This window comes from Giraffa tippelskirchi, chromosome 11, assembly GCF_054371585.1.
Source record: "Giraffa tippelskirchi isolate mGirTip1 chromosome 11, T2T-mGirTip1v1.2.pri, whole genome shotgun sequence".
Taxonomy (NCBI): domain Eukaryota; kingdom Metazoa; phylum Chordata; class Mammalia; order Artiodactyla; family Giraffidae; genus Giraffa; species Giraffa tippelskirchi.
This window is the reverse complement of record NC_137285.1, coordinates 149,922,747-150,044,559: the sequence shown is the minus strand read 5'-3', so window position 1 is coordinate 150,044,559 and position 121,813 is coordinate 149,922,747. Positions and strand designations below refer to the sequence as shown.

General features: G+C 44.1%; 5 protein-coding genes and 1 long non-coding RNA gene across 8 annotated transcripts; 3 read left to right on the top strand and 3 right to left on the bottom strand.

Moving 5' to 3' along the window:
- Positions 1-2,157: 2,157 nt before the first annotated feature.
- LOC145527133 (membrane-spanning 4-domains subfamily A member 7-like) lies at positions 2,158-11,549 on the bottom strand. Its single transcript, XM_081544602.1, has 5 exons — positions 11,414-11,549; positions 9,403-9,537; positions 7,602-7,658; positions 5,801-5,949; positions 2,158-2,624 (listed from the first exon to the last, which is right to left on the bottom strand). The coding sequence occupies exons 2-5, from the start codon at positions 9,511-9,513 to the stop codon at positions 2,609-2,611; spliced, it is 333 nt and encodes a 110-aa protein (XP_081400728.1). The 5' UTR covers positions 9,514-9,537; positions 11,414-11,549; the 3' UTR covers positions 2,158-2,608.
- Positions 11,550-19,130: 7,581 nt separating this feature from the next.
- MS4A2 (membrane spanning 4-domains A2) lies at positions 19,131-27,918 on the bottom strand. The gene is made up of 7 exons (XM_081544601.1): positions 27,754-27,918; positions 26,169-26,292; positions 25,261-25,395; positions 23,642-23,698; positions 20,973-21,128; positions 20,539-20,637; positions 19,131-19,290 (listed from the first exon to the last, which is right to left on the bottom strand). The coding sequence occupies exons 1-7, from the start codon at positions 27,813-27,815 to the stop codon at positions 19,192-19,194; spliced, it is 732 nt and encodes a 243-aa protein (XP_081400727.1). The 5' UTR covers positions 27,816-27,918; the 3' UTR covers positions 19,131-19,191.
- A 4,172-nt stretch (positions 27,919-32,090) lies between these two features.
- MS4A3 (membrane spanning 4-domains A3) lies at positions 32,091-106,545 on the bottom strand. 2 transcript variants are annotated; one of them, XM_081544599.1, is made up of 10 exons: positions 105,513-106,534; positions 102,933-103,203; positions 96,650-97,144; positions 81,661-81,891; positions 38,602-38,769; positions 37,638-37,775; positions 36,658-36,714; positions 36,237-36,395; positions 34,624-34,725; positions 32,091-32,973 (listed from the first exon to the last, which is right to left on the bottom strand). In XM_081544599.1, the coding sequence occupies exons 5-10, from the start codon at positions 38,752-38,754 to the stop codon at positions 32,902-32,904; spliced, it is 681 nt and encodes a 226-aa protein (XP_081400725.1). In that variant the 5' UTR covers positions 38,755-38,769; positions 81,661-81,891; positions 96,650-97,144; positions 102,933-103,203; positions 105,513-106,534; the 3' UTR covers positions 32,091-32,901. The 2 variants fall into 2 exon arrangements, 1 of the variants encoding a protein (XP_081400725.1); XR_014069511.1 differs by lacking the exons at positions 32,091-32,973; positions 34,624-34,725; positions 36,237-36,395; ... (1 more) ...; positions 37,638-37,775; positions 38,602-38,769 and adding an exon at positions 79,054-79,563 and having other exon boundaries at positions 80,148-81,891; positions 105,611-106,545.
- On the top strand, positions 74,756-89,501 carry TCN1 (transcobalamin 1). Of its 2 annotated transcripts, none has more exons than XM_081544596.1 (9): positions 74,756-74,834; positions 77,259-77,438; positions 78,430-78,570; positions 80,491-80,646; positions 81,861-82,039; positions 85,006-85,192; positions 87,065-87,248; positions 88,853-88,971; positions 89,274-89,350. In XM_081544596.1, exons 1-9 carry the CDS (start codon positions 74,756-74,758, stop codon positions 89,333-89,335), a joined length of 1,287 nt encoding a protein of 428 aa, XP_081400722.1. In that variant the 3' UTR covers positions 89,336-89,350. The 2 variants fall into 2 exon arrangements, with proteins under 2 accessions (XP_081400722.1, XP_081400723.1); XM_081544597.1 differs by lacking the exon at positions 74,756-74,834 and adding an exon at positions 76,779-76,868 and having other exon boundaries at positions 89,274-89,501.
- LOC145527131 (uncharacterized) lies at positions 91,016-94,532 on the top strand. The gene is made up of 2 exons (XR_014069512.1): positions 91,016-91,264; positions 91,454-94,532. It is a non-coding gene; the product is annotated as an uncharacterized LOC145527131 (long non-coding RNA).
- CBLIF (cobalamin binding intrinsic factor) lies at positions 98,145-114,133 on the top strand. Its single transcript, XM_081544598.1, has 9 exons — positions 98,145-98,223; positions 99,108-99,284; positions 100,135-100,248; positions 100,664-100,804; positions 102,952-103,133; positions 107,352-107,529; positions 109,005-109,206; positions 111,356-111,474; positions 113,912-114,133. The coding sequence occupies exons 1-9, from the start codon at positions 98,145-98,147 to the stop codon at positions 113,971-113,973; spliced, it is 1,254 nt and encodes a 417-aa protein (XP_081400724.1). The 3' UTR covers positions 113,974-114,133.
- Positions 114,134-121,813: the final 7,680 nt, after the last annotated feature.

Below are 121,813 nucleotides of genomic sequence, written 5' to 3'. Positions count from 1 at the left end.
GGTTATGAAGCAAAAAGTAAGGAGCAAAAGAAAGACTCCAAGACTTCTGCCTTCAGAAACTGAGTGGATGGTCACTCCAATTTTGAAAGACAACAAGGCTGGGGGTGAGGGGCTGGATGCGAGTCAGAAGTGAAAGGTGAGAGGTCCTTACCGATCCTCCCATCAGTGTGTGATATTATCCTAGATAATGCTAAATATAATCCTCTAGATATTCTGAAGAAACTCTCTATTAACAGTAAAAAGTAAACAAAGAAGTAATAGATCTTGGATAACATGTAATTTTATTGCATTGCTTGGCTTATTGGGTAAAAAGAAATCTCAAAGTTTCTCCAGCCCCAATGTAAAATATTCACACACACACACGCACACTGACACACACACACACGTACACACACGCACACACACATGCACATGCACACACGTGCGCACGCACACACACACACGCGTGCACACACGCACACACATGCACACACACGCACGCACGCGCACGCACACTTGAAAACACTAAGTAGGGAGCAGGAAGTGAGCACTCTGCTGTAGCTGGTCAGTGAGGATAGACGTGCAATTAGCAAACAAATAAAATACACAGTAAATCAGCTGGTGGGAAGTGCTATGGAGAAAAAGTAAGCAAATGAAGGCAGAAAGAGGGTTATAATTTTATGTAGATTGGTGGGGGGAAGTTTCATTGAGAGTGAGAGACCTGAAGAAAGACCTGAAAGAAGTAAGAAAGCAAGCAACGTAAATGATTGTAAGAAAAGCATTCCGAGTAGAGGTGCCTGCAAGTGTAAAGTTCCTGAAGAAAGAATGTGCCTGCCCGAGACTGCAAAAGCCCACATCTGCAGCACAGGGGGCGGGGAGGAGATCAATCAGAGAGGGCGGGGAAGAAGTGAGAATGCAGATACTAAGGGCCTTTAAGGGTGCTGGCTTTTATCTTGAATGAAATGCAGTTGGTTTGAGCAGAGGAATGACGTGACCTTATATTTACAAACAACCCTACCGTCTGCTATGCGGTGTGGGTGCTCACTTGGTTTATCACTGTGATAATGTCAGTGGAAAATGCTGCGTGCTCATGAAATGGTGAGGAGTAACCAGACTCTGGATATTTTGAAGCAGGGCCTAGAAGATTTTAATGATAGGTTAAATATGGTGAAGTGGAAGAAATAAGAGTCAAGGAAGACTCCAGGGTTTTTGGAAGATGATTTTTTTTTGAGGAATCTGACCGTGGAGAAGAGGTGTGTGCTCAATAACTAAACTGGCACAAAAACTCAAAAGTAACTTTTGAAAAAAAAGGTTTTTTTTCAACTGTTACATACAAATAAGAGCACAGAAATCATATAGGCAGAGCACTAGTATCCAGATCAAGAAAAAGAGTCTCTCCAGGAATGCATAGGCCCTCTGGGTCCCCTTCCGATTATTCACTGCAAAGGTAACCGCTATCCGAACACTCTAAATCAGTTGTGTTTGTGTGGAATCATCCACTGCGGGATCCATCTGCACGGCGTAGGGCTGCTGTCTGTTCACTTGCATTGGGTATCACACTCCACTGTTTGTGTGTGTTAGTCGCTCATTTGTGTCCTTCGTGACCCCCTGGACTGTAGCCCGCCAGGCTCCTCTGTCCATGGGATCTCCCGGGCAAGAATGCTGGAGTGGGTTGCCATTCCCTTCTCCAGGGGATCTCTACCCAGCGATCAAAGCCGGGTCTCCTGCATTGCAAGCAGATTCTTTACTGTCTGAGCCACCAGGGAAGCCCATCCATTGTTTGACTACAGCACAGTTTTTATTTGTCTCTCCTACTCTTTGGCATTTGGATCGTTTCCTTTGGGGGCTATTGTGTGTATTACGCCTGTGACCATCTCTGTACATGTCATTTGGAAAGCATGCTGTGAGTTTCTGTTGCTCATTGCCCTCTAGGATAAGGCCCACGGCCTAGACCAGGGGACATTAGGAACCTCTTTTTCGGGTAGTTCTTGTTGTTCACTCCAGTACAGTAACAAAGTTAATTATATTTCTGTGTGTCTAATTTCCTGTTTGGTCTAGAACTTAGGTGGGAGAGAGCCTTGTGGTTAATTATGATCTTTGAGTTTAGACATTTAAGAATAAAGTCATTAAATGAGGCAGAGTACAGAGGCATATTTAATTGACAGAAATAGAGCCATATGATTTTAGAAGTATTTTTTAATTGAAATGTTCTTGGAATCTCTGATGTTTAAAATTTAAGCAATGTGAGTATGAAAACACTGCCGAAGCAGGGCCTGCACAGCCACGTGGCTCAGCCGGTTCACACTAGCTCACGGTCGCACGTCTTCTCTTCTTTTTATTTTATTGTTTATTGGAGTTTCGTTGCTTTGCCGCATTATGTTAGTCGCTGCTGTTCGGCCGCACAGCAGAGTGAGTCACCACCCGAGTGTGCGCACCGTCTCTGCCACCCCAGAGCGGTGAGTCGAGTCCCTGTGCCATGCAGCAGGTCCTTATTAGTTATCTGCTTCATCCGTCGTAATGTGCATAGGTCCGCTCTGGTTCCCCAGCTCCTCTTATTCGTGGCTGGATGAATGCAGGGCTGTTAGAGCGTCTGCGGCTGCTAAGAGCTCCAGCACCGTGAAGGTGAGCGTCACCGCCAGGACACCCTGTAAATCAACACAGGAATGGTTGCTGCCCTGACTCCTGCTCAGGAGAGAAGACTGTGAGTGGAGAGAAGGAGGGGTGGTGAGGACCTGTCATCCTCTTTCCTGCTTTTTCTTTTGGGTCTCTGAACCAAAGCAGGGAAATGAATATCAAGGATTTCCACTCAAGACCTCGGTATTCCACGTTCAGAGATGAGAGTCGTCCTTCGTTTACCTGTGTGTGTGTGTGAAAGCCGCTCAGTCATGTTCGACTTCTGGCGATCCCCATACAGTCCATGGGATTCTCCAGCCCAGAATACTGGAGTGGGTGGCCATTCCCTTCTCCAGGGGATCTTCCCGACCCAGGGATCGAACCCAGGTCTCCCGCGTTGCAGGCAGGTTCTTTACCAGCTGAGCCACAAGGGAGGTCGCTCATTTACCTATAGTTGCTCCTATTGTTTTCTTTTTTCTCTTGAGTGCTTTTGATTGCCATGCTGTTTCTAGGTGTGGGCTTGTTTTTATTCATCCTGCAACAATCTCGGTGCAGTCCCTCAGCCTGAAATCTCATGTCTTTCTTACATTCTGCAAAATTCTTGCTTATCTCTCTTGCATCCTCCCTGTCTTCCGCGCTGTCCCACTGGAGCTCATATGAGATGTGTTGGACCTTCTCCCTTCACTATGTCCTCCATGCCTTTTAACTTCTCATTGATATTTTTGAAATTTTTATCTCAGTGTATTGTGTTCTATGTGGTTTAATCAGATCTGTATGTTGTATCTCCTATTTAACTGATGCTAAGTTGTTAATTTCAAATATTGTGATTTTTATTTCTAATCATACTATTTGGCTCTTTTTCAAATCCACTGGTTTTTTTTTTCATTGCCATATTCTTTCATTTTGGTTTTAATTCCTTTTTTAATATCTTTAATCATTTAAAATGTAGTTTCATTATAGCATTTTTTCAAATTATGGTGTAATCTCCAACTCTCAGGTAACTAAATTTCATGTTTGTCCCATTTTCTGCTATCCCTCATTTTTTCCCTTATGTTTTTCAAAATATTTTCATTCTTAGGTAACTTCAGCTTGTGAGTGGTGATGGTTGGAGGGTTCTTTGGTATGTAGGAGACTCATGATTTGGACCTATGGACATCTCTGTTGATGGAGAAGACTCTTGAGAGTCCTTTAGATTGCAAAGAGTCCATCCTAGAGGGAATCAAGCCTGAACATTCATTGGAAGGATTGTTGCTGAAACTAAAGCTCCAACAGTTTGGCCACAAAGAACTGACTCACTGGCAAAGACCCTGATGCTGGGAAAGACTGACAGCACGAGGAGAAGGGGCGGCAGAGGATGAGACGGTTGGATAGTGTCCCCGACTCAGTGGACATGAATCTAAGCAAACTCCAGGCGGCCTGGAGAACAGAGGAGCCTGGCGTGCTGCAGTCTATGAGTCTGCAAAGAGTCGGACACGCCTTAGTGACCGAACAACAATAACTCTTGATGGGAGCTGGGTTTGATTCTGATAGTACCTGAGGAGTTTCACAGATCCAGGGACAATTTTAAGTTAATCATTTTATTCGAGGTTCTTCTATTTTGTATGTAATTTTGGATTTGGGTACCCTACCTGCACAAGGCTTGGTGAGATGATTTCATCCTATAAACCTTTATGGAAGAGTTTCTGGAAGCTTCTTGAGATGCAGGACAGAGTTTTTTCCTTATTTCTTAAATAGGCTAAATATTCAGTCTCAGCTCCTCACATTTTGCAGGGCACTTGGTGTGAGCTTCCTGCATTCAGTGGGCCTGAAGAACCTCAAATCCTATCATGGGAATTAAAATCCCATGAGCCCAGCCTCCAACACCTATGTTCCCGTCCAGGCCACCATGGTCTTCTGGTCTCTGCTCTGGCGTTAAACCTTCTTAGTTTCTAGGATGTAAGATGATTTTCCTGCCATCCTCCCTTCTTTCCTTCTTCCATCTCTCAATATATATTTTTAACTTTTAAGTTTGTTCCTTTCCCCAGGTAATCTTTATGTTAGTAAAGAAAGAGCCGGCCTGTGGAGTCTGCCCAGCCTGCCGGGTTGTAGCTTCTCTGATGTTGCAGGAAGTTCTCTTTGGCTCCAGTTACCTGACAGTGGGAGGCAGTGTGAGGTGCGTTTTTGCTGAATTAAGCTCTGATGACCCAAGGTGGGGAATGCCTCTCCCATCCTCCTTGCTTTGCCTCACCTCTGCCCAGCACCAGGGCTGTACTATCTGCTGGACTTCCTCTAGCTGGTTTCTAACCAGATGACTCTCTGCACCCTTCCACTTCCTCAAGCTCCTGGATCAAAGCAGATGCTTTTGGCAACCTCTGGGTCCCACGGGCAACCTCACAGAAGGCTGTGAGTTCAGAAACGCGCACACATTCTCTGAGATTCAAGAGACAGATCCAAGGGAATGAGAGCGCTTGCCTTTGTCTCCCTGCTCAGACAAGCAGGAGTCACAAAGGGAGTAACCCTTCTCCTAAAAGGGCCAGAGTTTATGGTTTCCAAACTCTGAGCCTGCATATAGAGGATTGACTAAGCCAAGATGGTCATAATCAACCGGTGGTGACCATCAAGTTTGGGGGAAAAGTGGCAAGAAGATGGTGCCCAGGGATGCTGGCGTTTCTGCTAAGAGTCAAATCCCTGGGTAGACCGTCTCTCACTGTCTGCAGCCCTGCTGGGCCAGTCTGGTAATTATGTGCTTGGGCTTAAGGTTCAAGTTCCATACCAACTTATCATATGATGCATTAATCCCAGATCAAATCAAATTCAAATATAAAGGAAATGTTTCTGTCCGTGTTGGGGGCGGTGGGAATGCCTGTTCCACAAAGGAGGCACTTTGAGGGCTAAAGCTACTGAGAACGGGGTATTTATTATTTAAGAAGGGCGACCAAACGGATCACCACGCACAGCCCTTCTTGATTCCCCGTTTTGACCTCGCACAGTGCTTCGCCCGTATTAGGCAGCCTGCTGACCAACCTCTTTCAACCATAATTTTTTGTCTTTTCTCTTTGCTTCCAGACATTCAAACCAACAAGGCTGCAGACTGATGAAAAGTCAGAAAAGCATGCAAAACAAGGACACTGAGATTTCACATGACAGGAAGTGCAGTCCGAAACTGCTTACTGTTAGCCCGACCCTGGTCAGGAGACAGTCCTTGGCTTCATATATCGAATAATAGTACCTCGAATAAGGCAGTGAGGATAGGTAATCCCTTCCGGAGTCACACTGCTGAGAGGCCGTCCTCAGGGCTGCCAGGCTGTTAGCGAGGAGGACGAGGCCCACTCCAGCGGCCACAGAGCTCACTGCACTGGAGACGAGGCTGCTCACGGCCTGGAAGAGAAGCTCTGCATTGGGACCTCTTCACGGACCGAGCACGTGACGCTGTTCACCCTCCACCACTGCGCTGCAATCGGACTTCCCTGCGTCCGTTTTCCTCCAACCTGTGTGCTCCTTGGGGACACAGACTGTTTTATTTACTCTGTAGGCCCTTCTCACTACCTGGTTTGTCACCTGATATAATCAGTAAAAGTTTGTTGAATGAGAAATGTATGAACAATTCTTTCTTAGGGGAAAGACCCTGCAGGGCCACCAAGATGGAGGAGGAGCTGCTCAGGCAACTGCCAGGGTCTCCTTGACTTCCTCAGCAGCTTTAGCATCATTCTTTTGCTCTAAGGGCTTCTGGAATATGGCCTTTGGTCCCTCCTGGGAGGACCATTCTATGACTCTCTTCCCATCAAGAAGCAGCCTCAGAGAAAAGGAAGAAGCCAGCTGGAGAAGTTGGAATACCGATCTGGAGGTGGATCAGACCAATGAGAACCACATCCGTCACACTGTCTCCTGGGGCGTATTCTACATCTTGGGGAAAGGAGCTTTCACAGGGTATGATTCCTCTGCAAAGATGAGCGAGGCTTGGTGCCAGGCTCCCAGCGCACGCTCTTTTCTTTTTTAACATGACGGTGGGATACCGGCTGTTGGGGAGGACAGTTGCCCTGTCCTCTTATCTCTTGGCCCCATAGCTCTATGGCTTTGGGTGCTGAGCCCCTGAAGAAAGAGCAGAATGAATGGGCAGAGTCTTTGCCCAGAGCTGCCAAGTGTAGGCAGTGGAGCCCACATATCATCTTGGGTCCCACATGGTTAGGTCATCCCAATTGTGGTTTTCCTTTTCAGTGAATTCAGGGCACTTGGGAAACCAGCTCTGGGAGCCACATGTTCCTCTTTCGCATTCTGTAGGCGAGAAAACTGGAGACTGGAGAAGGAAGGAACTTTTACAAGCACCCGGAGTGTCAGCGACAGAGCTGGGATGGAAGGAGAGGTCTCCCGATCCCAGTTCCGGAGCTCTGACCCTGTCCCATGCTGTGAACTCTTCAGTCCACTGGTTCTGGGCTTAAGACGTTTAGCTTCAAGCATCAGGAGCTGATACTGGCCTCATACACCGTCTAATGTGCCCTCATGCATAGCTAACCAGACTGTGGATCTTCCTGAGTCAGGATATGGCTTCCCCCAGGTCATCGTTGTGGGCGTGTGGCCATGGCGGGGGGAGCTTGCTATGGAGAGGGTCAAAGACTTCAGCGCCTGCCCCCCTCGCCCCCTCCTGACCTTTGTCAGCAAAGTGGCTGCGGTCTGACAGCTCTCTGTTTCTAAGGGGGTGGGGGAGATGGCCGCAGGACCTGAGCCCACACACCTCTGCCTCGAGAGAAGGATCTCCCTACCCTAGAAAGGGTCTCTAGGCTGTAGCAAGAGGGTCGTCTGTCCCCTTCAGGGCCAAGATAGGAAGTCGTAAAGAGTCCGTTGTACATTCAAAATTTTCTACTGTTTAAGCAAATGAGGTAAACCTCCTCTAAGCTTAGAATATGATGCTGGAGAGCTCTTTGTAGGGCAAAGAGCACTAGTCTAGGAGGGAAGAGCCCAAATTCGGACTGAAGAGTTAACGCTGAAGTTCCTTTTATTCCAGTCAGCTAAGAATCGATGGTTCTTGTACTTACAAAAGGCTTAGTTGATTTTTTTTCAGAGATAATTGAGAGGGTTCCGGTAATGGCAAACTGCTCAGAAAAGAGAGAAATGATCAGTTCAGTTGACTTGCGGAAATGTGACCACAATGTTACTGTCACTCAATCAGTGTGTGTGTGTGTGTGTGCGCGCGCGCGCACGTACACACACTGAGTTGCTCAGTTATGTCCAACTCTTTCCGATCCCATGGACTGTAGCCCCCCAGGCTCATCTGCCCGTGGAACTTCCCAAGCAAGAATACTGGAGTGAATTGCAATTTCCTGCTCCAGGGGATCTTCCTGACCCAGGAATCAAACCCACATCTCTTGTATCTCCTGCAATGGCAGGCAGATTCTTTACCACTGAGCCACCGGGGAAGCCCCAACTCAATCAATACATAATGTAAACTCAGTGGAACCCATATGGATAGAGAGCCCTGGTTTTCACCCCCAGGATGCCTCCACTGACTTTGAAGAACAGGCAGATGCACAGAGGAGCTGAGTTCATGTTAGTGAAAATCACTAGGCGCTGAGGGGGTCTGGGAAGGAGGTACCCACGGAGGGAGGAGAGTGTTGCTAGATTATGAGGTAGAAAGAGAGGAGGCTGAGAAAGGCCGTGACTTGAGGGGCTAGAAGGGTAGGAGCAGCCGCCTGAAGCATGCAGGAGACAGGCTTTAATGGCACAAAGTGTAGAAACACACGGGCATCAAGCCATCGGTGTCAATGACCTGAGTTAGGCTGGGAGTTGAGGAAAATGGGAAGGATCAGATGTCAAGAGTCTTTTATGTGAAGAGTCTTTTCAAGCTCCAGAAGTCTGCGCCTGATCCCGGTGGTATTAAGGGTCCGGCTGGTGGAGGGGTAATGTTCTGGGAAGCTGAAACACGGATAAAGCTTGTGGTTTAAACTTGGGATTGGGTGATCACAGACAAAGACGGTCAAGCGTGAGTTAATTCTAGCTTTCATTAGAGAATGCAGGAGCCCAAACTGTGGGTTAGATAGAGGAGTCAAGGACAAACAGTGCTCTGGGGGCAGAAGCAGGGCGCCCCCTGCCTCAGTGCATGGTTTGTTCACACGAGGACTGTATCCATACAGAGGAGGTGCCGTGGTGAGAATCTGCTCAGAATGTGCCTTTTCCTCCTCCGTCAGGAATCAAGATGCTGCATGGAGAAGACGTGGCCTTTTGTGGGAGATGTGAGTAGGTCCTGGCTAATCTCCATGGAAAAGGATCTGCTGGGCCTTTTTCATGAGCTGCTAGATGGAAGGCATCTAGCTTCCTACCAGATGCTCGGGATTGCCTCTGACAATGTAGCAACGGTGTCCCTCGTTCCCATGAATCTTACCGTTGTTAGTTTAATCCTCTGCAGATCTGTGGCATCCACCAGCGCTGCTCATTTTATTCAAGAAAAAATGAGCTTTTCACTTTCTACTGACAGGTGGATTGCTCTTAAACTGGAGGGAGTCCAATGGCCTCACCAAAGGGCCAAAGAAGGATATGAAAAACCTTCCACTTTCTGGAAGTATGTGATGAAGCCAGGTAAGAAATGCTGTACTGGCATGCCCACTGTGTTACCATATTGCTTCCTGCCCCAACCAGTCACTCCCTGGGAGGCTCACACAGGATGGAGTAAGTCCCTCTGCCGCTTTTTCTGAACTAGAGACAAGTGATATGCAACAGTAACAGAGGGAAGGTGGGGGAACTCAGCTTTCTCCTGCTTCTTGGGATTGAGTCATTCCATGACTTAGCACCCAGGTGGCATTTATAAAACATATCCCCTCTTGGAAACCCCACTCTACTCACACACAGAGCTCCTAAAAATGGGTACCCAGACATCACGATGGTGGAAATTGCTGGGCTGAGCTGGGAAGACTTAGGAGGAGAAACCAAAATAACCCCCAAACTTGAAATCATCAGGAAACACAGGATCTGGATGATCTGAAAGAAATAAGAGGGAAGACTGTAAAAAATTCCAGAGAACGCTGTAAACAGATGAGCGCGATCATTGAATGCATACCGCGAATTCTGAGGAGGGCAGAGTATACGTCATCATCGGCCGTTAAAAAGGAGCGGGGGAGCGTAACAAGGCGCCAGAAGGCATTCTGTTAGAGAAAGTCGTATATATAACTAACCTCTTTTATTTCTGATAGAATTATTAACCTGGCAAATCAGGGAGCGATATATGCATTTTTAACTTTATTTTGCAAAAGGTAGTTTACAGGTTTTTGTTTGGCTTGGTTTGGCCTAGGGCAAATAAATGGGGAAGAATTTTCTAGACAATGGTCCAGTTAGATGGATACAGAAAGTGAATTTATCCTGGGAGTGTTAATAAAGGGCTCGGTTTCAGTTGAAGTGAAGCAGAGCAGAAAGTCTTTAGTGCCATAGTTCATCTTATTCATCATGGATTTTAATAATTATTAATACTTTTTAATGACACCAACAGTGATGATAATAGTTTACATTTGTTAAACACTTTCTACATTTTAGCTATTCATCTCGTCTCACGTATAGATAAGAAAAATGAGGCACCAGAATTAAAATAACTTGTAAAAACCCATGCCAATGGCCAAATGGAAGAACTAGGTTTTTAGCCCTATTCATCTGATATTGAGCTTTATTCACTTTACTCACTGTTTAATATTTATTAAACACTGTTTTAAAACTCACTGTTTTAATATTTATTGACTATCCCAGACATCAGGGGAATAAAGCAAGTGAAAGTCACTGTCACCAGACAGGTATTGTGTCCTTTACTGATGAATTCCTTGGAGAGCAAAATGAGTTAACAGCAAAGTATTAGGAAATGAGCCCTCAGAAGTACTAGGGGTGTGATACAAACTATGTATGGCATTGTAGCCTCTTTTTACCAACGTTGCTTGTCATTCTTAGTAAAAAGGTAAGCCCACAATTCTGAGCAAGGATATTACATGATCTAAGTTACATTTTTAAAAGATCATTGTGTCTGCTGAGTTAAGAGTAGATTGTAAGGAAACAGAGCAGGGATCAATAAAGAGGGTATTTCCATGATTCGCATGTGAGATGATGCCGGCTGGGAAGAAGATGTGGATAACAGAGGTGGTGAGAAGTTCCGTCACTTGGTTCTAGATACGCTCTGGAGATTAAGCCTATCGGACTTGCCGACGGTGTGAATGTGGATTATGAAAGAGAGGGATGAAGGGTGCCTCCAAGGGTCTCGGCTTGAGTATCTGAAGTGATGGAGTCAGCACTGATCTAAAACTGGCAGTACTGTATGAGGAGTGGGCTTGGGGGAGGAAGGTCAGGATTTCAGCCTGGGACAGACTAGGGAGAGATGTCGAGTAGATATCCAAGTGGAGATGTACAAAGGCTTTTGGATATGTGAGTCTTAAGTTGCGAGAAGAGATCCTGGCAACAGATACAGCATTTTTTTCCCAAGTCGAAAGTGAAGATAACATTTAAATCTCTCTTACCAGATGAGCTCTCCATTGTAACAGATATGGAAAGAGAATGGAGTCAAGCATTAAGCTGTGGAGAACCCCAAGTTTAGGATCAGAGAAATAAACAGAAACATAAAAGACACAACCCAGAAGGAAGGAGGAAAACCGGAAGAACTGATGTCCAAGAATAGAAAGAAAGTGAAAGTCGCTCAGTCATGTCCGACTCTTTGTGACCCCATGGACTATACAGTCCATGGAATTCTCCAGGCCAGAATACTGGAGTGGATTGCCATTCCCTTCTCCAGAGGAGCTTCCCGACCAGGAACCCGGGTCTCGTGCATTGCAGGCAAATTCTTTACCATCCAAGCCACCTGGGAAGCCCAAACCAAGGTGCCTACCTGTTTGTGCAGCCCAGTCCTGTGTGCTGGGGCTGGTAGGCAGCTCTGCTCAGGGGAGCTCAGCCAGAACCTCCCACTGCTGTTCTGCCGCAGCGACCTTGCTCCTCCGCCCTCCACTTCTGACACTTCCCATCCCTTCTTCAGAATAGCAGTACTTCCGATTACACAAGAAGCGATTTGCTCTATTTACAGACAATTGATATGTGAAAAATACATCTCCTTCCTCTTTCTGAATTTCAAGGTCTGGAAAATAACACAAAAGAGAAGTAACACATAAGAGAAAGAGCTTGTGAAGATGTGTGAGTTGCACTACCCCAGTTAGAATCCATTTCCCTTTTCTTTGGGTTCATTCAGCTAATTCCTTTTAGCCTGAGTTTTCTTATCTGCTAAACTTTGGCCACCTGCTGTGAAGAACTGACTCATTTGAAAAGACCCTGATGCTGGGAAAGATTGAAGGCAGGAGGAGAAGGGGACGACAGAGGATGAGATGGTTGGATGGCATCACTGACTCAATGGACATGAGTTTGAGTAAACTCCCAGAGTTGGTGATGGACAGGGAGGCCTGATGTGCTGCAGTCCATGGGGTCGCAAAGAGTTGGACATGACTGAGTGACTGAACTGAAATGAGGGTTGTTGTTTAGCCATTAAATCATGTCCAACTCTTTTGCAACCCCATGAACTGTAGCCCACCAGGCTCCTCTGTCCATGGGATTTCCCAGGCAATAATACTGGAGTGGGTAGCCATTTCCTTCTTCAGAGGATCTTCCCAACCCAGGAATTGAACCTTTGTCTCCTGCACTGCAAGCGGATTGTTTACCACTGAGCCACCTGGGAAGGTAGACAATAATAATGTGGGTAGACGATATTAATTCCACTCTATGGCTGTTGGGAAAATTAGATGGAAAGGACAGAAAGAATTTACAGAATGTAGGCATTCCATAACTTGTGATAATAATGATATTAATTTTGAACTTGGGAGAATTGATATATTTCCCCATTGCCCTGGCTGCTGGCAAAGTGAAAGCAACCTATGGCATCTCACTGCCTACTTGTTGCTTCCTTTGGATGTCTATTCATTTCCTGGCTTCATATCTTCCTAAGTTCAGGCTCAGAAAAGTCCAGGCACATCTCAGGAAGGATATCAGTAGACTTGAGTCAAAGACAAAGCTATCAGGGCTGAAAGCAAGCTCATTTTCCAAGACGTATGCTGTATAGTCAAAGCTATGGTTTTTCCAGTGGTCATGTATGGATGTGAGAGTTGAACTATAAAGAAAGCTGAGCACCAAAGAATTGATGCTTTTGAACTGTGGTGTTGAAGACTCTTGAGAGTCCCTCGGATTGCAAGGAGATCCAACCAGTCCATTCAAAAGGAGGTCAATCCTGGGTGTCCATTGGAAGGACTGATGTTGAAGCTGAAACTCCAATACTTTGGCCACCTCATGCAAAGAGCTGACTCATTGGAAAAGACCCTAATGCTGGGAAAGATTGAGGGCAGGAGGAGAAGGGGACGACAGAGGATGAGATGGTTGGATGGCATCATCGACTCAATGGACACAGGTTTGGGTAGACTCCGGGAGTTGGTGATGGACAGGGAGGCCTGGTGTGCTGCGATTCATGGGGTCGCAAAGATTCGGACACGACTGAGCAACTGAACTGAACTGATGCATTGCCAGGGGCTTCCCTGGTTGCTCAGTCAGCAAAGAATCCACTTGAAGTGTGGGAACCTGGGTTTGATCCCCAGGTTGGGAAGATCCCCTGGAGGATGGCATGGCAAGCCCCTCCAGTATTTGAATATGACCTCCTGAAAGGCAGGATTCATAGCTTATTCGTATCTTCTGTTCTGTGTCCTAGCAAAATGTCTGGAGTCCAACAGGAAATCAGCCCTTATTCTGGTCTATTGCCATACTCTTAGAATCCTGTTAGATAAGATACCCATGCGTTTACAGGTGACAAAGGATCGGACTGAAGCACGCGAGAGCACTTACCTTTTGAAGAAAAAAAAGAACAGTGAAAACTACTAACCCTGTAAAAAACAACCTTCTGACATACACCAATTGCTAGATTAGATCTATACCCGTGACCAAGACCTTGCAGAAGCACAGGGCAATCCTATCGAAAACAGTGTTATCTGGGGCCCCCAATGAATGAGAACAGGAAATGAGCTGTTTTGTCTGGGCACCTTTTAGCACAGCTGAGTGTTAGAGTCAAGAAATGCCCTTGTTTATGTCTCTTCCCTGTGTGTTTGTTACAGATGGGGGATTTTGCACTGTGTTTTCCTGGTAGTTCATTCCTAATAGGCTGATAATACATTTTATTTTTATGTTTTGATAATACATTTTAAAACATTTCTCACTGCTGAAGAGAAGAGACGTTTTTGATGGTTTCTCAAATCTGATAGTATTTCCCTATAGCCTTTTTCCATCCACTACATTGCCTTTTTAGGACTAAAACAATATTACCTTATAACATATATTTCTTGCTTTTCAGTTTGCCTAGAAATATTCTATGGGCTTCCTTGGTGGCTCAGTAGTAAAGAATCTGCCTGCAATGCAGGAGACGTGGGTTCAATCCCTGGGTCGGAAAGATACCCTGGAGAAGGAAATGGAAACCCACTCCAGTATTCTTGCCTGGGAAATGCCATGGACAGAGGAGCCTGGCGGGCTAGAATCCAAAAGGACTGCAAAGAGTCAGACAAGACTGAGCCACTGAGCATTCATCTAGTGTAGCTTCTACAATTTGCTTCTGGGTATATTACATGCGGGGCTTCCCAGGTGGCACTAATGGCAAAGAACCTGCCTGCCAATGCAAGAGACGTAAAAGATGTGAGTTCAATCCCTGGGTCGGGAAGATCCCCTGGAGGAGGGCATGGCAACCCACGCCAGTGTTCTTGCCTGGAGAATCCCATGGACAGAGGAGCCTGGTGGGCTACAGTCCATAAGGGTCACAAAGAGGGGTGACTTAGCCCAGCATAAGACAGCATACTTTCGTGCAGCGTTCACATTCTAAGCAGTCTCTGCTCCTCCGCGTTGTTCAACATAACACTAAGCAGGGATTCCCAGACAGACGTTGTTTGGGAGATGTAAGCCGAGCCCTCTTGACGGTTTGCGGAGCGAGCAGAGGTTTTTCCAGGGGAGGGACGCACTCTTGCGGCACAGGCGACTATCAACGGCCTCTCACACTCTTGCACGTATAAATTTACCTCAGTGGTCTAAATCAAGCTGAGATTATGAAAACGGTACTCTGTTGTATCAGTGTTTCATAAGTAGAGCTGTACCTCATAGAATGAGATTTGTGAAAAAAACTTGTAATATTTATGATTTGGCGGCGCTGGGTCTCAGCGCGCATGCGGGGTCTTTCGTGGCAGCCTGTGGGGTCTAGCTCTCTTCGCAGGGACTGAACCCGATCCCCGCATTGGGAGCGGGGTATCTTAACCGCTGGACCACCAGGGAAGTCCTGGGAAAATTTTCTTTCTGAGACAATTTTTAAAGAGAGAGCTTTGATTAGCTTTTGTCCCAGGAGTTTAGAATGAATGTTGCTGTCCCAGATGTCTTGCTGGACCAGACATCAAACAGCATTAAATAACTCTGATTGCGGTCACTATCCCAGTCACAAGCTTAGTAACTATGATCACCAACCATCCTAACTGTCTAAAAGCAAGGAATATGGAAGCAGGAAGTTCAGCTGGGGTTTTTTGTTCCAAAGTGCTCATTGTCAGGTGGAAAAGCTGAGGTCCTCAAAGGGAAAAGACTGACCCATAGCAAAACAAATTGGAGTCAGGACTAACTTGTAAAATGCAACTCACAGTTCAGGTTCCTTTCAACTTTATCCCACCATTTATTGGCAAGAAGGCCAATGATTGTTTTTTTAGTCCATTTTCTGTCTGTGGGGTTGTTTACAGATTATCCCATTTGATAAAGCATTATTTAAAATGAGGACTCCAGAAACTGTTCTTGGTCCTCAGCATCACTGAACTGATGTTTTGATTCCCAATTATCCCTGATCAATCTCCTTCCCACTGTACACACACACACACACACACAGATAAGAAATCAAGTTAAATGATTCTGATTTATTGAACAAATACCAGTGATTAAGGATACATCAAGGAGATCAAAAGTACACTGATAATACATGATAATAGATTGCATCATGGAGTAAAGTGATTATGAAGCAGGCTGGATGGATACATGTGCATTAGGTAATGTCAATGGAGAAAATAACCTTTAAGTTGAAGTTTTAAAAAAGATAAATTGAGACACTAAATATGTGAAGAGCATTCCAGTTGCATTCTCAGTGTATGCCTAAAGTAGGCACATGATAAAAGGCAGGAAGATAAAGAACAACTCTCAGAATGATCTTCAGACAAAAAAAAAAAAATGTGTGATGTGTATAGAAACACACAGTCAATATGTGGTTAAATATTAACTGAGTGGAGGAAAGAGCAGGGTAAAATATTATGCAACACAAAGACAGACCAGAGTCACTGCTAGAGGTCCTGGTGGGCCAGGTTTGGATGTGAATATATTTTCCTTGAAAGTGTGTGATTATATCTATGAATGATTAACAATGGTGAATCAGTTTGGCAAGCTATGCAGTAAAAGAGTATATTTTTCCCTCAGAGTCGGTGAGGGTGGGACGTTCTGGGACAATAGCATTGAAACACGTATATTATCATATGTGAAACAGAACACCATTCCATGTTCGATGCATGAGACAAATGCTCAGGGCTGGGGCAATGGGATGACCCAGAGGGATGGGATGGGGAGGGAGGTGGGAGGGGGGTCCACGATGGGGAGCACATGTAAGCCCATGGCTGATTCATGTCAATGTATGGCAAAAACCACTACAATATTGTAAAGTAATTAGCCCCCAACTAAAATAAATAAATTTATTTTTAAAAAAAGAGTATATTTTTAAGCTGCTGTCAAGTTTGGGGAAACAAAATTTTAATTTCAGAAAAAATTAAAATAGAAAATCTAGGCTCCTAAGGTCAGATAAGCATAAAAACTGACTTCATCATTGGTTGTATGGCCTGGGGAAATTAACATCTACTTATCAATTTTTAATTTTGGCAACCCAAATAAGTACTTAGTTATTTCATTAATGAATTTGTGAATAATACCCCAGCTGATTTCTTCAGTCTCTCCACAGAACTCTTCTATCAAGATTAAGGCTAAAGGAACTATTTTTTCCTTCTCTTAAAAATAAAAATGTCAAAAGAAACAACCTCATTTGGAGAGCTTAAGTTTTCTTTACCGGCTTCTGTTCACAATCGCATCTCTTATTCTTACATCACACTTGCCCCTATTATCTCTCTAAATATTTCTGCAAATGTTTTACTATTACTGCGTCACCATAAGCCTGGTTTGAGTTTCTCTGCACCTTTTTCATTCATTCACTACTGCTATCTTCTCTGTCCCAGCTCTACCTTTTACCTGGATCTATCCCTGTCGATTTTTGTCGTCCTCACGTCAGCAGACACTATCTCTGACGGTCACTCAGTCTCTGTCTAAGCTCTGTCTGCTGTGGGCCCCCATCGGCTGCAGCTTCACATGCATCTTTCTGCCTAATTCCCTTAGTTTCTACCCTAGGGATTCTCCCTCCTCCCTCGCTCCCGGTGATGTGTGTGTCCCCACGGGCTACATGCATGTAAAGGCTAACTTGGCTTTGCTTTTATCTCAATATAGTTCTCTTAGAGTGTTAATTTTCTTCATTTAATACTGATCTCTCTTACAACAATGCTAAACCTGTCACCAAAATCCATCCTTACCAGCACTCTGCCCTGAATACTACCAGGCAATCTTAAACTGCATTTCCCTTCAATCTCCTAAAAATGACGATGTAAAACTGAACACAATCTGGGTCTGTCTGCACTCGTCACATCCTCACTTCCTATGTCTTCCAACATCACCCCATGTTCTTTGATCTTAGATTCAAACGCATAACATGTTAAGCAACCGGTTGCCTCTCTGGTTTCATTCTTCAATTCAGCTCATTCGTGGGAAGACCAGTAACTCTTTCTCCATTTTTTAGAAAATATCATTTCTCTTCATTTCCACTGACTTTATTTTAACTCACGTCTTAATTGATTCTTCTTTCATTTCAAATTCTTAATTAAGTGATTTTTCCTTTATGCTTTACATCTCACCAGATACAGTGAGTAACTTAATAAAACTCCCTACTGCTTATTCATCAGTCTGCAAACAATTTTGAGCAATATCGTATCAGCGAATGTGCTGCTGATTTAGGCAAAATATAGATTTTTATGAGATTTTTTGTCTCTGAAAAAATATATTATCATTGAGGAGACATAAAATATTTGCCTATAGAAAATTATATACAGTGTAAGGTATGTGTGTGTGTGTGTGTGTGTGTGTGTGTGTGTGCATTTGATTAGAAAAACTTATCATCTAGAGAGAGAAGCAATCAACCAGAAAAACTTAAAGAATCATAAAAAGTCAGATGGGATTTAAGATAGGCATTACAGAAAGAAGAAACTCAAGCAAAAACAGAAAGGAAGGAAGAACATTTCAACCCAGGATGCTGACATGAGGTGGTCAAGCACAATGCATATGAAGGAGAAAGTTGAAGTGGGATTAGGAAGTGGGACTTTCAAGATAAAGTGGACTTACATTTTATATCATTAGAGACTACTAAGATCTGGAGATTGCTGTATGTGAGCATGAATGAATATTCATGAATTAATACGAATGAACTGATTTAACAATAATTTCTTTTTTAGAGCGCTTTTAATTTATACTGAGGTGCTTGTTTTGGCAGCACATATACTGATTTATACTGTGTTTGCATGTGTTTCTACACACACTTTTAGAGCTGGCAGGTAAATTATTCCTAATATCTTAATGTCACAGTGGAAAAACTCTGATTAAGTAAAACATTAAATGATTTGCCACAGCTCACTGGACAAATAAGCAATAGGCTTGGTATTCCAATGCACTTTATAAGATCAGCAATCTTTCTAACACACTATGTTGTTTATTCATACAAGACCAAACACAATGAGGAAACATCTATGGCTAATTTGATATGTATCCACCAAAATGCTTAATACATGACTAAAGAATCTCTATTCATACGTCCGTCTAACAGAGTCTTTCTAATGCTATTCTTAATTTATGTCAATTTGGTCGTCTTATCATCTCCAAACTGTCTCCTTTCCTATGCTACTTCCAGCTCGCCCTGGTGGTATGCCCTCTCTGAACCTTCACCCTACAACCCGCACAGCCACACTGAGCTCCCGCCAGGGACGAGACACAGGAATCCACCGTGTAGAAGAGACAAGAGCGATCGGTCTCACTTAGCTGGTTCTCAGCATGAGTTTGCTGAGTGGACTTTGCCCTCAAGGTGCTTACAGTCCAAAATGGGTCACAGCTCACACACAGCTGCAGCTCTGGAAAAAGCTGACAGCGAATATCATCAAACTGTTAAGCTTAACTCAGCTCTCCACCAGTCTTCCTCTTGTTTTCCCTGTTTGCACAGTTATGCTCACTTATTACAGGTGGACATCCCAGAAAGGATGGGTGTGGATAGTAACAGAAAGCAAGAAATATAGGGGTCTATCTTATCTACCAATGGGGGGTGGTGGATTTAAGTGAACAGAAACAACAAAAAAGGACTATCGCCATCTGGAGAATAAAACATGTTATAAACTTGTCAGGTCATAGAAAGAATTGAAATTTTGCCAGTAGCCTCTTACACAGAGATAGGGGCTTTCTAAGCTTTTTGCTGTGAATCAGAATGTTCTGGACACATGATTCTTATGAATCAGCAGGAGAAGTCGTCTCTCCTCGTTCTTCCAATTCACTGTAAATCGGCGCATATGTGCTTACTTCTTCATAAAGACAATCTTCTGGAATCTGATGAGGTGAAGGAAAAAAAAACATTATCAATCACCCAGAATTTTCTGCCCCTAGAATACTTGCTTAAGAAGCACATCTCATCTCTTTTTGTATCTCACGGCCTGACATCACACTGTGATATTTTAGCCACCTGATGTGAAGAGCCAGCTCATTGGGAAGACCCTGATGCTGGGAAAGATTGAAGGCAGGAGGAGAAGGGACGATGGAAGATGAGATGGCTGGATGGCATCACTGACTCGATGGACATGAATCTGAGTAAGCTCCAGGAGAGGGTGAAGGACAGGGAAGCCTGGCGTGCTGCAGTCCATGGGGTCGCAAAGAGTCAGCCACGACTGAGTGACTGAACAGCAACAACAATACTTCCGTCTCCAACAAACCAGATCACCTGGCCAACTGGGTTCAAAAGAAGTTGTCAGTCAGTGAGAAGTTGTTGAGATGATTCTGTGTCTGAAATTTGGTACATCTCTTATCTTAGTTATCTCTGAAGGAAAGTGATCAGGAAAGGCAGGCAAACTTGAATGCTTCAGGCAAGTGGAAAGATGGAGAGAGTGTGTTTTACCTGGAAGATATGAGTAAGTGTATATGCATCAGGTATTTCTAACTCTCTTTCAAACATCACAGGTATAAAAATGGGTAAGATAAGTGGAAGCGCAGCTGGTAGTCATGACTCAGAGAGGAAGCAAAATAGAGGCTTCAGAGCAAGTGGGAAGGTGAGATCCAAGAAAGAAGAGAGCAGGAACAAATTTTAAAAAGCCCAGCTACTCAAGTGTTTCCATCATGTGCTACCTGTATGTTCGTCTCTTATGCTCTACATATGCTTAATACTTTGAAGCATCTACATTTCCTAAAATGATGAAGATATTACTTTCCTAAACTTCAGTCGAAGGAATTGTATTAATACTATGAGGTTTGTGAATGGAAAATTTGATTGAAAACATGAGATTTGGTTCCCATTTCTTCACAGCCTCTCCAGCATTTATTGTTTGTTGGCTTTTTAATGATGGCCATTCTGACTGGTGGGAGCTGATACCTCATTGTGGTTTTGATTTGCATTTCTCTAATAATGAGTGAAGTTAAAATAAATTAATTCATTCAAAACATGAGATTTGAAAACCAAAATACTGAAACTTGGAGAAACGGAATATTGACACTGGAAGCAATGTTGCAGGAAACCCAGGCCATACTTTTAAGCAACAAAGCTCAAGTTCTTCATCATTTAGGATTTAATGTCAGGCCTCCGCCTACCTGGTTTCCTTCAGTTATTTCACCAATTCCATAAACTATAAGTGACACGGCACTGCCAAAGCCCAGGATGGTGAGAAACAGGATCATCGCCACGACTTCCTGTTGAGCAAGAGCCAACAACAACCAAAAGGACAAGTGGGGTCGCAGGTGGGAAAGGCATTCCCTCCCAGCAGCCCCTGTCTCACCACCCACCCCCGCTCAGCACACGGCCAGTTCCTGCAGAACCACATGCGAAAACCAGGGGACGCTTACTCAAAGCGCCTGGCACCACCCTCGCAGGATTCAGTTGGAGGTGGGGCAAAGAGGCTGGCGCGACCCTGGGCATGAGAACACTGCATTATGTGATGCGGTGGCAGAAGGGTGGTGTTCACGGAAAGGAAAAGAAGGCGCCCCACTTAGATCAGGATCTTAGCCTTCCCACGAGAAATACACACAGTGGAGAAGCAGGCCAGAGAGCAGTAGTCGTTCTCATAGACCTCCTCGCAGCCGTAGACGTAAGTGGAGCTCTGCTTGAGGTTACTGATGAGGATTCCGATGCCTGTTCCCGAGGCTACGCTGCTGACTGCGTTTGCTCCCAGGCATCCTCGGATCTGACGACAAAGAGTCACATTTATTTTTTTTTTTTTTTAAATAAATTTATTTATTTTAGTTGGGGGCTAATTACTTTACAATATTGTAGTGGTTTTTGCCATACATTGACATGAATCAGCCATGGGTTTACATGTGTTCCCCTTCCTGGACCCCCCTCCCACCTCCCTTCCCATCCCATCCCTCTGGGTCATCCCATTGCCCCGGCCCTGAGCATTTGTCTCATGCATCAAACATGGAATGGTGTTCTGTTTCACATATGATAATATACATGTTTCAATGCTATTCTCCCAGAACGTCCCACCCTCACCTTCTCCCTCAGAGTCCATAAGACTGTTCTATGCATCTGTGTCTCTTATTCTATCTCACATATAGGGGTATCGTTACCATCTTTCAAATTCCATATATATGCATTAGTATACTGTATTGGTGTTTTTCTTTCTGGCTTACTTCACTCTGTATAATGGGCTCCAGTTTCATCCATCTCAGTAGAACCGATTCAAATGTATTCTTTTTAATGGCTGAGTAATATTCCATTGTGTATATGTACAACAGCTTCCTTATCCATTCGTCTGCTGATGGACATCTAGGTTGCTTCCATGTCCTGGCTATTGTAAACAGTGCTGCGATGAACATTGGGGTACACGCGTCTCTTTCAATTCTGGTTTCCTCGGTGTATATGCCCAGCAGTGGGATTGCTGGGTCATATGGCAGTTCTATTCCCAGTTTTTTAAGGAATCTCCACACTGTTCTCCATAGTGGCTGTGCTAGTTTGCTTTCCCACCAACAGTGTAAGAGGGTTCCCTTTTCTCCACACCCTCTCCAGCATTTATTGCTTGTAGACTTTTGGATAGCAGCCATTCTGACTGGTGTGAAATGGTACCTCACTGTGGTTTTGATTGCATTTCACTAATAATGAGTGATGTTGAGCATCTTTTCATGTGTTTGTTAGCCATCTGTATGTCTTCTTTGGAGAAATGTCTGTTTAGTTCTTTGGCCCATTTTTTGATTGGGTCGTTTATTTTTCCGGAATTGAGCTGCAGGAGTTGCTTGTATATTTTTGAGATTAATTGTTTGTCTGTTGCTTCATTTGCTATTATTTTCTCCCATTCTGAAGGCTGTCTTTTCACCTTGCTTATAGTTTCCTTTGTTGTGCAAAAGCTTTTAATTTTAATTAGGTCCCATTTGTTTATTTTTGCTTTTATTTCCAATATTCTGGGAGGTGGGTCATGGAGGATCCTGCTGTGATTTATGTCGGAGAGTGTATTGCCTATATTTTCCTCTAGGAGTTTTATAGTTTCTGGTCTTACATTTAGATAAAGAGTCACGTTTAGACTGGGTCCCACACCTGCCACAGTGTTCAATAAACCTACCTGCATTTCAGGGCTGGATATATCCAATAAGCTCCGCACTTATGCAAAGTGAAAAGAAAGTGAAGTCTCTCAGTCGTGTCCGACTCTGCGACCCCATGGACTGTAGCCGACCAGGCTCCTCTGTCCATGGGATTTTCCAGGCAAGAGTACTGGAGTGGGTTGCCGTTTCCTTCTCCAGGAGATCTTCCTGGCCCAGAGATTGAACCTGGGTCTCCCACATTGTAGGCAGATACTTTACCATCTGAGCCACCAGGGAAGTACATTTATTCAAAATATAGATTACAAAGGGACCTGTAGAAAATGTACTTGTGTAATAAGGACCTACAACTCTCTCTCTAAGGCTGCGCGCAGGAAGACCCACGCGAATACTCATGTTGTCGCTGCTGCTGTTCAGTTGCTGAGTCGTGTCCAACTCCTTGTGACCGCATGGACTGTAGCCCCCCAGGCTCCCCTGTCTTTCACTATCTCCCAGAGTGTGCTCAGTTCATGTCCACTGAGTCTAATCATCTTGTCCTCTGTAGTCCCCTTCTCCTCCTGCCTTCAATCTTTCCCAGCACTTGTCTAATGAGTCAGCTCTTTGCATCAGGAGGCCAAAGTATTAGAGCTTCAGCTTCAGCATCAGTCCTTCCAATGAATTATTCAGGGTTGATTTCCTTTAGGATGGACTGGTTGGATCTCTGAGCGGTCTAGTGGACTCCCAAGAATCTTCTCCAGCACCACAGTTCAAAAGCATCAATTCTTCAGAGCTCAGCCTTCTTTATGACCCAACTCTCACATCTGTACATGACTACTGGGAAAACCATAGCTTTGATAATACAAACTATACTCATAGTCTCTCATCAAATAGACTCCCTAATTGGAAACGAATCATTTGTTGGATCACAAGACTATAGTTTAAGGACAGAGCTGGCGTGAGGGTATTTTTTCAACAAGTGTCAAAGTAATTACATTTATTGTTTTTAAGTGATACAATTGGTATTTTAATGATTTTATGTTTAGTTATTAGATCCAACACAAAAGTAGACTGGGAAAAAAATCACATATCCACATTCACTCATAAGAGATAACAACATGTCTCCTTCAAGACTCTTAAAATTAACCTTTTCTTACCTTCTCAAGGATAAAGACAGAATGCAACTCACCAGATACGCTGAGTGTTTCTTTTCAGACGTGATTGACAAAATGCCAGAAATAGCAAACTGTTCAAAAGGAAGGAGAGGGAAAAAAAGCACAGTGGGTCCCTGCTCTTCTCTGCGTCCCTTTCATCCTCACTCTCCAAATAGAAGGTAAATTTGTGGGCATTCTATAAAGATGTCCTTTAATCCATTTTATTTTTTAGTTTTCTTATTTTATTTTTATAATTTCCTACAGAAAGCTTCTCAAAATTAAATGTCCATGTGAATTATGTGAGGGTCTTGTTAAAATGTGAATTGTTACTTAGTAAGTCCGAGATGTGGTCTGAGATTCTTCATTTCTACCAGGTTGCCAGGTGATGCTAACTCTGAGAGTCCATGGCTCACCACTAAGTGCTGTGAAGTCCAGCAGCCCCTGGGGCATGACTGTTATCACACCGCTCTCATTTTATTGTAATCATTTGCTCATACGAGCATCTTGTGTGTTACAGTGTCAGTTCCTCTGGGCAAGAAACATGTGACTGTCTCCGGAGTCTGCCGTATGTCTTGTAGACACACAGCCATTATGAAAACACACATGATGAAGGATTTAGTGAACATATCAACCAGTAGCACACATTCAAAACATTTCATAGATTCAGATCATATGGTGAGTTGAGAGACATCTAATAAACTAAATGATTGGACTGAAAAAACAGTAAGAAAGTTTCAAACTAGATATAGCAAAAGTTGAAGGAGAGTCTTGAACAAGCGACCTGAGACCTGCGTATTTAGCAGAGGGCCAAGCCAATGCAGTATTTTTAGGGTTAAAATATATCCTTGTGAATGAAAATGTTGATGCAAAAAACAACATGGATTAATCAAAAACAAGTATGCTGAGTGCAAGAAGCCAGGCATTAGAGAAAAGATGGTGTTATTATTCCATTTATATAAAACTCCAGAAAACGCAAACTAATATATAGCAACAGAAGACAAGTGACTGCTTGAGAATAGGAGGGTGAGGTTGAGGGAGGGAGGGGTTACCAAGGTGAACAGGAAATTTTTGCCGTGATGAGTATTTTCATTACACTGATGTGGAAAGGTTCTCATGTGTCCTGTCAAAGTTTATCAAATTGTACACCTTAAATAGGTGCTGTTTGTTATATATCAGTTATACTTCAATAAAACAATATTTTCTTATGAGCTCATTCAGCCATCTAGTTTCCAACTAGTACAATGACTAAAAGAGATACAATGAGAAAGTACCTAAAAGAGTTTCTAGGGCGCAGGAGAAGTTCATCGGATGTCAGCCCTGTTCTCCTCGTTTCAACACTCTCTGCCCCCTACCTTTGCTAAGATGGCTTTACTGATGAATGGTGTTACAGAAATTTTTCTCAAATTGGATTCTGAAAGTTTAGGTTCGATTCTTGCTAGCTAAATTCTTGAGCAATGCATAAACATATATTAGCTAATTTAACCCAAAGTGTTTTGTAAACTGTAAATATGCATCTATATTTATATATATCCATATACATATTAGAATACCCTCATATATTCTCAATACTAGAATAAACAATTGTTAAATCTGATCTGGATGAAAGAAAAGCCACGTGCAGTATTATTTCAGACAACTGTAGACATATACTCACAAATAGGGCTCCCCAGAATGGGTAGCCGACTTTAAATGATGAAAAAAAGTATTCAGTAAACTCTTTATCATTGATCTTGGAGCACACAATTGTTCCAAAATAAAGGTATATCAAACCAATCAGAATTTGTGTTACCTGTAGAAAAATGGATAGATTTTGTGAAACCAGAAGGTATTTTTCTAAGATTACATCAGTTTCCTTATAATTGAGGCCAAATGTGAGAAAATGCTCTGGTGTCTTAGGTAGTCCTCAAAAGGATCCAAATGCAGTATTTTCCAGTATCATCTGGCCACTTTAAGAATTTATACTGGCATGACCTCATGCAAGAATAGCCATGAGATCATGCAGGCATAGCCATCTCCTGTGCCTTTGTTTACATACTCATGGTGGACATCAACAATGGCTCTTTCTATCTGTGACAAGACAAAGATTATAAATCATTGACAGGATGATATTGATCCATTGGCAACTGACCAGAGTTGGCAGATCCTATTTGCTAGTCTAACCCTAGTCTTCATGAGAAAATGCTTCTTTCTACCCAACAGGGTGCCTGGAGGTGATGGATCAGTTGCTAAGTTGTGTCTGACCCTTGTAACCCCATGGACTGCAGTCCACTGGGATCTTCTGGGAGATTTCCCAGGTAAGAATACTGGAGTGGGTTGCCATTTCCCTCTCCAGGGAATCTTCCCAATCCAGGGATTGAACCTGGGTCTCCTGCACCGCAGGTAGATGCTTTGCCAACTGAACCACTGTTAGGACTCTGCCTAACAGTGTGAGGTGAGTGTCAATAATTTTCTACTAGATTTTTCCCTCCATGAATCTGAGTAGGGAAGCTATGTTGATGCCACCAAATACTCTTTCTTAGAGCCAGTCTTCACTCTAGTTGAGGTTGGAGGAGGCTCACTCACCCCCAGGAATTCCAGCTCTCTCTTCAGAACAGTCAACCATGTTTGGCGTGGTGCGGTTGGGGCAGGCTTTTCCAGTAAGACGCTTTCATGGAGAGATATTTCTGCAAGTTCAATTTCAGATGCACTGTGAAGTTTAAACAGAAATGCAGCTGTGAGAAAATTCTCTAAGTCTCTATGCAAAGATCTCAACTGACAGAAAGGGCATTTTGCTTATTTTTCAAAATAATTCTGTAATTAAAATCTTCACTATGAAGTACAGGAAACTCAGAGGCTCAGAAGGTCCAAGTTAGTGGCCAGGATCACTATCTGATCACGGTTAGATGGAACAAAAATCATACAAGTCTTCTTATTCTTGTGCTTGTATGTACTAAATTACTCAGTCTTGGCCAATTCTTTGCAACCCCAGGGACTGTAACGTAGCCTGCCAGGCTCCTCTGTCCATGGAATTCTCTAGGCAAGAATGTTGGAGTGGGTGGTCATTCCCCTCTCCAGGTGATCTTCCCGACCCAGAGATCGAACCCGGGTCTCCTGATTGCAAGTGGATGTTTTACCATCTGAGGCAGGGAGGCAGGGAGGCAGGGAAGCCCCTTCTTACTCTTAATCCAGAGTTATTACCAGGCTCTTTCTCACTAAACTATGCTGGTGGGTAAAAGTAAAAGCTATGAAACATGTTTACCTACACATTTCTGTCTTTTTAACGTAGAAATGTATCTGAAAAGATGTTGTCAATGACATACTCAAATTTCATGTGCGTAAAGGAATGACTTTGAAAGGTTTGTTGATCTCTGTTCTATTTTCATCCTTAGAGGAGGCTCACTGGCAATACTATGTCTTCCCACGCATTAGAGTATACTAATAGTTTACAATGACGTTCAATCTGTTATTGATTTCTGAAGCTCTGTCTTCAGTTTCTCCTAAAACCTTTAAAAAGAAAGTTTTAATATGTGTTGGGGCTTCCCTGGTGGCTCAGACGGTAAAGAATCTGCCTGCAATGCAGGAGACCTGGATTTGATCCTTGGGTTGGGAAAATCCCCTGGAGAAGGGCATGGCAACCCACTCCAGTCTTCTTGCCTGGAGAATTCCATGGACAGAGGAGCCTGACGGGCGACAGTCCATGGGGTCTCAGGGAGTCGGACAGACGGAGCTACCAACACACACACCATATGTGCTAATCTTTGGTGTCCAAAGGGAAACTAAACTGTGCACATCTCCACCAGATTTCACCCTGAGAACATTCCCCTCTGAACAGTGGGGCAGGACCCCGCAGCTTGAGATTCACAGAGATTCACACACACCACACACAGAGGCAAGAGGGTACAAATCCCCTTCTGTAAGCCTAGAATATGAGCCTCTTTCGTTAGAAAACTTCAGCTGTTCCCAACTTACAGGCTAAATAAAAACCTTCTCCCATCGACCAGAGAGAACTACTGAGAAAGTGTAGCAAATAACTTCTTCATACTCGGGATTTCACTTAAACCCAAGGGGTCCACAGCCAAGTTCACGATCTGGCATCTCCCCAGCGCTGTGACTATCTCCGGTTCACTAAGTGACTGGGAATAGAAGAAAAATAACAGCTTGCACCTACCTGGTGGGCTCTTGTGGAGTGGGGAGAGCAAGCTCTGTCCTGTCCCTACCTTCCGCCTCCATTTCTTCATTAACAGAGCTCTCCAGGGAGGAAGGACAATGTTCCTGTGAGCCTTGGTGGGCTCCCTCTCAGAGTCTTCGGATGGTCAGTTAAGATGGGTGACTCATGACTTGGATAACTATCTTCATACTTAAGACATTGGTCAGAAAGATAAGTTTCCTGGCTGATTAAGATCAACAGGGCTTTTCTTATTATAATAAAGAGCAAAATTTAATGGGCTATGGAAAAGGGATGAGTGTGAATTGGGGAGATTTGAGACTCTTGGAGGATAATTCCTTCTGAAACCAGCAGGATTTACAGAACCCCAAAATGAGAGGGTTTAGTTGAAATTGCACAGGTGAGAGAGAACTGCAGAGCAGAAAGAGACTGTGCTTCTCCCCTGGTCTTTTCTCTGTTTGTGACCCAGGCCAGCCATTCCTAAGTCAGAAGTCCTCCAATTGTCCTCAGAGGACTTGGCTTCACAGGTAATGTAAGGCTGAAGCGCTGTTTGCAAATATGAGTGTTTCTGACAGCTGTCTTTCTCTAGATTCATTCATGCTGCTGCAAGTGGCATTCTTTTTTGTGGCTGAGTAATATTCCATTGTATGTATGTGCCACGGCTTCTTTATCCAGGCATCGGCGTCAGGCCGCTCCCATGTTCTGCATATTGTAAATAGCACTGAAATGGACATGGGGTGTGTGTATCATGTCAAATTATGATTTTCTCCAGATACATGCCCAGGAGTGGGATTGCTGGGTCACATGGTAGCTCTATTTTTAGTTTAAATAGAGCCTCAGGATTTTTCATTCTCTCATGTCTCCCTTAGAGAAATTACACCATCTCTGCCAGAAAAGACCTTAAAGAAACGTCTCCTTATGGTGCTTTCCGGGAGCAGCCTATAATACTTCATTATGTTTGCAGAGAATAATCAGAAACTAAACTTGAGACTTAGAGAGGAAAGAGATTGAGGATGGTCTTTGGTGTTTGGACACAAGGCTATTTTGTGACAATTTTCAACAGAAACTTGCAAAATGCAAATCAGAAACTGAGATGCATCTTGTCAGTTTCAATTAGTTTCATACCCCAGTTTTCACCAGCTCCTTCCCCCTGTTGAGATGCATATCATCTTCTGTGCCCTCATTTGGGTCTTTATATAAACACACTGCTTCATCTTTCACAACAGTAAACACTGAAACATATACCCAAGTGCCTTTTTTTCGGTGGGGGCAAAATTATCAAGATGAGTTTGAACCGTGCGTCTGCCTGAAGGAGGAGATAACAGAGCTTGCGTTCCTCCCACCGCATGTGTTTCCTCCTTGTGGAGGCACATCTGTCCGCACTCTGCACCCACTCAGCATCCGGCTTCCTCTTTGACAGGCAACATTTCTTCTCTCTGATATACACTGGGTTTATTTCCCCAAACTCCAAAGAAATTTGCTTTCAGATCCCATCTGGACAATTGTTTTCTCAAACCGAATGCTCAGGTCACTTAAATATGCACGAATTTACATGTTGCAAATTGAAAATTGCTATCTCTTCAGGGTATTTTCTGACACTCCCAAAGGTATCCCAGTCTTTCTCTCTCTCTCTCTCTCTCACACACACACACACACACACACACACACACACACACACACACACGAGCGTGTACATACGGTCAAGAGCAAACAAGTATAGAGGTCAAAGAGCAAATTTCTTCTTCTTTTCAATGTTATAGAAGTAATCTACGCCAATTCAATGAGAGAAAAAATTGTGAGGATATATATTGATCTTTTTTATAATTTTATATTTTTATTTATTTCTGGCTCCGCTGGGTCTCTGCTCCTGCAGGGGTTTTTCTCCAGGTGTGGAGAGTGAGGACTTCTCTCTAGTTGGGGTGCGTGGATTAGTCATTGCAGTGGCTTCTCTTGTTGCAGAGCATGGGCACTTGCGCTTCAGTAGTTGTGGTTTCTGGGCTCACTATTTGTGGCTCACGGGCTCTAGAGCACAGGCTCAATAGTTGTGAAACATGGGCTTAGTTGCTCTGTGGCATGTGGGATTGTCCTGGACCAGGGATCAAACAGCGTCTCCTACACTGGCAGGCGGGTTCTTTACCATTGAGCCACCAGGCAGGCCCTATACTGATCTTTAAAAAAGAAATGAAATTGCTTTCATTTGTAGATATAAATAAGAGCAAGATGTAAAGATGAACAAGATAAAGGAAAACATTATATAATTAAAAAGAATAAAATCAGACCTGAAGAACGAAATATAAATGATACCATTTAATATATTAATATTAATAATATTTCAATTCCCACCAAATCGGTCTATGATTTTTAAATCAAAGTTGCAAAATATTTTAGAGCTTTATATAGGAAAAGTAGAATTAATGAAAAATGATAATACAAATGTTACTGTAAATACCTTTCCTTCCACTGAAGTCTATTCACCAATGGTTCGGTTCGCTGTATCAGACCCCTAACCAACCTTCTCTTTACTCTTTCCAAATCACTCTGCATTGCAACTGCAATGATATTCCTAAATTCCAAGTAAGTACATGACCTGTCCGTATCTATTCATTGTTGTGTTGGTAAATATTTAACAACTGGCTTTCTAGGGTTGGAGGGTGGAACTTGGCCCTGGACAGTAAGGAATCCACCTGCAATGCAGGCTCTTCGATCCCTGGATCAGGAAGATCCCCTGGAGGAGGGAATGGCAACCCACTCCAGTGTTCTTGCCTGGAGAATCCCATGGACAGAGGAGCCTGGTGGGCCACAGTCCACTGGATCGCAAAGAGTCAGACACGACTGAATGACTGAGCACGCACGTGGTATAAACAGTTCCAACGCCCCTTGCAGGGGCGCGCACAGCACTTTGCTTGCTGTTCTGTCTCATCTCCTGCGAGGCACACACTTCTCTCTCCAAACGGAGGTCTTGCCATCTGCCCCTCACGCATCAAAGTCAGACACACAAAAGCCTCTGGTTTGTTCCCTGAATATCTCAAATTCTCTCCTGCTTAGAGGCTTTTGCATATATCCAGCTTCTTTCTTTTTCTCTTCATCATGCTAACTCCCATTATCTTTAGGATCTCAGTTTAGGGGACTTCCCTGGAGGCCCAGTGGCCAATGCAGGGGACCCTCCCAACACAGGGGACCTGGGTTCAATCCCTTGTCAGGGAACTGGATCCTGTGAGTCTCAATGAAGACTGCTGCTAAGTCTCTTCAGTCGTGTCCGACTCTGTGCGACCCCATAGACGGCAGCCCACCAGGCTCTGCCGTCCCTGGGATTCCCCAGGCAAGAACACTGGAGTGGGTTGCCATTTCCTTCTCCAGTGCATGAAAGGGAAAAGTGAAAGTGAAGTCGCTCAGTCGTGTCCGACTCTTAGCGACCCCATGGACTGCAGCCTACTAGGCTCTTCCGTCCATGGGATTTTCCAGGCAAGAGGACTGGAGTGGGGCGCCATTGCCTTCTCCGCAATGAAGGCTACCTATGCTGCAACTAAAGGTCTCACATGCTGTAACGAATACGTAGCGCAGCCAAACAAATAAATAAAATTTTTAATGTTTCTGAAAAAAAAAAATCTCAGTTTAGGAGAAAAGTCTTCTCCCCAAAATTGTCTTTTTCATCTCTTTAACCTGGATTAGGAACTCTTTCTATGAGTTTCCAAAGATCCCTACACTCTTCCTATGACAGCCCTTATTGCTCCATGATATAATGCTATGTTCCTGTGGGTCTGTATCTCCCACAAAGAGCAACTAGGGAACAGATACTGTGGCTCTCTGGCTATCGTGTGCAGAGCACATGGCACATAGTAGGCACTTTCTGAATAACTGTTCAATGGATTGAAAGAAGAAATTATATTTAATGTGTATGTATGTAGTTCTTCATAAATTATGTACATTTTACATATATGTATTATCTGAAGAAGAGAGGCAAGAATTGTTAGTAGGGAAGACTACAGAAAAATCTTTGCACGTACGGCAAGCAAGGAGCCAAGAGTACCTTATAGGTGTGAATTTATGGACACTGTGGATGGCTCAGTTCCCCCTCAAGAGAGGAAAATTAATTTATAAAGCAGAAGTATAAGTCCATCAGCAGTAGATATACAAATCAGGAGCCAGAGATGTCAAAAAGAACACCAAATTGCTACCTGAGAAGATGCCATGGATGTCACTGGGGGGATGGGAGGAGCCATGATGGACGCGTGAGGGTTTCTGCTGTCTTTTCTGCACGTCTATCTGACCACCGTCCCACCTCAGCCTCAACAGCACAAAAAGACCACCACCAGCAGTGGCGTCATTATCAAATACTGTGATTCTATTTTCACATCTGCTTTATTTTTACTTAATCTGCATAACAATGAATAAGATAGTCGGTACTGTAATACCTATTTTACAGGTGAGAAAAAAATGGATCAGAGAGATTAAGTTCACACAGACAGTATCAGAATTTGCACTCAGGTTTGTAAGATTCTAAAGCTTCAATTCTTCCTTCTCTGCATTACAGATTCTCACTGTCCTTTGAAGGACAAATATTGATTTCGCTCTCAAAGACCCCCATCTAAGGCATCATTTTTGTATCCGGATATGTGTGAATTTCAGCAGCTCATTGAAAAAAAAAAAAAGACTTCAAGACTTGACCCTCCTACCTCAAATACAGTAAAAATTTATCTTAATGTTATTTTGGTGATTTTTTTGGACAGTTTTTGCAATGTTGGTGTCAGCTAAAGTCAAGAAGCATTTTTCTGTAATGGAAAAACATCTCACTCATTTTTCTTTCTCACTGGGTGGTTGGAAGCTGGAGTTTAGAAAGAATATAAAATAGGGAGTATTCTCCCTGGCCTTTTTAAACCTTAGAAGACAGCGAAGCAGGCAGGTAAGAAGAAAGATAACTGATTTCTGGGAACAATTTTAGCGTGGTCATCATAGGAGTTACGAAAGAAAGGACGCCTGGAGAAGCACATTTGTCCTTCCATTCGCAGGACTTATAAGGGAGTTTATAGTCAGGACAGAAAGGACTGCGTCGAATGTCCAAGTTTCTCACGATGGGCACCACGATGGTAGAGACGTGGTCCACTGGCTCGTGGACTCTTGAGTTCTTGGATGGAGCGCTGACTCACTGGACATTCAAGACTGAATTTCCTTGCTTTTATTAGGAGGCATTCTTGATCCCCCAGGATCGGGAAGGGAGGAAATTGCCTGAAAAATAAAACAACATCAAACTCCAAGAACAGGATCAACACGGCCCTCTCCTTCCATTCCTTCCAATTATCATCATGATCAATGCCAACAATACTCATTCACCGATTATCACTGTGTTCAAATATTATATACATAGTCCTTACAGCAAGCATTAGAAATGAACAAAAACAGTATACGTATGGCTGAGTCCTTTCGCTGTTCATCTGAAACTATCACATTGTTAACTGGCTATATGCCAACACAAAATAAAAAGTTTAAAGAAAAAAAAATGGACAAGAACATTTTCATTTCACAATTAAGATAGCTAAAACCCAGAAAGAATTTGTTGTTTTTCCTGGAAATATAACTAGAAAGTGACAAGTTTAAAAAATAATAATTTAATTCTATCCATGTGAAAAACGTATGCCCCTATTTGCAAATGATATGACCAATAAGGAATTAATATCCAACAAATATAAATAGCTCATACAACTCAACATCAAAAGAGAAAAAAACATTAACAAATGGGCAGAAGAACTGAGTAGACATTTTTCCAAACAGGAAATACAAATGATCAACAGGCACGTGAAAAGATTCTCAACATCACTAATCATCCAGGGACATGCAAATCGTAACCACAATGAGATATCACCTCACGCCTGTCAGAATGACTATTATCAAAAAGTCTGCAAGTAACAAATGTGGATGAGGATTGTGGGGGAAGGGGAAGCCTCCTACACCCTACACTGCTGATGGGAAGGTGAAGTGGTGCAGCCGCTGTGGAAAACAGTGCGGAGGTTTCTCAAAGAAATAAAAATAGACCCACCATGACTCAGCAGTTCTACTCCTGAGTATACAGCCCAAAAGAGCCCAAATGCTAATTCGAAGAGATAGATGCACTCTCGTGTTCACAGCAGCATCATTTACAATTGCCAAGACACGGAAGCAATGTAAGTGTCCATCAACAGATCAATGGAGAAAGGACATATAGATATATTCCTATGGATATATTCATATCCACAGATACATAGAGAATATTTACATACAGTATAGATATAGTCACTGGAATACTCCTCAACCACAGAAAGGAACAAAATGTTGCCATCTTGCAGCAACATGGATGGCTTTGGAGGACATTATGCTAAGTGAGGTAAGTCAGACAGAGAAGGATAAATACTGCACGGTATGACACGTGTGGAATCTAGAAAATACAACAAACAAATGAATAGAAGAGAAAAAGAAGCAGACTCACAGATGTAGAGAACAGGGGAGGGGAGGACAGGTTACACAGAGGTGAGGGAGTGGAAGTACAAACCCTTGGGTATAATACAGGCTCAAGGATGAATTATACAGCTCAGGGAATATAGTCAATATTTTGCAATGACTATAAAATGAATGTCATCTTTAAAGATTATATAAAAAATAAAAATTAATTTTAAAAAATGTATGCTATTAAACATGAAATACACTTTCCTCTTGTATTTTTAGGTTAGAATTCTTTTTCAACCTTCATTCCGAGTCTAACATTTGTATGAGCTATAACTCCAGGAACCCCACAAATCATCATCATATGAAAGTTTCTCTCCAATTCCAAAAGTCAGGGACAATCTCAAACCCTAGAGGGAGGGTGCAGATCATGTGAATTGTAAGTCATTTAAACAAACCCACCTTTCTTAAATGACAGCAGTTTGCTTTGAACCACAGGGCTGCCACGGAACAGGCTATGCCCAATTCCAGCAAGGTAAGGACCAGCGTGAGCGACACGAGACCCTAGGGGAAGAGATGCAGCATATTAAGTCCAGTAGAGACGTTCAGAGGAAAGAGAAAGGTCAGCAGGAAACCAAACTATAATACCTACCCTTCATAAAACAGGTCAAAGTGAATCGTAAATTAGATTTAATACACAGCCACACACCAACACTCTATATGAGACTCACCGCCATCTAAAAGCATGTAAAAATTTTTCCTGGAAAGAGAGACACGTCGTACTTCTGTACCAACCCGTGTGAAACAGCTATAGAGGGAAAAAGTGCTGACATTACCATTAACATCTACCAACCGGAAGAGTAGCAAACCCAGGAGATATATTGGCAGCTTGGGAAAAGGGACAAAAGGGACCCTCTCATCAGTTCCTTAATTGCACTTCCTAGAGGCTTAGGCATTTACAGTATCCCTATCAACTAACATAGCAAGCTGAAAAGTGAAACACAAAATTACTGGACTGGTGATCCTTCTACCATCACTGAGGCACCTAGAAGAAACAAATGCTAATCCCTCTGGAGAGAAAAGACTTCCAAAACACACACACACAAAATCAAACCCATGTAAATACAAACTTAGATTATTAAAAACATAATGGAGAAAGTTAGGACTCAAACTACCATGAGTAGTATCAGCAAACAGGAAGATTAAGAGTAAGTCAGAAAAAAACAGTTCACAAATCATGGGAAAATAAACTATTTGGAGGAAAACATTAATTTCTCAGTTGACTGTAGAAGTGGGAGAACATGTAAACACAAACCAAAAAAATACTTTGGAAAGGCTATTAAAAATTTTCCCTTTTAAAATACCACACTCAAGTAAATTCAAAAGGGACGCCGTTCAAATCTTCAGTGAGTCGCTACTTGAAAATCCCAGACCACAGAGAAAATTGTAAATCTCCCAAGTTAGTTTCATTAAGAACACTGTGAAATAAAACTTTTTAAATGCAATCTCTCCGGGGAACATAACAGTATCAGTAGCAGCGTGTGCATGCGTGCTAAGCCCCTTCAGTCGGGTCTGAATCTTTGCAGCCCTATGAACTGTAGCCCCCCAGGCTCCTCTGTTCATGGGATTCTCTAGGCAAGAACACTGGAGTGAGTTGCCATGCCCTCCTCCAAGGGATCTTCCCGACCCAGGGATCGAACCTGCGTCTCATATCTCCTGCATTGACTGGCGGGTTCTTTACCACACTTACCACCTGGGAAGCCCATTAGCAGTAGCAGCAGTATGTAATAATAATCTAATACAGTATGCATTGTGTTAATTACTTATCAAATATTAATTTATATAATCTTTACATATAATACACATAATAATTTAATCTATTACTATCCTCATTTCAATGACGATAAAATTGAAACACAAAGAGGTTATCTTATTTGCTCCTTCAAAGCAAAGCTACTAAGCGGTAGAACCAAGATTCAAATCCAGGCAGCATGGTGCCTGATATATTAGTTAGTTCCTCTATACTTTGGATTGTTGAAGTACTTCATAATTATACATGATTTTAAAAGACATACATTTGAAGAGGCTTCCATGTAAATGCACAAGTCAGGTGGCTGGGAAGACTGACAGTGCTTGAGTAATGAGTCATTGGCAAATAAATTCATGGAGAGAAAGGCAGTCCCGACCAGTGCGATGACGGCAGAGGCGACGTGCGTCCCAAAACTGCTGTCCGCCTGCAAGAGGAGGGGCCACCGTTCAGCACAGGCAGCGCACGCTGCGTCCCCGCGGCCACCGTGCATCTAAACCAACAGCCACTGAAAGGGATTTACATGCCCAACTATAGCCTCGGTCCTGGAAAAGCATCAGCAAACCAAGACGCTCCACCCCAAGACCCAGGGTCTCGGCTGGATTCACCAACCTCTGCTCTCCCACTGCTGGCGGATGCCTTGTTCCTGCTCCTGTGACCATAGAGAAAGAGAGCGAGCGGCCACTTACCAGTGCTTTTGTGGGTCTTCTCCCGGCTAAGACAGATAAAATTCCCGAAACAATAAACTGTTTGAAAATAGGAAGTGAAGCAGAAAAATGAATATGAAGTCTTAATTAGCAAATAAATAGCAGTAGTTGCACAAAACTTCTCAAATTCACATTCTAGAACAAAATTATACTTGATTTTGCTCATTATTTTATACAAGTACAATTTTAAATTGAGTTTAAATTTTGCATAAATGTGTTAGACTTTCATTTTGTTTTGTATCTGGCCTTTTACAGGTTATATGGGTATGCCTAGTTTTACATATAACAATACACATATTCAATGTAATATAATTATCTTTATGCTTGTGTTTACATTAAATGTAAATAATATTTATTTACATACACATGTATATTTAATACCATTCTCATATTCTTACCCAAGCTTCAGAAAATGTGTTTGATTTATTGGACTAGGTGTTCTAAAAAAACCTTTTATACATCTAAATGTCTATATGGACATATCTGCTACTGCTGCTGCTAAGTCGCTTCAGTCGTGTCCAATTCTGTGGACGGCAGCCCACCAGGCTCCGCCGTCCCTGGGATTCTCCAGGCAAGAACACTGGAGTGGGTTGCCATTTCCTTCTCCAGTGCATGAAAGCGAAAAGTGAAAGTGAAGTCGCTCAGTCGTGTCCGACTCTTTGCGACCCCACGGACTGCAGCCCACCAGGCTCCTCTGTCCGTGGGATTTTCCAGGCAACTGTACTCAAATCTGCTAATGTTTAAATTAGTATTTTGACCTACTATTAGTTCCATGAGTCTAATTTTGATAAATGGAATTCTCTACATGTTCAAGGCGTTCTCAAAACTTCAGTCTACTCTTTGCCTCAAAAATCTCACATTTACCAAGCCGCTCCTAAAATTTGAGGGAAAAGTTGCCAAAGTACATTTCTAGTAGTGGTAGCTAAGAAATGATACACAGTCAGTGGCATTTGAATACTTACCATTATAGCCCCCCATATGGGATAACCTGTGTAAACAATCCAGAAAAAGAAGTAACCAGCGGGATGGGACGAGTTTTGTAAGGAACGCATGAGGCCGCACAGAGCCAGAACCACCGCCCCGTTCAGGATCTGGACAGCCTGTGAGAGAAGGGAAAAAGAGAAGCAGGAACGATCACATGCTAGTCCACACCGGGAAGGGATCCTTCTATTTATTTTTGTTTTCTCTTTCCCATCGTGGTTCACTACAGGATACTGAACATAGTTCCCCGTGCTCTACAGTAGGGCCTTGTTTGCCCATCCTACCTATATCGTAATATAACAGTTTGTATCTGCTAATCCCAACTCCCAATTCATCCCCCCAACCCCCATCCCTTTGTCAGTCACAAATCTGTCTGGATGTCTCTTTCTGCTTTGTAGATAAGTTCATCTGTGTCATGTTTCAGATTCCACACGTAAGTGATATCATGGTATTTGGAGAAGAGATCACTTTAATTTTCCTCAAAAAGGAGATATCAGTGTTTGAAATGGTCAAAAAATCAAGCTGAGATTAACTGGGGGAGAGTCCGCTCTGGAAGGCTTCTCTTCCTGCGACGCCCACTGATTCTGATGGCAGCACCTCATCGGCCCTCTCCCCGCCCCACTGTGTCCACCCTCGCAGACTCTCCCTTCAGAAAAGCACAGGGTGAAGGAGGTGACAGACTGGGCGGAAGTGTCCTCCCCGCCTGCCTGGGGCCACAGTGCGCTGAGGTCCGTTCTCCGGCACTGATGGGGTGTCTCCCACCGTGAGGTTATGCCTCTGCGTTTCCGCTCTTCCGGTTTAAAATATACCCCCGTCTTTTCTTAAACCACTTTATCAATCCAGTGATGAGTAACTCAGAAATCCCCATGGAGACATAAACAAGGTTTCCCACGTGCTATTTATCGTCTTGCATCTTAAAGGATGCATTAACTGAGGTTGACTTACCCCGAGAACTTGTAGCACCTCAGGGTAGTTCTGTGACCTACTGATGGGCCGGTGGGCAGAGGTGTCCTCCACCGCTGGTTTCCCCTGGCTGCCTGGGGCATTCCCAGCAGAGGCTGCCCCCAGCTCTGTCTTATCAACTTCTTGGGAGGCCATCTGGGGTCTTGATGGCTGTCAGAGAAAAGAAATCCGAAATGTTTATGTTTTCCCTTTCATTGCTAACTAATAATGGCTTTTTGTTTTCAGTGCAATGAAAGGGTTCCATTTTGTCTAGATATCAAAACCACCCTCGAGCAATGGAGCAGAGGTCTTACACTGTTTATCCCATTTTACGTTGAAGCAGTAGGCATCGTCAGACCACTATACTAGGCCTGGGTACCGCCCCTCACTCTGTCGCGGTGCAGACTGTCCCTTTTTCACTTTTACACGCACGCGTATGTTACGTGGTCCTGCCTCTCTTCCGTCCTGGACATCCGCATACTGAGTGGTCTCACCGAGCAGTGATCTCTCGTGGGAGGAAGATAACATTAGTCACATTCTAGCAATAATGACAGGTGTCGTCTACTGAATAGTCACCGCCATGTGCCAAGCACTGCCCAGTTTCTGTGAATTTAGTAATGTATTTAATCCCGCCAACAACTTCGTGTTGCAATACTATTACCCCTATTTTAAAAATGAGAAAACTGAGGCATAGACAGCTTACACAACTTTCTCAAACTTATACAGCTCGTAAATGAGTTCAGATTCTACTTGAGATATCCACTTTAATGTTCAACGTCTTTTAAGTCATTGCTTTATATAGCAACATACGGAATACACCTTTCCGGACATCAATAAAGCACAATGGATAGAGTTTAAGTACCATGGGGAAGCCAGGTGTAAATCCAAATTTGACCACTTACTAGTTGTATGACCTAGTAGTGGGAATCTCAGTTTTCACATCTGTAAAATGGACATAATTTTAATTTCATATTAACATTGCAAAGTCCAGGCTTAAAAAATATCCATTGGGAAATGTGTATATACTTTAGATAGAATGTTTGACTTGCGAAAATGTATGTAGTGTGGCTTCCCAGGTGACGCAGTCGTAGAGAATCCACCTGCCAATGCAGGAGATTTGGGCTTGATCCCTGAGTCAGGAAGGTCCCCTGGAGAGGGAAATGACAACCCACTCTGCCATTCTTGCTTGAAAACTCCCACGGACAGAGGAGCCTGGTGGGTTGTATTCCATGGGGTTGCAAAGAGTTGGACACAACTGATCACAAACACACACAAGGCATGTGTGTCTGCATGTATGCGTGTCCATGCATACATTTTTCCAAAGAAATAACTACATAATTATGTCTAGCACATTTTCACTATGGCATGAGAGTAACAGTCAAATTCTAAGGGGAAGCCATCCTCATAGTTAAATGTTTAGCAACCGAACAAAAAACCCTGAAGACATTCTGAGCTAAAGGTGGCAACTTTGACAGACAAAAAGAAGAGTGGACTTTCTGTGGAGAGGGAATCTTTTTTTTTAATTAAGTCTTATTGGAGTCTAGTTTCTTTACAATGCTGTTAGTTTCTAGTGTACAGCACAGAGAATCAGCTATTTGTATACATATATCCCCTCTTTTTGGATTTCCTTCACCACAGAGCACTGAGTTCCCTGGACTATAAGTAGGTTCTTATTCATCTATTTTCAAAACAGTAACAGAGACACAGACGCAGAGAACAAACACACGGAAGCCAAGGAGAGGAGTCTGTAGTATTTACCTTGGAGGCTTCAGACCTGGGTCAAGTTATTTTCTCTCAGGCCCATCTCATTACAGTAAAGAGCGCTTATGGTACCCTTCCCGGAGAACAGTAGCCTCTTTTAGCTCAGGCTTGATGCAAGACTCGGCCTTGCACCACACTTCAAAGGAGTCAGTGCCGGTATTTTGCTGGTGGCCTGCAGAGCGTGCAAACCACATCTGGGTCTGTGGCCCCTCGGATTTCACTGTGCTTTCCTGAAGGGTAAGTGTGGATTAGGACACTGGTGTCAGGAGGAACTGTCTTCCAGCTTTGTGATGTTGCTTAATACGTTAGTAGAACCAGAAACACCGGTGGAGACACAGGCAGATGGGTGGGAAGGCTTGAGGATTGGGGGGAGAACAGTTTGCATAGTGAGAAGAGGCCTCACGGGCTCAGCGGGCATGAATTTGAGCAAACTCTGGGCGATAGTGAAGGACAGGGAAGCCTGGCGTGCTGCAGTCTGTGGGGTCTCAGAGTTGGACATGACTTAGCGACTGAACAAGAGACGAAGTCAGATTATAAGAGTAGTGTTGGTAGGGACAGAGTAGAGGGGGTGGGTGGTTCCATACTTAACCCCACGAGGGGACTGCAAATAGGAAAAATAAGGGAGACCCGTAAGGTAATGATTACTCCAGAAAGTAGGTTTCTTTAACCACAGAACCAAGCAGGCTTGCTTGGCAACAAAACCGTGAAACAGAAGCCTAAGACATGCCCCCAACGATAAAATAGAGGAGGCGTGAGGCCCACATCCTGACCAGTGAGCTTGGTAAGTTACGGATCCCTGGACAAGCTCCCTGCACACATGAAAAACAACAGTTTATGGAAAGGTGGCGTTTCAAAGTGACAGAGGCTCCCTGTACTGAGACCTGAAATAATTTCTCCACGGTGCCGTGACTGTCCTAGCCTGACCTTGTAGGGACAAGAAACCTCCCGGCCCAGCCTGGAGGGGGAGCCGACGACGGAAGCGTGACGTCGACTCAAGAATGAGGAAGAAAGGCTCTCTTCCCCTCTCCACTTGTCCTTTGATGGTAAAATTGCAGCCCATTAAAGTTCTCAGGGTGCAGCGCCCTGGCACTCACCTGCTTTAAGCCGCACACGCACCCTGTTCTAATAAACCACCTCTTATCAACCACCGTGCGCTCCCTGAATTCTGTCCGCGTTGAGAGAGAAAGGACTAGAGCTCTTCGGAGGCCCCTCAAGACTCCACCGAGCAGTTTCACTGTCTGGAGTGGGGAGGGTGGTCGTGTTCATTATCACATCCAATTCACGCAGGCTTAGAATGGTTAATTAATTCACAAACTTCACAGATATAAAAATGATGCCGCTTGTAGTTCAAATGCATTTAATGATTACTAGGTAGCAGACACTGTTCTAAATGCTTCACATGGATTCACTCCTTTCCTTCTCACAATACCTGGGTCTTCTAGGTTACTGTTAACCCAATTTTATAGAAAACTATGGCGTAGAAGGAGGCTTGAGATGTGCTTTCGACCCCTGGGTGGGGAAGAATATCCCCTGAAGGAGGAAATGGCAACCCACCTCAGTGTTCTCGCCTGGAGAATCCCCATGGGCAGAGGAGCCCGGTGGGCTACAGTCCATGGGGTCGCGAAAAGAGTCAGACATGACTGAGCGACTAAACAACCAAAAAAGAGCATAGAAACACCCACCAGCTTTCCCAGCGTCACACGGGAACCAGTCGAACTACGTGCAGAACTCAGGCTCTGGGTCTAGTGCGGTCACAGTCCTGCCTGTTCTCCCTGTGAGACCTTACTTTCACCTCCTTTCCCTTTCAGAAGTGTCCCTGTTTAGAAGGCAAATTGTCATCCTAAATGAATAAATGTCCTGAAATCGGTGATGGAAAGATCAGAGCAAAGAGAGAGGGAGGAAGGGAAGATCCCAAACACGATCCCTAGGGAGGTCCCAGGCAGGACCCAAGGGGACGGTGCAGGACAGGGTCCCTGGTCCACAGGTCAGGGCAGGAGTCTGCGAGAAAGAAAGCTCGCAGCCACCTCGGCGAGGTCCTAGTTCTAGAAACCGGAGCCAAGTGGGGAGTTGGTCACGAGTAAGAGCAACAGGGCCCGATGCCATCACCAGAAGACAGGTTGGGAAGGCGGCGTGTGACCCTGGGACGCTGACTGTAGCGGAGCAGGGTCCAGTGCCGGGAGAGCGCGCTGTGCAGGGGCTCTGCGGCCAGGGCTGTGAGCAGCAGACTGCTTCCTGCGCAGCAGTAACAGAGAGTGTCACGGAGGCCGCAGCCACCACTGATGGCGAGCTGGTGGGGCCCGAGGGTGCTCAGGATGGGAGAACACTGGATAGCGGCCCCAGAGAGGTGAGGGGCACACCAGGGGGATGACTGTAGTGAGCCCAGACTCTTGCATCTTCTCACAAGTGGAAAAGCACTAAATGCCTTGACTTGAGATATCTGGCTCTCCTTTAATTAACAACCATCTTCTGGCGTGCAGACTACCTGCCCTCTGCTGCAAAACTTCTGTGTAACTTGGCTTCCCCTCCCTGCTTCCTCCTTGGAGCAGTTCTCTTAGGGTTACTTGAGATGCTGCCTCCAGGGCTTGAAGTGCTAAAAATTCCCATCAAATAGAGCATAACTCTCAACTTTCAGGCTGAGTGTTTTTCAAGTTGACGGCTGGCAATGGAGGCTGGAGCAGGGGTTCTGAAGGAACTCTCTGGGACTGAAGGAAGGGACTGAACACGCAGAAGACCAAATGGGAATCACAAAGAAACGTGGAAACGATGGTAGTAAAAGCTGTGACCTCCCTGCCTCTTATTAACCAGGGCCGCTGCGAATGGAATCCTGAAGCAGGAGCAGAAAGTGCCGTGAAGGAGGGAGAGGAAAAGTTACGAGGAAGCAAAGCTCCCAACAGCGGTTCCTTGCAATGTGCTTGTTTAAATTCGGAGCCGCAGAAAGAGCTCAGGAAGGAAGTTACATAAACAGGAGCTCAGTTATCTCATTTGTGAATTTCAGGTCCTAGTGCCTGAGTCAGGGAACAGTTATCAGGATCAGAGACAGAGAGTACACAGAGGTCTTAGCAATCAAGCTCTTTATGTGCGCGCACAATAAATGATGACAATGAGAAACTTCTCCAGTTCCTTAGAGAGAAGGACTACAGGAAACTGCTTCCCAAAGAAGATTCATAGAGATTTCTTCCCCTGGGGTACAACTTCCCCTAACTACAAGAGGAAATGTTTTCAAGGAGGCTGGCTAGATTTCAGTTCAGTTCAGTTCAGTCGCTCAGTCGTGATCGACTCTTTGTGACCCCATGAACCGCAGCACGCCAGACCTCCCTGTCCATCACTAACTCCTGGAGTCCACCCAAACCCATGTCCATCGACTCAGTGATGCCATCCAACCATCTCATCCTCTGTCGTACCCTTCTTCTCCTGCCCCCAATCCTTCCCAGCATCACGGTCTCTTCCAATGGGTCAGCTCTTCGCATGAGGTGGCCAAAGTATTGGAGTTTCAGCTTCAACATCAGTCCTTCCAATGAACACCCAGGACTGATCTCCTTTAGGATGGACTGGTTGGATCTCCTTGCAGTCCAAGGGACTCTCAAGAGTCTTCTCCAGCACCACAGTTCAAAAGCATCAATTCTGCGACGCTCAGCTTTCTTCACCGTCCAACTCTCACATCCATACGTGACTACTAGAAAAACCATATTTAGGTGCTGGAATATCATAATAAATAAACAAGTTCAAAATTCTAGTCGCCAATTTCCGAAATGAAAAGCACATTTATGTGAGTAAAGTCAACAGTCTAGTTATTCATTTACAAGGGACCATATCAGACTATTTGGAAATTGATGTATTTCTCAAGGCTTATTTGTCTTAATCCAGTTGCTTAATAGCAACGCTTGCATTGTTGGTTTTATGCCATACCCACCTGTGCTGAGATGTGCACATACTTACTGAAATTATGCTCTTCTGGAGGCAGTACCTTTATGTTATTTTAATACCTCTGTAAACTCTCATTGAGGAAAACAATCAGTTAACCATCTAAGGTCTCTGACTTTTGGAATATGTTAAATGTGTTTGCTTCTAATTTATAATTCTGTAAGTTTTTAAGTCATTGCTTGGAAACCGTGCCTTTCCAGAAGTGACATTATTTAGTATAATTTTAAGACAATGAAAGGCTTCCCAGGAGGCTCAGTGGTAAACAATCAACCTGCCAAAAGAAATTAACCTAAATGAATTTCAGGTTCATGTGAACTGGGAAATAATCAGTATTAAATACCTAGTATTAATGTTTGCTTGTTGATCTAACTAATATAGACATGTCTAAGAGTCATTAACATTAAGCATTATGCATAGGTTTAATATAACATACATCTGTTACAGATTTTTCAGCAAGGAAAATAACTTGAGTGAAGAAACTTCTAAGGAAAGAAAATGTATATGAGATAGGAGATTTTAGATAAACTCTATTAAGAATAATTTTGCTTTGGGAATGTCTGCTATGCTTTAGGAATGTCTGTCTAAAATAGTATCTCCACATCTGGGTAACTTGAATTTCTAGGGTTGTGCTAAACCAATTGTTGAAAGGTTTTTGAATAGATAGGTCATTTCCAAATAAAATAAGGTTCATTTCCAAATAAAATAGGATTCACAATGACCTTCGACCCTATCTGACCGAGTGTTCTAAACCCTTTTGATATTTATTGACAAATCCTCTTAAATCAAATTCGAATGAAGCACTTTTGACTTATGGCTAACTTTGGGGTGCTTCAGAGGGCCCCTGATTAGGTTCATTTGGTATATGGAATTACATGGGAAGTATTGTCAAATGAGTGATAAATCTCAGGTTATACTGTACGGCAAATGTTACTAATATAGATATCCTAGAAATTACATAGAATTCCTAAAATTCTGATATGTCCTTGTATTCTAATGAGAAACCGGATGGCTTCACAAAGATTAACAAAAGGACTGAATGAACTGGTGAGTATGCTTATAACTTTTACGGTTTCTATCTGAAAAAATTAGGGGTCTGAATCAGTTTCCAGGTGGAAAGAAAACTTCTATCTTATATCCATATAATGTCCAATAATATACTAGACAGAAGTGGTTAGATTTGACAAAATTCAACATCCTTTCATGATAAAAACTCAATAATTAGACAAGATAGGCATGCACTTTAACACAAGTGACCAGCCCACAGTGACTATCATACACAGTGGTTGAAGAGCTGACACATTTTTCTGTAAGATTGGTAACAGATCACTAATCTTGAGGCCAGTTGCACAATTCAAGAAACTTAGTTAATGCTTATTTTCTTAGCTGTAAAATTAGAATAGTAATATATAAGTCTTGGGGCTGGATTAAATGAGTTGTTGCAACATGTTTGTAACATTGCCTGACACACTGAAGCCTCACTCAGGGATTACCTCTTCATTGTGTGTGTGTGTATATATGTGTGTGTATAGGTATGTGTGTGTGTGTGTGTGTGTGTGTGTGTGTGTGTATGGCTTCCCGGGTGGCTCGGTGGTAAAGAATCTGCCTGCCAATGCAGAAGATGCAGACAAAACACACACACACACACACATATACCAAAGATAGATTCCTATCATGTAAACAACTACACACAACATTTTATTGGCAATAAGATAGCAGCACTTTAAAAGAAATCCAAATGAAAAATACTTTGGCAAAATCTATTTTCAAAAGGATATCACATCCAAAATGTACATTCAATAAGCAGTTGACACGCAGGAAACCATACTCAATACTGTAATGATCTGTATGGGAAAAGAATCTAAACAAACAGAGGATGTATGTGTATAGATAACTGATTCTCTTTGTGGTACAGAAGAAAGTAACACAACATTGTAAATCAACTCAGATTAAAAAAAATAAAAATAGGTTTTTAAAGTGCGAGTGAATAACAAATGGCACGTTGCAATCCTCGCGACTGACACGAGAACTCTCCCCGGAATCAGAGCGATCTTTGTCATTATATGGGTAGATTCTCTCTTTTAGGAAAAAGAAGACAGCGTTATAGGTGGTGATAAACAGTCATCCATTTTAGTAAATTGCTCTACAGTGGCAGGATGATTCCATGTTGCCCACCTCAATTATTTCAAGTGTGGAAGAGTCATATCAGAGATAAAGGAAAATAAGACCTTCAATTTCAGTTAAGGAGGTGGTTACTTAAATTCTAGACTATAAATCTAATTTCCTTCTTTAATAATACTTTTAGGACTCAACTTTACTGATTAATAAAAAGAAAGCCCCCACAAGTTAAAGTATCTTCCAGGGAATTAATATGTTAAATTTTAGTCTCTGGCACATTCACATGTATATTTCTATTTTTTTATTTAAAAAATGGATTTAGAAAACATTTACTGGGAGTTTATATCAATTAAATCCTATTATTATCACTGAAGACATATTGCTGAATCTACTCTATAAAACTAAAAATTTTAAATGGGTATTTATCTAATAGTTAACATTAAATTAATAAGACATCCCTAAAATTGTCTAAAAAATACAACTTCACTGAATCAGGACCTTCACTGAATTAGGAGTTTTACTGATCAGATATCTAAGGAAAGGTTTATACCAATTTTTTTTGTCTGTAAAACCATTGTTTTTCCATCACAATTCATGGTACCAATTTCAAGTTAAGTATGGAGTCAGTCTGACTAGAATTTAATAATCCTAACTCTTCTGGTGTTGTCTTAAAGTCAGCAGTGAAGGGACTGGGATCCAATTTCATTTCATTTTCTGTATAAACTGGCATCAGCCACACTGACTTCCTAAAGAGAAGAGAAACAAAAAGCAGATAAACCTTGAAATAGTTCAAGAGGCAGCATAGGAAATAGCAGGAAGGTAAAACAAGACCTTCTCCTTATCTACTACATTCGGAGTTCTAGAAACCTCCAGACTTATTAGAGTGACCGTGTAAAATACAGGACAAATTTAAGGTTTTCTAGTTGTCCTCAGCATGTCTTTTTATAGCTCTTTATTCTGAATACAGTAAATATTGATGCATTGCTTTGGTTATTAAATCCCTTTACTCTTCTATAAGAAACTAAAGTTTGGCCCTCAGCTTTCTTTTTCAGTTTAAATATTAATTATAATTTTTTTACTTTTTAAAAATTAAGGTAAAATTCACAAATAATAAAACTCACTCTTGAAAAAGTGCACAGTTGCATGAATCTTGACAGATGTATATATCCACGTTAACACCACAACAATCAAGATACAGAACATTTCCATCACCCCAAATGTTCCCAGGTATCAATACCTCTTTGCCATCAGCTGATCTGGTCACAGCCAATCTCTGTTTTCCATCTCTATAATTTGTCCTCTCCAAAATGTCATTTAAATAGAATCACACCATTGATACTCTTTTGTGCCTTATTTCTCTTACTTAGCATAATGCTTTTGAGATTCATTCGGTCTGGACTGTTAGGGGTAACAGTAGTTTCTCATTGCAGCTGAGCCGTCTTCCATGGAATGCCCGCACCTCTAGGAGTTTATGGAGAAGGAAATGGCAACCCACTCCAGTGTTCTTGCCTGGACAATCCCAGGGACAGGGCAGCCTGGTGGGCTGCCATGTATAGGGTCGCACAGAGTCGGACACGACTGAAGCGACTTAGCAGCAGCAGCAGCTAGGAGTTTAACCATTTATGGGTTGGTAGACGTTTAAGCTGTTTCCAGTTTGGGATTATTATGAATAAAGCTATAAACATTTGTTCATCTATTCTTGTATAGACACAGTACTTTCATCTCTCTTTGGTGGGATTGTTGTGTTATAGGTTCAGATTTTCTATACTTCCTTACATTAGTTGTAGCAATATTTTCTAGGAAACATTTGCTTCTCATTCTAATCATTTTGGAATTATAGACATCAAAGTAGTGTCTTCTTTTTTATTCTATCATATTCCTTTTATTCCTAATATTGTATGGCCATGCCTTTTCTGCTTTTCTCTCTCCCTCCTCCAAAACCCTTTGACTAGTCTGTTTTATCAGCTGATTTTGACTTTAATAGGTATGATTTCTGGGTCTGGTGCCTGCGCACTGGTGTCTGAGGCCAGGTCCTGGCTGTCTGTGGACAGAGCCATGTCCAGGGGAGGTTATGGGTTCAGGGGTCTTAAGGCATCCTGCCTACTAGGGGATGAGGCTGTGTGCATTATGTATAGAATAGTATATATCCAGTATATAGAATAGTATATATCCAGTATATAGAATAGTATATATCCAGTATATAGAATAGCATAAGAAGGACCTATTGTATAGCACATGACTGGCTCATTGGAAAACACCCTGATGCTGGGAAAGATTGAGGGTAGGAGGAGAAGGGGATGAGACAACAGAGGATGAGATGGTTGGATGGCATCACCGACTCGATGGACATGAGTTTGAGCAAGCTCTGGGAGATGATGATGGACAGGGAAGCCTGGCGTGCTGCAGTCCTTGGGGTCACAAAGAGTTGGACACGACTGAGCGACTGAACTGAACTGACTATATAGCACAGGGAGTCATACTCAATATTTTATAATAATCTATAAGGGAAAAGAATCTGCAAAAATTATACATATACATGTGTATGTAACTGAGTCAGTTTGCTGTACACCTGAGACTAACAGAACATTGTAAATCAACTCAACTTCAATTGGGAAAAAACTGAAGAGATGTACAGTCTACGCTGTTACACACCATCTGTGGCTGGAACATGGCATTTTCTGAAATTTGACATTTAATCAGAGGCTGCCAACAGTTAAAGAAGAAGCTAATTGCTCTGTGGGACTCACTAGGAAGTCTTACATGTCAGATACAACTTAAAAATCCATGTTTAGTTCCTTGGGATGTACTGAGGACAGTTAAAAATGTCTATCTGCAGACCCCTGATAGAACACAGAAATTTTGAAGGGAAGTTATTTCATATGTCATGAGAAGCTTCTGCATATTTAAACCAAGAAATGGGTACCAGATGAATGTTCTTTGAAATGATCATCATGTCTATTGATTCTCAGTCTTTTTATTAAAGGGTCCAAGAACTTCTTTTTGCCTTTTCATACTGTTCATGGAGTTCTCACAGCAAGCATACTGGAGAGGTTTGCCGTTCACTCGTCCAGTGGATCATGATTTGTCAGAACTCTCCACTATGGCCCATCCATCCAGGGTGGCCCTACATGGCATGGCTCATGGCTTCATTGAGTTACGTAAGCCCCATTAGAGGGCTGTGATCCATAAAGGGGATGGATCTTTACTGCAGCTCCTTATTGCAAAATTCAGGCTTAAATTGAAGAAATTAGGGAAAACCACTAGGCCATTCAGGTATACCTAAATCAAGTCCCTTATGATTATACAGTAGAGGTGACGAATAGATTCAAGAGACAGATTTGGTAGAGAGAGTGCCTGAAGAACTATGGACAGAGGTTTGTAACATTCTACAGGAGGCAGTAACCAAAACCATCCCAAAGAAAAAGAAATGCAAGAAGGCAAAGTGGTTGTCTGAGAAGGCTTTAAAAATAGCTGAAGAAAGAAGAGATGGGAAAAGCAAGGGAGAAAGGGAAAGATATACCCAACTGAGTGCAGAGTTCCAGAGAACAGCAAGGAGTGATAAGAAGGCCTTCTTCAATGAACAATGCGACGAAGTAGAGGAAAACACTAGACTGGAGAAGATTAGAGATCTCTTCAAGAAAACCGGAGAGATCAAGGGAACATTTCATGCGAGGCTGGGCACAATAAAGGGCAGAAAGGGTCAGGATCTAAGAGAAGCGAGAGATAGAGAAGAGGTGGCAAGAGTACATGGAAGAATTATGCCGGAAGTGTCTTAGTGATCGGGATACTCGTGATGCTGTGGTCACTCACGTAGAGCCAGGCATCTTGGGGTGTGGAGTCAAGTGGGCCTTAGGAAGTGTTACTATGTACCAAGCTAGTGGAGGTGATGGAATTCCAGCTTAGCTATTTAAAATTCTAAAAGATGATGCTGTTAAAGTGCTGTATTCAATACATCAGCAAATTTGGAAACAGCTGGGGCCACTGGACTAGAAAAGGTCAGTTTTCATTCCAGTCCCAAAGAAGGGCAATGCCAAAGAATGTTCAATCTACCGGACAATTGCTTTCCTTTCACGTACTGGTGAGGTTATGCTCAAATTCCTTCAAGCTAGGCTTCAGCAGTAAATGAACTGAGAACTTCCAGATGTACAAGCTGGATTCAGAAAAGGCAAAGGAACCAGTGATCAAACTGCCAACATTCTTCAGCTCATAGAGAAAGCAAGGGAATTCCAGGAAAATGTCTACTTCTGCTTCTTTGACTACGCAAAAGCCTTTGTGTGGATCACAACAAACTGGAAAATTCTTAAAGAGATGGAAATACCAGACCACCTTGCCTCTCTGCTGAGAAATCTGTGGGTCAAGAAGCAACAGTTCAAACCAAACATGGAACAACAGAGTGGTTCAGATTTGAGAAAGGAGTACATCAAGGCTGTGTATTGTCGCTCTGCTAATTTAACTTAAATGCAGAGTACATCATGCAAAATGCCAGGCTGGATGAAGCACCAGCTAGAATCAAGATCGCAGGAAGAAATATCAACCACCTTAGATGTGCAAATGATTCCACTCTAATGGCAGAAAATGAAGAGGAACTAAAGAGCTTCTTTTTTAAATTTTTTAAAATTTGTTTATTTTCTTATTGAAGGATAATTGCTTTACAGAATTTCGTTGCTTTCTGTCAAACATCAACATGAATCAGGTCTTGATAAGGGTGAAAGAGGAGAGTAAAAAAATCTGGCTTAAAACTCAACATTCAAAAAACTAACATCATAACGTCCAGTCCCATCACTTCGTGGCAAATAGAAGGGGAAACAGTATAAGTTGTGACAGGTTTTATTTTCTAGGGCTCCAAAATCACTGCAGACAGTGACTGCAGCCATGAAAATGAAAGACACTTGCTCCTTGGAAGGAAAGCTCTGACAGACCCAGACAGTATATTGAAAAGGAAGGACAAAGGTCTTTCACTTTTGCCAACAAAGGTCTGTCTAGTGTAAGCTGTGGTTTTTCCAGTAGTCATGTATGGACGTGAGAGTTGGACCATAAAGAAGGCTGAGCACTAAAGAATGGATGCTTTCAAACTGTGGTGTAGGAGAAGACTCTAGAGAGTGCCTTGGACTGCAAGGAGATCCAACCAGTCCATCCTAAAGGAGATCAACCCTGAATATTCATTAGAAGCTGAAGCCCCAATACTTTGGCCACCTGATGCAAAGAGCCAACTCACTGGAAAAGACCCTGATGCTGGCAAAGATGGAAGGCAGAAGGAGAAGGGGACGACAGAGGATGAGATGGTTGGATGGCATCACCGACTCAATGGACATGAGTTTGAGCAAACTCTGGGAGATGGTGAAGGACAGGGAAGCCTGGCGTGCTGCAGTCCATGGGGTCACAAAGAGTCAGACACGACTGAGCAGCTGAACGACAACAACAACAACTTCCCAAGAATAAGTTTAGAATGAAAATTAGCTGTTGTAAAACTCTATGAAGAAGGACCTAAAAAAAAAGAAAGATTGAGCTTAGAGATGCCAGATAAACACTGCCGCACTATGGTTGGTCCTAAGTCAAACTGTTGTTTGAACTGAGTGTTTCGGGTGTGACCTGAGAGAAGAGAGGGAGCAAGGCCCAAAGTCTTACTGTAAAGTATTTATTGTGCTTTCAGTTTTCAATATTTCTCCCTTTCTGTTCACAAGCATATCCATCTATTCTTTTTTTGTGTGGGGATAAAAATAAGTCTTTAACCAGTTTTGAGGTGTGAGAGCTGCAGCCAGGTTGCTCCCTGGCCTCATCCCAGGTGTAGTGAGGATGTGGCTAGACATGCCTTCCCGTAGACGTCTCCCCTTTCAGAGCCAAGGTGGAGGCTGGCCCAGTACTGCGGTCTTTCTTAGGACTGCGAGTTTCCCTCAGCAATGACCATCAGGAAAGTCTGAAAGACGAGGGTTCCTACGCACAGGTCCTGCAGGGTACTCAGCATATCTAGTAGAAAGGGAAAGAGAGCCCAGACCTGGGGTTCTGCTTTTATTAGGATCCCTGATGGGGGACCCAGGTTTAATGATGAATTTATAGCATAAGAGCAGGAATTAAAGTGGCCAAATGGTCAGTTATTTAAGTTGGCCACAGATGAGGATTGACTCTATCTGCAGTGTGGTTATTCGAGATCTCCATCTTTGAAGTGGATATCTCTGTTATCAAAAGCTTAATGCATTTGCATTATAACGAAATAAAATATAAAAAACCTGCCAGATGCTCACCCTACAAAGATGTACTGCGTAAAATGTAGACCTAGCCTATGCAGAGGGAGAACTGTAAGCTAACTGGGTGAAACCAAATCAAGAGTATCTCATGACAGATGAAAATTATGCACGCTCAGTCACTTCAGTTGTGTCCGACTCTTTGCCACCCCATGGACCGTAGCCCGCCAGGCTCCTCTGTCCACGGGATTCTCCAGGCAAGAACCCTGCAGTGGGGTGCCCTGCCCTCCTCCAGGGGATCTTCCCGACCCAGGAATCGAACCCATGTCTCCTGCATTTCAGGCGGATTCTTTACCTCTGAGCCACCAGGGAAGTCCCTCAATGAAAATTATATGAAACTCAAATTTCAGTGTTGATTTTAGAAAGTCTTACTGAAACACGGACGATCTCACTCAGTTACATGTTATCTGTGGCTGAAAGAAAAGTCTCTCACACTAGCCTGCTGCTGGAAATGACTGAAGGCAAAAGGAGAAGAGGGTGGCAGAGGATGAGATGGCTGGACGGCATCACCGACTCAATGGACTTGAGTTTGAGCAAACTCTGGGAGATGGTGAAGTACAGGGAAGCCCGCTGTGCTGCAGTCCACGGGGTCGCAAAGAGTCAGACAGACTGAGCCACCGAACGACAACACGTTAGACTGAAAATGCCCCAAGGCCGGGCCCTGTACACTCTAGACCTTCATCCCCGCCACCACCGCCCATCTCACGCAGACAGAGACCCTCGCCTGCCTCCTCCCCAAACACACAGGTGTGCACACGGGGAAAGAAAGCAAATACTGATTTGTCTGGGGGTGGGGACGGGACTGGCACGTCACTAGCAAACCAGGTGCCATGACCTGCCTTTCCTGCTGGTGGCGCTGTTCCATAGGGTTGGAAGGCGCCATGAGGGGCTTCGGAGGAGGAAAAGTTGGGTGGACTGTCACTCGCTCGTTTAGCAAAGTGAGCTCCTGTTCCAGTCCTTTCCCTCGAAGCTAAGACTCTTCCAACTATAGATGGATACAACATTATTTTATGGACCGCTAAGATAAAAAAGCTACCAACTAATCTGACACATTTCCTCACTTAAGACTCATTCCAGGCAAATTAAGAGTTCTTGCGGACATTTTAACCCTATCACTCACAGACTGCAAACAAAAGCAAATGTAAACCAAATTAACTGGTTAAAGTAATCCTAAAATATTTTCAGTGAGTCTGACTCTTCTAAAATCACTTCTTGGCTCAGAATCATCATTGTCACATATTTATCATCCTTCAAGCCATTACAAGTATTGATAATGCAATATCTCTTTAAAAAAAAAAAAAAAAGCTCCATTCTTATCTCCAGAATTGCCTGCCCATTGGTGGACCTTAGTTCTCAAGTTTTCATGCTGACCCTCTCTGATCTTACCAGGAAGTGTCAACAGAAAATTTCAGACCAAATTCTTTTTTTTTTTCAGTTTGGCTGCACAGAGTCATAATACTTATGACATGTGGAATCTAGTCTGCAATCAGGGGCTGAACCCAAGCCCCCTGCATTGGGAGCATGGAGTCTTAGCCATTGGACCACGAGGGAAGTCCCCAGACCGAATTCCTCACGGGCAAGTGACCTCAGCTAGAGCACACCTGTTGAACAGTCACCCGTAATGTTATTATAAAGCCCCTAATATTTAGATGAGTCTTAGTATAGGGGCTTCCCTGGTAGCTCTGATGGTAAAGCGACTGCCTGCAATGTGGGAGACCTGCGTTCAACCCCTGGGTCGGGAAGATCCCCTGGAGAAGCGCGTGGCAACCCACGCCAGTGTTCTGGCCTAGAGTTAGTCCATGGACAGAGGAGCCTGGCAGACTTCAGTCCTTGGGGTTCGAAGAGCAGGACATGATTGAGCGACTAACAACAAGATATTTAAAGATATTTTAAGCCAGGGGTTTTCAAACCTTACCAGCATCAGAATCACCTTGGGCTTGTTCTAACACAGGGCTTGTTAAAACAGATTGCTAGGCTGTGCCCAGGATTCTGATTCAGGGCTGCCATAGGTCCCAAGAACGTGTGTTTCTGCAAGTTCCAGGTGATGCTGATGTGCTGGTCCCAGGACCATACTTTGAGAACCACCGACTCAGATAATATCACTTTAGCAAGCCACATAGTTCAATGGCTGGCAAACATTAGGTTAATTATCAAAATTATCTGGAGCATTATTTTGAAATACAGAGGTCTCAGTTCCAGTCCAGTCCAATGGGGTCTCTTGTAACTGAAAGCTTTAGAGTATATCTGAATCATTGCAGGTCCTTCTCAAAAAGTATCGGTTTCCAGGGTCTAAACAAGAGGAACAGGGCCTGAAAAGCTGTATTTGTAACAACTGACCCAGGTGATTCAGGAAGAGTCATACTTGGAGAAACCTGGAAAAGAGGCCCTCAGAACCCTCACCGATGAGGGAGTGGGGAGGCCTCCAACCCCCTCATTCACTTATTTCCATTGCACTTTCATCTACTTAAGATTAGAGCCCCCCGCTTTCTAAATGCCAAAAAATGTAAATGCTTTGTATTCTGAAGTGTAAGATTTTAAAAATTTTATTTTTAATGAACTGAAGTTGATTTACAATTTGGTGTTAGCTTCAAGTGTACAGCAAAGTGATTCAGTTATACATATATATATACATCTAGTTTTTTCAGACTCCTTTCCATGATAGGTTATTCAAGAATATTGAGTATAGTTCCCTGTACTATACACTAGGTTCTTATTGATTATTTTATACACAGTAGAGTGTATATGTTAATCCCAAACTCTTAATTTATCTCTTCCCCTCCCTTTCCATTTGGAAACCATTAGTTTATTTTCTATGTATGTGGGTCTGTCTCTTGTTTGTATATAAGTTCACTTGTATCATTTTTTGTAGATTCCACGTATAAGCAGTATCATCTGCTATTTGTCTTTATCTGGTTACTTCACTTAATATGAAAATCTCTAGACCCATCCATGTTGCTGCATCTGGCATTATTTCATTCTTTTTTATGGCTGAGTAATATTCCAGTGTGTGTGTCTGTGTGTGTGTGTGTGTACCACACATCTTCTTTATCCACTCATCTATCAGTGGACATCTAAGTTGCTTCCGTGTCTCAGCTATTGTAAATAGCACTGCAATGAACACTGGAGTACATGAATCTTTTTCAATTATGATTTTCTCTGGGTATATACCTGGGAGTGGGTTTGCTGGTTCATACAATAGTTCTATGTTTAGTTTTTTAAGGAACCTGCATACTGGTCTGTCAGGATACATTTAACAGGAGGCTTCCTGTGTGCTGTTTTCAGTCTTGCATGAATTCTATGTTCCTTAACAGCACCTGAATACAGGTGCCAGAGAGCTGGCAAGCTGGCTTTCGGGGACAATAGAAATTCATGTATCTCATTCGTATGGAAATTCCATACGGTGAACAGCAGCCATTTACAAGTCTCCTCCTTTCTGATATGTAAAGTAACTTTTATAACCCCCTCTCTTGAGAATGATTCTAGCCTCCGGCTTTCTAGATGACTTGTTAGACTTTTGATCCCTATCTCTGCTAAAAAGGGCTATCTGGTAAGAGAGTATATATATGCCCACAATATGTTGAATAAAGGCCTTTGTTCCACCGAGCACTGGTCCCCGTGTCTTTCCTCATTCTCTCTCTCTCTCTCTCTCACTCTCTGTCTCTCTCTCGCCCTCTCCGTTTCAGGCTGCTTCCACGGAGCACAGGTGTCCACCGTGTCTACTCACATGCCCGGGCTTCCAAGACCTCTTCGAGAGGGCGCCCTGAGCCTATGGAGCCGGTGCTAGCTCTTTGTCCTAGAGTTATATTGGCATACTGTGTAAACCAGGGAATATCAGCCCCTTTTCTTCCTTCTTTTCTTATCGGTCGACTCTGTACCCCCAAGTTCCTGTCCATTAAAGGACCACAACACTGTTCTCCGTAGCAGCTACATCAATGTACATTCCTACCAACAGGGTAAAAGGATTCCCATTTTTTCATACCCTCTCCGGCATTTATTATTTGTAGACTTTTTGATGATGGCCATTCTGACTGGTGTGAGGTGATACCTCATTGTAGTTTTGATTTGCATTTCTTGAATAATTAGCTATGTAGAGCATCTTTTCATGTGCCTTCTAGCCATCTATACGTTGAAGTGAAAATCTTAATTTTAAATTAAAAACTAGACGTAATTAGGGATGGCTCCATAAATGTCATCTTGATAAATCAACGAGGAATTAAAAACTGATTCCTAGTCCTACTTCCCTTCTTGTATTCTCCTGGTATTTCCAACATCTATATAATATAAACACTACAGAACATATATGTTATTTGTGCTAGCAGTTATGATCTTTTAAGGATCTGGAGTGACCTAAAAGAAATCAGAGAGACCAGTCCAGCTAGGGTGATGTTGGGCCAAATTCCAGAATCAGCAATCTGAACAAAGTCTTTCCAAAAGAGGGGGGGAAAGCTTTCACCCAATGGAGCATTTCCTCCTCCCTTCCATTTGTAGCTTCTTCTAGACATCCACAAGTTATAGTGGGAGAGAAGGGATGGGATAAATCAGCACACATGTCTCCAGGGGGTGCATTGGTAAAGAATCTGCCTGCCAATGCTGGAGACGCAGGAGACACAGGTTCGACCCCCAGGGTCAGACGATTCCCCTCAAGTAGGAAATGGCAACCCGCCCCAGTATCCTTGCCTGGAGAATCCCATGGACAGAGGAGCCTGGTGGGCTACAGTCCATGGGGTCGCAAAGAGTCGGACGTGACTGAGTGGCTGAGCACGCGTGTAAGCCAGTGTGCCACCAGGCCGTTTTGTGTCGACCCGGAGCTGGGAAGGAAGGACCTTTGCTCAGGGACTCGGGCTTTAGAGGGCCACGCTCTGGCCTTCTCCACTGTGTCCTTCCCCGGGGGAGAAGGTGTGTTCGACCCAGAGGACAAGCCACCAAGACACCAAACCTCTAGAATTTTCTACCGAAATGGCCCTGGGCTCACACCCAAGGCCTACGTGGGCCTCTCCCCTGAGTCTGTCCTCCCCGCTGTGGGCCCTGGGCCAGGAGGTTACCAAGGGGCAGCTGCCAACCAGAAATGTGACCAGAGCTGGGACACATCACCTGCAGTGTCCACGCCCGTGCGCTCCACGTCTGGGAGCCCCTTCCCACGCAGACTGGCGTGGAGCGGGGCGGGGAAGAGGGGAAGTCAGGCCTCGGGTGAAGGCTGGGAGAGTGGAGTGGAGCGGAAGTGGGTGGTGGCTCTCCCCACACCGCGGCGTTCTGGTGCAGAACTCGGAGTGAAACGGGAGGGAGGCGCAGGGCACAAACTTTAAAAGAACGACGTAGCCCGAAAACATGACATAAACTGATTAGGATCAAACGGGTCCAAGATGGCGGATGAGTCGACTTCCACTAGACCTTGAGCCTCAGCACACACTCAGTGTGATATATTAGGCTTCCGAGGCAGTGCTAGTGGAAAAGAACCCACCTGCCAATACAGGAGGCATAAGAGTTGCGGGTTCTATCCCTGGATAGGGACCATCCCCTGGAGTAGGAAATGGCGACCCACTCCACTACCGTTGCCTGGAGAATTCTTTGGACAGAGGAACCCGGTGGGCTACAGACCATAGGGTCACAGAGCGTCACAGAGTTGGACTGAAGCAACTTATCAATATATTTTTGTTGTTCAGTCGCTCAGTCGGGTCTGACTCTTTGCGACCCCATGGATTGAAGCCCACCTGCCTTCCCTGCCCTTCACAATCTCCCAGCGTTTCCTCAGCTTCATGTCCATTGAATCAGTGATGCCATCCAACCATCTTATCCTCTGTCGTCCCCTTCTCCTCCTGCCTTCAGTCTTTCCCATCATTAGGTATTTTCCTATGAATCAGCTCTTCACATCAGGTGGCCAAAGTACTGGAACTTCAGCTTCAGCATCAGTCCTTCCAACGAATATCCAGGGTTGATATCCTTTAGGATGGACTGGTTTGATCTTGCAGTTCAAGGGACTCTCAAGAGTCTTCTCCAGCACCACAAAAACTAACCATGCCATATTTCCGTGTATCTCTAAGTAAACCCATTTCTTACCTATCGCTTTGTCTCTCAGTGAATTCTTTCTGTGAGGAGTCTCTCAGTGAATTCTTTGTGAGGAGACAGCAAGAACTTGAACTTCATCAAGGCTTAAAACCAAGTGTGTGAGCTCAGCTGAAAGACTAGGTTCAAGTCCCAATGAGGGTTTTGACCGCGTTCAAGTCCCTGCCCTGTGGGTTCAAGTCCCAATCTGAACTACACAATATCATGAGGATTCTGAAAATTTCAAATGATGAGAGCTGGTTTGTCAAAAGAGGAGGGCAGGACTTCCCTGCTGGACTAGTGATTAAAAGTCCACCTGCCAATGCAGAGGACGCAGGTTCGATACCTGGTCCAGGACGCTTGCCACTGGGCAACTAAGCCCACGCACCACAACTACTGAGCCTGCGCGCCCAGGAGCCCAGGCTCTGCAGCAAGAGAAGCCGCTGCAGTGAGGAGCCCATGCACGGCAGGGAAGACCCAGCACAGCCAAGAATTAATAATGATCAATTTTTTAAAAAGTAAGAGAGCAGAATGTATCCTGTTTAATGGTTTCTTTGACTGATTCATAACGGTGCCTCCACCTGCTACTGTCTCCATACAAGCTAAATAGCAACAGACTCGGGGCCCTTTGGGCTCAGCTCAGAGTAGTTAGTTCTGGGTCATATACGTTGATCTACCTGGAAGCTCTTGCTATGACCAGTGCGTTCTCTTGGCAAAACTCTCTTAGCCTTTGCCCTGCATCACTCTGTACTCCAAGGCCAAATTTTCCTGCTACTCCAGGTATTTCTTGACTTCCTACTTTTGCATTCCAGTCCCCTATAATGAAAAGGACATCTTTTGGGGGTGTTAGTGATAGCTTACAGTGAACGGTGTTGGATTCTTGATCTCTGAAGAAGAAGATTTAGCTTCGGGACCAGGGACCAGGCTTGATCACTTGAGAGCTTTTGTGTAGCAGAGTTTTATTAAAGTATAAAAGGGACAGAGAAAGCTTCTGACACAGACATCAGAAGGGGGATGGAGAGTGCCACCCTCGCTAGTCTAAGAAAGGGAATTATATACTTTTTAGAGTAGTTGTTACAATAAATCAAAAGAATGTCTCAATTTGTGAAAATTTTACCAGACCCACTCCCACGATTTAATTTTAGGTGTAGAACTTAACAATATAAAGATCCTACCAGACCCACTCCCATAATATACATTTTAACCTATCAGGATTAGTCAGAAGGTTTTCAGGAAGGAGAAACTGTCCTCAAGCAGGATACATTGTTATTGTTGTATAATCCCTAGTACAGAGTTTAAACTAAGTTATTTGTTGTGTAATCATCAGTTTCACATTTAAAGAAAAAAACCATTTTATGTGACTAAGACTAAGGAACATAGAGAAAAAAAGATCTTTGTCCTTTCCTCCTTCTTGAGAACCCCAGACCCCTCTCTCCTTGGGGACCCCTGGACTACTTATCAACCTGCCTAGGAATTGACTCTCATTAGTTCTAGAAGGTCTTGTAGGTCTTCATAGAACCGTTCAACTTCAGCTTCTTCAGCAAAGCTATGGCTTTTCCAGTAGTCGTGTATGGATGTGAGAGCTGGACTATAAAGAAAGCTGAGTGCCGAAGAATTGGTGTTTTTGAACTGTGGTGTTGGAGAAGACTCTTGCGAGTCCCTAGGACAGCAAGGAGATCGAACCAGTCCATCCTAAAGGAGATCAGTCCTGAATATTCATTGGAAGGACTGATGCTGGAGCTGAAACTCCAGTACTTTGGCCACCTGATGCGAAGAACTGACTCATTTGAAAAAACCCTGATGCTGGGAAAGATTGAAGGCGGGAGGAGAAGGGGCTGACAGAGGATGAGATGGTTGGATGGCATCACCGACTCAATGGACATGGGTTTGGGTGGACTCTGGGAGTTGGTGATGGACAGGGTACCTGGCGTGCTACAGTCCATGGGGTCACGAAGAATTGGACATGACTGAGTGACTGAACTGAACTGAACTGAACCTGAAAGCTCTTAAGATCTTGTGTAGCTCAGCCAACGACCTTGAAGGATCTGGGTTTTACTAGGTATCTTGGTTCACTCCTCAATGTTCACCTCTAGTCAATCAAGCAAATAACCAGAATTACGTAAGTCCTGTTTATCAACATGTACAGAAGCAGAACAAAAGGAGTACAGAGTACAGATTATCTCAAGTGGATCTGCTTGATTAGATAAACAAATACCAAGTAATAGATGATAATGGGTGACCTTGACTCCAACCCTCAGATGCTTGAAGCCTGAATTCTTTCTTAATCTTGCTAGAAGCCACCTCAATCTTTTATTTTCTAGTAAATGTATAACATTTATTCCAATGTGATTATCAGCCTATAAGTTCAGTTCAGTCACTCAGTCATGTCTGACTCTTTGTGATCCCATGAATCACAGCACGCCAGGCCTCCCTGTCCATCACCAACTCCCAGAGTTTACCCAAACCCATGTCCATCGAGTCAGTGATGCCATCCAGCCATCTTATGCTCTGTCGTCCCCTTCTCCTCTTCTCCCCAATTCTTCCCAGCATTAGGGTCTTTTCCAATGAGTCAACTCTTCGCATGAGGTAGCCAAAGTATTGGAGTTTCAGCTTCAACATCAGTCCTTCCAATGAACACCCAGGACTGATCTCCTTTAGGATGGACTGGTTGGATCTCCTTGCAGTCCAAGGGACTCTCAAGAGTCTTCTCCAACACCACAGTTCAAAAGCATCAATTCTTTGGCACTCAGCTTTCTTCACCATCCAACTCTCACATCCATACATGACTACTGGAAAAACCATAGCCTTGATTAGACGGACCATTGTTGGCAAAGTAATGTCTCTGCTTTTTAATATGCTATCTAGATTGGTCATAACTTTCCTTCCAAGGAGTAAGCATCTTTTAATTTCATGGCTGCAATCACCATCTGCACTGATTTTGGAGCCCCTAAAAATAAAGTCTGACACTATTTCCCATGAAGTGATGGGACCAGATGCCATGATCTTAGTTTTCTGAATGTTGAGTTTAAGCCAGATTTTTCACTCTCCTCTTTCACTTTCATCAGCCAATACATGTTATTAATTTATTATTTGGCTTAAGCATCTGGGGCAGTTCCTTTCAGCAAATATTTGACAACATCTCACATGGCAGGTATTTTGCATGGTGCAATAGGAGATACAAGGGTGAACAAGAAAGATTTTGAACCTATTTGCAGGGCAGGAATACAGATGCCGACATAGAGAACAGGCTTGTGGGCACAGTGGAGGGGAGGAGAGGGTTGGATGAATTGAGAGAGTAGCCCTGAAACACACTCATTTCCACGTGTAAAACAGAGAGCTAATGTGAAGCTGCTGTATGACAGGGAGCTCAAATCCGGCACTCTGTGAAAATCTAGAGGGGTGGGATGGGGTGTGAGGTGGGAGGGAGTTTCAAGAGGTAGGGGACATATGTATCCTGATGGCTGAGTCACACTGTTGTATGATGGAAACCAACACAGCACTGTAAACCGATTATCCTACAATTAAAAATAAAATTTAAAAATAGAAGAAAGTTATAACCTTGCCTTTGAGGAACTCACAGTCTGGCAGAGAGATACACATTAAATAAACACAGTTAAATAATCCTGCAGGTAACTAATAGTAATTCTCATAAGTGCTGCACAGGAAAGTACAGACTACAAAGACAGTCGAGAACAGGGAAATGTAACCCCGAGGAAGTACCGAGCCCTTAACCACAGGGGATGTGTTCCAAGACCCCCCAGTGGACGACCAACACTGAGAATAGTACCAAACTCTGTCCCCTACAGGGACATCGCTGGAGTAAAGTTTGGCCTCCCTGGTGGTTCAGACAGTAAAGAATCCATCTGCAATGCAGGAGACCTGGGTTTGATCCCTGGGTCAGGAAGATCCCCTGGAGGAGGGAATGGCTACCCACTCCAGTGTTCTTGACTGGAGAGTCCCCATGGACAGAGGAGCCTGGGGGGTCACAGTCCATGGGGTCACAAAGAGTTGGACACAACTGAGCAACTAAGCATAGCACGTAGAACAAAGTTAAATTTACAGATTAGGCACAATAAAAGATTAAGAACAGAAATAATAAAATAGAACAATTATAACAACATGCTAAAGTAAGAAGTATGTGAATGTGGTCTCTCTGTCTCTATCTCTCTGTTCCAAAATATCTTGTACAAATATTATGCCTTTTCCATTTTAGCTAAGCACTTTTCCTGCACTGTGACCTTAATTTTGGCAGTTTGAAGGGTGACAGGCAAACTAGCACGAATTTCTTTTTCCTTCTTCACCATTTCACAGCGAAAAGATTTGTTCTTACTGTCAATCTTAGCAACCACAGCACACGATTTTTTTTTCTTTCCTTATTAAGCTGAGAACTTTTATCTGTTCACTTAGAGGAAGCACTTACAGCTTCCCTTTGGCATGTGGGAATGGCCAGCATCATTACCCTGGCGCTCTGGGGCCACCATTAAATAAACTAAGCGCTCCTTGAACAGGAGCACCGTGATACCATAACAGTCAGGCCGGTAACCCTGCCAGCTGCTGACTAATGGGCAAGATACACCTGACAAAGGGGTGATCCAGGTCCCAGGCTAGATGGAGCCATTGGCATGAGTGTTCATCACGCGACAAAGAAGGGCATACAGCTTTAAACTGATGAATTGTTTATTTCTGGAATTTTCCGTGTAACATTTTTACACCATGGTTGATCACAGGTAACTGAAAGCACTGGTGGCTCAGACAGTAAAGAATCTGCCTGCAACGCAGGAGACCCAAGTTAGATCCCTGGGTCGGGAAGATCCCCTGGAGAAGGGAGTGGCTACTCAATCCCGTATTCTTGCCTGGAGAATTCCATGAACAGAGGGCCCTGGCGGGCTACCGTCTATGGGGTCACAAAGAGCAGACACGACTGAAATCACAAGGGTTTAAACACTGTGGTATTTAAGCTGAAGGCTGGGCTTCCCAGGCGGCCCAGTGGTAAAGAATCTGCCTGCCAAAGCAGGAAATGGAGGAGATCCCTGGGTTTGATCCCTGGGTCAGGAAGTTCCCCTGGAGGAGGATATGGCAACCCACTCCAGTATTCTCGCCTGGAAAATCTCACGGACAGAGGAGTCTGCTGGGCCCCAGTCCATGGGGTCCCAAAGCGTGGGACACGGCTGAGCCACCAGGCCCTCACGCAGGAGCGGGAGGGCGAGTCGGAGTGGGAGTCAGGGTTAGCAGAAGCCAACGATTACATATGGAGCGGATAACAGCGAGGCCCTACTGTACAGCACAGAGAACTACGGTAAATATCCTGGGATAAACCACAATGGAAAAGGACATAAAAATGTGTGTATGCATACAACTGAGTCACTTTGCTGTTCAGCAGAAATTAATACAACATTGTAAATAACTGTATTTCAATAAAAACAGATTCAAAATGAAAAAATAAACTATGGAGTTTTATTCAAAGAGCAACAGAAGCCTTTGAGGTTTTAACCAGGAACAAATAAGCAGAAATATGGTTTTGAAAAGTTATGGTTTTAGGTGTGAAACTGAATACTCCAAGCCCAAAGAGACACAGACATATTTTCAATTGTAAGGAGATTTAAGGAACTTTTTAAAAACAGACCAGCACAATGATAAAATATCTCTTCAGCAAGAAAAATTCAAAACTGACATTTTCATAGATTAAAAGTCTTAGGGGAGTGCATGTCAAACTGTGTTCCTTGAAAATTCCTTTCCTTTAAGTGGTGTCTATGTATTAACCAAGTTTGAGAATTGCTGCTCTAGCAGTTGGATGGAGAATGAATTGGAAGGGTGTACAAGTGGCTATGAAATGAAAGGACACTTACTCCTTGGAAGAAAAGCTATGACCAACCTAGACAGCATATTAAAAAGCAGAGACATTACTTTACCAGCAAAGGTCCATCTAGCCAAAGCTATGCTTTTTCCAGTAGTCATGTATGGATGTGAATTGGACTATAAAGAAAGGCGAGCGCCAAAGAATTGATGCTTTTGAACTGTGGTGTTGGAGAAGACTCTTGAAGTCCGTTGGACTGCAAGGAGATCCAACCAGTCCATCCTAAAAGAAATCAGTCTTGAATATTCATTGGAAGGACTGATGATGAAGCTGAAGCTCCAATACTTTGGCCACCTGGTGCGAAGAGCTGACTCATTTGAAAAGACCCTGATGCTGGGAAACACTGAAGGCAGGAGGAGAAGGGGACGACAGGATGAGATGGTTGGATGGCATTACTGACTCAGTGGACATGAGTTTGAACAAGCTCCAGGAGATGGTGATGGACAGGGAGGCCTGGCGTGCTGCAGTCCATGGGGTCGCAAAGAGTTGGACACGACTGAGTGACTGAACTGAACAAGTGGCTAAGACAAAAGTTTGGAAGTTATGGTGCGGGTGCAGAAATTATGGTAATTTAGAGTGGAATCATGGCAGTAAAGGCTGAAAGAGGCAGGTTCCCAAAGGCAGAATGTTTGACACTGATAAGATCAGTGATTGAGGAAGACAGAAGTTATCAGTCTTGACAACAAGACTTCAGGTATATACAACTGAGTTGATAGTTACTAGTGAGAAAACGAGTTAACAATTATGCACTGCCTTTTATGTGCTAGGTACTATCCTAGTCACCCTTATGGTAACCAATCAAATTTTTACAAATCTTAGGAGACAAGAACTATTATTATCTACAGTTTACTGACAAGGAAACTGAGACTCAGAGAGGTTAAGGCACATACGTAAGATCACACAGCTGCTAAATAGCAAAGATGGTGAAGTGAAAACGAAAGTCACTCGCTTGTGTCTGTCTCTCCGCGACCCCATGGCCCGTAGCCCACCAGGTTCCTCTGTCCATGGAATTCTCCAGGCCAGAATATTGGAGAGGGTAGCTGTTTCCTTCTCCAGGGAATCTTCCCAACCCAGGGATCGAACCCAGGTCTCCCGCACTGCAGGCAGATTCTTTACTGTCTGAGCCACCAGGGAAGTGCAGCAAAGATGGTAGTACTAAAGAAGGAGCAAGTTAGCAGTAGAAGAAAAAGATTTCAACTCTGGATATTCTGAGTTTGAGATTCTTATGAGATATCCAAGCAGAAATGTGGAGAAAACATTTGGTATAAGATGGGGCTCAGAAGGGAATCTAAGATAGGAATAAAAATTTGGGAAATATTTGAATATTTAAAGGCTTCAACCTGGATGTGAGAACACCTAGAATATGTAGCATGAGAAAAAATAATAGTTTAATACAAAGCCTTGAGAATATAAAGCATGTAAAGTTTAAATATGTAGTGAGTACAAAGAAGGAGCAGTCAAAAAAAATGGGGAGGACAATCAGGGGTGGAGGTTGGTGCTATTGCTACAGAAGTGATGTGGGAAATGTGTCTCAAATGGAACCATCAACTATATTCAAAGCTTTTAGGGTTCAGGTAGAAAAGATGGCCAACAGAATGGGAGAAGTTATTTGCAAATCATATATCTGATAAGGGACTTGTATCTAGACTATAAAAGGAACTCTGCAACAAAATACTAAAAAGACAAATGATCCAATTTAAATATGGGCAGAGAATCTTTTTGGAGTGGTGAAAATGTTCTATAATTGATTGTGGTGATGGCTGCACCTGTCTGCTGAACCAAAAACCATCGAAACCACCTTATATGGCTGAATTGTATAGGATGTAAATTACATCTCAAAAAAAAATCTGTTTTTTAAAAAAGTCGTCAAGTAAGGAGAAAACTGAAAGCTTTGGGTGATCCTAACTTAGCCAAGATTAGATGACAGCACTTAACCATCACAGACAAGGTTGGAGCAATCACTATAATCAGTGACATAACCACAGAGACAGTGAGAGTGTTTTGCCTGAGAGACGTCATTCAATGAACAATGAGGAGCGAGAAATGGAACAGACGGTCAGCTTACAAAAGGACTGCTGGAACTATGTCACAGGAAAAAATTCCGAAGCGTGCGATCGGTTATATACTGCGGCATAGCTAACTACTCCAAAACCCATCTTACAAACATATGGGTCAGCAATTTGCTCTGGGTTTAGCTAGATAGTTACTCATGTTATTTTGTTCATTTGGTGGCTCAGCTGCTGTGAAATGATCTAAAATCCCCTCTCTCCAAGTCAGGACTTGGCAGACGGACAGCTAGACTGTCTCAGTTCCTCACTATATGGTCCTTCCAGTAGGCCAGCTTTATCCATGCATAGTAGGTCTCCGGATTCATACAAAAGAACTGAGTGCAAAAGCAATTTTTCAGCCTTCCTCTTACATCATATTTTCTAACTTCCTATGGACCCAAGTAATTCACATGACCAAGCTCAAAGTCAAGCCTAGAATTAAGCAGATTGCCTGTATGGAGACATAAATTTTACGAACATTCATATCCAGGTGTCACTTAAAGCCTTGAAATTTAGGGACTTTCTTCGCAGTTTTGTGGTTAACACTTTGCCTTCCAGTGCAGAGGGTGTGAATTCAATTCCTGCTCAGAGAGGTAAGCTCCCATATGCCTTGAGGCCAAAAGACCAAAACATAAAATAGAAGCACTTTTGTAACAAGTTCAATAAAGACTTCAGAATTTGTGGTTCGCTCAGTCATGTCCGACTCTTTGCAACCCCATGGACCACAGCACACCAGGCTTCTCTGTCCTCCACCATCTCCCGGAGTCTGCCCAAATTCATGTCCATTGAGTCGATGATGCCCTCAAGCCATCTCATCCTCTGTTGTCCCCTTCTCCTCCTGCCCTCATCTTTCCCAGCATCGGGGTCTTTTCCAATGAGTCAGCTCTTCGCATCAGTTCAGTTAAGCTCAGTTCAGTCGCTCAGTAGTGTCTGACTCTGCCACCCCATGGACTGCAGCACGCCAGGCCTCCCTGTCCATCACCAACTCCCAGAGTTTACTCAAACTCATGTCTATCGAGTCGGTGATGCCATCTGACCATCTCATCCTCTGTCATCCCCTTCTATTCCCATCTTCAATCTTTCCCAGCATCAGGGTCTTTTCCAATGAGTTGGTTCTTCATATCAGGTGGCCAAAGTATTGGAGCTTCAGCTTCAGCATCAGTCCTTCCAAAGAATATTCAGGACTGATCTCCTTTAGGATGGACAGGTTGGATCTCCTTGCAGTCCAAGGGACTCTCAAGAGTCTTCTCCAACACCACAGTTCAAAAGCATCAATTCTTTGGCATTCAGCATTTTTTATAGTCCAAATCTCACATCCATACATGACTACTGGAGAAACCATAGCTTTGACTAGATGGACCTTTGTCGGCAAAGTAATGTCTCTGCTTTTTAATATGCTGTCTAGGTTGGTCATAGCTTTTCTTCCAAGGAGCAAGCGTGTTTTAATTTCATGGCTACAGTCACCATCTGCAGTGATTTTGGAGCCCCCCCAAAAAATAGTCTGTCACTGTTTCCACTGTTTCCCTATCTATTTGCTATAAAGTGATGAGACCAGATGCCATGATCTTAGTTTTCTGAATGTTGAGTTTTAAGCCAATTTTTTCACTCTCCTCTTTCACTTTCATCAAGAGGCACTTTAGTTCTTCTTCACTTTCTGCCATAAGGGTGGTGTCATCTGCATATCTGAGGTTATTGATATTTCTCCTGGCAATCTTGAGTCCAGCTTGTGCTCCATTCAGCCTGGTCTTTCACATGATGTACTCTGCATATAAGTTAAATAAGCAGGGTGACAATATACAGCCTGGACATACTGCTTTCCCAATTTGGAACGAGTCTGTTGTTCCATGTCCATTTCTAAGTGTTGCTTCTTGACCTGCATACAGATTTCTCAGGAGGCAGGTTATGCAGTCTGGTACTCCCATCTCTTGAAGAATTTTCCAGTTTGCTGTGATCCACACAGTTAAAGGCTTTGGCATAGTCAATAGAGCAGAAGTAGATGTTTTTCTGGAACGCTCTTGCTTTTTTGATGATCCAATGGATGTTGGCAATTTGATCTCTGGTTCCTCTGCCTTTTCTAAAACCAGCTTGAACATCTGGAAGTTCACGGCTCACTGTTGAAGCCTGGCTTGGAGAATTTTGAGCATTACTTTGCTAGCATGTGAGATGAGTGCAGTTGTGGCCAAAGTATTGGAGTTTCAGCTTCATCATCAGTCCTTTCAATGAATATTCAGGGTTGATTTCATTTAGCATTGACTGGTTTGATCTCCTTGTTGTCCAAGAGACTCTCAAGAGTCTTCTCCAACACCACAGTTCAAAAGTATCAATTCTTTGACCTTCAGCCTTCTTTATGGTCCAACTCTTACATCTGTACATGACTACTGCAAAAACCATAGCTTTGACTTCCTGTGGACCCAAGTAATTCACACGACCAAGCTCAAATTCAAGTCTAGAATTAAGCAGATCTCCTGTATGAAGATAGAAATTTTACAAACATTCATATCCAGGTGTCTGTTAAAGCCTTGAGATTTGGGAACTCCCCTGCAGTCCAGTCGTTAAGACTTAGCCTTCCACTGCAGAGGGTGTGCAGGTTCGATTCCTATTCGGGGAGGTGAGATCCCACAAGCCTCCTGACCAAACCATAAAACAGAAGCAATATTGTAACAAGTTCAACAAAGACTTTAAAAACGGTCCACATAAAAAAAATCTTAAAAAAAACCCTTGAGATTTAATGAGATCACTAAAGGAAAAAGAAGAATTCTAGGAACTGAACCCTAGAATATTACAACTTTTAGAAAATCAGGCACCTTAGGGTACACCAGTGAGGAAAACCAAAAAGGATCAGTCAGATAATTCGGGGCAACGCTCCATAAAAGGATGGTGCTCCAGACTATTCGAGTAAGTATTTCAGGAGAAAAAGAGTAATCAATTGTCAGGTGAGGTAAATGAGAATTTTAAAGTCATGTTGAACGCAGCAGTGTGGAAGTGACATGTGGTCTTGTGACTTGCATACCCTGCCGCACCCCAGGTTCAGAGAAGGGGTAGGGGCTTCGGGTCTGAATAGAAGAGTCTTAAGACAGAAATGAGAAAGGAGTTGGCAGCTGCAGGACATTGTTTCTGATGTGATAACTAGGAGAGCATGACACGTTTTTAAAATATTTTGAAGAGATTGGAGAACTGTGCGAGTAACACAGACCAAATGACACAGGGGTGGTAGAACATGACGAGTAAGGGAACCTGTCCATTGTGATGGACCCCGGGATGGTCAACACATTAGCACCAGCAGAGGAAGAGAGTGGAGGAAAAGACGTCATAACTGAGTCCACAGCTAAGCTGATATATTCTATTTTTCCCAACTTTATTGGGATATAATTGACAAAACTTGTATATATGCATTTAGGTGACCAACAAGATGATTTTATATGCATGTATATTATTAAATAATCACCATAATCAAGTAATTAACATATCCATCATCTCATATGGTTACCATTTCTTTTTGTATGTGAGAGGGAGAACATGTAAGGTCTACTCTTAGCAAAATTTTAAGCTTACAATATAATATTATTATTATAGGCACTATGCTGTACATTAGATCCCAGAATATATTCGTCTTATACCTGAAAGCTTGTACCCTTTGTCCAACATTCCTCTGTCTCCCCCAAGGCAACCACCATTCGACCAGCCACTTCTATGGGTCTGACTCTTTTTAGAGGCCACATATTACTGATATCATATAGTGTTTGTTTTTCTCTAATTTATTTCAGTTAGCATAATGCCCTCAAGATCCATTCATTTTGTTACAAATGGCAGAATTTCCCTCTTTCTCATGGCTGAAAAATATCCCAGTGTGTCTGTGTGTGTGTTTAACAGTTTCTTTATTCATTCGTCAGTTGAGAGACACTTAGGTTGATGCCATAATCCTGGCTATTGTCAACAATGCTGCAAAGAACATGGGGATACAGATATCACTTTGAGGTACTGTAATCATGCTTGTTTCACAACCAAATAATTGCTAATAGTTAAAGCTCGGGGGTTTGGTGGACTGGTTCCTGTTTCACTTAGACCTTTTTGCTCTGTTTCTGCCTTTGTTCCTGTTTTTCCAGAAATGTATGACCACTGGCCCATAGTACAGATGTGCTGATCTGGACAATGTAATGACCACACTCAAGCTCCAACATCAGCAAGGCATCTCGCGATGAGAAGAGCAGCCCCGCCCCAGCACATAGCCTGCAGCCGTCTCCTGCTTCCCTTCAGGTATAAACCCTGGATCTCACCTGGGGCGCTGGGGGCTGGTTCTTTCGGACAGGTGTCCACCACCTCCCCAGGTTGCAAACTTCCTTAAAATAAAGCTACTTTTCCTTTACCCAACGCTTGTCTCTCAACAAGGTTTCCTGGGCCACAAGCAACAGAGCCTGAGTTCTGTAACAATGCCGATTTCACTTCCTTTGTGTGAACACCCCAACCTGAGGCTGCTGAATCGAGCAATAGTTCCATTTTTGATTTCTTAAGAAAATGCCATACTGTTTTTCATAACAAAAAGCTACGACAAACCTAGACAGCGTTTAGGTTTAAAAAGCAGAAACATTACATTGCTGACAAAGGTCTAGTCAAAGCTACGGTTTTTCCAGTAGTCACGTACGGATGTGAGATTGTACCATAAAGAAGGCTGAGTGCCGAAAAACTGATGCTTTCGAACTGTGGTGTTGGAGAAGACTCTTGAGAGTCCCTTGGACTGAAAAGGAGATCAAACTAGTCAATCCTAAAGGAAATCAACACTGAATATTCATTGGAAGGGCTATTGCTGAAGGTGAAGCTATAATACTTTGGCCACCTGATGCAAAGAGTTGATTTATTGGAAAAGACTGATGCTGAGAAAGATTGAAGGCAAAAGGAGAAAGTGGCAGCAGAGAATAACATGGTCAGACAGCATCACTGACTCAATGGACATGAATTTGAGCAAACTCCTGGAGATTGTGGAGGACAGAGGAGCTGGCGTGCTGCACTCCGTGGGGTCGCAGAGAGTCAGACACAAGATAGCAACTGAACGACAACCTTATCGGATATAAGGCATCTAATAAATCCCCATGGAAAAGAAATGCAAAAAAGCAAAATGGCTGTCTGAGGAGGCCTTACAGATAGCTGGGAAGAGAAGAGAAGCGAAAAGCAAAGGAGAAAAGGAAAGATATTCTCATCTGAATGCAGAGTTCCAAAGAATAGCAAGGAGAGATAAGAAAGTCTTCCTCAGCGATCAGTGCAAACAAATAGAGGAAAACAACAGATTGGGAAAGACTAGAGACCTCTTCAAGAAAATTAGAGATACCAAAGGAACATTTCATGCAAAGATAGGCTCGATAAAGGACAGAAATGGTATGGACCTAACAGAAGCAGAAGATATTAAGAAAAGGTGGCAAGAATACACAGAAGAACTGTACAAAAAAGATCTTCATGACCCAGATAATCACGATGGTGTGATCACTCACCTAGAGCCAGACATCCTGGAATGTGAAGTTAAGTGGGCCTTAGAAAGCATCACTACGAACAAAGCTAGTGGAGGTGATGGAATTCCAGTTGAGCTATTTCAAATCCTCAAAGGTGATGCTGTGAAAGTGCTGCACTCAACATGCCAGCAAATTTGGAAAACTCAGCAGTGGCCACAGGACTGGAAAAGGTCAGTTTTCATTCCAATCCCAAAGAAAGGTAATGCCAAAGAATGCTCAAACTACCGCACAATTGCACTCATCTCACATGCTAGTAAAGTAATGCTCAAAATTCTCCAAGCCAGGCTTCAGCAATACGTGAACCGTGAACTTCCAGATGTTCAAGCTGGTTTTAGAAAAGGCAGAGGAACCAGAGATCAAATTGCCAATATCCGCTGGATCATCGAAAAAGCAAGAGAGTTCCAGAAAAACATCTATTTCTGCTTTATTGACTATGCCAAAGCCTTTGACTGTGTGGATCACAAGAAACTGTGGAAAATTCTGAAAGAGATGGGAATACCAGACCATCTGACCTGTCTCTTGAGAAACCTGTATGCAGGTCAGGAAGCAACAGTTAGAACTGGACATGGAACAACAGACTGGTTCCAAATAGGAAAAGGAGTACGTCAAGGCTGTATATTGTCACCCTGCTTATTTAACTTATATGCAGAGTACATCATGAGAAACGCTGGGCTGGAGGAAACACAAGCTGGAATCAAGATTGCCGGGAGAAATATCAATAACCTCAGATATGCAGATGACACCACCCTTATGGCAGAAAGTGAAGAAGAAGTAAAGAGCCTCTTGATGAAGGTGAAGGAGGAGAGTGAAAAAGTTGGCTTCAAGCTCAACGTTCAGAAAACTAAGATCATGGCATCTGGTCCCATCACTCCATGGGAAATAGATGGGGAAACAGTGGAAACAGCGTCAGACTTTACTTTTTTGGGCTCCAGAATCACTGCTGATGGTGACTGCAGCCATGAAATTAAAAGACGCTTACTCCTTGGAAGGAAGGTTATGGCCAACCTAGATAGCATGTTTAAAAGCAGAGACATTACTTTGCCAACAAAAGTCTGTCTAGTCAAGGCTATGGTTTTTCCAGTGGTCATGTATGGATGTGAGAGTTGGACGGTGAAGAAAGCTGAGCGCCGCAGAATTGATGCTTTTGAACTGTGGTGTTGGAGAAGACTCTTGAGAGTCCCTTGGACTGCAAGGAGATCCAATCAATCCATCCTAAAAGAGATCAATCCTGGGTGTTCATTGGAAGGTCTGATGTTGAAGCTGAAGCTCCAATACTTTGGCCACCTCATGTGAAGGGTTGACTCATTGGAAAAGACCCTAATGCTGGGTAGGATTGGGGGCAGGAGGAGAAGGGGACGACAGAGGATGAGATGGTTGGATGGCATCACCGACTCGATGAACATGGGTTTGGGTAGACTCCGGGAGTTGGTGATGGACAGAGAAGCCTGGCGTGCTGCAATTCATGGGGTCGCAGAGAGTCGGACACGACTGAGCGACTGAACTGAACTGAACTGAACTGAATAAATATTTTTCTCCCATTCTCTAGGTGGCCTCTTTATTTTGCTGATGATTTCCTTCGCTATGCAGAAGCTTTTCAGTTTGATACAGTCCTGCTTGTTTATTTTTCTCTTTACTATTGATGCTCTTGGGGTCATGTCCGAAAAAATCATCGCCAAGACAAATGTCAAGGAGGTTCTTCTTCCCTGTTTTGTGTACATCTGTCAGGTCTATTTCCTGGTTTCATTTGGTGGTGTCATGTTTGTCTGCTTCTTTGTAAACTCAAGTCCGTTTCCTTTGGTTTGCTTTCTCAATACAGCCCTCCTTGAGGACTCCACTGGGGTTTTACAACATCCTACCTGAAACCTAAAGCTTTCAGGTTGGAACTTTTGTCCATGAATGACTGCTAAAATGACTATTTCTAGGGGGCTGGGGGGAGGAACTATCAGAGACCTTGTATCTTGCTGATCCTGAGCAAACAGTTTATAGCCAGAGTATTCGCTAATAGTTTTTGGAAGAACTAGAACGGACATTTATTACACATAGCTTGTAGCATCCTTCCTGGCACACTCAAAATGCACATCTGATGTATATCTCAGTGGTTTTCCTTCTGGGCCAGAAAACTCTCAGAGAAAAATCTTAGGCAAAAAAAAAAAATCATAGATTAAGAACCTCTATGCCTAAAATTTTTTTTAAATTAAAAAAAAACAACTATGCCAAATACCTTCCCATGCGCCAAGCTCCCTCATCCTGCCTGCTCCAACTTCAGAATTACAACTTCTACTTCCATTTTTATATGTTGTAAGCCCCACCCCATCACATTAAATCTCTCAGGAGACATAATTTACTTAAACATCTAGAGTGAAACGGGAAAGAGGGAACATTACTGAAAACGGTCATTCACATAATTTACTCCCATTGGACTGAAGGGAATTTGAACCCTAATGGTTTAAGATGGGAAACAAAGAAATACTATTTCCTCATTCTCCCTAGCCATACCTTTCAAGTCTTCCTGGTTTATTACGTTATTTGTGCAAACGCGCTTGACCGCACCTCCTGACATTGCTCAATATTTGCCTGCGTGGAAGAGACTGAGGCAACCCGCAGGAGGAGCTCCCAGAGCCCTCTGTCCATCACCCGTAAAGAGCCAGCGCAGCCTCACCGTTCCTGAGCACGGCTGCAGAGATGGGACCATCGCGCCAGCTCCCCCTAACGGGGCTGCTATTCTTTTCTCTCATTCCAAGTCAACTATGCCAGATCTGTGGTGAGTATGCTCCAAGCTAAAATTGCTCTAAACTTTGAGCATTGTGAGCTATGAGCTAAAAACAGCATGACAGTCTCCTGGAGGCTACTGTGTAGTTACCTGAGAAAAGGTCCGATTCCAGTGCTGGATGTCACTGGACTCTATGCGTAACCTAAAGGGCGGCAGGGGATGGTGAGGACAGTTCTACGATGCTCGTTGTTTTAAGACGGCTCAGAGATTCAGCATTAACTTGCTTCACTCTTCTTCCTGGGCTAAGATCCTTTCTACCACCACAGCCCTGTCAAGGAACTGTCTTTTCTTGTTCATTTTTAAGAACAGAAAATTCATGATCTCAGGAAACTTTTCAGATCATGGAAAGGTATCTGGTGACTTTGAGATACAATCTATTTTTAAGAAGTTCAACCCAGAGGTTCTGGATTAACTCCTTGTAACTACACAGAACAAAGTAATATTAATAATGTCTTTCAAATAATGAAGATTGCTCTCTTGTCCTTATTGAGTTTAGATATTCTAAGCTACACATCTTCCTCTTTTCAACTCTTCCCCACAGGTACAGGCTCCAGAGAGTGTGTGATTTTATTAAAAAATACTGAGAGAAAGAAAAGCTGGTCTCAGGTCTAGTGTGACCCCTTAGTAACCCCCATTAATGAACCAGTGTTTGTTTAATGTCTATTTATTTGTTTATTTGGGTGTGCTGGGTCTTAGCTGTGGCATGTGGGATCTAGTTCCCTGGTCAGGAATTGAACCTGCATCCCCTGCTTTGGAAGCACAGGATTTTAAGCACTGGACCGACAGGGAAGTCCCATGAATCATTTTAGCTTCATCCATAAATGAAGAATAATCAGAGAAGGTTGTTTGATTCCTTAAAGTATTATATAGCTCACAGGTGCATGATTTCTCTACTGGAAGCCTTTACCCTGGAACTGAGCTTCAAACCAGGCCAAAGGCGATGCTCCTGTGTGGTACCAGCTGCGGCTACATCTCCCTGGTCTCTCCAGCCTACAAGAAGAAATCCATCGCACAGCGGAAAGATGAAAGCTCCGAACCTGCCAACTCTTAACTGTTTCTCCTGGCCTGTCATTTCCTCAGTTGTGTTGTAAGAACAGAGGTTCTCCATTGAGTTTTTGAAGTTTCATTCACTGTACAAAATAACTTTGCTTTTCGTGGTTAAGGAACTTGACCTGAGTTGTCCCTTTACCAGGAACTAAAGAAGTCTGCTTCAGTGCCAAAAAATCTGCTGACCTGAATCTCAGAGGTGACTCACAATTGTCCAATTACGTCTGTAACAAACCATGATCTTTCTCAATCACTCTGTTCAGATCTTCCTGACTCTCTCTATTAAAGGCAGGTGGGCAAGAAAAATACCATTTCCTGGACTCGCTAAGGATAGTGATAGAAATTCAAGTTGAGCTAGAAGTAATAGGACATACAGTATCTTATAGCTTATTTGGTGGTTTCTTGTCCATTATCTTTGGCTATTTCTTGACTTCTTGAAGTCAGGAAAGTTACATAACTTACCCTGTTATAAGTTAAGGAATGAAGACCCCTGGAAAGATCTTCCTGAGCCCAAGGTTCACCTTCTTTTCACTATTCCCCAAGCCCATGAGATAATCTGGAGATGGGAAGGATTTTCTTAGGTGATGGTCAAAGTATGCTGAGAGATATTTTCATCATGGTTAATTCTTCTTCTCCTCCAGTTTTCTCGGGAGCTGTGGATTCTCTTTTTAATTCCTCAGTATACGAGGCCTCCCTCCATCTTTGCCCGTGGGACTTAGACACGTTGTAGGCTAAAACTGGAAGGTTTTCAAAGAGTGCTCCCTGCTGAATATGCCTGATCTTGATGCCTGGCCAGTTGGGCAATCAGTGCAGCTTAGGGGTCAATCACTAATGACACGTAGAACTTTTGCCTTCTTTCTCTTCTCTCTCCTTCTTGTTAGCAGTAACCCAGGTAAATAAGAAGACGATGGAGAAGAAAATACTGACTCCAGAAAGCAGATTGGGTTACAGGCGGGGACTTGGAAGATGCGCATTGCAGTCTCAGTTAAAGCTCCAATTACCAAGGCCCCTTAAGGACACCCTCTGGGCCTCAGAGCAACTAACACACACACACACACACACACACACACACACACACACACACACACACACACACACACACACACACACAGGAGCTACCAGGCAGGACACAATGGTAAGGCTGAGCTAGTTGTTTAAATATTTAACACTTCCATGCTGGTTGGCAAAAAAATAATACATGGCAGAGGGGGGCTCCAGACTCACCTTGTATCATTCCAGCAACATCGCCAGTGGCTCCCGAGTGGGTCTATCTATGCCATATCTGTCACTAAATGTTTTAACCGCATTCCTGTTCTTAGCCCTAATATTCTATGGGTGCCCTTCTTATTTCCTCTCTCCCTTCCACAGAGGTAAATGAAGCAAACTTATGGCGTCTAGAACCTCTGATAAACATGATGCTAAAGGCAAACTACACCAAAGGGATCCAAGGAGCCAACGTCCTGTTGACCCTCAGACTTGTTGGGATTAAGAATCACAGCCTAGAACAACAGCTGAGTCAACAAATCAAAGAAGACATAAATAGCACAGGTGAGTGCCTATATTCCCCGGAAGATTTAGGGAAAGACTTACCCATCTATAAAGATAATCTCCAGTGAGTCCTAAAAATTGTGTGTCCAAGTCATCCCTGGTACATCCATCTTAGATGTAGAAAACTTGAGATGAACAGGAGTAGAAATAAAATATTATACAAGTGAAACTTATATAATGTTATAAACCAATGTTACCTAAATATTTTTGAAAAAATCTAGTCCAAGTATGTAGTGGGGTTTCTTTTAAATAAAGTTCACATAAAATTTTTTAAAATTGAGGTGACAAAAAGGTACCTCAAATCCTCAATCCCCTGCCACTTACTGTAGAGTGAAGCTTTCCTTTTCTGGGCCCTGAAAATAGAAAAAGCAGAAGAAATCATATACTCTCATCCATTAAGATTTATATCATTTAGTTGAGTTCATGACCAGACAAGGGTGTGGGCCACAACCAAGAAAGCTGACAGCATAGAGTCAGCTATGACTCTATGAGTCAGCATAGAGTCAACCATAGAGTCATGGAGAAATGGACTGGAATTGGGGGCAGATTCCACATTGAAACTCTCGTTTCAACACTGAGCTTTCTAATGAGTATAAGGGGGAAATATAGCCACCCCTACCTACCCAACAATATTATTGTGAGACTAGGAGGAGCCCGAGAATTTGGATATTTTAAATACAAGTTGATTATTCCTATCCTTGTGAGATGGCACCCTCAAGGAGGAAGATCCCAAGGCTTTACTATTCATCTATCTCTACTCTTTGTTCAAGGATTACTTGATTCCAAAAAGAGCCCGCAATTTCATGGGAAAGACTAAGATCTAGCTTGGATTTATACAGTACTGCTAGAAAAGGCTCTGTTTGGGGGAATAAAGAAGAAGACAATAAAACATTAATAAAGAGTAGAACAGCAATATAAATCACAAGGAAGACAGGAGGCCAAAAAAGTCATAAGCGTGTGCCTTGTTTAACTTGAGTACTTTTCTTTTCAGAGATGGAGTTAACCTCGGGACAGCTTGCCTTGGGTATTCTGGCTTTGGGAGCATGTGAAAACCCAGATGAAGCATTTATACGTGATGCTCATCTGGTTAGCAAACTTGGAGACAAATTCCAAGCAGAAATTCAGAATATGGGTGAGAATCACATGCTGAGACCCTGGATGCCTTTGTCTTCTCCTCCACTGATTCAGAACTGTGTGAAGTTTCTACCTGCTCCTTCCTTCTCTTCTTCACTCCACTCTTCCCACCATACCTTTGAAGACCTCTTTCCCTCCTTCTTTCTTTCAAATGTGTCTTGAGTTTTCTTTTCCAATATGTTCAATTAAGCATTGACCCTCCGTCAAGCCTACCTTACACTGGATGCTAAATACACACACCCACATGCGGACACACAGGTCACAGTCCTCTAGTCCCTCAGAAGTTTGGCTTTTGGACAAACTACATCAGAAATAGCTGATCAAGATGAGACATTGTGTCACACGTACCGAAGTGTACACTTATGATTCTAGTACAAGCACAAAGATAGCAAAAAGTACTGAAAACTAGGTTGACCATTACGGCTACTGGTGAGATACATTTCTGGATTCTAGTTCTAGCTCTGTAACCATCTGAACATCAAGATAGTATTTGTTTATTTTTATTTTTTTTGGAGTGTGGTTGATTTACAATATTGTATTAGTTTCAGGTGTACAGCAAAGTGAATCGGTTATATACATTAATAGCCATATGCCCACACTTTTTTTAGATTCTTTTCCTATATAGGCCATTACAGAGTACTGAGTAGGCTTTCCTGTGCTATACAGCAGGTTCGTATTAGTTATCTATTTTATATACAGTAGCGTGTATATGGGCTTCCCTGGTAGCTCATATGGTAAAGAATCTGCCTGCAATGCAGGAGACCTGGCTTGATCTTGGAGAAGGAAATGGCAACCCACTCCAGTATTCTTGCCTAGAAAATCCCAAGGACAGAGGAGCCTGGAGGGCTACAGTCCAGGGGGTCATGAAGAATCAGACATGAATGAGCACCTGGGCACACAGCATGTGCCAGGCCTGGGTGCAGTCTTGCTGCTGCTGCTCCAGTATGCTTGCCTGGAGAATTCCACGGACAGAGGCTACAGTCCATGGGGTCTCAAAGAGTTGGACGTGACTGAGTGTCTGTATGTCAATCCTGGTCTCCAGTTTATCCCTCCCCACCCCCTTATCCCTGGTGTAGCTGTGGGTTTGTTTTCCACATCTACGACCCCACTTCCGCTCTGTAAACAAGCTCATTTGTACCTTTTCCTCATATTCCACATATAAGTGATATGATATGTTATTTGTCTTTCTGTGTCTGACTTAACTCAGTGTGATAATCTCTAGGTCCATCCATGGTGCTGCAAATGGCATTATTCTGTTCTTTTTGATGGCTTAGTAATATTCCATTGTGTATATGTACCACATCTTCTTTATGCATTCCTCTGTTAGCTTGCTTCTAATGTCCTGGCTATTGTAAATAGTGCTGCAATGAACACTGGGGTGCACATATCTTTTTGAATTAATGTTTTCTCAGGATACATGCCCAGGTGTGGGATTGCTGGGAGAACAGTATTTTTATCTCTTTAGTGCTGAATCGCCTCAGGCATAAAATGAAAGGAGTTGAGTTGAATCTGACGGCCCTTGAAAGTGAAAGTGTTAGTTGTTCAGTCACGTCTGACTCTTTGAGACCCCATGGCCTGTAGCCCACCAGGCTCCTCTGTCCAGGGGATTCTCCAGGCAAGAATACTGGAGTGGGTAGCTGTTCCCTTCTCCACGGGGTCTTCCTGACCCAGGAATCGAAACTGGGCCTCTTGCATTGCTGGCAGATACTGTACAATCTGAGCCACCAGGGAAACCCTTGGTGGACCTTAAAAGCCTTTAAATTTCTCCAGTTTGCTGTTTCTCTGAGCAGTCTCTCCCCTCTCTTATTCACCTCTCTTTAAATGTAAAGAAATGGAGATAGAGTAAGTAGAAATAAGCTTAAAATGTACTATTCCGGTACCGCCTGTGTGAATAAGGTATTCCTCTCCTCCCTGACAGAAACACACGGAGGCAGTCCACTGACTAACTATTACCAGCTCAGCCTGGCCCTGTTGGCCTTGTGTCTGTTCAACGGGAACTATTCAATCACCAGTGTTACTTATTACTTCAATCCTGAAAATAAGAACTATTACTTTCAGGGCCAGTTCTCAGTAGGTAAGTCATTAAACCCAATTCCCTTGGTTTCAAGGACATGGGTACCAGGAGGCCTTGTCTTTTGCATTTTTCTACCAATAAGAACTTGAATTTTTTCTTTCCTCACTACCCTAGTCTTCTGAGAATTTTTTTTTTTTAGGAGAGTGGATACTGAATAGTGTTTAAGCCTCTTTCTAGATGTGCAGTACAGTAAAAGGACCCAGTTTCTCTTTCCCCTTTTCTTTGAGTAGCCAATGGATGTTAGCTCTTGACTTTAATTTGCCCACTTGTAAAGTGAGGATAGATCATGAAGATCATCAGATAAGGTATCTTAGGGAGCATAAACGTTAGAGAAAGGGGATGTGGTGGGATTCACCTGTCTCACCCCTGCATCTTTCTCTCACCCATTGGGATCATCTGGACGCGTGGGCTTACGTGAACAATACACTCTCTCCAGTGGTGAGATGCAATATTTTGATCAATAAAGTGGGTGTCCACCGTGGAAAACGACCAGAAATCTCCCACTGGATCAGCTTACACATCCAAAAAGAAGTCCCTTTTAGACAGATCCACAAACTCGTTTTTCTCCAAGAAGCTCAAAGAAAGCCACCATTCAGTGTCTCAGAATAATAAGGAGAATGTGAATTTCTTATGTATCTCTTTCTATGAGAGGGAAGACACCATCCTTAAAGAAAACAGAAGGAACCAAGAAATGAGCCAGGAAAACAGATCTTATCCTCATTCTTCTAATCTCTTGCCAGATCCTCCCCATCAACAGTTCCCCTAAGTGCTATTTTCAAATCAGTCTAATGAAAAACTTGGGAATTTAGAGGCATTTTTGTTTGGTGTATCACCCTCAGTTTTCTCAATTTCTCTGCCAACGTGGCTGAAAGGTGACAAAGATGAGAACAACCACGATGTACAAGCAGACTCTGTGTTTGCACCGACAGATGGATATGTGTTTCTATGACCAAGATGTGAGTTCCTGAGGGCAAGGCTTGCGGTTATCCACGTAAGGAAGGAATCCTGACATACCTGAGAGGTTAGGGCGAGAGGACGGCTGCTGTATCTGGAAATTCTTCTCTTGCATCATCAGCTAGCATGGCCAAGCACCCCGTTCCGCCTGGAGTCCTCCTATTGTCAGTTTTGAAAGTCCCGCATACCAGGGACCGCTCAGTCCAGGGTGAACCCAGGACGGTTAGTCACTCAGTCACCGATGTTTTGCTTCCTGACAGATACTGGAGCGATGGCTGTTCTTGCTCTAACCTGTGTGCAGAGGAATATACAAAAGAAGACGGAAGCAAATACAGAGGATGAAATCAAGAATTATATAGCATCACTGGCAAACATGATCCAGTGTGAGGGAAAACAGGGTCTGTTTGGAAACACATTTAGCACGGGAGAAGCTATGCAGGTAAGTCAGAAGGCAAAACAGGAGACAGAGAACGGGGTCATGGCAGAAAGCAACATCTTCCTCCTTCCCTCTTGGTCTCCTGAGGACTTACTGTCCACCTGACTTTGTTTTAATCACGTAATTTCCCTCCCCTGCCTGAAATGTATCCCCCTGTCCTTTACTCTCCACATCCAGCTTTTCCTGACTACCTTTAAGAAATGCTAGTGCCTGCTACAATCTATTTTGTTGTTCTTTAGCATGTAACTTCCTGCTTTACCACGTACCATTGTTCAGTGTTTCATCTTACCTCCCCAATTAGGTTATTGTTATGGAAATAAGAAGTAGCAGTGGCAGTAACAGCAGCTGATATTTAGTGACATTAGGTCACTTATGCACAATCACCCAACGAAGAAAGAATCATTACCTCCACTTCCTAAAATGAGAGCATGAATCACAGAGGGCCAGTAAATTGCCCAAGAGAACAAACAGAACAAAGCCCAGAGGGATGGGGAGGCGATGGGGCCAGAACAGGTGGCTTCAAAACTCACACTCAATGCTGACACTGTCCTGTTTATATTCTTTGAAGACCGAGAATTTACTCCTGAGTTTAGTCACTGATCAGCTCAGCTTTAAGGGGTCGATACAAGAAGAGATGAGGAAAAGCATGTGGGGGAAAAAAGGATTTCACCAAGTCTTTGGTATGAATTGGGGTTTGCCAGGCTGACCCGGGATGAGAGGACTTTCATAGGGAGAGAAGAAGCAAGGACAAAAGCGCAGAGGTGCATTCCGTAATTTAGGAAGATCAGAGAGTTCAGCCCAGCCAGCACAGGGCTCCTGCGAAAAACGACAAGATGAGGCTGATGATGTGAATAAGGGTCCAGTCTCAAAGCCTGTCCGCGGCATTATTCCTCTTCACACTTGCTATGCTAGAAATTAATAGAAAGCAGTGGTTTCCTGTTCTGGGTGCACATCTGATTTACCTAGAGGAGCTTTTAGAAAATGCTAACGTTTACACCCCACACCAATCGGTTAATACACAAGTTTAGGTGTGGAGCGCGGGCTCGGTCTTGTTTTAAAAGCCTACAGGTGGTATTCATTCACGACAGGGTCCAGAGCTGCTTACCTACCAGACTGTTTACGAACGTTTTATGAAGCTCCACCCCACAGAGTTTTAACCTCTGGACCACCAGAGAAGTCCCTAATGAGTTTTTCTTTTTGTTTTTTGTTTTTTTTTTTAATGTCTCACCAAAAAAAAACCTGATTGACTTCTTGGTTATCTTTAAGAGTCTTCAGGAAAAGATGAAAAGGGGAACTGTCCTTCCTCGAGCAACTACAGAACAATGCCTTCAGGTTCAGTCCATCTTAGAAAGTGAAGTCGCTCAGTCGCGTCCAACTCTGCGACTCCATGGACTGTAGCCTATGAGGCTCCTCCGTCCATGGAATTTTCCAGGAGGGGGTTGCCATTTCCATCTTAGCCCTTGTCTTATTCTTGTTGTTGTTGTTTAGTTGCTGAGTCTTGTCCAACTCTTTTTCGACCCCATGAACTGTAGCCCCCCAGGCTCCTCAGTCCACGGGATTTCCCAGGAAATTGATTAATACCCTCTTAAATTTTCCTACCCTGTAACTCTGTCCCTTGAGTCCAGTTTACACCCGCTGCCTGGAGAGTTTCTGTTCAAGAACTTCTTAGACTTCCCACTGTCCAGCAACCACCCCGTGACATTCGAGGGTCTGCCGACCCGGCTCCAACCCTCTTCTCCAGGCAGTCCTCCTGCGATGCGCCGCGTGTCCCCTCTACACCAGTCCTCTGAAGCCAAGAGGAATCCTCTGGGGACCTTACTGAAACTCAGACGCTCTCACTACAAACAGGCCTGGCCCTGGCCGTCCCTGCGTTGTCCCCTTCAGTCACGTGTTCGCCTCCGCGTGTCACCTGCAGAGGTGCTGTCGTAGTGCCGAGCCCTGCTCACGTATCGCCTCCTCCGCCAAGCCTTCCTCCGCCTCACTGATGTTTCTGAGCGCTTCCCCTTCAGAAAGACCGGACGCTAGACGGTCTCTTAGGGCTGCACTGCGCTTAGTTGCTCAGTCATGTCTGACCCTGCAACCCCATGGACTGTAGCCCGCCAGGCTCCTCTGTCCATGGAATTCTCCAGGCCAGAACGCCGCAGTGGGTGGCCTTTCCCTCCTCCAGGGGATCTTCCCAACCCAGGAATGGAACCGGGGTCTCCTGCATTGCAGGCGGATTCTTCACCAGCTGAGCTACCAGGGAAGCCTTTCTCTTAGGGCAGAGGTCCCCAAAGTTTTTGCCACCAGGGACCAGTTTCGTGGAAGACAGTCCTATTTTTCCGTGGAAGGGGGTGGGGGATGGCTCAGACAGTACCGCAAGCAGAGGTTCAGGAGGTGCCGTGGGCGACGGGCAGGGTGAGGAACGCTTCCCTGATTTGCCTGCTGCTCACCCCCTGCTGTGCGGTCCCCAGGGTGGGGGTGGGGGTTGGCGACACCAGTCTTAGGGCCTTCATCTTAGGGACTCCTTTACAAGAATCTGTTAACGCTGTTCGACAGTATCTCATATGGTTAACACTATCTCATATCGTTTCCGGAGAAGGAAATGGCAACCCACTCCAGTGTTCTTGCCTGGAGAATCCCGTGGACAGAGGAGCCTGGTGGGCTGCCGTCTATGGGGTTGCACAGAGTCGGACACGACTGAAGCAATTTAGCAGCAGCAGCAGCAATGAAGAGTAAATACGGTAGAGAAAGACTGTTCGCATTGATGCTATGAAAGTTTGAGTGATTAAACCATCCCCACCTCCCCACCCAAACTAGCTTATAAGCTTCTTGAAAGGTATCTTAGTTGTCTAAGGCGGTTCCCATGTAGTCAATGCCCAAAAAAGATTTCCTAAATTAGATTCAAGCTTTCCCGCGATGTGAAGTCTCTCCCATTCATTCTCATTCTCTCCCCTTCTCTCTCTCTCTCTCTCACACACACACACCAGGCTCTCTTTGTCTCATCGAACTATTACAAAAATGAAACAAATTGCCAAGAAACCCTACACACAGTATTTTACAACATTTCTCAGAAAGCATTTTACCTGCCGATTGCTGCAGCCCAGATCTTACCTGCCTTGTTGGGAAAGACCTATTTGGATGTCACCAACAACTCTTCCTGCGGCCACAGGCCAGGTATAGCACTAACGAGCAAGCTGTTTTGCCTTTCAGCGTGACACCCAAAGTGTGTAAGACTGAGACGTCCGCAGGAACCAAAAGGGACCAGGTAAACCTCTAAAGAATAACAGTTCCCAGACAGGACTCAGTCCTCCATGTCACCAGGGACCGTAAGTGCCAGAGGATCTGTCCTTATCAGGGTAGTAGACGCTGTTCTTGGTTCAAACACTGACAACAAGGTAGCGTTGATTAAAAGATAAGCGTGCTTGCTGAGCTGTAGCCCACTCGCTGGGACCCCCTGGACTGTAGCCCACCAGGCTCCTCTGTTCATGTAATTTCTCAGGCGAGAATGCTGGAGTGAGTTGCCATTTCCTGCTCTAGGGGATCTTCCTTGCCCAGGGATTGAACCGGCATCTCTTGCGTCTCCTGCAGTGGCAGGCGGATTCTTTGCCACGAAGCCAGCTGGAAAGTGACTAAAGGGTGTCATTCTCTCCAGGGGTGCTTTCTGATTGCTGGATACAGAGAGATTTCCTGAACATCGTTCCCAACCTAAAAAGTACCCCGTCTCTGGCTTTTATTAGACTCAATGCGTGAGCACCCAGGGACATGACGTTAATGGGAAAGAATGTGGTGGTGTTATAAGAAAACCACGGCTTGAACCATTAGTCAAACCACAAGGGATAAGCAAAGGAGACTTTTCCTTCTGTCTTGTTCATTTCTGGTTCAGCCACATATAGGTTTAAGGAACTTGGACAAAACTGCTAAGCTCAATTTATCTACTATAAGAAATGCAAATGATAATAGTATGTAACAGGCATTAGTAAGGATTGAAGAAGATAATTCATGTAAAATGATTAGCACATAGTGCCTGGCATGTAATGTTCTCTATTAATGTTAATAAATAAAAAGGCAGGGGTTTGGGAAAAATAGGGGAGGATGTTAAGAGATACAAACTTCCTGTCATAAAATAAATACTTCATGGCAATATAGTGTACAGCGTAGAGAATATAGTCAATAATATTGTAGTAACTTTGTATGGTGACGGATGGTTACTAGAGTCACAGTGTTGATCATTCCTCATGTATATAAACGTTGAATCGTGTTTTACGTGTGAAACTAACATAATGTTGTGCGTCAATACTTCAATAAAAAATTAACAGGCCCGGGGGCTTCCCAGGGGCTCAGTTACAGGGAATCCACCTGCCAGAGCAGGAGACACGGGTTCCGTCCCTGGTCCGGGACAGTCCCACGTGCTGAGGAGCACCTAGGCCCACGTACCGCGACTGCTGAGCCTGTGCTCTCGAGCCTGGGAGCCGCAGCTACTGCAGCCCACATGCCCTGGAGCCTGTGTCCACAACCAGAGGAGCCACAGCAATGGGAACGAGAGCGTTCTCACGCTGCAAGTAGAGGCAGCCTCCCCACTCACCGCACCTAGAGAAAGGCCCACACAGTAGCAAAGACCCAGCACAACCAAAAATAAACGACTTATTTTTTAAAATCACAAAAAGGAAAAAAATCAAAAAGCACACACACACAAAAAAAAGAAAAGAGAGGGCATTATTGTATGCTGCACCAATGTAAAAAAAAAAGAAAAGAAAAATCAGGAGCCTCTGTGAGAAATGGGAAATGGGCAACTGATTTGCTGCAACAGCTGGAAGCTGAGGCAAACACAAGCCTTCACAAGCTGGTGAGTATCTGTTTTTAATTTGTGCTTTAGTTGTCTGAGAGATACCCCAGCCCCCCCGATTGCTGACCCGGGCTCCTGGTATAAACCCTCTTCCACATTGATGGAGACAGAGTCGTTGCATAGGGTTGGAGAGGTGTGCAGACTCTGACATCGCTTTTATTCTTCTGAATAATAATTCTCCTCTACTTTTCTGTCTCTGCCAGTCAAATTCAACATCTCCACTGATAAGCCTGATTCTGTGACACCTACGACTGCACCCTTGAATATCTTAGTCAAATACTCTGTGCGAATCAATAAGACAAGTTACACCGAAGTCACCGTGAGAAAGGGTTCTGTCTTCCTCGATGTGATGAAGGCCGCTCAGGAGAAAAATGAGACTCTATTTCGGTATGTCTATACAGTCCATGGAATTCTCCAGGCCAGAGTACTGGAGTGGGTAGCCTTTCCCTTCTCCAGGGGATCTTCCCAACCCAGGAATCGAACCCAGGTCTCCTGCATTGCAGGTGAGTTCTTTACCAGCTGAGCTATGAGGGAAGCCCAATAGATAACCTAAGGTTAAGGAATTTAATGTGATTATGACTCAGCAGGAATACATCCGCACCAGAATTCAATGTACATTTAAAACACTTCTCAGTGAGTAGCTTTGCTGTTCATCCTCATAGCACAGGAGGAGTTTAAAAAGGGAGGTGAAACATTTTCTCTTCCAGCACACAGCAGATATTAATAGACAGATAAAGAAGTACCATGGATCTTTCTTCTGTCAGTAGAACTCCTCCAATTAATAGAATCTCTTAAGTCAGACATTTTGTGTCTAAAATAGTGGTTCTTAACTGTTTTTTAATCACTGACCCCTTTGAAAGTCAGATGAGTGGGATTCTCATCCCAGAAAATTAACAAATGTATAAAATGTGTCATTTGTTGCTTTTTATCTTATATTGGAGTGTAGTTGATTAACAATGATGTGTTAGTTATAGGTATACAGCAAAGTGATTCAGATACCCATAAAAGTATCCATTTTTTTTTCAAATTCTTCTCCCATTTAGGCCACTGTAGACTACTGAGCAGTGTCCCCTACGCGGTACAGCAGGTCCCTGTTGGCTGTCTGTTTTACATACAGCAGTGTGTCCACGTCAATCCCAAGCTCCCAGTCTAAGCCGCCCCACCTCCCCCAGCCACCCTTTCCCCCTGGTAAAGAGAGTTCGTTCTCTAAATCTGGGAGCGCAAGGCTTGTCATCTGAATCTGAGGTTTCACAGAGACTGGGAAGCTTCTCCAGGCCGCCTCCACCTTACAGGAGACTCTAGGCTCCTCAGTCAAGGTTCCCTGGCCTAGAGAGGTCAAATATAAAATGAAGATACTGACTTTGCCTCTGAAAAATATGGCTTAAGTGGCTCCATAAGCCTAACTGGCATTTATTGTATCTAATAACGTGCTCTAAGATGCAGCAGAGAAAATCATATGTAAGAAAATATGTATCTGTACGTATGTATCATTATAAAGCCCGTTTTCAAGTGTTCCCAGAAAGGTAGAAAATCTGACTAAAGAACATGAAACAAATATCAATTATGTCGCTTCTTAATAAGTGAACATGAACTATTGAATTATCCTTTCCTTTTTCCTGAGCACCTCTAGGACAACTGGGTAACACTCTCTTGTACTGTTCGGCATCTTCAACCCTTACTGTCTTGGGTAGAAGATTAGGAACTGTTGATGGCAAAGTGTCTACTATGGCAGGAGAGGGGCAGAAACCATGGGCAGTGTTTCTATAATTTGCATGGATTGTAGACTGCCTGCCTCAGAATGATCTAGAATGTTTATAAAACATGCAGATTCCTGGATCTGGCCCAGATCTCCAGAATCAAGGTATCTGGGAAGAAGGTCAGGAGGTCTGTGTAGTATCTTCTAGTGATTCTTAGGTACACAAAAGAAGTGCCCGTGGGAGAGTTGCCTCTGAACATCTTAAATCCATGTACCAACTCGCTGTTGCCCACAGCTTCACAGTGGAGGAGACTTCGTGGGGCCCCTACGTCACCTCTGTTCAGGGCATAAGGGCCAGCAGCAATGACAGAACCTACTGGGAACTCCTGAGCAACGGCCAGCCACTGAGCCAAGGTAAGGGGGAGGACGAGAAACAGCCCTGCAGTGAGGCGCCCGGAGCGCTCACGTGTGAGTGTGTGAGCCTCGGTGGGGAACACGCCGAGGGTGTGAGCGCGTTCAGCCTCGCAGCCGTGTCCGACTCTCTGTGACCTCCTGGCCCGCTGCCCGCCAGGCTCCTCTGTCCGCGGGGTTTCCCAGGCAGGAACACGTGGTGGAGGGGGTTGCCGTTTCCTTCTCCAGGGTCGGGAGAGCCAGATCCACTATTTGATGACGTGGTGATCAAATCATTGGGCCCACGTCTCCTTCTTCCTTTTCAGGAGCTGGGAGTTATGTTGTCCAAAATGGAGACAACTTGGAGGTCCGTTGGAGCAAATATTAATAAATTGAAAGCTTCTTCAGCTGGGTCTGACCGTTCTGTGGTCAAATTCTGTGTGGAAACTGATCTTACACGTTCCTTTTCGTTTATATCTCAATCCTAACAGCACATCAATAACCTCTACTTCTCTCTTTGAGTGTCCAGTGAAAGGCCAACAGCTACACAAAAAGAGCACGTTCTAATCATTTAATATCAAAGGGAATCACTATTAGAGGGAAGACTACCTCAGGAAGAAGCGAAGGGAAAAAGATTAGACCCACCTGCCCAAGAAGTTGAGTTCTGCTCACGGGTCCCCTGCTAACTATCTGGGTGACCTTGGGCAACGGGGGGAAATGGAGAGAAGGTTCCAAGTCTAACGGCACAGCAGCAACCAGTGAGATCAAGGAGGCATCTCATGGGGAGACTGAGCTCTCTGAGACCCGGGGGCAAGGGAGGAACTGAGAAGACACAGTGGCCTCGTACAGGCAGCGGGCAGAGAGAAAAGTACTGCCCTAGACAAAGGAAAGTGTGAGGCCTGTCCGTAAAAGTCAGCGCACAAGGTTGGAGGAACCATTTCACCCCCATCTCCAGCAGCCTCCCCTAGGTCCCACTTCTCTCCCACATTTATTTTCCTCTTACTTCACCATGAAAATCACTCTCATAGGCACATCACCAAATCCACGTGCAGAAAAACATTGACTCCAATGTTCAGTTCAGCAGAACTCACTTAAAAAAAAAGTTGAATCATGTCTAAGCCTGAACTGGGTTACACCATATACTGAGTACCTGAGCTGTGGGCGCATTCAGTTAGGAACCAGAGATGCCTTTAAGATGCCAAAGGTGCTTCAGATGAAGCACAAAGCGACCCGTTTAGAGTCCCCTGCACGGGGATCCCCTGGTGTCGAGAGGCTGAGACGTCACCTCCCAGTGACGCAGCGCAGACTCGATCTCTGGGTGGGGACCTAAGGCCCCCCCCGTGTCTCACGGCCCAAAGGCGAAAACAGAAGCAGCATTATAACAGATTTAATAAAGACTTTAAACATGGTCCACATAAAAAAAAAAATCTTTAAAAAATGTGATAATAGTCTCCAAAAGGAAGAGGCCTCAAAGTCGAATTAGTGAACTTATTTCAGCAACACCGCCCTTATTTCTCTTGTGTTTTCAAGATTCTCTTCTTTCCTCCCCTCCACCAGCAACCCTGCTTTACGGTCAGGGGCTGAACGCTCCTCCTGCTCACTGCTTGCGGGCACTGATTGTCGACTCTCAGGTCCAACCCTGCCCTGGTCTTCATGAACCGGGTGTGAAAGAGGTCCTCTCAGCTGGAGAGCGATGGATGCCATCCTCTGGGGTCTGCGTCTCAGTTAGCGGCAGGGAGACTTCCGCGGTGCTGTGAGCACGCGGTGCCGGCTGTCCGGTATCTTTATAGACGCTACAGTCGTGTGAAACTGGAGAATAATGGCTCAAGACTGTTGTCGTTGTTGTTCAGTGGCTCAGTCATGTCCAACTCTCTGCGACCCGTGGGACTATCCTGGGAAAACCAGCGTAATGTTGTCCATAAGGAAGCTCAAGCAAGAAATACAGACACAAATATGTCAAAATGACAGAAAAGATTGCCCCTGACATTAACCATTGAGACTTACTCTCGATATGACAAAGTTGGAATGGGTCTCTCCAAAATCCCTCTCTCTCAATGATGCTCGCTCATTTTCTTTTTTTTTTTTTCGCTGTTGTCACGCAGCATGTAGGGTCTTAGTTCCCAGACCAGGGATCGAAACTGTGTCCCCTGAAGTGAAAGCACAGAGTCTTAACGACTGGACCACCAGGGAGTTCCCATACAGTTCATTTTCAATAATACTCAATCAATCACAGTAAAGTTGAGTTTAGCTCAGTTCAGGTGCTCAGTCGTGTCCGATTCTTTGTGACCCCACGGACTGCAGCACGCCAGGCTTCCCTGTCCATCACCAAGTCCCGGAGTTTACTCAAACTCATGTCTATCAAGTCAGTGATGCCATCCAACCACCTCATCCTCTGTCCTCCCCTTCTCCTCCTGCCTTCAGTCTTTCCCAGCATCAGAGTCTTTTCCAGTGAGTCCGTTCTTCACATCAGGTGGCCAAAGTATTAGAGTTTTAGCTTCAGCATCAGTCCTTCCAATGATATTAAGACCTGATTTCCTTTAGGATTGATTGATCTTCTTGCAGTCCAGGGAACTCTCACGAGTCTTCTCCAACACCACAGTTCAAAAGCATCAATTCTTTGGTGCTCAGCTTTCTTTATAGTCCAGCTCACATCCATACATGACTACTGCAAAAAACATAGCTTTGACTAGACAGTCCTTTGTTGGCAAAGTAATGTCTCTGCTTTTTAATATACTGTCTAGGTTGGTCATAGCTTTTTTTCCAAGGAGCAAGCGTCTTTTAATTTCATGGCTGCAGTCACCATCTGCAGTGATTTTGGACCCCCAAAAAATAAAGTCTCTCACTGTTTCCATTGTTTCCCCATCTATTTGCCTTGAAGTGATGGGATCAGATGCCATGATCTTAGTTTCCTGAATATTGAGTCTTAAGCCAACTTCTTCACTCTCCTCTCTCACTTTCATCAAGAGGCTCTTTGGTTCTTTTTTTTCTGCCATAAGGGTGGTGTCATCCGCATATCTGAGGTTATTGATATTTCTCCCGGCAATCTTGATTCCAGCTTGTGTTTCTTCCAGCCCAGTGTTTCTCATGATGTACTCTGCATATAAGTTAAATAAGCAGGGTGACAATATACAGCCTTGACGTACTCCTTTTCCTATTTGGAACCAGTCTGTTGTTCCATGTCCAGTTCTAACTGTTGCTTCCTGACCTGCATACAGGTTTCTCAAGAGACAGGTCAGATGGTCTGGTATTCCCATCTCTTTCAGAATTTTTCACAGTTTCTTGTGATCCACACAGTCAAAGGCTTTGGCATAGTCAATAAAGCAGAAATAGATGTTTTTCTGGAACTCTCTTGCTTTTTCGATGATCCAGCGGATATTGGCAATTTGATCTCTGGTTCCTCTGCCTTTTCTAAAACCAGCTTGAACATCTGGAAGTTCACGGTTCACGTATTGCTGAAGCCTGGCTTGGAGAATTTTGAGCATTACTTTACTAGCGTGTGAGATGAGTGCAATTGTGCGGTAGTTTGAGCATTCTTTGGCATTACCTTTCTTTGGGATTGGAATGAAAACTGACCTTTTCCAGTCCTGTGGCCACTGCTGAGTTTTCCAAATTTGCTGGCATGTTGAGTGCAGCACTTTCACAGCATCACCTTTGAGGATTTGAAATAGCTCAACTGGAATTCCATCACCTCCACTAGCTTTGTTCGTAGTGATGCTTCCTAAGGGCCACTTGACTTCACATTCCAGGATGTCTGGCTCTAGGTGAGTGATCACACCATCGTGATTATCTGGGTCATGAAGATCTTTTTTGTACAGTTCTTCTGTGTATTCTTGCCACCTCTTCTTAATATCTTCTGCTTCTGTTAGGTCCATACCATTTCTGTCCTTTATCGAGCCCATCTTTGCATGAAATGTTCCCTTGGTATCTCTAATTTTCTTGAAGAGATCTCTAGTCTTTCCCATTCTATTGTTTTCCTCTATTTCTTTGCACTGATCACTGAGGAAAGCTTTCTTATCTCTCCTTGCTATTCTTTGGAACTCTGCATTCAAATGGGTATATCTTTCCTTTTCTCCTTTGCCTTTCACATCTTTTCTTTTCTCAGTTATTTGTAAGGCCTCCTCAGACAACCATTTTGCCTTTTTTCATTTCTTTTTCTTGGGGATGGTCTTGATCACTGCCTCCTGTACAATGTCATGAACCTCCGTCCATAGTTCTTCAGGCAATCTGTCTATTAGATCTAATCCCTTGAATCTATTTCTTACTTTCACTGTATAATAGTAAGGGATTTGATTGAGGTCATGCCTGAATGGTCTAGTGGTTTTCCCTACTTTTTTCAACTTAAGTCTGAATTTGGCAATAAGGAGTTCACGATCTGAGTCACTGATCTTGTTTTTGCTGACTGTATAGAGCTTCTCCATCTTTGGCTGCAAAGAATATAATCTGTCTAATTTCAGTGTTGGCCATCTGGTGATGTCCATGTGTAGAGTCGTCTCTTGTGTTGTTGGAAGAGGGTGTTTGCTATGACCAGTGCGTTCTCTTGGCAAAACTCTGTTAGACTTTGAGCTGCTTCATTTTGTACTCCAAGGCCAAGTTTGCCTGTTACCCAATTTCTTTCAGACAGATTTTTCCAAAAGTGGTATAAGAAATTAATCTCTTCAGTATATCAACATGGAATCAAATGCTATGCCATCACATCGTTAAAGTCATTTTCTTTGCAATTCTCATTTAATTCTGAGTGGAGAAAGTATCAAAGCTCACTTTATGTGCTACGTTTCCCCACACTTCCCTTTGGCACCGCGAGCCCAGACTTCTGGCAGAGAGAGGAGTTTCTCCCCGTCAGTGGTCTCTAAGCAGAAGGTGGTAACACTGCTGTCTGCCAGAAATGGCCTCAATCTCAGAAACAGACAAGAAGGTCGGTGGAATAACATTCCTTTAGCATTTCACTAATATTGGTAAGTGAAACCTAGTTCTGGCCACACTTGCATTCTGAGAAGCTCTTATAGTTTGGGATTATGTCAAAACCTAGATTGAGTCTGAAGGCAGAAACTTATGCCTGCAAAGAAGTAATTAACACAAATAAATCTTTCAGATATCCAGAGAGACTCTGGGTACTTTGATACCAGAAAATGAGGCACAGGAAAAAACAAAGAAAGAAAGAAGTCCAGTCAAGAGTTAGCCAAAGACTGTCAAAACATACTCCTTAAGAAACTATAGACTCTGGTTCCTGTTCTGGAAGTTATTTGCTAATGGAAACAATTGTGTCAACATGAAGCAACCATGGCTGTAAGAGGTAATGTACAAGAAAGTGGATGTTCAAAGAGAAGATACACCAGGGTGCATGGGTTATCTCAGGATGGTTATGGCAGGCTCTGGAACCCAAGGTCAGCATCTTGCTGGTTCCCAACCCTGTGTGAGATTCTTACTGCTGCTGTAACAAATTACCACAACTGTACTGGCTTAAGACAGTATTATTCTCACACTTCTGGAGGTCAGAAGTCTGAACTGGGAGTCTCTGAGCTGAAATCTAAGTGTCAAAAAAGGGCTGTGTTCTTCTAGAGCTTCTAGGGGAGAATCACTTTCCCTCATGTTCCAGCTCCCGCAGGAATCCTGCATTCCTAGGCTCTCAGCCCCACCATCTTCAAAGTCAGCAATCATATCATGCTGACCTCTGCATCCTTCATCACATCTCCTCCGACTCTAAGTCTCCTGCCTCCCTCTTCCGCTTACAAGGACCCCTGTTATGACACTGGGCCCATCAAGATAGTCCGCAATAAAAATAAGGAAGCTCAAGCAAAAAATACAAAGAAAATATAAATAATTACTAACCGGGGTTCTTGGTCTCTTTAATCTAATCAATAGAAGTTGATCAGAGGCCAGAAAAGAAATTCAGACAAGGCTTTATTGGGACGCCTGCAACAGCAGGGGCAGCGAGAACAAATATCAGAGTCCCCTGCTAGCTCGCTCCCCCAGCAGAGGCGAGCCGGTTCCGTATATGGGGGTGAAGGTAGTGGTGCGTGTCCACGGGTCAGGCAGGAGGGGTAGCGTCGGTGTTTTGCCACCTCTTTGTGGTGTTGTGCACAGAGGGGCCTACACAGCACCCTGCCTTTGCTCCCAAACCCCTGCCTTTGCTCCCAAACCCCTGCCTTTGCTCCCAAACCCCTGCCTTTGCTCCCAAACCCCTGCTTTTGCTCCCAGCTCTTTAGAAGTGCGAGCTGAGCTTTTTTGATCTTTATGTATCTTTTGTCCAGAATTCGTCCCTACTGCACATGCACACAGCTGTTTTCAGTCCTTTATTGTTTCTTTGTGTTTTGTGGCTTGAGGAGACTTTGTCCAGGTTCAAACATTGCAGCAAAGGGTCCCAGGTCCCAGCCTGTCTCACCTTTACCACCTAACCTAATCCATTCACAGATTCCAGGGATTAGGACGGGCACATCTTAAAGTGTGAGGGCTAGTCTACCCCTTCACATGGTGGACAAGGCTCTCCAGCACGCAGCCCAAAAGTGCTTCACTGCCCACCAAATAGTGTGTATTAGTCATATATCGCTGTGTAACAAGTCACCCTAAAACTTAATGCCTTAAAACAACAACATGTTATCTCACAGTTTCTCTGGGTGAGGAATGGAGGGACAGGCTGCCTGGGTCCTCTGGCTTCCAGTCCTTCATGAGCCTGCAATCAAGATGTCAGCTGGAGAGACTTTCCTCGAGGCCCAGTGGCTGGGTCTCCGAGCTTCCACTGCAGGGGCCACAGTTTTGGTCCCTAATTAGGGAACTGGGATTTCTCATGTTGTGTGGCAGGAAAAAAAATCTTGAACTGAATAAAAATGAAAATACAACACATCAACTTTAAAAAATAAACTGAAAAAATATATAAACGGTGTTGGCTAGGGCTGCCTTCATCTCAAAGCTCAACTGGGGAAGGATCTGCTTTTAAGCTCCTTCATGTGATTGCTGGTGGGATTCCTCCCTGCCTGGCTGTGGGCTGGAAGATGCTCTCAGCTCTTCCCCACACAGGCTCTTCCATAAGGAAGCTCACAACACAGCAGCTGCTTCATCAGAGCAAGAAATAAGAAGAGCCAGGGGCTGCAAGCCAGACGGAGCTGGTCTTCGGCAACCTCATCCCATCACTTTTGCTGTATTATAATTATCAGAAGCAAGGTCAACTCAGACGCTAGAGAAGTCAGTTCAGTTCAGTCACTCAGTTGTGTCCGACTCTTTGCGACCCCATGGACTGCAGCACACTAGGCCTCACCAACTCCCAGAGTTTACTCAAACTCATGTCCATTGTGAAGGAAAGTTACATGGCTCAAAATAGCCTGGAGTTCAAACTCCCCTCCAGGTCCTCCCCACCATTCTATACAAAACAAAGACCTCTGTCACCCGAAAAAAAAAAAAAAAGGACATTAGGTTGATTATACCCAGCTCCCAGCCAGTCCAGCCTCTGGCCGATCTCCAAAATTCCTTGCCCCAGACGTTTAAGAGATAACTACTCCGAACAACCTTGGAGAAGAACAGGCCCCCTTAAGACAGTAGCTTTCCGCATACCTGCCTGTATACGCTTACTCTGTTCTCTACTCTGTTCTCGGGTAAGCTCGGCAGCTCACTATCTGACTGCTGCCCCTTCTCACCTCATTAAAGGGGACCTGTTCCTCTAAAGTGCCCGTCTTGGTCTTTTTCTGAATCTCGCCTTCTCTAACTCCTTTACCTTACACACTGAGTTGGTGATGCCATCCAGCCATCTCATCCTCTGTCGTCCCCTTCTCCTCCTGCCCTCAATCTTTCCCAGCATCAGGGTCTTTTCCAATGTGTCAGCTCTTCGCATCAGGTGGCCAAAGGATTGGAGTTTCAGCTGCAGCATCAGTCCTTCCAGTGAACACCCAGGACCGATCTCCTTTAGGATGGACTGGCTGGATCTCCTTGTAGTCCAAGGGACTCTCAAGAGGCTTCTCCAACACCACAGTTCAAAAGCATCAATTCCTTGGTGCTCAGCTTTCTTCACCGTCCAACTCTCACATCCATACATGACCACTGGAAAAACCATAGCCTTGACTAGACGGACCTTAGTTCACAATGTCTCTGCTTTTTAACATGCTGTCTAGGTGGTTAGAAAAGAAAAAAAGTAGCTCGTCCTTCATAATCTCATTATTTTCAGTTCTCCATGATAGGGAGGCTTACTCTGCTTTATTATACAGCCACAATCCTAAAAAAAAATTAATTATACATATTACTTAATATAGTTCATTGATCTCATGTTTTCCAATTACTTACTTTAAAAGACAATATCTGAAAGTCCTGGGTGTTTGAAACTGCTTTCTTGCCCAGATAAGAAAAAGAAATTAAAAAAAAAAATTCTGGGAAACTGTGGCCCGTTGTTTGCCCATAGGCTGGAACCCAAGTCATGATGACTTAATTCATTGCATAAAGCCAGACCTCACCTGGCCGATGCTCACCTGAGAGCCTAAAAGGACTTCTCGTAAAACAAGTGCCTCAGACTGTAAGTGAGCTGTTGCTGTTCAGTCACCAAGTCGCGTCCGACTCTTTGCAGCCCCGTGGACTGCTGTATGCCAGGCCTCCCTGTCCCTCACCATCTCCTGGAGTTTGCCCAAGTTTCTCCTTGATGGCTTACTGCCTCCTTGTGGTGAAGGGGCTTGCGTAACTCAATGCAGCCATGCTGTGCACAGCCGCCCAAGACGGACGGTGATAGGGGAGAGTTCTGACGGAATGTGGTCACTGGAGGAGGGAATGGCAAACCACTCCAGTATTCTTGCCTCGAGAACCCATGAACTGTAAGTGAGGTGGGGCCTTAGGAATCACCCCAACTTCAATGAAGTGGCTGCCAATAAGTAGCCAAGTGGTTTCCGGGCATGAAAAGGCTGAGGAGAAAGTCCCCAAAAGACTCGCGCATCAGCCAGCCTCCCGGGGCTTTAGTGAAGGACACCTGGCCTCAGCACATACTGAGCCCCGAGTGTTTCCTAGCCCGTGCTGCCCAGACATGACCTTCAGACACCTTGGAGGGTCTGGAGCAGGTAAGCTTACATAAGCAAACGGAAATCAGCACCAGCGGTTAGGAGTGGCTGGGATGGGCAGGAAGGCGGACTGCTTTTCAGAGAGCAGCACATATAAGGGAAAGTAGAGAAGCGCGAAGCCTGCACACACCAGGACTTGTGACCGGAGACGCGGACGCGCCAGGACACAGTGGGATGGCCCGGGCTGCCCTCCGGCTCCTGACCCTTTTCTGGGCAATGACAAGGACTAGCACCCAGACTCGAAGCTCATGCTGTGAGTAGGGCATTTTTTCCAAGGAGGCCAAGGAAGCGGTTACCCTGGGGACAGGCAGAAACCTCAGAGACTCACGTCTAATGATGAGAGCCTGCCTAAAACAGCAGTCGTTACAGGAGTTCCGTTACAGGGTGTGAGTGTGTATGGTTCACCTCTCCTGACTTAATGGCATGCGTTCTTTGAGAGGCAAGTCTCTGCATTTTACATTAACAGAAATGTAAATACTGTTGCAGGAATGATGGTTGATGATTCGGGGGGAGACCCTCATGACTATTCTGACTATGTGCCACCACTAGTGAGAACGTTGGGTGCCTGCTGAGGATAGGTCGTAGCCCAGATCCTTCTTACATCTCATGCAAAAGTGAGGAAAAGATGCAACGCAATCAGTGATTTCTGGGAACGTGCTAGAAATAGCATGAAATGTCTGTGAGCCATAGCATTTGATGTTGCTAAGTAAAAAATCACTTTCTTAAAGATCACAGTTCTTTGGAAAGATGTAGGGACTAACTGGGGTTCCCCGGGGGCTCAGACGGTAAAGAATCCGCCTGCAATGCAGGAAACACAGGTTCGATCCCTGGGTCAGGAAGATCTCCTGGAGGAGGACATGGCAGCCCATTGCAGTACTCTTGCCTGGACAATCCCATGGGCAGAGGAGCCTGGCGGGCTGCAGTCCGTGGGGTCGCAGGGCCGGCCACGACTGAGGGACTGAGCACGCATACTGGCCTCAAAGGAAACTTCAGCACTTTCTCCATTTCTCTCTAATAATCACCCCTAACGGGGGCATCCCCAAGAATACTAAGAGATGCTTTCTCCTAAGAGATGCAGAAAACATTTCTGAGAAGAGAGAGGCTGAGGGGTTTAGTAAATGGCTTTGCCCTTCGCAGCTGTTCCCTCAGCAGAGCAGCCCTGGGTCGATGGCATCCAAGTGATCATGGAGAACTCGGTGATCAACTCCACCTTCCCAAACCCCAGCATCCTGATTGCCATGAACCTGGCCGGAGCCTACAACTCGGAGGCCCAGAAGCTCCTGACTTTCGATCTCATGGCCAGGGACACAGCCGGTGAGAAACCAGAGGCCCTTAACGGGCTCCCTGAATCTCCACTCCCAGACCCCCCTCCCCAAGTCCCTCCACCCCAACGCTACTTATGACGGTGCCTGAATCACCCAAACGCCTTTCCCTGCATCCCTGGAAGGACGTAACCTCGAGTCAGGGCATTCACATAGGAGGGCATTAAAGCAGAAAGGGTTCTAGATCCAATGTAAATGAGCAGGCTTCCAGGTCTGACTCTGCCACTCATTAACTCTGTGACCTTGAAGTGCCCACAGATTCCCACCAACCTCCCCTCTGTCACTTACAAAATGCAGATCATTCGAGTAACAATAACACTAATAGCGGGATTTCCTTGACGGTCCAGTGGTTAAGACTCCACACTTCCAACGTAAGGTGATGCAAGTTCAATCTCTGGCTGGGGAAGAAACTATTCTATATGGCACGACCAAAAAAATAAAGGTAAACACGAATAGCAATAATAACAAAAGCAATAAACTCTCTGCTCTGCCTACCTCACAGGAGTGGCCTTGAGGTCCAAGTTAGAGAAACCTGAGTAGAGTCACAAGTGTCTTGTGAGCAGACATGTTTCCAGAGGAATTTGCAGGGGTATTCCTGCTGCTCTTCTAAGCAGATGCCAGGAAATCCGAATGAGGTCTTCACACGACACAGACGCCACCAGGTTAAACATCCCTGCAGTGTTTTTCCACACTTCTTTCCTCAAGGAAGGTCGAAAAACTATCTGATCACATTATTTTTTAAAAAATCAAAATGATCTGGAAAGAAGCAGAGAGCTCAGCCTGACCGCTGGAGCTCTCCCCTCTGAGAACGCCTTTGTTTAATGGTGTCCTCTCCTCCACAGACCTGACCACTGGTCAGCTTGCCCTCACCATCATGGCGCTCACCTCCTCCTGCCGAGACCCTGGGGACAAAGTATCGACTCTACGGACACAAATGGAGAACTGGACACCTTCCAGTAAGACCTCATCAGAAGGGAGGGGGGGAGTGAGGCAAATGGCCCTTCCTGAGAATTTTAAATCTGTAAAGAGAAGGAGGGGAGGGTGGACATGGAGGGAAGAGACCCGGTGTTCCTCCATCAGGTCACTGATAATCCCCACAAGGGAGATCTCCACTTCCGGTCCAACGAACTGGAAAAGACCGCCCTCCCGGGAGGACACACTTGCATGTCTTCACCTGAAGACAGCAGCCTCCCTTTTATTACATTCCCCTGCCAGATGCCATTCTTGTTCTGAGACATAGCCAATGCGGTATCTTTCTTTTTGGACAGGATTTCTAGCCATGTCCATTTCAAAGGTCTGGCCTTTCCTTTTTCACAAATGCCTTCCTTACGGTGAACGTTAGTCTTACGAAGGCTCCTGTCCCCTCTCAAGGCCTCGATTCCTATGCTTCCACCTTCTATGGGCCCAGTCTGGCCATCCTGGCACTGTGCCAGAACAACCCAGAGACAACCTTACCCATAGCAGCCCGCTTCGCCAAGACCCTGCTGGCCAGCTCCTCTCCCTTTGACGTGGGTAAGTCACCAGTTTCAAACGCTGCCCTGAGCCTGGAACACCAAGGTCACGGAGGGGTGGAGCTGCGGGGGACCGTGGGAGAGGGGGTCTTTCCGTGAGGAGGAGGGGGGGACCAGGAAGATGTCAGCAGATGAGAGGTGCTGGGCAAACACTTGTGGGACGTGTGAGGGATAAATGAAATGTAAGGTATACACGACAGAGAGAAAGGAAAACAGAAAACCAGGATGTGTCTGGCAGTTACAGCATCTCCACTGGAAACAATAAGCATGTCATCCAAGTCAGGAGTCACTCCCAAACAGCAGTTAAATTATTAACCCAACGTCTAGACTCAGCCCCACCCTGAGCCTCCTCTTTAATCCCTACTGAACCTCGGGACTTGGTGATGGACAGGGAGGCCTGGCGTGCTCATGGGGTTGCGAAGAGTCAGACACGACTGAGCGACTGAACTGAACTGAACTGATGCGTCCACACTCTATTCTTCTCAGTGCTTCTCCTTACAATGTCCAAACATGCTCTTTATATTAAACGGCTCCTCTGAGTCTTAAAGCCATGACGCTCTCCTTCAAGGATGCAGTGGAACCTTCTTCCTCCTGCATCCTGCAAGGCAGTCTGTGAACGGAGACTGTCTTCCACCCCGTCACACACAATGACCCCTTCTCGGCACGGTGCCCTCTGTGAGGCCCCTCATTTGTGGTCATCTTTTCTCCTCCGCCGCTATCTAGGCAACGGCATCAGCTCACGTTTTCACCCCTTACGTGTGATGTGCGGCTTCAGCAACCTCTCTCATTTCAGTCTCTATTAGACCAACACTCAGGTCGATATGGAGAAGGCAATGGCACCCACTCCAGTACTCCTGCCTGGAGAATCCCATGGACGGACGAGCCTGGCGGGCTGCAGTCCATGGGGTCGCGAAGAGTCAGACACGACTGAGCGACTTCACTTTCACGCATTTGGAGAAGGACGTGGCAACCCACTCCTGTGTTCTTGCCTGGAGAATCCCAGGGATGGCGGAGCCTGGTGGGCTGCTGTCTATGGGGTCGCACAGAGTCGGACACGACTGAAGCAACGGAGCAGCAGCAGCAGCAGCAGGTGGATATTTGCTCAAGTCTCCTCCCTGTGGGTCAAACACAGGTTGGCCTCTGTTTCTCATTGGGGACCTTCTTGTGGCTGGGGCATCTCTGCCAGTTCAGGAAATTGGGACTTCTTGGCCAACACTGTTATCCTTAACAAGATGAGGCAACCTTGGGGCAGAGATTAGCGTGGGGAGGAAAAGATTAGTAGAAAAAAAAACCATTTGGCGAGTCTCTGGTTTGTTCTGGTCTCACTGTGCCAGAGTCTGCCCACTTAGTTCACACGTAGTAAGCAGGAAAGGGGCGAGGACCCCTGTACCTGGCACCCTGGAGGAGGCAGGCCCCCCTCCCCTCATCAGAGAGCTCCCCGGCAGGGTAACAGGAGAGATGGCCGAGAGGGCAAAGCGGCTACGAACAACAAATGCTGAAGGAGTTAGGAAAAGAGGCCGCGCCTGTTGGGTGGGATGACAGGGGAGGCTTCGCTGGAAGTGAGGACGGCTGGGACTTCACCAAGCACTGACTTTTTGAAAGATAAATGCTGGGACATGCGCAGTGGGGTTGAAGATGCTGCCAGGCAGCTTTCACTCCAGGCGTGAGCCTTGGCATCCTGCGGAGCTGCACTCAGGTCCGGGGGCTGCTGCTGATGAGCTGTGCGGCCCTGGGGGGTTCCCCCACCTGTCTGAGTCTCCATACCCTCATCCCTGAAATGGAGACAACTAGAGGTCCTATTTCACAGGTTGTCCTGAAGGGTAAGGGAGGTTACTGAATGCAGTAAAGTGAAAAAAGTGAAGTTAGCCCCACAGTTGTGTCCGACTCTGCGATTCCATGGACTGCAGCCTGTCCTGTTCCTCTGTCCATGGAATTCTCCAACAAGAGTGCCAGAGTGGGTTGCCATTTCCTTCTCCAGGGGACCTTCCTGACCTGGGGATCAAGCCCGGGTCTCCTGCATTGCAGGCAGATTCTTTACCAGCTGAGCCACTAGGAAAGCCCTCATTGAATGCAGCAATCCAAGAGCAAAATGTTGGCTGTTCATGCTGTGGAGAGGGTGGTGGTCTTACCCTCTGCTGTGATTCACAGACACGGGAGCAGTGGCGACCTTGGCTCTGACCTGTATGTACAACAGGATCCCTGTAGGTTCGGAGGAAGGGTACCACACCCTGTTCGCTCAGTTGCTGAAGAAGATCGTGGAGGAGATCAGCACAAGGATCCAAGACGATGGCATCATTGGAGACATCTACAGCACTGGCCTCGCCATGCAGGTAAATGCAGCCCCCAGGGGATGCAGGTTCAATCCCTGGTCAGGAAAATAGACCCCACATGCCGCACAGCCTGGCAAAAAAAAAAAAAAAAATGCAGGTAAGGCCTAATTCCCCTTTACTTCATCGGTAAAGTATAAAAACAAATAAACATGAACTCTCTTTGTTTCCTTGGGGAAAGATAATAAATCCAAGAAATGTATTCATTTACTATTAATAATGATCAGTTTGTTCATAAAAATTCCCAGGTGGCCCTAGCGGTAAAGAACCCACCTGCTAATGCAGGAGACATAGGAGACCCAGGTTCAGTCTCTGGGTCGGGAAGACCCCCTGGAGGAGGACATGGCGACCCACTCCAGTGTTCTTGCCTAGAGAACCCCATGGACGGTCCGTGGGTTGGAAAGCATCTCAGAAACAACAGATGTGACTTAGCAGGAGAGTTTGGTGTGTTAAAAAAAATAAGGCCGTTCCGGTAAGTCCTCAGATAACATCGACTTCTCCGGTTCCATCCTGCAAATCAAATGCTCTTCTATCAGCCTTGTATCTTGATCAAAAAAAAATGTGGGATCATATTCAAAATGATTAATGAAAATAAGCCAAAGCTGCCTAGACATCTAATCTTTGTCAAGTTGTTTTACTCTCTCAATGTCAATTCAACCTCAAAAAGATCGTACTACATGGCGACGCCAGATGCGTATGGTCATCCGGTCTATACTCTGAGCAGTGTTCCCCTGGGGGTAGAGTCTCAGGCTTGGATGCTGTGAGATGCTGCTTGATATAGCTCCAAATACAACCACACACACACACACACACACACACACACACACACACACACACACCTTTCCCTCCGTTGATTAGGGCAGCAGCCTCCTATGGAAAACACAACAATAATATAGCAGGGAGAGAGAGAACCAACTAGAATCAGAAATTAAAGGGTTATCTGCAGCCAAATCATCTCAAAATGCCCTATGATGTGAAGTGAAGTGAAGTGAAGTTGCTTCAGTCGTGTCCGACTCTTTGCCACCCCATGGACTGTAGCCCACCAGGCTCCTCTGTCCACGGGATTCTCCAGGCAAGAATACTGAAGTGGGTTGCCATTTCCTTCTCCAGGGGATCTTCCCCACCCAGGGATCGAACCTGGTTCTCCCGCATTGCAGGCAGACTCTTTACCTTCTGAGCCCTATAGGAGTAATAGAAAAACTACATCACGACCTTGCCAACATGGAATGCCCAAGAACCAGAGAATCATAATATTATGCTTAGTGAAATTAAACAGGCAGAAAAAGACAAATGCTATATGATATCACTTACATGTAGAATCTAAAAACTAATACAATGATGTATATGCAAAACAGAAACATTCTCGTAGATATAGAAAACAAACTTGTGGTTACCAAAAGGGAGAGAGAAGTGGGAGGACAAACTAGGGGCATGAGGTTAACAGATACAAACTACCAGGTATGAAACAGATAAACAACAAGGGTATACTGTGTAGCACAGGGCTTTATAGCCGTTTTCTTGTAACAACCTATCATGGAGTATAATCTGAAAAAATACTGAAGCACTATCTTATATGCCTGAAACTAAAATAATATTATACAATCCATGGAATTCTCCAGGCCAGAATACTAGAGTGAAGCCTTTCCCTTCTCCAGGGGATCTTCCCAACCCAGTGATCGAACCCAGGTCTCCCACATTGCAGGCAGACTCTTTACCAGCTGAGCCATCTGGAAAGCCCATAAATCAACTGTATATCAATAAAAAAATAAAGAAACAGAATCATGGTGTTACGATGCCAGCCCTAAATCTAATTTAGTTCTGGATTAGTGCAGGAGGATGTATATGATGGTTTGGTGTTCTGTATATTAAATTAGCAATGCAATGTATAGCATGGTGATTATAGTTAATAATACTATATTATATATTTAAAAGTTACTAAGAGAGTAAATCTTAAGTTTTCATCACAGTATAAAAACTGTGAAACTATGTGTGGCAATGGATGGCTAGACTATATTGCAATCATTTGACAGTATATACAGACATAAAATATACAGTACCTGAAACGAATATAATGTTACATGTCAATTATATCTCAACTTTTTAAATATTTTTAAAATTAAGATTAAAAAATCATCAAAGGGCCTAATTCTTTCATGTTATACATAAGACTGGATACAAAATCCCCAGTGTGCCTTGGAACCAACTAATGAAAATAAAATCAGTTTCTACATCATGCTGAGGTCAGTGGAATTTTGCCAGAGAACAAAACGCTGTTTTACTGGCTGAATCACACAAGAGTATTCCCAGGGCTCTGGTCTAGAAAGCTTTGTAGTGGAACAAAGGAAATCTGGAAGAAATCCATGGTGTTAGTTCATGACTCACTTAAAATAACCTTGCTCTCCTTAGCGCCAGAGAGAGAGGTATTTGCTTTTGCTAATTTGGTTTGTCAGTTCTGCCAGGTACACTGTGATAAGCTGTACCTGCGAATTGAAAGTTTTCCTTGGAAAAAGGCAGGGCCTCATTCATATCCAAATATCAAAGGCCAGGTGGATTTCTCGTCAGCTACGTAGCCTCTCCCTAACCCCATCATGCCAGAGTTTCTTACCCAGGCAATCTGAAGTCTGAAATCACCAGGTATCTACTATGTAAACTTTTTCTAATCTAAATGTTCTGGTGTCGAAAGCCAAGTGTTTCTGTTGCTGTTCAGTCTCTCAGTCATGTCCATCTCTGCAACCCCATGGACTGCAGCACGCCAGGCCTCCCTGTCCATCACCAACTCCCAGAGTTTACTCAAACTCATCTCCATTGAGTCGGTGATGCCATCCAACCATCTCATCGTCTGTCATCCGCTTCTCCTCCCACCTTCAATCTTTCCCAGCATCAGGCTCTTTTCCAATAAGTCAGGTCTTCGCATCAGGTGGCCAAAGTACTGGAGTTTCAGCTGCAGCATCAGTCCTTCCAATGAATATTCAGGTGTGATCTTTAAGATGGACTGGTTGGATCTCCTTGCAGTCCAAGGCACTCTCAAGAGTCTTCTCCCACAACACAGCTCAAAAGCATCAATTCTTGGGCGCTCAGCTTTCTTCATCGTCCAACTCTCACATCCATACATGACCACTGGAAAACCATAGCCTTGACTAGATGGACCTTTGTTGGCAAAGTAATGTCTCTGCTTTTTAATATGCTGTCTAGGTTGGCCATAACCTTCCTTCCAAGGAGTAAGCGTCTTTTAATTTCACGGCTGCAATCACCATCTGCAGTGATTTTGGAGCCCAAGAAAATAAAGTCTGTCACTGCTTCCCCATCTATTTGCCATGAAGTGATGGGACAGGATGTCAGGATCTTAGTTCTCTGAACGCTGAGTTTTAATCCTCTTTCTCACTCTGCTCGTTCATTAGCGCCTTGGTGATTCTCAACCAGGAAGGGGAAGAGAAGAAGGTTCTCCCTCCGGTGTCGTATGTCAGGGAAGGACTCTGATTGGTGCGTGCGTCCACCAATCACCGCCACCACGAGGACGCACGCGGCGATTGGCCCCGCCCCTGAGTCCTCGGTGGGCTGGGCTGCGGAGCCTCGGGCTGGGGCGGTAGTGATGTGAGCAAAGGAGGGGCCGGTCCCCCGAAGGGTGTGCAGAGCAGAGGACGCAAGAGGTCTCCCACGGTGAGATGGCCAGGTTGTCCTAGACGAGAGCTCCCCAGAGGCTTGTTTTGGCAGCTCTCCTCGCCCTTCTTCATCTAAGAGTTGTGAGCAAATGCAGCTAGCACTCCCTGGGTCTAAGTGTTGTTGTTCAGTCCTGAAGTCGTGTCCAGGTCAGTGCGACCCCACGGACTACAGCCCACCAGGCTCCTCTGTCCATGGGATTCTCCAGGCAAGGATACTGGAGTAGGTTGCCATTTCCTCCTCCAGGGGATCTTCCCGACCCAGGAACTGAACCTGCGTCTCTCACCTCTCCTGCATAGGCAGGCAGATTTTTTACCGCTGAGCCACCTGGGAAGCCTCAATCTAAGTGTAGCTCAGATATTTATTGAGGGACTGCTATATGACAGGCGTTACACTAAGCAGTGGGGACATAGCTGTGAATGAGACAGACATTATCTGGAACCTCTGGTTGATCACAAAGACTAGTGATTGAGTCTAACCCTTACAGGGCTTATAAAGACCAACTCTTAGCTATACTAATCCGTGTGGTGGTGTGTGTGTGTGTGTCTCTATCCCCGGCCCCAGGCTCTCTCCGTGACACCTGAAAGACCTAACAAGCAGTGGGATTGCCAGCAGACCGTGGATACTGTACTGGACGAGATCAAGGAGGGGAAATTCCAAAACCCCATGTCCATCGCCCAAATCCTCCCCTCACTGAAAGGCAAGACCTACCTAGATGTGCCCCAAGTGTCCTGCAGCCCTGGTAAGGACTCTGAGCATCTCTCTCTCCCTATGAAGGGGCATCTTATGACAGGTGGACCTAAGTGGACCAGTTGTAAGTGGCATAAGGGCTGGTTATACCCATGACTTCCAGGCAGGCAGAGCCACATCTGACATCCAATCCCCCAGAGCTGTGTGCTAGCATGCAGCCATGCTGTCCTGCGCTTGGGATTCAGCCCCATGTCCACTTCATTCAGCACACATTTACTGAGCACCTACTATAGGTAAGGCATTTTGTGGGATCCTGGTGGAGAGAGAAGGTCCATGGTCCTAACAAATGAACAAGACTTCAATCACTCATTTGACAAGTGCACCAAACATGATGCAATATCTTATCATATCTGCTCTTTACAAAGCCAGGAAATAATGTGTAGACAAAAACTACAGTATTTGGAAGAGTGAAATAAATACGAAGTAGGGACTTCCTGGCACTCCTGTGGTTATGATTTCACCTTCCAGTGAAGGGGGTGAAGGGGGTGAAGGGTTGATCCCACGTGTTCAGGCACTCAGTCCTGCCGGACTTCCCTGCCCTTCACACCTCGCAGCCAAAAAACCAAAAAACATAAAATGAAAGCAACATTGTAACAAATTCAGCAAAGACTTTAAACGATGGTCCACATCAAAAAAATCTTTAAAAAGAAAGAAGTATTAAGTAGAAATGGAAGCGTCACACAGTGCAAAAGCAAAGAAAGTGTGACCAGTCATTGAGTTTGTCTGGGAAGCTTAAGAAAAACAAAGTTGACTTTACAGTCAAGACTTAGAGGTATAAAAATATGCTCACAGCATACCACAGGGATGGGGTGGAAGCCTGGCACAGAGATATTATGTGTTTCTTTCTAATCACATACTAACATAAAATATGATTCTTCTTACATTGCATGGACTTCCTGGTACAAGCAGAGATTAGCAAGCTCCTTGTCAGTGTCAGTACAGAGTCTACAGAGACCACAATTAAGCGATCCAATCCCAATTGTACCAAACACAGCCACACTCACCTAACTCCTTAGGCTGCTTACCAAAGATTTCCCTACTTGAACGAGGTGGCCATAGAGTCCTTCCTAGGATTCCACACTAGTTACCCAGGGATTTTGTTAAATGGTCTGAAACTTATTACATTTGCTTCCAGATTCTTCAGGTTAACAAAAAGCCCCAAGTGAACAGGGAGTGCCAGGTACAATACGTGACTTAGGGCTCACAATCCTCCCTTCAGCTTAAAAAATTTTTAAACAAAAGAAAGGTTTATTATTAAGGGAGCTGGTTCTTCAGCTGTGACCATTTCTCTAGGATGGGAAACAGCTTCACAGACGACACCAGTTTCTCAGAACATTCCACAAAGGACACAAAATCATTGTCATTTCTTGAAATGTTTTCTGGGATGCTCTGCCAATAACAGAGATTTTGCGCCTAGACTACGACCTCCATAATCTTTAATGAATTTGGCCTCTGTGCTCTTCACAGGTGAAGAGGTGCAACCAACTCACTCCGACTTTCCCAGCCCCGTTCCCACCTCAGCCTCCAACATCACTGTCGTCTACACCATAAGTAACCAGCTGAGGGGCGTGGAGCTGCTCTTCAACCTGACCGTCAGCGTCAGTGTGAAGGAAGGATCCGCGCTGCTCGTGGTCCTCGAGGAAGCACAGCGCCAAAACCCCAAGTTCAAGTGAGTGCGCCAGTGGCGTCCGCCGCTCCTCCCGAGTTCCGTCTGAATTCCCATGCTGTCTCTCTCCTGGCTGCGTGTTCTTGCTCTTTTCCCTTCTGATAAAGTAACAGATCTTTATCGAACAGTCCCTCCAGCTGCCTGCGATCTAGTAAGGAGGCGAGGCCCTCATAAAAATGAAATCACTCAAGTCGACAGATGATGGAGTTTGCGAAACAGGAATTCAGAGAAAGAGCACAGAGTGGATTAGAAGGGTCAAGGAAGGCTTTGGAGCGCCTCAAAGAAGAGGCCTCATACAGGACGATACGAAAGGATGGTATTCCAAGAAGAGGGGGTTTTATCACCCCAGAGATAACAAGCTTTGGGTATAAATTCCTCGAACTCGTAGAGGAGGACAAAGCATTTGAGACAGAACTGAGCAAGGAATTTAGGGTCAATGAATAAGCCAGCTTGACTAAGAACAGAATACAGGCCTGAACTAAATGAACGATGCCTGGAGGGATAGACTGGGTGATACCGTAGACAGCCTGAAATCCCTAAGGAAATGGGACTTCATGTTGTGGAGAAGTATTGCAAGTTTTTGAGTAAGAAAAGTGTTGCAAAATGTTAATTGGGTTGGAGAATGAATGGCGAGGAGGAAAGCTAGGGCGTGAGCACAGAAACAGAGCTGTTACACAAAATGAGGAGGACTTCATCCAGGAGAAACGCTCTCATCCCAAGGAAGATGCCCCAGGGTTTGTGAGGGACCGGACGTGGAGGGGCAAGAGAAAGAAGCTTCAAAACTCTTAACGGGAGTGTCAGGAAGAAAGAATGTCCTTCAGAGAAAAACAATCCCTTTAGACATGTTCAATTGTCTCAGTTTGAAACAGAATCATCAGGAAGCTTTTGGAGGTATGAAAGAAGTCCTAGAAAAAAGAAGGCCGGATAAGCAAAAGAGACTGGGTCATCATCTGACAGAGGCGATGACGGAACTTAAGGACAGTGTAGTAGGTGGCAGATACAATGCTTCCACTAAAACCTGAGACAGATATAATTATTCCCATTTTACTGACAGAACCACTTACACGCAACACAGTTAAGTGACGTTCTAAAGGTCACATAACGTGTCACTAGTAGGGTTGAGATCTGAAGCCACATTTGACTGATTCCGAAGCCCATGGTCTTCCCACTGCCCAATTGGGGAAAAAATAAAATGAAAAGGAGAACATTAAGCTTTGGGGAATGTTTATGGTTTGCAGAAAGAGGAAACAATAGGGAAACATGGAGAAGCTAAGCTGTAAGTGGGGGAAGGGGAAGATGCTAAGTCATGGGAAGGAAAAGATGAGTTACTTTCAAAGGAAAGATGACATAATCCAAATTCTGCAGAGAGACGTCTGGGAGAAAGACTGACAAAGGCCAAGGAATTGACACATGAGTGACACGGGAGCGGTTGCGCAGGGTTAGGAGAAGCACGCGTCTGCGGCCCGCAAGCCAGCTCCAGAGCCCTAACTTCCGTAGACCAGGTTGGGATAAAGGTCACATTTCCAGAATACTTAATTTGCCAACAGTCTTCTGAATATACTTTACTTCCTCTCCAATCTTAGCTTTAATTTTGCCTGAATTTTATTTTTCTAATTAAAATGTAGTAAATATATATGGGAGAAATTTTGAGGGGGAAAAGCATAAGGAAGAAAACCAAGTATCCATAGTCTATCCAGAACATAATCACTGTTTTTTCTCCATGTGTATCATAAATAGTTGTGATCCATATATACATGAAATGATAAATATTTCTCAGCCAAAGTGTACCCCACATTTTCACTTAATATTATTGCATAAGCATTTTTCCATGTCACTGAAAAGTATTGAAAAATAAGAATTTTATAACTGCCAAAGAGTCAATCTTGGATGTTTATTCCATCACTCACCTAATTTTTTTGCCCATTGTTGGACATTAACATTTTTTAATTTGCTTATTGATAAGTTTTTTTAAGCATCGTATTTTTATTTAATTTCAAGTGAAGTAAATGATTTGTTCATTAGTCATTTGCACTTTCTCTTTTAGACATCTTTTTCTGATCTTTGAAGCATTTAGAAGGTCTCTGTCCCTTCATCTTTTCTTATTGCCTGACTTGGAGTGAAGCATTAATCACGTATGATATTATTCTCACAGATTTGAAACCACAATGACATCCTGGGGACTTGAGGTCACTTCAATTAACAATATCGCTGGAAATGTTAATGACAAGACATATTGGCAATTCCTGAGTGGCAAAACACCTTTACTAGAAGGTGAGTGAAAAAAAGGAATGTAGGCACTTTTCCCACTGTTTGAAGTCTAAATTCTTTCATTTCCGTATTTAATTCATTCATTTATTTAGTCAATAAATAACTGTGAGAGTATGTGTATATACAATAGTTGTATATATAGCAGCTTTGTATGTACATATATCATGAACATACAGTAATGTTAATAGATAAATAAATAGAACAAATGAGTAGTTATTTCAAATAGCTTTTTAAAAAAAAATCAGGACTCCTGGGACGTCTCTGGTGGTCCAGCGGTTAAGACTCCACGCTCCCCCTGTAGGGGCATGAGTCTGATCCCTGACCGGTGAGCTAGGGTCCCGTATGCTGCGTGGCTCAGAAAAAAAAATCAAGGATTCTAACACCGCTCTGAGCTAGTGGGAAAAAATACTCAGTGAAGAAAAGTGGACTGACCTAAAGAAATAAGAGCTAAAGAAAGAAAAAGCAGATGTGAGAAAGACTTAAAACAAATAAAAAAGAACCAAAAAAAAAAGTGTGTGATCTAAGAAGATGGCCACTTTGGGGTTCAAAAACACGTATGTGTGAAATGAAAGAACACTCAACTCACAGCCAGTGGAAATCAATGAGAGGGATAAAAATAACAGCTCTCAATGTTGTGATGCTATTTTATTTCCTGTTCACATCAACTCTATAGGTATTAGTGACTCCTTTTAAGCAGAAAAAAACTCTCAGAAAGAAAAAAGAGACTTGCCTAAGGCACATATGTAGTATGTGACGGAGCGGGACTCAAGTCCACGGCTTCCCTCAGAGTCCATTTTTCACCTTCTTTCATAACAGTGTTTTTAAAAATCACCAAAAAAAGAAGAAGGTTTGCTTGGAGAAATTGCGAAGAATGAAACTCAGACTCAGCAAAAACTTTAACTATCTCCAAAGTGATTGCACAAACGCTAAAATATTCTCTGCCTTGAAGAGCACTGGTCTACTTTGTCCGAGAATGATGTTAAGTTAACCTGATGTTCACAGAGAGATGTGAACATCCCTCCACACAGAGGTGTGAAGTCAGTATAGTCATAGCAGAGTCAGACTGGAGCTTCGTCAAGATGCTTCATTATCCAAGATAACAACGAGAGAGATGTCTTTCCTAGTGCCTGTCATGGATTTAACAAAATGTGGTCCGTCAGAATTGGTGGAATTGCAGCCAAGCATATAAGAAAGATTTTAGAGTCACATAAGCCTTGGTTTGAAACCCCCTCTCTCTCTCTTTTTTAGCCACGTGGCCCAGCTTGTGGGATTTTAGTTCCCCGACCAGGGATCAAACGTGGGCCCTGGCAGTAACAGCACCGAGTCCTAACCACGGGGCCACCAGGGAATTCCTAAAGCCCCTTTTCTTATTTTCTAGCTATGCTAGACAGATAATGACTCTTCTCTGAGCCACAGTGCCCACAGCTATCATTTGGAAATAGCAATGTCCTTTAGGTTATTGTGAGGATTAGAAATAACACGTTTGAAATGAGTAAGTTCACTGCCTTTTGCACGGCATTTGTTCAAAAATGCATATCACTATTGTTATTAATTCTCTTACAGTTTTCATCTCATTAACTGCCCTGGAAACTTAAATCAGGCTTATTCTCCTGTCTACCAGTTACTTTTCTTCTCTGGGGGGAAAAAATGTCCTCTGAGATCCAAAATGATTTGGGCCTGGAATTGTCATGCTTTCTGACACCTGGTTACTTCAAACTTACTCATCAGTTATGTCATAATCTGTGTTCCCTGCCCAGAAAGACAAAAATTCTCAACCAACTGCCCTTCCTTAAGTCCTCCAAAATGTATGAGTTCCCAACTTGAATGCTCTAAATTAGGCTTATGTACTCCATTTTAATAGGAACAACTTTTTTGCACATTTATTATGTGTTAGATATTGTATTAGGCACTTGGCAGTCATTATTTCTAATCCTAGAAATAATTCTTCAGCATAAATACTAGTAGTCCAGTTGTATACAGGAGGGAAGGAGGCTGGCACAATCTAAGGGGCTTGGCCAAAGATTTGCTCCACATGGCAGTTGAGAGCCTGAAAAAAGAGACCTCGAAGTCTCAACTCCATGCTTCCTTCATACTAGTCAACTCGATGGCGATCTTGTTCCCCTAACCAATGTAATGGGCTTCCCAGGTGGCGCTCGTGGTAAAGAACCCGCCTGCCAATGCAGGAGGCATAAGAGAGGCACTTTCCATCCCTGGGTGGGGAGGGTCCCCGGAGAAGGAAATGGCAACCTGCTCCAGGATCCTTGCCTGGAGACTTCCATGACAGAGGAGCCTGGCAGGCTACTGTCCATGGGGTCCCACAGAGTCGGACACGACTGAAGTGACTCAGCAGCCCACTGGCGACCCATGTAACCAGTGGATTTGGCAGGAGGCAGGTGTGGTCAGGCACCGCGGTCACTTCCGGTTCTCCGCCTGTTTCCAGGAGTCGCTGACTACATACCCTTCAACCACGAGCACATCACAGCCAACTTCACACAGTACTAACAGAAGGTGGATTGAGCTTCTACCAAATGTCTCCAAAGGATGGCTGGAATTGTTTTTCACATCATTTGAAATCTATGCAAAAAAAAAAAGTAGGTATTTATGATGCCACCATATTACTGGTTAAAATGTGGAAACCATAATGTAAAATAAATGATGCAAATTGCTGGAGTCTCAATGTCTGTGACCCAAGAAAGAAGTCTGGTTTTTCAAGACCATGATAGCGAGACATCATTTAAATGTACGGTAAGGGAAAAGGGGCCCCTGGCTGATATATTGGAAGGTCATTCTGATCTTTTTTGATTAATTAACCAACACAGTCTTTTATTCTATAAAGGAAATGATATATCTTTAAAACAACTGTTTTTGTGTCTTTTACCAAGTACTCCTTTTTAAATCACCTATTATGAACATACACACATACACATACATTCATCCATACATAAGTGACAAAAATTATTCCATATGAAACTCCCAGAAGGTTCAGAACTAGATCAATGATGTTATATCACAACTCTCTCCTTCCATTTCCAGTATTTGTTCTGGGTAAATCACATTTCAAATATATTTGATATAATTTATATTTATGCATAATTATATTTAATATTAATATAAATTTAGCATATAATGTGTTTTATATATTAAAGGTAGAGATAAGTCTGTAACTGTGCTCCACAAATAATACATAATATTTTGGATGTAAAATATAGGTATGTATCTATAACCTCACCCTATCCTACATATGTACACACACACACACACATATATACATGTGTATATACACACACACACATGAAAAGTGAAAGTGAAAGTCACTCAGTCATGTCCAACTCTTTGTGACCCCATGGGCTATACAGTCCATGGAATTCTCCAGGCCAGGACACTGGAGTAGTTACAGATCTTTGGGAGGAAAATTTAAGACAATCAAACTCTAAACTCTGCTTGTTGAAGTCAATATTGGTACAAACTTTCTAGAGAAAACTGAAAATCTGTATCGAAAGACCTAAGATATACTCAACTTTGACCCAAAAAAGTCCCAATTCTGAAATTTTATAGGAAGGGGAAAAGCATAAGAGGACACAGATATATAAGAGTCAAAACGTCAGCTGGGTATGACTCAGGGAACTCACACCCGGCTCTGTGACAGCCTAGGGGGTGGGATGTGGAGAGAGTTGGGAGGGAGGTTCAAGAGGAAGGAGACAGGTGTACTCCTGTGGCTGATTCATCTTGATGTTCGGCAGAAACCAACACAATTCTGGAAAGCAGTTATGCTTCAATTTAAAAATAATTTTAAAAAAGTCAGCTGCGACAATTAGAGGATAAGCCTTAGATGTGCAGCCTCAATACACTTCCTAAAACTGAACCCAGATGTGGACAGACCTAACTGCCCCATCACAGGCCACCCCTCCTGGCATCTGAGAGCAAGAACCTGCCCTCTGGTGACAGTCTGGCCCCAGGAGAGAAGCATGGCCCACAGGCCCGGGTCCCCACCCCATCATAGCTGTAAGGTAAGTCTCAGGATCCCAGCCAAAGGCGGGGACTGTCACAGTCATGGAAGGACCCCTCAGGGAGTCCTGAATAATGCGCTTCCCAGGTAGTGCTGGTGGTAAAGAACCCTCCTGCCAATGCCGGAGATGTAAGAGACGTGGGTTCCATCCCTGGGCCAGGTAGATCCCCTGGAGAAGGGAATGGCAACCCACTCCAGTATTCTTGCCTGGAGAACCCCATGACAGAGGAGCTTGGTGGGCCACAGTCCGTGGGGTCGCAAAGAGTTGGACATGACTGACACGGCCTAACGCGCATGCACATTTCTTCTACACTTAATTTGAGAGTTTTTACGAGTTCGATCCCTCGGTTGGGACGATCCCCTGGAGTAGGAAACAGCAACCCACTCCAGTGTTCTTGCTTAGAAAATTCCATGGACAGAGAAGCCTGGCAGACTGTGGGGTCGCAAAGAGTCAGATACAACTGAATGCACACACGTGACGTATCATAGCACTTGTAGCATGGCGAGACTGGAAGCCGTCTGTGTGTCCAACAGGAGAGCAAAACAGGCAAAGCCCGGTGGGTCTGTACAATGGGATTCTAAGTCACTAAAATTCATGTTAGAGATAAATACTTGATGACGTGAAAAGAAATCCATGCACAGCCAAGTGAAGAAACGAGACTACCCAGCATCACAGTGTCACCCACCCCAGGCTGTGACAGTGGGAACCTCTGCATGACAGAACCATTAGTGATCAGGTTTTGCCTGTTTGTGTCTGTTTTCTAAGTTTTCTCCATTGAACACATAATAATTAAGCAGTGAAAAATGGAGGGAAATTTTAAACAAAGGTGACTTGGGGGCTTCCCTGGCAGTTCAGCGGTGAAGGCTGCACACTGCCAATGCAGGGAGCACAGGTTCAATCCCAGCCAAAGAACTATTAGTAACATACCACGCGCTGCACGGCATAGCCAAAAAATTACGACTTTTTCTCGTTTAACAATAAATTTGGTAACAATTGCACGCACACACGAAGGAAAGTGTTTGTGTGTGTGTGTGAGTCCCGCACCCAACATTTGCTCTAATGATAGACACTAAAGAAAAAAGAGGGGTGTGGACGACAAAGAGCGGGAATCCTAGGCTGATTCCATGCATGAAAATCTCATTTTAATACCCGCCTAGGAATTGACTGGGTTTCCCACATGGCACTAGTGGTAAACAACCCGCCTGCCAATGCAGGAGACATAAGAGATGCGGTTTCGATCCCTGGGTGGGGAAGACCCCCTGGAGGAGGGCACGGGAACCCACTCCAGTGTTCTTGCCTGGAGAATCCCATGGACGGAGGAGCCTGGCGGGGGACAGTCCGTGGGGTCGCACAGAATCGACAGGACTGATGTTACTCAGCACACTAGTCATTAGCTGTGTTCATCTGTGTTGGCAGGGGTAGGGACAGGGGAGTGAGGTTGACGATGGGTCTGCTATGAGGAATCGCAATTCCGCTTTGAGGAAGTACCTTAATTAAATGTAATCTGTATGGGTTTATTTTTGCATAACCGCTAATGCTCCAGACTGCATTCCGGTGTTTCAGTGACTATAATAAGCGCTTTTGTGACCTCTAGTGGTTGTGGCTGGTAAAGGCTAAGCTTGCTTCACACAGGAAGCGGTCAGTTCAGTTCAGTTCAGTCACTCAGTCGTGTCTGACTCTTTGCCACCCCATGGACTGCAGCACGCCAGGCCTCCTTGTCCATCACCAACTCCCGGAGTTTACTCAAACTCATGTCCATTGAGTCGGTGATGTCATCCAACCATCTCATCCTGTGTCGTCCCCTTCTCCTCCCGCCTTCAATCTTTCTCAGCATCAGGGACTTTTCCAGGGAGTCAGTTCTTAGCATCAGGTGGCCAAAGTATTGGAGTTTCAGCTTCAGCATCAGTCCTTCCAATTAATATTCAGGACTGATCTCCTTTAGGATGGACTGGTTGGATCTTCTTGCAGACCAAGCCTCTCAGGAGTCTTCTCCATCAGCACAGCTCAAAAGTAGTCAGGAAGTGGTCAGTTGTGCCCAACTACTTCTGTGAAAATTCGAGGGAAAGAGGAAGGAAGATTACCAGCAAATACTATCCCCCATTTAAAAGTAATATGGAATCAACACAGTGGATATAGAGGGAATATTCCCCAATATGATGAAGGCTATATATGACAGTCCTACAACCAACATCTTACTCAACCATGAAAAGCTGAAAGCATCTCCTCCAAGCCCCGGAACCAGACAAGGATGCCCATTCTTGTCCCTTTCGTTCAATGTAGTATTGGCATCTCCAGCCAGAGCAACACTGTAAAGCAATTACCCTCCAATTAAAAATAAACTTTTTTTAAAAAAGAAAAATAAATGAAATAAAAAGCCTACCCTCTCATGTTTTCAAAGGACCTAACAATATTATGTTAACAATGTAACAATGTTAGGTCCATGAATCAAGGCAAATTGGAAGTGGTCAAACAGGAGATGGCAAGAGTGAACGTCGACATTCTAGGAATCAGCGAACTAAGATGGACTGGAATGGGTGAATTTAACTCAGGTGACCATTATAACTACTACTGTGGGCAAGAATCCCTTAGAAGAAATGGAGTAGCCATCATGGTCAACAAAAGAGTCCAAAAGGCAGTACTTGGATGCAATCTCAAAAATGACAGAATGATCTCTGTTCGTTTCCAAGGCAAACCATTCAATATCACGGTAATCCAAGTCTATGCCCCGACCAGTAACGCTGAAGAAGCTGAACTGGAACAGTTCTATGAAGACCTACAAGACCTTCTAGAACTAACACCCAAAAAAGATGTCCTTTTCATTATAGGGGACTGGGATGCAAAAGTAGGAAGTCAAGAAACACCTGGCATAACAGGCAAGTTTGGCCTTGGAGTACAGAATGAAGCAGGGCAAAGGCTAATAGAGTTTTGCCAAGAGAACGCACTAGTCATAGCAAACACCCTCTTCCAACAACACAAGAGAAGACTCTACACGTGGACATCACCAGATGGTCAACACCGAAATCAGATTGATTATATTCTTTGCAGCCAAAGATGGAGAAGCTCTATACAGTCAGCAAAAACAAGACCAGGAGCTGACTGTGACTCAGATCATGAACTCCTTATTGCCAAATTCAGACTTAAATTGAAGAAAGTAGGGAAAACCACTAGTCCATTCAGGTATGACCTAGATCAAATCCCTTATGATTATACAGTAGAAGTGACAAATTTAAGGGACTAGATCTGATAGACAGAGTGCCTGATGAACTATGGATGGAGGTTCGTGACATTGTACAGCAGACAGGGATCAAGACAATCCCCATGGACAAGAAATGCAAAAAACAAAATGGCTGTCTGAGGAGGCCTTACAGATAGCTGGAAAGAGAAGAGAAGTGAAAAGCAAAGGAGAAAAGGAAAGATATTCCCATCTGAATGCAGAGTTCCAAAGAATAGCAAGGAGAGATAAGAAAGCCTTCCTCAGCGATCAGTGCAAGGAAATAGAGGAAAACAACATATTGGGAAAGACTAGAGATCCCTTCAAGAAAATTAGAGATACCAAGGGAACATTTCATGCAAAGATAGGCTTGATAAAGGACAGAAATGGTATGGACCTAACAGAAGCAGAAGATATTAAGAAGAGGTGGCAAGAATACACAGAAGAACTGTACAAAAAAGATCTTCATGACCCAGATAATCACGATGGTGTGATCACTCACCTAGAGCCAGACATCCTGGAATGTGAAGTCAAGTGGGCCTTAGGCAGCATCACTACGAACAAAGCTAGTGGAGGTGATGGAATTCCAGTTGAGCTATTTCAAATCCTGAAAGATGATGCTGTGAAAGTGCTGCACTCAATATGCCAGCAAATTTGGAAAACTCAGCAGTGGCCACAGGACTGGAAAAGGTCAGTTTTGGTTCCAGTCCCAAAGAAAGGCAATGCCAAAGAATGCTCAAACTACTGCACAATTGCACTCATCTCACATGCTAGTAAGGTAATGCTCAAAATTCTCCAAGCCAGGCTTCAGCAATACGTGAACCGTGAACTTCCAGATGTTCAAGCTGGTTTTAGAAAAGGCGGAGGAACCAGAGAACAAATTGCCAATATCCTCTGGATCATCGAAAAAGCAAGAGAGTTCCAGAAAAACATCTATTTCAGCTTTATTGACTATGCCAAAGCCTTTGACTGTGTGGATCACAATAAACTGTGGAAAATTCTGAAAGAGATGGGAATACCAGACCATCTGACCTGTCTCTTGAGAAACCTGTATGCAGGTCAAGAAGAAACAGTTAGAACTGGACATGGAACAACAGACTGGTTCCAAATAGGAAAAGGAGTACGTCAAGGCTGTATATTGTCACCCTGCTTATTTAACTTATATGCAGAGTACATCATGAGAAACGCTGGGCTGGAGGAAGCACAAGCTGGAATCAAGATTGCTGGGAGAAATATCAATAACCTCAGATATGCAGATGACACCACCCTTATGGCAGAAAGTGAAGAAGAACTAAAGAGCCTCTTGAGGAAAGGGAAAGAGGAGAGTGAAAAAGTTGGCTTAAAGCTCAACATTCAGAAAACTAAGATCATGGCATCTGGTCCCATCACTTCATGGGAAATAGATGGGGAAACAGTGTCAGACTTTATTTTTTTGGGCTCCAAAATCACTGCTGATGGTGATTGCAGCCATGAAATTAAAAGACGCTTACTCCTTGGAAGGAAGGTTATGGCCAACCTAGATAGCATATTTAAAAGCAGAGACATTACTTTGCCAACGAAAGTCCGTCTAGTCCAGGCTATTGTTTTTCCAGTGGTCATGTATGGATGTGAGAGTTGGACAGTGAAGAAAGCTGCTGCTGCTGCTGCTGCTGCTGCTAAGTCGCTTCAGTCGTGTCCGACTCTGTGCGACCCCATGGACTGAAGCCCACCAGGCTCCTCCATCCATGGGACTTTCCAGGCAAGAGTACTGGAGTGGGGTGCCATTGCCTTCTCCAGAAGAAAGCTGAGTGCCACAGAATTGATGCTTTTGAACTGTGGTGTTGGAGAAGACTCTTGAGAGTCCCTTGGACTTCAAGGAGATCCAATCAATCCATCCTAAAGGAGATCAATCCTGGGTGTTCATTGGAAGGACTGATGTTGAAGCTGAAACTCCAATACTTTGGCCACCTCATGCGAAGAGGTAATTCATTGGAAAAGACCCTAATGCTGGGTAGGATTGGGGGCAGGAGGAGAAGGGGACAACAGAGGATGAGATGGTTGGATGGCATCACTGACTCGATGGACATGGGTTTGGGTAGACTCCGGGAGTTGGTGATGGACAGGGAGGCCTGGCATGCTGCAATTCATGGGGTCACAAAGAGTCGGACACGACTGAGCGACTGAACTGAACTGAACTGAACTGAACAATATACCTGGAGGAATAAACCAAACGTGAAATGAAAAAAAGAGAAAAGAACAGTTTTAAATTTCATCTTGAAGACCCAGCATGCAAAATGTGCCATAATATTTTTTTGCAGAGTAAAGTGCAAAAGTGAAGAACTTGACCAGGTGTATATAAAAATGTGTAATAAAGTAACAATAATCAAAACAGAGTGGCACTGGTTTCAGAACAGAGAGTCTATGAGAGTGGAGTGAAATGTCAGAAGGAACTCAAAAAAATTAAAATGTGGGAATTTAGTACATTATGAAGTCACATATCAAATGAGGATTTTCAACTTGGAAAAGAATTATGTTAGAGCCTTACCTCTGTCCCTTATAATCATATGATCAGTCTCAAAAACTCTTAAAATTACTGTTAGATTTTACTGCTTAAAAAATTATAATCATCATGCCTCAAAAAAATTAAAGGACGTACTGAAAGATGAAAAATATCAAAACACATACAACTGAACAGGAGCTAATATACACAACAAGCAGCTTTGAATCTGAAAGAAAAAAAAATGAACAGTGTGATTGAAAATCAAAACACACAAGAAAGCAAGTCACACATACAGAAAAACAGACAAAAAGATATGAAACCAAAAAGATAAGAAAAGTTCATCATCTCTAGTAATTTTTTAAAATTGCAAACTAGGGACTTCCCTGGTGGTTGAGTGTTTAAGACTGTGCTCCCAAGGCAGGGGGCCCAGGTTCAGTCCCTGGTCAGGGAACCCCCGAATGCAGCAGGGTGCAGCCAAAAATAATATGCAAAGTGTGTAACCAGGATGCAAGTAATGTCACTAGCAGAGCTCAGAGGTGCTATCGGAGATCAGCTAGAGCTTGCCCTGCTACCGCTTATCCAGACTAACTCTGGAAGGCTGTTTTGTTGCATTTTCTCCTCACTCCTTGATTAAAAAAAATAAAA

What these genes read in the sequence shown, in the direction of transcription:
- CBLIF (XM_081544598.1), top strand. Translation starts at nt 98,145, where the DNA reads ATGGCCCGGGCTGCCCTCCGGCTCCTGACCCTTTTCTGGGCAATGACA. An exon ending in GCACTGGCCTCGCCATGCAG is followed by an intron (nt 103,134 to 107,351) that starts GTAAATGCAGCC and finishes CCCCGGCCCCAG; the next exon opens with GCTCTCTCCGTGACACCTGA. An exon ending in CGCCAAAACCCCAAGTTCAA is followed by an intron (nt 109,207 to 111,355) that starts GTGAGTGCGCCA and finishes TTATTCTCACAG; the next exon opens with ATTTGAAACCACAATGACAT.
- MS4A3 (XM_081544599.1), bottom strand. Translation starts at nt 38,754, where the DNA reads ATGGCCTCCCAAGAAGTTGATAAGACAGAGCTGGGGGCAGCCTCTGCT. An exon ending in AGGTGCTACAAGTTCTCGGG is followed by an intron (nt 37,776 to 38,601) that starts GTAAGTCAACCT and finishes CTTCTCTCACAG; the next exon opens with GCTGTCCAGATCCTGAACGG. An exon ending in ACATGGAAGCCTCTTCAAAT is followed by an intron (nt 34,726 to 36,236) that starts GTATGTCTTTTA and finishes CTCTTCCCCTAG; the next exon opens with GGTCTCGTGTCGCTCACGCT.
- MS4A2 (XM_081544601.1), bottom strand. Translation starts at nt 27,815, where the DNA reads ATGGAGGCGGAAGGTAGGGACAGGACAGAGCTTGCTCTCCCCACTCCA. An exon ending in ACTCCACAAGAGCCCACCAG is followed by an intron (nt 26,293 to 27,753) that starts GTAGGTGCAAGC and finishes TAAACTTCACAG; the next exon opens with TGCATCTGAAATTGAACTTG. An exon ending in GAGAGCTGGAATTCCTGGGG is followed by an intron (nt 25,396 to 26,168) that starts GTGAGTGAGCCT and finishes ATTTTTCTACAG; the next exon opens with GTAACACAAATTCTGATTGG.
- LOC145527133 (XM_081544602.1), bottom strand. Translation starts at nt 9,513, where the DNA reads ATGATTTCAAGTTTGGGGGTTATTTTGGTTTCTCCTCCTAAGTCTTCC. An exon ending in CATTTTTAGGAGCTCTGTGT is followed by an intron (nt 7,659 to 9,402) that starts GTGAGTAGAGTG and finishes TTTTCTGAGCAG; the next exon opens with TTTGCCATTACCGGAACCCT. An exon ending in AAAAATCAACTAAGCCTTTT is followed by an intron (nt 5,950 to 7,601) that starts GTAAGTACAAGA and finishes CTTCTCTTCCAG; the next exon opens with GCCGTGAGCAGCCTCGTCTC.
- TCN1 (XM_081544596.1), top strand. Translation starts at nt 74,756, where the DNA reads ATGGGACCATCGCGCCAGCTCCCCCTAACGGGGCTGCTATTCTTTTCT. An exon ending in GCACGGGAGAAGCTATGCAG is followed by an intron (nt 82,040 to 85,005) that starts GTAAGTCAGAAG and finishes CACACACACCAG; the next exon opens with GCTCTCTTTGTCTCATCGAA. An exon ending in AAAAATGAGACTCTATTTCG is followed by an intron (nt 87,249 to 88,852) that starts GTATGTCTATAC and finishes TGTTGCCCACAG; the next exon opens with CTTCACAGTGGAGGAGACTT.